The 139,957-nt window shown below is 47.3% G+C and overlaps 6 protein-coding genes and 1 long non-coding RNA gene across 37 annotated transcripts; 4 read left to right on the top strand and 3 right to left on the bottom strand.

Annotated features, from left to right (window-relative positions):
* Positions 1-13,092: 13,092 nt before the first annotated feature.
* Positions 13,093-42,212, bottom strand: MFSD11 (major facilitator superfamily domain containing 11). Of its 13 annotated transcripts, none has more exons than XR_015147204.1 (14): positions 40,995-42,212; positions 40,542-40,715; positions 39,985-40,040; positions 37,794-37,901; positions 37,148-37,227; positions 36,943-37,039; positions 33,363-33,421; positions 32,685-32,829; positions 28,914-28,954; positions 22,036-22,101; positions 20,396-21,424; positions 17,347-17,521; positions 16,497-16,632; positions 13,093-15,962 (listed from the first exon to the last, which is right to left on the bottom strand). XR_015147204.1 is itself a non-coding variant. In XM_086356304.1 (14 exons), exons 2-14 carry the CDS (start codon positions 40,635-40,637, stop codon positions 15,798-15,800), a joined length of 1,350 nt encoding a protein of 449 aa, XP_086212430.1. In that variant the 5' UTR covers positions 40,638-40,715; positions 40,995-42,212; the 3' UTR covers positions 13,093-15,797. The 13 variants fall into 13 exon arrangements, 10 of the variants coding, with proteins under 10 accessions (XP_086212430.1, XP_086212439.1, XP_086212432.1 ...); XM_086356304.1 differs by having other exon boundaries at positions 20,396-20,521; XM_086356313.1 differs by having other exon boundaries at positions 20,396-20,521; positions 37,148-37,202.
* On the top strand, positions 41,638-44,857 carry SRSF2 (serine and arginine rich splicing factor 2). Of its 7 annotated transcripts, XR_015147215.1 has the most exons (5): positions 41,638-42,214; positions 42,453-42,763; positions 43,039-43,142; positions 43,774-43,881; positions 44,400-44,857. XR_015147215.1 is itself a non-coding variant. In XM_086356318.1 (3 exons), the coding sequence occupies exons 1-2, from the start codon at positions 41,853-41,855 to the stop codon at positions 42,754-42,756; spliced, it is 666 nt and encodes a 221-aa protein (XP_086212444.1). In that variant the 5' UTR covers positions 41,638-41,852; the 3' UTR covers positions 42,757-42,763; positions 43,774-44,857. The 7 variants fall into 7 exon arrangements, 2 of the variants coding, with proteins under 2 accessions (XP_086212444.1, XP_086212445.1); XR_015147213.1 differs by lacking the exon at positions 43,039-43,142; XR_015147212.1 differs by having other exon boundaries at positions 43,774-44,857.
* A 254-nt stretch (positions 44,858-45,111) lies between these two features.
* Positions 45,112-51,146, bottom strand: METTL23 (methyltransferase 23, arginine). 7 transcript variants are annotated; one of them, XM_086356324.1, is made up of 5 exons: positions 50,704-51,146; positions 47,621-47,725; positions 45,785-46,022; positions 45,616-45,700; positions 45,112-45,465 (listed from the first exon to the last, which is right to left on the bottom strand). In XM_086356324.1, the coding sequence occupies exons 2-5, from the start codon at positions 47,702-47,704 to the stop codon at positions 45,291-45,293; spliced, it is 582 nt and encodes a 193-aa protein (XP_086212450.1). In that variant the 5' UTR covers positions 47,705-47,725; positions 50,704-51,146; the 3' UTR covers positions 45,112-45,290. The 7 variants fall into 7 exon arrangements, with proteins under 7 accessions (XP_086212450.1, XP_086212448.1, XP_086212451.1 ...); XM_086356322.1 differs by lacking the exon at positions 50,704-51,146 and adding an exon at positions 50,483-50,691; XM_086356325.1 differs by lacking the exon at positions 50,704-51,146 and adding an exon at positions 50,570-50,665.
* Positions 50,893-56,672, top strand: JMJD6 (jumonji domain containing 6, arginine demethylase and lysine hydroxylase). 6 transcript variants are annotated; one of them, XR_015147209.1, is made up of 7 exons: positions 50,893-51,147; positions 51,671-52,059; positions 52,877-53,163; positions 54,002-54,099; positions 54,617-54,710; positions 55,428-55,566; positions 56,263-56,672. XR_015147209.1 is itself a non-coding variant. In XM_086356316.1 (7 exons), exons 1-7 carry the CDS (start codon positions 51,019-51,021, stop codon positions 56,392-56,394), a joined length of 1,263 nt encoding a protein of 420 aa, XP_086212442.1. In that variant the 5' UTR covers positions 50,893-51,018; the 3' UTR covers positions 56,395-56,672. The 6 variants fall into 6 exon arrangements, 2 of the variants coding, with proteins under 2 accessions (XP_086212442.1, XP_086212443.1); XR_015147208.1 differs by having other exon boundaries at positions 54,002-54,137; positions 54,622-54,710; XR_015147207.1 differs by having other exon boundaries at positions 54,002-54,137.
* Positions 56,673-63,777: 7,105 nt separating this feature from the next.
* MXRA7 (matrix remodeling associated 7) lies at positions 63,778-95,296 on the top strand. Its single transcript, XM_086356303.1, has 4 exons — positions 63,778-64,084; positions 80,892-80,955; positions 85,869-85,965; positions 93,947-95,296. Exons 1-4 carry the CDS (start codon positions 63,794-63,796, stop codon positions 94,059-94,061), a joined length of 567 nt encoding a protein of 188 aa, XP_086212429.1. The 5' UTR covers positions 63,778-63,793; the 3' UTR covers positions 94,062-95,296.
* Positions 95,297-96,587: 1,291 nt separating this feature from the next.
* On the bottom strand, positions 96,588-97,757 carry LOC147351135 (uncharacterized). Its single transcript, XR_015147203.1, has 2 exons — positions 97,695-97,757; positions 96,588-96,722 (listed from the first exon to the last, which is right to left on the bottom strand). It is a non-coding gene; the product is annotated as an uncharacterized LOC147351135 (long non-coding RNA).
* Positions 97,758-117,617: 19,860 nt separating this feature from the next.
* Positions 117,618-137,126, top strand: ST6GALNAC1 (ST6 N-acetylgalactosaminide alpha-2,6-sialyltransferase 1). 2 transcript variants are annotated; one of them, XM_086356302.1, is made up of 10 exons: positions 117,618-117,742; positions 119,108-119,530; positions 132,326-133,025; positions 133,935-134,103; positions 134,431-134,602; positions 134,815-134,953; positions 135,215-135,318; positions 135,499-135,588; positions 135,675-135,774; positions 136,037-137,126. In XM_086356302.1, the coding sequence occupies exons 2-10, from the start codon at positions 119,400-119,402 to the stop codon at positions 136,226-136,228; spliced, it is 1,797 nt and encodes a 598-aa protein (XP_086212428.1). In that variant the 5' UTR covers positions 117,618-117,742; positions 119,108-119,399; the 3' UTR covers positions 136,229-137,126. The 2 variants fall into 2 exon arrangements, with proteins under 2 accessions (XP_086212428.1, XP_086212427.1); XM_086356301.1 differs by having other exon boundaries at positions 134,815-135,318.
* The last annotated feature ends 2,831 nt before the right edge of the window (positions 137,127-139,957 follow it).

Below are 139,957 nucleotides of genomic sequence, written 5' to 3'. Positions count from 1 at the left end.
GAGGATTTTACAGTGACCTACTGCAAGTCTCTCACTTGTTCCGCCTCAGAACAAACAATGTACATTTACTAGACAGCTGACCAGGGACGTCTCTGATGATCCAGTGGCTAAGACTCCGTGCTCACAATGCAGGGGGCCCGGGGTTTGATCCCTGGTCAGGGAACTAGATTCTACGTGCCACAACTACGAGTTTGCATGCTGCAACCTAAAGTTCCCGAACGCCACAACTAAGACCCGGCACAGTCAAATCAATATTTTTTAAAAAATAGATAACTGACCAAAGTTATAGATGCTGGGTGGAGCTGCATGGAAATCGCACCAAGCTGATCCTGACATGAAAAGTGTTCCCCATGGTCTGCAATCTGCATTAAAAAGTAAACTTCAGCAAAACTGCTCTATATGATATGATAGTACTGGATGCATGCCCTGGTACCTTTGTCCAAACTCACAGAACCACCAAGAGCGGCCCCTGGCGTAAACTGTGGATTCTGGGGGATAAGGTCGGAGTTTGTTCGTAAATGTCTCACTCTGGTAGAGATCCTGATAGTGGGGAAGGCTGTGCATCTGTAGAGGCAGAAGGCATATGGGAAATCTCTGTACTTTCCACGCAATTTTGCAATCAACTAAGACTGCTCTTAAAAATTAAGTCTATTAGGGACTTCCCCTGTGGTCCACTGGTTAAGACTTCGCCTTCCAGGGCAGAGGGTGTGGGTTGATCCCTAGTTGGGGAGCTAAGATCCCCCAAGCCTCACGGCCAAGAAAACCAAACCATAAAATAGAAGCAATATTGCAACAAATTCAATAAAGACTTTTAAGATGGTCCACATCGAAAAAATAATAATAAAAAAAAAAAGACATGCTTTCAGATCACCCAGGAGACTGAAAACCATGGTGACAGGGACACACGAGGTCAAGGCTCCCAGAGACTCCGAGGCCCCGCACAACTGGAAGACAGTGAACCTCTGTGGCACTGAAGTCCCCAACTTGGCACAGACCCTGCTCCCTCCTCTGATTTTCCCAACACCTGTGAGTCTGGCTTATTTGCCCAGTGCAGGCACTTGAAGGTACTTTATTGCCTCGAAATATTTTAAATCTCATTTTTCTTTGCATGGAATGAAATTCACTCTGCAGTCCCCTCAAGGCCGTTTTTCATCTCTTTCCCCCTGGCGACACCGGTAAAGCGTGCAGTGAGACCTTTCGGCAACAGGCTCTGTCACTTTCCCCATTTTCGAGCATAAGTGTTAATGCTTGCAGGCTCGACTGGGTTTAAATCGGCTTAACTGTGGATGCTTTGCCATTTGCAATAACACAGAGAGACAAGTGGTGAGAAATCTGCACGGAGGAGCAGGATATTGGAGAGAAAGACAAACGAGTTGGAGTCAGCAAGTGCTGGGACCCGCAGGCCACTCTACCCGCTTGAGCATCTCAGCCCTGTGCTTTAATTTCAGATGCACTTGGGATATTTAAACAATTTACTCCCTCCTAGAGGTTTCTGAAATCTTCCTAACCTACTCTTCTCACCTGGTAATAAATATCCCAAACATTGGAACTTCAATAAACCCTGGCCGCATAATGGGACACTCCCCACGTCTTGATAAAGCAGCAATTCAACAAGCCACTCTGATGCGTTCAGTAACTAAATTCTCTTAGACCGGATCAAAGAAAAAAAGATACCTTTTGTGGAACTTCCTGGGTGGTCCAGTGGCTAAGACTCCAAGTTTCCAAAGCAGGGGGCCCAGGTTCAATCCCTGGTCAGGGAACTAGATTCCACATGCCGCAATTAAGAGTTCACATGCTGCAACTAAGACCCACCACAACAAAATAACTGAATAAGATGCTCTGTGCCTTTGCAGCTTGTGAGATCTTAGTTTCCTAATGAGGGATTGAACCTGGGCCCTCAGCAGTGAAAGCACAGAGTCCTTAACCACTGGACCACCAGGGATGTCCCAGATACGTTCTTAATTCAACTTGTAGAATTCTAGTTAATCCAACTAGAATTTAGTGAGCACCTGGGCAAAGGCTCTGTTGAGAGGCCATGGGGCCGAGTGCAGTTGTAAGAAGCCTTTTATGAGCTGGCTGTGCCACTTCCCTGCTCTCCTGGGCAAGCCTCCATCTCTCTGAATTCAGTTCCGAGTCACAATATTAGATGCTGATCCCCTCTCTCCTAACTTCTGTGCTGAGTTCTTGGGAGTCTCCATGAAGAAGTGCTTGATGGATTTAGAAATTATCGTTCTAAGAGAAGTAAGTCAGACAGAGAGTGACAAATACCATACCGATATCACTTACATGTGGAATTTAAGAAAATGATACAAAAGAACTTATCTACAAAATAGAAACAGATTCAGAGATATAGAGAACAGATTTGTGGTTGCCAAGAGAGAAGAGGGTGGAGGAGGGAAGGACTGGGAGTTTGGGATTAGCAGATGCAAAATATTATATACAGGATGAATGAGCAACAAGATCCTACTGTATATCACAGGGAACTGTATTCAATATACTGATAAAAAAATGGAGAAGATTATGAAAAAGAATGCATGCATGTGTATAACGAAATCACTTAGCCATACAGCAGAAACTAACACGACATTGTGAATCAAGTATACATTAATTTAAACTTTTTCAAGCAAATAAATACATTTAAAAAAGAGAAGTCCTTGAAAGAGCTCTGCAAAATTAGGTCACATAAATGTGAATTCTTATTCTAGAGGTAAGGCTGCAGGAGGATAATAATTTTCACCCAGAGGCATAGAAATGGAAATTCCTTGGCAGTCCTGTGGTTAAGACTCCATGCTTCCAATGCAAGGGACATGGTTCAATCCCTGGTCAGGAAATAAGATCCCACCGAAGAACTGATGCTTTTGAACTGTGGTGCTGGAGAAGACTCTTGAGAGTCCCTTGGACTGCAAGGAGATCCAACCAGTCCATCCTAAAGGAAATCAACCCTGAATATTCATTGGAAGGAGTGATGCTGAAGTTCCAACACTTTGGACACCTGATGAAAAAGAGCTAGCTCATTGGAAAAGACCCTGATGCTGGGAAAGATTGAAGGGAGGAGGAGAAGGGGACGACAGAGGATGAGATGGTTGGATGGCATCACCGACTCGTTGGATATGAGTTTGAGCAAACCCCAGGAGATGGCGAAGGACAGGGCAGCCTGGCGTGCTGCAGTCCATGGGGTCGCAGAGTCGGACACGACTGAGCGACTGAGCAACTAGGCACGGCCAAAACAAAAAAGCACAGACAACAGAAGTGGCTCCAGCCCCGGACCCACACAGAATTCAAGGGAGAGCATGCAGCCCACACCTGAACTTGGCTGAGCTGGCCTGAACCCTAACTGCAGTTTTTCTGAGTGGACCACCAGGGGAAGTCCCAGCTTTTTCTTTTCCAAAAATCTGTTTTGCCAATTCCAGGTCCTTTGCATTTCTCTATAAATTTTAAAGTCAACTTGTCGATTCACACACACACACAAATCCAGCTGGGATTTTGATAGAGATTGCATTGAATTTATCATCAATGAGGTGAGAACTGCCATCTTAAAAATATCGAGTCTTCCAATCCATGACTGTGGAACTTTGCTCCAGTTACTTACAGCCTTAATTTTTCTCCTCAACGCTTTGTGGTTTCCAGAAAACAAAAATTGCATTTGGGGGTTAAATTTATTACTAAGTATTTTATTCCTATTGTGATGAGAAATGCATTAATTTTCTTTGCAGATTGCTCAGTATTAGTATGGAGAAGGCAATGGCACCCCACTCCAGTACTCTTGCCTGGAAAATCCCACGGATGGAGGAGCCTGGTAGGCTGCAGTCCATGGGGTCGCTAGAGTCGGATACAACTGAGTGACTTCATTTTCACTTTTCACTTTCATGCATTGGAGAAGGAAATGGCAACCCACTCCAGTTTTCTTGCCTGGAGAATCCCAGGGACGGTGGAGCCTTGTGGGCTGCCGTCTATGGGGTCACACAGAGTCAGACACGACTGAAGCGACTTAGCAGCAGCAGTATTAGTATATAGAAACAATTGATTTCTGAGTGTTGAGCTTGTGTCTTGGGCTCTGCGTAACGCATTAGTTCTAGTAGGTTTGTGTGTGTGTATTTACAGTCAAGAGTAACTCATCACTGATTGACAGTTTCGTTTTTTATCAATCTAGACGACTTTTTTTTTGGTCTTACTGCAGAAGTGTATTCTTCGCCTTTTTGTTTATTCGTTTATTTATGACTTTGCTAGGTCTTTATTGCTTGTCTCGGACTTTCTCCGGTTGTGGCGAGTGGGGGCTTCTCTTAGTTGCAGCGTGTGGGCTTCTCATCGTGGTGGCCTCTCTTGTCGCCGCACGCAGCTCCGTCATTGTGCTGCAAGGGCTTAGTTGCTCCAAGGCATGTGGGATCTTCTTGGGTCAGGGATCGGACCCGTGTCCCCTTCATTGGCAGGTGGATTCTTATCCACTGTGTCACCAGGGAAGCCCTACATTTTTGCCTCTCTTTTTCTCCTGATCTGAGGAAAAGAACATTCATTTTTTCACACCAAATGTATTAGCTACGGGCTTGTGCATAAATGCTCCATTCATACCGAAGTTCTCTATTCTTACCTTAATGAGAGGTGTTTACTTTTTGTTTGTTTCTAAGTATGAATGGTGTTGGGTTTTGTCAAGGGCTTTTTCTGCAATGTGAATGGTCGCGTAGCTTTGTTCTTTATCCTATTAATACGATGCATTACTGTGGTATAATAAAAAATATATCTATCTGGCCTTTGCCCTGGATTCCTGGCAGAGTTCTAAAATCTTTGGATATCGCTGCCTTTTAATACACTGTCTAGGTTTGTCCACCAAATAAAACATGATTCTCAATTTTTAGGTTGTAAGAAAAATAAAATTTAGGTTGTGCTTTTTTTTTTTTTTTTTTTCAGTCACTAAGTGAAAGGGAAGTGGAGCAGAACCCGATGAGGCCTTCTGGGTACAAAGGCCTTTCTTGTTTGTAGAAAAAGGCTTTAGTCTCCTGGGCCTCCTCGAATTCCAAAGAGCAAATTCAAGAAATTACTAATTAGGGAAGTGAGGAAATGCACGGATAAAGGAAAAGCAGTCAGGAAACAATAGCTCAGCGTAAAACAGAGTCCCAATTCCTCCTCAAGGGATATACATTACCATCTGACATGCGTCTTTGAATCCTGCAAGACCTAAGGCCCCCGGTCAGGCGGAGGAAGGTAACTATATGATCAGATCCCAGACTGATAGGAATCTAAGCAACGATGATGTTGACCTTTTTCTGACCCTCGTGACTTCAATCAGCTAAAGCTTGGACTCTGTTGACTTTTGCCCCATTCTAGGCTGAATTCTCCAGCCCCTTCATGAATAGCCCGCACCCTTAGCTGAAAGTTTCGCAGATTTTGCTGTTCAGAGAAAAACAGCTTCAGGAAATATCCCTGGTGTTCTCCTTACTTGTTGCAAACAATAAATCCTTCCTTCTCCTACTGTTTGGCTTGCTTGTGTCTTTTGGCTCAACAACCAAGAGATAAAACTGGTTTTTCGGCAACAGAACTTTGCTGCTGCCACAGGGATGACCTGCAGTCTTAAGTTTCGGACACAAAACAAGGCATTTCCCCACAGAAGCAGGCACCCAAGGCGTAGCTACAGGTGTTCCTGCAGGAGGAGACCCAGTATGAGGCAGGAGAGCGGTGGGCTCCAGGTTAGACACTTACAACTGGCCTCCTGTTCCTCTTTCTTGGGGCACAAAGACGTGGGCTTCAGGCTGGATACTTAACAACTGTTTGCTTTTCCTGGGACAAGAGATAGATAGGCCCCCATTAAGGCATTCACAATCAGCCTCCCTTTGCCCACCGAAATGGAGATAACAACAGAAGCAGGGTAGATAGCCAGTCTTTGTCGCTTGTAAACACCTTAAGGTAATAGTCGTGGCAACAGTCAAGATAATAGTGAAACAGAGCGGGACCGTGCGGTGCCTGACCCCCCACCCCACCCCCACAGGTCTCTTGTCTGCCTTTTGTCTGTGGACAACTTTAGCCAAAGAATAAGTTTAATCAGAGAACTGAGAAGTGCAGAAACAAAGGAAACCAAATAATAATAATGTGGTCATTATGCATCGTCAAGGGGATTTAGTGCCTTCTCAAGGGTTATAGATAGTATTCTGAACCATATCCTGCGAGCTGTCTCATAGTGAAACCCTCACCAGGCGGAAGAAATTAACTATATGATGACCAGGCTATAGCCGTGACATACAACTGCCACAATTCCAAGAATTGGCCTCAAAGTAACGGAAAACAAACTGACCCTGGAACTGAAGATTAACTGTACCTAAAACAATCAAGATGACTCTGGTCAGAGCACCGATGACCAATTTGAAGGTGACTGTCAGAGCTGACCCTGCTGTTTCTACACGTAACCCCTCTTTCTGTCCAGACACGCTCTTGCCCTACTCATTGCCAGTGAGGAGGAGTTGGCCTTTGGACACACGTCCACCTACAGCACCCCCGCTGCCCCCTACGCCCCCGCCCCTCGCAGTTGCCGGGGTCTGAAATAAAGCTAACTTTCCTTTCCACCAGCCTGGCCTGTTTATTGGCTTTTGAGCGGTGAGTAGCCAGACCCTGCACACCTTTTGTGACAATGGCCGTGGTAAGGACAAAGAGGGGGCAAAACCCTGTTTGAGTAAAAGATTAAGGGATCTCCACTTCCCCCCTTTTTGGAAGAAGGGAGACACTACACATGTGCAGAAAGGCTCCTTGTGGGTCAAAACTCAGGACATAACGCCAGGCCATAATGAGTCTTGATCCTCCCATCAGCCTTCACTTAGGGTACCATCTTGGCTGATAGGTGTGTGCGCACCCAGGGATGGGCCCCAGGGTAGGTCAGGTGTGGAAAAATAAACCAGATAATTGGCTAAAGGTAAACAAAGGCCTGGAAGAACTGCCCTATAAAAATGACTTGCCTGGTACTTTTCTGTGCTCCTCCTCCCTAAGCGGGACACCCACACCTTCTCTCTGGGTGTCCATCTCTACATTGCTTCTATCTTAACTAAACAAACTCTTTTTCTGTGTGCTGTCTCGCATGTTGTTGTGCTATATCTCTAGTAATGAACTTTGTACCTGCATTTACAGTTTTTGTCTTGCTGCCTTGCGGAGATCAAACCCAGACCCCCGGCACGGCTCCCTCTGAAAGCACCATCTAACCAATAATCTCCTTCCCCAGCACGTGAACTGAAAACATTTGCTACCTCCTCTTTTGTTCAAATAGTGGTAACCACACAAAATAAGTAGAGAAAAAACAAATCTGCTTCTTCCCTCCCGGGGTCTGTGGGATGACTCATCCAAAGACTGCTTTTCAGTTCATGTGACAATTATCCCCAAAGATCCTTTTTAAAATGTGAAATAGAATAAAATCATTTTTTTAAAAAGTCAAACAGACTTAGAATATAAACAAAGAAGACTGAAGAATTGGGATATATTTGACAACATTTAGGGAAGAAAATAAGAAAGGAGGACCAATGAATTGAAGTTAGAAAGAAATACCTAAATGAGCCTCTTGTGGATCTGATGTCTATAAAACAGCAGTCAGTTTTTCCTTAAAATTATCCATCTCAGCTCACACAGAGTTAGGGCAAAACTACTCACGATAAATACATCAAACCTTCTAGATTTAATAGCAGTTCAGGAAACCAACCAGTCACAACCAAATGCACCAGGGAAGAGGTGATGGCATCTTCAGACCATTTGTGCACAAAGTTGAAAACACTCTCAGTTTGAAAGCCACTGTGAAACATAGTTTGTTGAGTTACCAGATCAACAAAAATGTGCTTCCCAGTAATTAAAATTTAGTGTATTATGGACCAACAAAAAGAAATAACGCTCAAGAGAGTGAGAAGATAAGCCATGAGCGGGGAGAAAATATAAAGATATACCTGATAGGGACTTCCCTGGTAGTCCGGTGGATAAAACTCTGCACTTCCTACGCAGGGGGCCACAGGTTTGATCCCTGGTCAGGTAACTAAGATCCCATATACCATGCAGCTCAACATCTGATAAAGGACTACTATCCAAAATATAAAAAGAACAGGAATTTAACAGACATCTCACCAGTGAAGATATACAAGTGGCAAACAGGCACCTAAGACGATGTTCCACATTTTATGTCATCAAGGAAAAGCAACTGCAAAGTAAAATTCATATTTTATGGCAGAACCAGGAAAATTTAAACATGAAAAATTTCCTCTGCCCTTGAACCTCTTCTCTCCCCGCTCCTGTGCATTGTGCATCTGCATTGGGCATCAACCAAGCCTCCCCCAGCAGCAGGAGTACTTTCTCAATTCAAAAGAGCAGCACTCTCCTAGCATCAACAAGGCAATTCCTTAGAAGACAACATTCCTTCTTTATCTTATAAAATGCCACAGGAAGCCATCATGATCTGATGACACTCAGATCTGGATTGTGTAGGCTGTCATTAATACATCATTTGAACTACAGGCCTTTGTGTCTGGAAAAAATAAAAATAAAAACAACTCATATACCTGTGTCTTGACTTCTAATGGGCAGAACTATTCTCAGAGCTTTCTGAGATGCTCTCTTGGGTTTTATAAAATCCTCAAATTTGGCTTGAATAAACATTTCCATTTTCTTTCTTATGGACTGATTTTTGTTGAAAGTGAAGAAGTGAAAGTTTGTGTCTGACTCTTTGCAGTTGTATCTGACTCTTTGCCACCCCATGGACTGTAGCCCAGCAGGTTCCTCTGTTCATGGCATTCTCCAGGCAAGAATACTACAGTGGGTTGCTGTTTCCTTCTCCAGGGGATCTTCCTGACTGGGGTCTCCTGCATTGCAGATAGATTCTTTACTATCTGAGCACCAAGGGAAGCCATTTTTGTTGACCCAACTGAAAACAGTGAGATCCCACTGCACACCTATGAAAACAACCAGAATCTGGAACACTGACAGCAGCAAATGCTGGCGAGGATTCAGAGCAAGAGGAGCCTCTCATTCATTGCTGGGATGAAGGCAAACGGTACGACTGCTTTGGAAGATGGTTTGGTAGTTTCTTGCAAAACTAAGCATCCTCTTTACCATAATACAATGCTGCAATTGTGCTCTTTTGGTGCTTGTCCAAGACAGTTGAAACGTATGTCCACACAAAACCCTGTACACAGATGGTTAGAGTAGCTTTATTCTTGTCAAAACCTGAAGCAACCAAGATGTCCTTCAGTTGGTAAGTGAATAAACTGTGTACATCCTGTTAAAAGGTAAACCAAAGCATGTAAACCTTTTTAAGTGTTTGAGCAAACACTGGTTTGAAACAGGCAGCATGCAAATCTAGCAGATAGAAAGGAGGTCTGAGGAGCTTTACAAAATGAAGGACTTTGGCATTCCCTGGCGGTCCAGTGGTTAGAATGCCACATTTTCACTGCACAGGGCACGGGTTCAATCCTGGTCAGGGAACTAAGATCCCACAAGCTGCACAACGCAGCCAAAAAAAAAAGAGAGAGAGAAAGACAGAGGAAGTAGGAACAAGGAAGTTATACTAGGCCAAAAAGCAAATCGGTTATTGACAGCTTATTTTTCTTTAGCGGGTGGCAGGGGTCAATATCAGGCAGATTACCTAACTAGTATTGGTCAGGCAATTCCTGATTGACTCGTTTAAGATTCCATTTCTGGGAGAGCTGAAACTGAAATTAAGTCTCCGTTTGGGGACGTGGAACTTACCATAAGCCACTCTATTTGGGCTTGATGTCTTGTTTTTTAACAATCCAGACAATGGAATAGTATTCAGTGCTAAGAAGAAATGAGCTATCAAGCCATGAAAAGACATGTTGGAAACTTAATACGTATTACTGAATGTAAGATGCCAATCTGGAAAAGGTTACATACTGTATGATTCCAACTATATGACATTCTGGAAAAGGCAAAACTATAGACACAGTAAAAAAAAAAAAAAAAAGTCAGTGGTTTCTGGGGGAGGGAGGGAAGAACAGGAAGAACTCAGGAATTTTAGGGCGGTCAAACTACACCATATGATGGATACTATAACGGGGGATACTAGTCATTATACATTTGTCTAAACTCACAGAACGTACAACACTGAAGTGAATCCTAATGTAAACTAAGGACTTTAAAAAAGTATTTATTTTTTCACTGTGCCAGGTCTTAGTGGCGCATGTGGGATCTAGTTCCCTGACCAGAGATGGAACCTGGGCCCCCTGCATGGGGAGCCTGAAGTCTTAGCCACTGGACCACCAGGGAGGTCCCGAAGCTAAGGACTCTGGGTGATGACAAGGTGTCAATATAGGATCATTAATTGCAATAAATGTACCACTTTGGTGGGGCACGTTGATAAGAAAAATCTCTGAACCTTTCCCTTCACGTTGCTGTGAATTCAAAATTGCTCTAAAAAATGAAGTCTGCTTTAAAAGAACAAAAACTGAAAATGAAAATAACATAAAGTCAGGAATTCCCTGGTGGTTCAGTGATTAGGACTCAGGGCTTTCACTACTGGGGCCCAGGTTCAATCCCTGGTCAGGGAACTAAGATTCCAAAAGCAATGGGAGTGGGGCTGGGGGAGAAATCTACCTTTTTACAATTGAATAAAATAAAAAGTTTATAAAGAAACAAGCCAAAAGAATCACACAAAATTTCAAGAGTCAGACCATTTTCATGGACTATGTGTCCTTATCTTCTAGAAAATACAATTTTTTTCTTAAGTAGTATGAGTTGAGTTGTAAGGAGTTGTTTAACCATGTTTTACTTGCTGAAAACCAAACCAAAAGTACCAATGAAACAAGCCCAAGTATTTATGTTAATGAGACATCTTGGCTAATTATGTAATTAGACATTAACTTTTTTTTTTGGCTGCACCTTGCAGCCTGAAGGGTCTTAGTTCCCCAACCAGGGATGGAACCTGTGCTATCTGCAGTGGGAGCACGGATTCCTAACCACTGGACCGCCAAGGAAGTCCCTAATTAACTTTTTTAATCAAAAAAATGTTTTTGAAATATAGCTGATTTACAATGTTGCATGAGTTTCTGTTGTATAGCAAAGTGATTCAATTATACACGTGAAAAGTGTTAGTCGCTCAGTTGTGTCCGACTCTTCGCAACCCCATGGACTACCACCAGGTTCGTCTGTCAACAGAATTCTCCAGGCAAGAATACTGGAATGGGCTGCCATTTCTTCCTCCAGGAGATCTCCCCAACCCAGAGATTCCACCTAAGTCTCCCGCATCACAGATGGAGTCTTTATTATGGCACCACCCGGGAAGTCCCGAACAATGTGGTTTATGCTAAACAAACACCTGCTTTCTCTCCTCAAGTCTAAAATCCTGGCAAATGCCAGGCAGAGGCTGCCTGCAACCAGCCCCTGTAAAACCCTTGGGTGCGTCTCTAGCAGGCTTTCCTGGTCAGAAACATCGCACATGCTGCTACATCTTTGATGCAGGGGCAAAGGGGCAAGAGGAAGCTCTGGGTGACCTTCAGGGAAGGGAGAGAGAAAGCCTAAGAAAGCTTGTACCTGGATTCTTCTAGACTCCCCACAGGGTCTTTGTCCCTGATGACCTGGCTTACGAGGTCACTGTAATAAACCCTGAGAGTACCCCTGATTCCTGCTAGCAAATCTCCCAATTTACAAGTAGTCCTGGGGTCGCCTGAGACATATCATGCAGGGCCGCACAATTTTAGTGTTTTTTTTTTTTGCCACACCTTGAGGCTTACAGCAATTTAGTTCCCTAACCACGGATTGAACCTGGGCCACGACAGTGAATGTGCTGAGTCCTAACCACTGGCCCCGCAGGGAATTCCATGAAGCTCTTACCTTAATGACCGTGTCCACATATTCCAGTTGCTGGGGCCTCCTTGGACTGTGACCCGTGGAGACAGCTAGCTGCTGCCATTAGGAGACGGTGAGAGGGGAAGATTTCGCTGCTGCTTCAAGGCCTGGGCCTGGCCTGCAAGCAGCCATGAGGAGGGCCTTGGAGCTCTTGAGACCCAGCCCTCAGCCTTTCCCTGGGCCCCCAGAACACTTGCCCACCCTGAGACCAGAGGGCCTGGAAGGCCCAGAGACCCTGGCGAAGCTGACTGAACAGGACCCGACCCCGCCCTCTGGGGCACCGGCTCTGCTCCTATTACAGTTCTTGTTCAGTCACTAACTCATGTTCGAGTCTTTGCAACCCCATGGACCGCCACCGCCTGGCTCCCCCCACTATCTCCCAATGCGTGCGTGCTGTAGCTTCAGTCATGTACAGACAGCTCTTTGCAAGCCTATGGACTGTAGCCCGCCAGGCTTTTCTGTTCATGGGATTTCCCAGGCAAGAATCCTGGTGTGGGTTGCCAAGCCCTCCTCCAGCAGATCGTATCTCCCCAAGTTTGCTCAAGTTCATTGAGTTGGTGATGCTATCTAACCATCTCATCCTCTGCCGCCCCCTTCTCCTTTTGTCGCCGTTCTTTTACTGCTGAGTCACCAGGGAAGCCCCCTATTGCAGCAGCAGGCAGCATACTGTTGTATGTATAGGTCACACTCTGTTTATCCATTCATCTACTGATGGACATGGGTTGTTTTCACCTTTTGGCCACTGTGAACAATGCTGCTACAAGCATAACTGTACAAATACCTCCTTCAAGTCTGTTTTCAATTCTTTGGGGTACATACCCAAACATGAAATTGGTGGATCAGACGGTGATTCTAGTTTGACTTTTTTAGGAACTACGTTACTGTTTTCCATAAAGGCAGCACCATTTTACATTCCTACCAAGGATTCAGTTTCTCTTATGTCCTCACTTTATTTTTTTAATTGGCAACTTTTTTTTGTATTTTGAGAACTTAACTCCCAGAGGAAAGCAAGCCTCAGTGTAAACAGCCAAAGCCTAGGTTTTAAGGTATTCAAGCCTTCGGGTATAGGGCAGAAGAGGTAGGTGGGGGACGCCTTCACACAGAGTAAAACAGTTGTGACTCAATTAAGGTTGCTCCAGGGCTAAGCCAAATTTCAATATACAGAAATCTGCAGCAAAAGAACAGCACACTCATACTTACACACACACACCCATGTGAGACAAAGTGAAGACTTACTTACCCAGAAGCATAAATTATTTGAGAGAGTACATAAAACAAGCGTAAAAATTAAATTCTTTATTTCATACCACATTTCAAATTCAAATAATGATACAAATTCAAACGAGCTGTTATCAGTCAAATAAAGAGCCCACCAAGGCCAACACTATTTATAGACATAAAGACTGAGTAAAAAAACAAAACGAAACCCACCCAAACACAAAATGTGAGTACAGAACTTAAGGTGAAGAACATCACACATAACAACAGGAGGGAGGCGGCCCAGAAGTCGTGTTCCTGACACATTCCCCTCACTCTCTTTTCCCTTGTGAAAGCAGTTACCAGGAATCCTACCAGTTGTGATAAGAGGCTGCGGCTGCCCTGGGAGAATGCACTCAGTAGTATTAACAGAGGCTACTGAACCTCTGCAGCCTAATTCTACAGACCTATCATAAGCAAAGGGAGCCCGAGCCTGGCAGAGTGAGGAACATAGGAATGCAGGGCCCAGTTCCCAGCTGAACGTGAGACAGGCAGCCTTGCGAGACGGTCCTGGGGATCCTGGTTCTAGTCACTCCCTGGTGTAACCCCCACCCCCTTCCGTGAGTGTGGCCGGGAACTAGTAACTTGCATCTAGTAGGGAGAATACAGCAAAAGTGATGAGATGTCATTTTCGAGATTAAGTGATAAAAGACGGTGACTTATGACTTGCTGGCACTTCCCTCTGGCTTTTCTCACTTGCTTTCTTTGATGAGGACAGCCGTGAGAAACTAAGACTCTTAGTCCAACAGCCTGTGAGGAACCAACTCCTGACAAGGATGAGACTAAGCTGAGAAGCAGGTCCTCCTCCGGGTCACGCCTTGGCGGCAGCCTTGTAACAAAGCCTGGGCTGGCTGGAGGGCCTGGTCCAGCCATACCGAGACCCGCAGAAACTATGAGAGAATACGTAGGTCTTAAGTGGTTGAGTTTTGGGGTAATATGTCATTCGGAGATAGAAGACAAAAACATCTGGGTAAACTATAATGTGCTTAGTGAAAAAAACTGTTAGTTGCTCAGTCACGTCTGACTTTGTGACCCCATGGACTATAGCCTGCCAGGCTCCTCTGTCCAGGAATTCTCCCAAGTAAGAATACTGGAGTGGGTAGCCATTCCCTTCTCCAGGGGATCTTCCCGACACAGGGATCAAACGCAGGTCTCCTGCACTACAGACAGATTCTTTACTATCTAAACCACAAGGGAAATGGCTAAGTTTTGGAGTAATCTGTCATACAGTGATAGAAAACAAATACATCTGAGTAGACAATAATGTGCTTAAAGAGATAATAAATTCATTTGCATTAATTCTGAAACAGCATTTACAATTTATATAAAATCAACTATCAACTGAGTTTATCTCAACTTCAAGAAAGAAAACCACAATTTTACAACTTGGAGCAAAAGAGTTCAGTGTTCCATACAAATGCAATTTCTCTAAGGGTTCCAGCTAACCACAATTCCCTGCAATTGCCATCAAGTCTAAAACTCACACTCCATAAAATTACTAAGCAGGTGTTAAAAAATAAAGGAAAGCAAAATATTGTTTGTCTTCTTGATTAAATCTACTTTGCCATAAAACTCTTGATTTGTTCAGTTAATTTTCAATTTTAAAAGTGAGCTTTCCCATTGATAGGGAATATCCAGAAGAAGCAAATCCACAGAGACAGGAAACGGATTACTGACCACCGGTGCCAGGCAAGAGAATGGCGAATGACTACCAGTAGGCACGGGGGGTTCTTTCGGGGTGATGAAAACGTTCTGGAAAAGACAGTAGTGATAGCTATATAATCTTGTGCATGTACTGAAGCGCCACTAAACTGTATACTTTACAATGATGAATTTTATGATTTCTGAATTATCTCAATTAAAGTAACTGTTTAAAGCTCTTATGGATTAAAGTTAACATTTCCATTCTAAACATCTCCCCCAAACAGTTAGACTCCATTCCCAGACATGCGTATGGAATGGTGTTTCTTAGTGACAACAGCCTGCCGCCACAGCTTAGACTTCACCACGTGTTCTGGGTTTGTTTGTTTTTTATGCACTGCATCCTCTAGAAAAATTACTAGCAAAAGCCTCCATCAATAAATGTGTATTTTTTTCTTAAGTGTGTTTCTGTTCATTTACAAATGTAAGATTCCTATTTTTAAAACTTAAGACAATTTTTACCTCATTTCATAATACTTGATTAGTACCCCTCTTGCTAGGAACTACAAGAAAAATTATCAAAAATGTGCAAATCTTTTCAAAGATTCCATTTCAGTGTTACATGATTTACTTAAACGTCATTCCCAGACACACATGGGGTGGCACATGCTCCCTGTTACTACATAGTAACACACAGCCACACACCTAGGAGTCTTCACACGACATACGAGTCTTCATACACATATGGCCTAGTAGTTTCGATCAAAGCATGATCTCTCAACGAGAACGGGGGGCAGAAGAAAACATTTACATTTACAACATGACCATAAGGAACGTGAGACAGATGAACTGAAAAACAACATCTTCGAACATCATGACTGACAGGACAAGTTCCCTTATTTCACTAGTTTCTAAACAATATTTGTAAACCTGAATACCAACTCTGGCAGATTTAGCAGTCTTAGATCTCGGAGTTTCCATTCTAACAGCCTCCAAGGTATGGTGAAGATGAGAGCGGCCTCCTCTGCCCGGCCCTGCCGCTCAGCCGAGGGTCTGAAGAGGCGGCCTCCTCTCACTGGCACCCTTCTTCAAATACTTCGGTAGTCAGAGCCCCGGGCTACAATGGCAGCAGCTTCCCACTCCACAGTGAAGAAGGAGACAGTTCCAAAAAACCCAAATATCACCATGACCAGGAGTTGCCAATGAAGGAGAAGGTAGTTACTGTAGAAAAATGCCACGGCTGCGCAAATGGACTAAGAATAAAGAAGACAAAACAGATCATGAAACATGCACACGTGACCCAGCCGACTCCACAACGAACCCCACAGCTTGGACCCAAGGCTTCTTGTCACTGCTCCCTGCTCTTTCTGCATCTAGAGGGCACCTCCTTAGTCACTAGCTCACAAACATGCACCATCAAGTCCCACTGAGAGCTGGGAATAATCAAGTAAGCTACAGTCTGCTATTTAAAATAGTATTTTGTTAAAAAAAAAAAAAAAACTGGAGTGATAAAATTATGTGCATGCACAGTGAGAAGCACACTTGTTACCTGTGAACACCATGAACTCTAGTATCTACTGAAAGAAGTCTGAGCCGCAGAGGCCGGAATGTAAAATCTCTTATACAAGTGATGGGACAAAAAAGATCACAGTACTTATTATCTCCTCATTCTGATCAGAAATCCTTTTAAAGGATCTCCTAGACGTTTATTTAAGAAACATTAAGAAAATGAAGTTACAGCACTTCAAAAAGACCCGCCTTTAAACATAGTTTAAAGAAGAATTTACCTGCACAAATTTAAAGACGGCAAAAGCCGGGGCGCTGTCTTCAGAATAGAGAAAACCTAAAATACTAAGCAGCTGAGTATTGAAGCAGCTGTCTCCAAGACCCAACAGGAAGCTGCAGAAGATGGCAATTTCTTTGCTGATTAAAATAAAATTAATTGAGAGTGAGCATTAATAATAATATTTGTTAGAGTTGTTTAAAATGTAACAGCAACTCACCCACAAAAACATTTTACTCTCCAGTTTAAACAAGTGTATGAAACAAGAATGAATAAACATGGAATTTACAAAGAACTTATACTCAAATGCTGTCACCTTCACAGTCTAGCGAACTCTAGTCTATTAACCATCAGGGAAGCAAACAGTGTGTCTGGGATGGGGCTGCCCTTGGCTTGGGGGTCCAGACATAAATGCCTACGCTGAAAATGAATCTGAGGGTTGAGTGCAGTAAAATGACACCCGCAAAACTCCCATAACCACTGTGAAAGGGCTGGGCGGCCGATCCAGCAGACAGATCACCCCTCATTCCTCACTGCTCTTCCCTGAAGTCCAAAAACGTCTAGAGATTTCAATGCTCAAAAAGCAGAGATAAAAATTCAAATCAGACACTTACGCAATCCTTCACAGATCAAGAAAAAGATTTAGTGGGGAGAAAGGTTAAAACCAACAATCACAAAAATAACTTGATATTCTCTATGGATTTCTATTCAAACTCATTCTGGCTCCATTAACACATGACAAATGACCTTATAACAGACTTACAGAAAAGGACTAACTGCTCCATTCTAAATTCCAAGCCATCCTTTACCTCCTGCCCTTCCTTAACTTACTAGAAAAAGGGCCGCCACTGTACCTGGGTTTGATGTAAGCGCTGCTGTCAGTGCCTTCAACAGGAGCAATGGGGGCATCCCCAGGCATGTTGAGGAATATTAAATAAAAAGCTATAAAATGCACCAGGATGCCCAACAGCACAACTGGATTCCTACCAAAACGATTATTCTTGCTCAGCAGGCCAAAGAGGCTTCCACCTGTAAGATCAATGAACAAACAAAAAAATCCAAGGCCAAGTTAACATATCAAAAACTTAGTTTTGAAAAAATAAATGGACAAATAGTGAATTTAATAAAATAAAGCAAGCAAGCACGAATATACAAAGTAAGAAATAACTGTTGAAACAAAGGAAATTATAAAAATCAGGACAGACTTCTAGGTAAGATAGAATAACAGGAACTGAATTTACCCCCAGTCTAAAAAAAAAAAAAAAAAACCAAAAATATGGCACAACGGTTTTGAAGACACAGATTCTCAGGTGACAAAGGGCAGTGATCTCAGAGAGACAGGGAACAAATGAGGCGAGGCCCACACCTGCCCCAGCTGACTGAGAGGCCGGGGGCTTCAGAAAGGGGGAGGGCGGAAGCAGAGCGGGGAGGACAGGGGAAGGAGACCGGGAAGAGGGGCAGAAGGGGAGGGAAGGCAGGAGGAAGCCCACAGCCTCCCTGAGTCACGGAGACAGAGCTCAGGGGCTGGGGAGACCAAGGTGCCTGAGTTTCCAAAACAGGGCATCAAAAAGGAAAGCTGATCAGCACAGGATGTGAGTAGCAGAGATCAGAAAGAGCTTTCCAAAAGGATTAGTGGCATTAGTGCCCTACCCTGGGCTGGGCAGAGTACCTGGTCCCACCAGCCAGACCGGAAATCTTATTATTCACTGGGTATTCACGAAAGGGTCTTCCCTTGGGGGAGAGAGATAATTAGCCCTCCTCTGAGCACTACTCTGGTTCCATCCAACACACTTTAAAAGCAAGACTCAAAAAGTCACACTGTTTCCAAGTAAATGAACCGCATCCAAGAACAAAGCTCAAGAACAGGAACAGCAATGTAAAAGTCATCCCACACCCAACAAGGTAAAGTTCACAATGGCTAGTATCCACATTACCAGGCATGCAAAGGAACAGGAAAATAGGACCTGTTATTAGACAAATCAGTCAAACACAGAGTTATCACCTGACCCAGCAATTTCAGTCCTAGGTTTAGTGTTCACAGCAGCATTATTCATAATGGGCAAAAAGCAAAAACCACCCAAACGTCCATGACACGATGAATGGATGAATAAAAATGTGGTAGATCCACGTGACTAAATATTATTTGGTAATAAAGAGGAATGAAGTAAAAAAGAAAAAAGAAATGAAGTACTGATACATGCTACACCATGAAAAACCCTGCAAACACTGTGTCAAGTAAAAGAAGCCAGGGACAACAGAAAAATACAGATTATATGATTCCATTCACATGAGATGTCCCCGGAATAAATCTACAGAGGAAGTAGATTAGCAGTTGACTGGAAAAAAGCAATGAAAATGTTCTAAAATTAATTATAGGGAACAAAAAAATACACCAACCCCCCACCCTCCTTTGTCCATGCTGCTGCTAAGTCACTTCAGTCGTGTCCGACTCTGTGCGACCCCATAGACGGCAGCCCACCAGGCTCCTCCGTCCATGGGATTTTCCAGGCAAGAGTACTGGAGTGGGGTGCCATTGCTTCTCCGTCCTTTCTCTATAGTGCTTATCATTTTGACATTCTAAGTTTCAGATATTTTTTATTGCATGTGTTCTTCCCCAAAAATATAAGCTCCATGCTTTGTTCATACAGTGGAGGCACAGAAAGTTTTGGGAAGCTCCTCACATGTTACACAGCATCCACTACTGCATGGATCACCGCTGCAGGAGTGACTGGTGGCATAATCAAAACAGAGGTGTGGTCTTAGCCTGTCTCCTCTCCCCGCTTCCTGGCACAGAGCTCCTGAAACCCTAGGAATTTCCTCAGTGAAAGGAGTGTCTCTAGTTATCTTAACTAACCCCTTCCAACCACACCTGAGTTAATGCTGACCCCTGAAGGACTGTGGGGGTGGCTCTAGTCAAGATGGAGGCTGGTTGCCAGGACCCAGTCTTAATTAGAAAACTAGAATGTTCAGCTCCACCCCCCATCTCAGGGGAGGGGAGAGGGGCTAGAGATCGAGTCTGCCATGATTTAATCCACCATGATGAGATGTGCATAAAAATCCCCACGCAACAGGTTTGGGAGAGCTTCCTGCGATGACTCCATCATGTGTCGGGAGGGTACCACATCCTAGACTCCAAGGGGATGGAGGTTCCTACGCCAGGGGTCCTTCTGGGCTTTGCCCTAAGTAGCTCTTCATCTGGCTGTTCATCTGCATCCTTTATTAAATAAACTTTAACAGTAAGCATAGCATTTCCCTCTGGAGAAGGAAATGGCAACCCACTCCAGTACCCTTGCCTGGAAAATCCCATGGACAGAGGAGCCTTGTATGCTATAGTCCATGGGGTTGCAAAGAGTCGGACACGACTGAGCAACTTCACTTTCACTTTCCTTTCATAGCATTTCCCAGGGGTGTTGTAGGAATCCTTGAATGTATAGCCAAGCTGGACAGAAGTGAAGATGGCCTGGGGACTCAGGACTTGGACTGGCGTCTGAAGTGAGGCTGGCCTTGCAGGATTGTACCCTTGAACCTGTGTGGTCTGCTGCTAACTCTAGGAGTTAGTGTCAGAGTTGAACTGTACTGCTGGACATACAACTGGTGTCAGAGATCCAGAGAACAAGAAATTCAGGGATTCTAATACACCTTCCCTAAGTATTTTAAGAGGAAAATCCAGGAAACAAAAAGCAAAAATCTTTGTTTTCTTACTTATGGCTTTGTCTTGAATTACTTGGCAAAAGTTTTATAATTTAGTTTTAGAACAGTGATAATAAAAGAAAAACCAGACATACCCATGTGGATAAAAATAAGCAAAGAAACAGAAATCCAAGGACAGAGAAGTGAAATATACTTAAAGTTTCCATTATAACTGTAACAAACTGATTTAATGCAAAATTTTTTTAAACCAACCTAAAATTTCTCCAATGCCGATGAAAATGCCAGAAAGTCCAATGAGGCTTTTCTCTTCTGTTCCAAATTTATTTATAGCGCCAATACAGGTTCCATATACACCAGAGAAGAAAGTCAGTTCCAGACCTTTAGAAAAGAGTCAGATTTAAATTACAGTTGTCCTTCAGTATCTGCCATGGGTACCAAAATCCAGATACTCAAGTCCCATAATCAGCTCTTTGCATTCAAGTCTCTACATCCTTAGAGTAAACCAACTGCAGATAACAAAGCACTGGATTTTGTACTGAAAAAACACAGTCTACCTTTCCTGGTTTTTTCTTCACGTCTTCATGTCTTGTAGTATTTGAGCTATGCATGTATAAAACAAAATTCACTCAGACTGAAATGCTACTCCACGTGACATAACTGATGAAAAGGAATTAGCCACGAGATGGCAATTGTCACATATTTCAGATTAGAACATACAACCCAAATAAGCAAAGACAGCCTTATGTTAAAACAGTCACTCTGCACAAAAAGGGGGTGGACAGAGGACGTAATTAACATAAACTTGTAACAGAGACACTAAAGTACTCATTATCCTTATTAATAGCTTTCCAAGGGAACAGGAACATATGGTGGCAAGACTAATACCTACTATCTACTTTTGCTTAAAGGAAAAAGTTTTAATTAAACATGTTTTCCAGGAAAAGAAATTTTTAAAATTTGGGTAAAAAATTAGAGCAAATCAGTAGAAGACCTGGTTCCTTAATGTCACAAAATCTTACCTGAATTTTGAAGATGTTCTGACACCACCCTTTGACCTAAAAATAAGATGTTTCTACCTATACCTATGAGGCGCAGAGAGTTGAACCTTGAACAAATCCAGTTTGAACTGTGCAGGACCCTGTAATACTACAGGGTCCACAGTTGGTCGACTGTGCAGACCAGGAAGCACAGATACAAATGGCTGACTGAAGTCACGCAAAGATTTCTGATCACAGGGGAGGTCAGCACACCTAATCCATCCCTTCACTGTTCAAGGGTCAACTGTAAAGGCAAAAGTAATAACTGACATATCAGCGCAACTTTTGACAAGGAAACAGATTTCCTTAAGACCTAAGCCTACTTCACCTATTACCACATCACATTATCACTGGAAGCCACAGAATTCATTCTGTTTTATTGAAAATTCTCTTAATTCATACTCATGTGGCAAAGATTTACTCATGATTATTTTCTGTAGTGCTCCATTTTGTCCTAAAATCATTGGCTGAGATGAATCAAGCCTCCTGCTTTTCAATCCCTTGTACAGAACCCTCCCCTAGGTGGTATTTAGGTTGGCCCTGTGATTTGCTTTCACCAACATGGGAAGGGGTCACGCAAATGCTGAGACATGGAGAGAGGTGAGATCCAGCTTGCATTAGACCCCTTTAGACGTGCAAATGAAACTACCTTGGAAGTTTTAGCCCTATAACTTAAAGAACCTTAGCACTATAACTTAAAGAACCACAAGAGACCCCAACTGAGACCATCAGAAAAACCATTTCGCTGAGACACGTCAATGTACAGAATTGTGAGAAAGTAACACAGTTATTGTTTTCGACACTTACTGTCATTACACAGTTACAGAAAACCAACACTGTAATTAACTCCATTACCTGTATAAGCAGTTGTAATGCTAAGAAGGAGCATCTCCTTGGTGACACATAACTTCAGAGACTTTTCTGCAAAAAAAGAAAAAAAAATTAGGAGTACTTAAAGCTCAACATTCAGAAAACTAAGATCATGGCATCTGGTCCCATCACTTCATGGGAAATAGATGGGGAAACAGTGGAAACAGTGTCAGACTTTATTTTTTTGGGCTCCAAAATCACTGCAGATGGTGACTGCAACCATGAAATTAAAAGACGCTTACTCCTTGGAAGGAAAGTTATGACCAACATAGATAGCATAGTCAAAAGCAGAGACATTACTTTGCCAACAAAGGTCCGTCTAGTTAAGGCTATGGTTTTTCCAGTAGTCATGTATGGATGTGAGAGTTGGACTTCGAAGAAAGCTGAGCGCCAAAGAATTGATGCTTTTGAACTGTGGTGTTGGAGAAGACTCTTGAGAGTCCCTTGGACTGCAAGGAGATCCAACCAGTCCATTCTAAAGGAGATCAGACCTGGGATTTCTTTGGAAGGAATGATGCTAAAGCTGAAACTCCAGTACTTTGGCCACCTCATGCGAAGAGTTGACTTATTAGAAAAGACTCTGATGCTGCGAGGGATTGGGGGCAGGAGGAAAAGGGGATGACAGAAGATGAGATGGCTGGATGGCATTACCAACTTGATGGACATGAGTCTGAGTGAACTCCCGGAGTTGGTGATAGTCAGGGAGGCCTGGCGTGCTGCAATTCATGGGGTCGCAAAAAGTCGGACACAACTGAGCGACTGAACTGAACTAAACTAGATTTTAATCAACCGAACAAAAATTCTAAAATATTCATTCAACCAATTCATTATTACTTGTCAATAATGCCAGTAAACAGAGACACTGGGACACAGGTTAATGATTCAGATTAAAATGCTTAACATATGAACTAAACCTGCCCTATAAGTAAAATGTTGATTTCAACTGTTTAAATATATTCTAGAGTTGTGTTTTCTCTAACACCTTTTCCAGCTCTCAAGAAAACAAATAAAACGTGAAACAGAGAAAAGAAACAGAACAAAACAACAGACTATTCCAACAGACTTGATTAAAGATTAGGGAGTCAACAGTTGGCAAAATGCTAATTTCCCTAAGCAACTTTCCCAGGGCAGCGTTAAGGCTGGACTCAAGGTCAGAATCAGCCCAGAGGTTTTTGACCACCCCAAGCTGGGATACCACCACTTCCTGGATTCTCAGTCTCTGGATCTGAGGACTGAAACCTTAGTTCTGCTCATTTGTTTCTGATCCCTTTAATTTTTAATTTTTATTGTTTAACTTCGTTGAAATCTACAGTGGAAAATGCATTTCTAAAAGCTGCACATTTTAACTGTCTTTGAACCTGCTCACATTTCATAACTTAAGGCCACTTATCTAGGATCCTAAACTAATGGTGGATCCAGATTTCAGTTCCTACTCAGTGGATGACTAGGAAACACATCAGTCACAGACACTCTGTCCTGAATTTCTCTATATACAAAAGAGGATAGCTTTTTTCTTGAATTTCACTAAAATAAAGTGAGACTAGGACTGTGAAGAAGACTGAGCGCTGAAGAATTGACGCTTTTGAACTGTGGTGTTGGAGAAGACTCTTGAGAGTCCCTTGGACTGCAAGGAGATCCAACCAGTCCATCCTAGAGGAGATCAGCCCTGGGTGTTCTTTGGAAGGAATGATGCTAAAGCTGAAACTCCAGTACTTTGGCCACCTCATGTGAAGAGTTGACTCATTGGAAAAGACTCTGATGCTGGGAGGGATTGGGGGCAGGAGGAGAAGGGAACGACAGAGGATGAGATGGCTGGATGACATCACTGACTCGATGGACGTGAGTCTAAGTGAACTCCGGGAGCTGGTGATGGACAGGGAGGCCTGGCGTGCTGCGATTCTTGGGGTCGAAAAGAGTCGGACACAACTGAGCGACTGAACTGAACTGAACTGAAAATCAGTCAGATATTTTCACCAATCATTTTCATATACTTCCAGAAAAAAATACTTGATTAATAAAGTTTAAAACAATATTTTAATTAGAAAAATCATGTTAGCAAAGCATATTTGCTTTTGAGTAATCAGAAGATTTAGCTAACAAAAGGAAATTTTAAAACATAACCTAAAAAGAAAAATAACCTAGTATGATCCTATATGGTGAATTCATGTCCTCATACATTTGTCCAAACCTATAAAACGTACAACACCAAGAGGGAACCCTAATGTAAACAACAGACTCTAGATGATGCTGTGTCACTATATGTTCATCAGTTGTTAACAAAAGTACCACAATGATGAGGGACAACGATAACGGGGAAGGTTACGCATGGGTGAGGGCAGGACATGTATGGGAAATCTCTGTATATTGACAATTTTGCTGTGAACCTAAAACTTCTAAAAAAAAAAATCATTTATCAAAAAAAAAACCCAATATAATTCATTTGAGGAAATTGACAAACTGATCCTAAAATTCATATGTAAATTCAAAGGACTGATAACAGCCAAAATAATCTTGAAAAAGAACAAAAATGAAGACTCAAAATTTACAATAATCAACACAGCATGGTACTGGCATAAGAACAGGCGTATTGAGAAATAAACTCCTACATTCACAGTCATTTGGTTTTTAAGAAGGGTGCCAACACAATTCAACGGGAGAAAGAATAGTATTTCTAGCAAATGGTGCTAGAATGACTGATCTCGTGCAAAAGAATGATGCTGGAGTCCTGCATCACAACATCCATAAAACTTGACTCAAGTGGATCACAGAACAAAATGTAAAAGCTAAAACTATAAAATTCTTACCAAAAAAATACAGGAATAAATCTTTGTGACTTGGAGTCTTCCTAGGACACCAAAAGCACACACAACAGAAGATAAAGTAGATAAATCAGACTCCATAAAAAATTTTAAAATTCTAAGATTCAAAAGATACTACCAAGAAAATGAGAAAAATCAACCTAAAGAATGGAAGAAAATATTTGTAAATTATATATATAAGGGACTTTCACCTATAATATATAAAGAACTCTTACAATTCAATAACAAAAAGACGAGGAATTCCCTGGCAGTTCACTGGTTAAGACTCAGCACTTCCAATTCTGAGGGCTGGGGTTTAATCCCTGGTCGGGGAACAAGTCACACGGTGTGGCCAAAATAATAATAATACAAATAACCCAATTAAAAAATGAGCAAAAGATCTGAGCAGAAATTTCTCCAAAGAAGAGATGAAATGCCTATAAACATATGAAAATACGATCAACATCTTAGATATTGGGGAAATGCAAATCAAAGCCACGAAAAACCACTTTACACATACTAGGATAGTGTTAGTCGCTCAGACGTGTCCAACTTTTGCGACCCTCTGGACTGTAACCCGCCAGGCTCCTCTGTCCATGGAATTCTCCAGGCAAGAATACTGGAGTGGGTTGCCATTTCCTTCTCCAGGCGATCTTCTCGACCCAGGGATCAAACCCGGGGCTCCCACATTGCAGGCAGATTCTTTATTGTCTGAAGCATCAGGGGCTAGTAGGATAGCTATAATCAAAAAGATAACTCTAGAAAGTGGAGAAATTGGAACCTTCGTCCATTGCCAGTGGGAATGTAAAATGGTACCGCCACTTTGGAAAACAACCTGGTAGCTCCTAAAAGATTTAACACAGAGACACCAGAGCCCAGCAAGCCCACTACCCCTGGGTATACAGCCAAGAAATCTGAAAACAATGTCCACACAAAAACTGATGCTAAGAATCCAGTCACAGAAGCCAACTAGTCCTATGATTCCACTTACACAAAATGTCCAGTTATAGGCAAATCTGTAGACAGAAAGTAGATTACTGGATAACTAGGGCTGGGGTTGGGGTTGGGAGAGGAAATGGAAAGTGATTACTAATGGGAAGAAAATGGGAACTGACTGCTGATGGTCATAGAGATTCTTTTGGGGGTGATCATTAGGTTCTAATTTTTTTTTTTTTTTTTTTAAATTTTGGCCACATGTGTACTGAATCCTAACCACTAGACCAGGTAACTACGTGAATAGGTTCTAAAATTGACTATGGTGATATCTGTACAACTCTCTGAATATACTAAAAACCACTGAATTATATAAGTGGGTGAACTGTATACCATGTGAATTACATCTCAATAAAGTTATTCTATTAAGGAAAATAACCATAATCTAACACCTTAATGAGTCTCCTCCCAGGCTTTATGCTTTTTAAAAAGAAATTTCACTATTTACACTGTTTTACAATTTATTTTCATATTAACAAAGCAAACATTTTCTAACATTTGTAGTAATCATTTTAATGGCTACACTAATCTACTGGATAGCTGCTTTGTACTTGAATATTTAAATTATTTTTATTTCTCACTAATATAAATAGTAACTAAATCTTGGGGAAAATTCTTACTTCCTGAGGATAATCCTATTAGTGGAATTGTTGGAGTAAAGGGATAAACATTTTTAAGGCTTTTGATTCTTACTAATAAATCTATCTTCAGAAAGTAATACAAGGACTATATTCTTAACAATGTGGTCTTATGTATTTAAGTACCTACAGCCTATATACTGAGAATTATTTATCTTTGGAAATTTAATAGAAAACTTATTAATTTGCATTTCTTATAGACTTAATAACTTTTCTTTGTTTATAACTTTTTTCTTATGCCTTTCTTCAGTTCAGTTGCTCAGTTGTGTCTGATTCTTTGCAACCCCATGGACTGCAGCACGCCAGGCTTCCCTGTCTGGCACCAACTCCCAGAGCTTGCTTAAACTCAGGTCTATCAAGTCGGTGATACCTTCCAACCATCTCACCCTCTGTCATCCCCTTCTTCTCCTGCCTTCAAGCTTTCCCAGCATCAGGGTCTTTTCCATTGAATCAGTTCTTTACATCATGTGGCCAAAGTATTGGAGTTTCGGCGGATTCATTTTGATATATGGCAAAACTAATACAATTATGTAAAGTTTAAAAATAAAAAAATTAAAAAAACTAAAAAATAAATAAAATAAAATAAAAAAAACAATGTATTGGAGTTTCACCTTCAGCATCAGTCCTTCCAATGAATATTCAGGACTGATTTCCTTTGGACTGACTGGTTTGATCTCTGTGCAGTCCAAGGGACTCTCAAGAGTCTTCTCTCCAACACCACAGTTCTAACGCATGCCTTTCTTATTGGTTCATAACCCTTTATCATATACTTTAAATATTTTCCCCGCCATTTTAATTTCATTTGATTACTGTGAGAGATCAAAATTTTATATTTTAGGTAAAAAAGAGCATACTTTCCCCTTACTGTTTGACAGACCTGTGAAAGGCTTTCCTCTACCAAATTAATTTCTTGCAGTTACTACTATGGTTTCATTTTTACATTTAATCTACATGGAATTTTAGTATAAGACGGGAAGTACAAGTTCACACTTCTCCCATGCAGTCGGCTGTCTGGCCTTGCTTTAAGGCTCTGTTACAGTATTCCATGCTCCTTTATGAACGCAGACCTGCGTCCAGACTTCAGTTCCAGTGCTGCCCGTATTCCAGTGTTTTCAAATGAATTCATAATAGGTTTTGATATTTACTAGGGAAAGTTCTTTTTGAGAATTTTGTTGGCTATTGACAGATGTTTATTCTTCCAGAGGAACCTTTTATCAGGACCGAAAAATAAATTTAAAAGTTCTCACTGAAATTTTCTAGAATTGCATTAAACATATACATTGAGCTGAGGAACTTAAGTGCCTTTAAATAAGCAGGAATCCTTTCTACTCAATACCTACTATAGCATCAACTGAAGGAATATCATGATTAATAAATGAAACATTGGCTCGCAAGCAAATTAAAGCCTGGACACTCTTTTCCCTTTCTCTTTGCCTTTGGCTTCATTGCCACCTCCTAACTTCACATTGCTCCCCAACTGCCAGGAACCATTGCCCAAATTTAAATTTTCTTGCCCTGTGACACCTTATATGTCTTATCTTTATTAGCTGCTCCCTTCCTTCTCCCCATTCAAACCTAACAGCCCAATATCCTATTACTACCAAACCCTACACTATGTAACCAACCAGCTCCGTGATAAAAAGCATGAGGCCCTCACTGTGTTAGTGTCTCATTTTACAGAGAAGTTGAGGCAAAGCTGATACAACTATCTAGAAAGTATATCCTGAATCTGGTTAATATTAAGAGACATCCAGGGCGGCGGGGGGGGGGGGTTCAGAGCACAGAGGCTGCATCAAGTCTTACTGAAGCTGGATGAACCAGCCCATAAGCCTGAAGGTCATCACCCTCCCTTTGCCTGACTTCATGTTCACCAAAGAAGCCAACATGTCTTTCTAGGCCTCTCATAACAAGAAGGAAATTCCTTGTTTGACCTTGAGTAAATAATTTTGCCAAAGCCTCAGTTTTCTTTTCTATAAAATGGAGATAGTGATACATATGTATTATATGATACTCACAGATTTGTCATGAGAACAAAATAAAACACATCGAGAGGTTTAGCCAGGAAAAGCCCTCAACAGATGAGGATAATTGGTTTTACATGATACTGGGTTACCCGAGCCTCTGCTCTATTCTAAGGAGTGACAAGCAATGCTTGAAGAAATGGTCTGTGTCCTCACTTCCTCCTATAAACTCCTAAACCTCTGCCTCCTCCTCCTCAGACCTCCCTCACACATGCACTCAGGTAGGGCACTGAATTATTCTCCATCCCTCACAGGCCTCATGTAAGAGATACTTATTGAGAAGACAAGCGGATTTCAGAGCAGTATACGTAGAAATGTGAAAATACTGGGGTATTGTCAATGCAAAGCTACCAGAGAAACGGGGAAAGTTATTCCTGAACAGTTCCTGCACTTCAGATACAGAAAATACTTACTAAACGCATCTACTGCCTTTGTCATGTTGCTCTGGGGAGACCTGAAAAGATAAAAAGAAAAAAGTTTTCCCCAGAAAACTGAAAAAGAGAACAAACCAAAAAATGATCATATTTTCATTTAAGTCTGTAAAAGCTCTGTGCTCTATGTGGTCTGGTAAACACTTCAGTGGCCTCAATGCTCCCTGCTCCAAGGTGTCCTTGCTTCAGAGACTGTGGGTAAAGTGCTACTTGGGTGGCCCTTTATTAACCACAGAACATGATTCTCTCACATTAAATTTATGACACAGAGTCATGCATGTCTTTTTCAGAAATGGTACTTCTCTGCACACTCTACAGCCTATCAAGAAAATCCCATGCACTGCAATGAAAAGCCCTAGCCACAACCAGAGAAAGCCCACAAGCTGTACAAACACCCAACCCAGACAGAAAAAGGAAAAAAAGTTTAAAAGGAAAGAAAGAAATGATACTTCAGGCAGGACAAAAGTCTCCTCTACCTTGCTGTTTCTAAACTGTAAAAGCAAATCGTGAGGGCTCAATTCTCCACCACTCCAACTACGTAAAAAATTACTGTGGTCCTTCAGTGTTAAAAGCAACACCGTCACCGGCTACACGGGTTTGGGCGCAGTATCACCGACTGGTTAAAAACGCGGGCTTTGAGGCGGAGTCCTGCTTTGCCACTTATTAGTTGTATGGTTTTAGACAAGTGGCTTCATTTCTCTTTTACTTTTTCATTTATAAAACAGGGCCACTATCACTTACCTGTGAGAAGGAAACAAGATATAGTAACTTAAGGGTAAGTGTTTGCAGGTCATGGTAAGAGAGTCTGTAAGAAATTACACTTCTTATCCTATCAGCCAAGTCTACTCCTAGATCTTGAAAAGATATCGTTTACAAACAAACCGAAAGAAAAAATCTAAAGGAGAGCAGGTGACTTAAATTACTGACACAAAAAAGGTAGTATGTTTTAACCAATAGGAAAACATTTTCCCCCACCATAAAAACTCAAGCCTGAGGGAGGCTCAAGAGGGAGGGGACATATGTATACCTATGGCTGATTCATGCTGATGTATGACAGAAACCAAAACAACGCTGTAAAACAACTATCCTTCAATTAAAAATAAATTAAAAAAACAAAAAACAAAAAAACCCACACCTCATGCCATCCCTGGAAGCGAATACTCTGTAGACTCTATTTAATGATGCTACCCTCACCTGGTACTTGGATAAGATCGGGTGGTGGTGTTTTAGCCGCTCAGTCGTGTCCAGCTCTTTGTGACCCCACGACTGTAGCCTGCCAGGCTCCTTTGTGATTTCCCAGGCAAGAATACTGGAGCAGGTTGCCATTGCCTTCTCCAGGGGATCTTCCCAACCCAGGGATTGAACCTGCGCCTCCTGCTTGGCAGGTGGATTCATTACCACAGAGCCACCAGGGTGGATATACTATTTCACACTCCAGGCCCCAAATAAGTAGGAACTGATGTGTAGGCTATAGACTATTGAAATATAATCAACTCAGCTAGTACTCTGCTGTAAATCATTCAGAGTGGACTCCACTTTATGGTACCTTTAAAGTCAGACCCCACGCATGTCCTCAGTGCCTTCTGATCACACCAAGAACAAAATCCAAACTCCCGCCATATCCTGATGCAGTCATCTCTCTGTCCGATGCAGATGCTCCTACTTGCACTGTGCACATCCCGCGGGCCCTCCGGTAGCCATCACACTCCCTTCCACACCTGGCCTTTGTTGCAACAGACATCAGCTGATCTTCACACCTTCTCACCACCCAGCTCTCCACCACCTCCCCCTCTCTCACTGTCTGGCAGAACTTACTCTGCTGTTTTCTTAACATGCATGGTGACTACCAGCCCATCTACAACTAAATTTCATAAGAAGAGGGACTTCTCTGTCTTGCTCATTACTTCTTTCCTACCTTTTGGAAGATGGCTAGTGCATGCATGGTGCTCTTTATAGAATAAAGACATAGAAGTTTCAAGATTGGGAAGACAATTCAGGGAGAGAAAGATCAACAAGGTGGAGCAGAACCACTCAGCACTGCACCTTATGACAGGTACATGATCCCTTGTCTAGCAACGAAGTTCCATGAACACAGGGATGGACTGTATTTGTCTTCACAGCCCCTAACATTTGCTGAATGAATGTTGAATTTTTGTTAAGTTTGTGTCATTCATCTTTGGAGACCACTTCTCCAATATCCATTGGTTTATGCTTTTAAAAATATGTGATATATATACATATGTATATTCATATAAACACCTCTCTTTTGCCTGGAACAGTGCAAATTCTGAATGGTTAATGATCCTGTGACTGGAGAATTTTATGCCCTTTTGGGGGTTTAAAAAGGCAGCACAGAAAGTTCAATGCAAAATTTTTAACAACAGATAAAATTCTGTAAGGCAAGCTTCACAATTTATCAATTCACATAGCACAAGAGTGGTAAAGACTTCTTATTCCCCTTTCTTCAAATCTAGATGACGACCTGCAGAGAAATCACCTGCAAGGTTTTAGACAGTTTCACTTACAACTTAAACAGGCCCCTGCTTTCAGTGGCAGGACCTGGGAAAGGGGCAGAAGGCGCCACGTCTGGCCTTGAAGATGGCAACCATCAGCCGCTGAAGCAGCCCAAGAACCAGGCCGAGAGGATGGATGAGGAAGATAAGACATTCAACCAAAAACGGAAAGAAGAGGTCTCGGGGAATGGCTCCCTGGCCACAAGTGGAATTAAGAAATCTATTAAAAAGCAAAGCTATTCCTTGTGCCTGAGGAAATAAAGGCCCTTAATTCCATTCCTGTCTAAACATCTGGATTTCCAGCTATAACATCTGTTGCCACCTATAGCTAGAATGAAGTATTGTTTTAGAGCCTGCTATACATTTAAAAATAAACTTTTGTAAAAAAAAGAAAAAGTAATAATAAATGGGACTTCCCTGGTGGTCCAGTGGCCAAGACTCCATGCCCCCAGTGCAAAGGGCCTGGGTTCAATCCCTGGTCAGGAAACTAGATCCCACATGCCACAACTAAAGAACCTAAAAAATCTTGCATGCCACAACTAAAAATCCCTGCATGCTGCAACTAAAAATCCTGCATGCCGCAGCTAAGATTTCACATACTGCAACTAAGACCCAGCAGAGCCAAATACATAAGAAATATGCTCAAGGTTATTCACAACTTTTAGAAAAACAGGACTAGGAACTTATTTCCCTGCAGGGATTATGTCAGTGGAAACTACCATCACAGGTTAGTGCAAAATCCAGAGCGTGGGTGTAACCACGGCTAATCTATGACGACTGCTGGTGGCCTTGCCACTCACTTGTACCACATGATCAGAAAATTTTAAGCCTGGATCCAAGAAAGTGACTGAGGACTATTTTCTATTTAACTTTATGAGCCTATATCCTCAAACATTAAAACACAGAAGATGTCTGCTGAACCGAAGGAGGAAATTGAGGCCCAGAGAAAGTCAGGGGAACATTGCTACTGTCCAGGGTCATACAGGAAGTGACCTGGGATGAGACTAAAATCCCTCCACAAACCTTTTAGCTACCTCCCCCACCTCTGTCTATCTTCCTTTCCCTTCTTCCTCCCTGACAGCTCCTCTTTATCTTCTTTCTCTGCTTATTTGCTTTAAAACTTTCCCCTCATGTCTGCCCAATACTGGATATCAGTTAGGCCTATAACAGGTTTGTAATTTCTAGACTGTATCTATTCAAAATATAGCTTAAAATAAAAGGAATGTTTCCAATTTCTTACTCGTTGATGTCCAAGTCCTGGTCATCAGAAGATTCATCTTCTCCCAGGACATTTTCAGAATCTGGTTTCCGAATGAGAAAGAAAAGTACTGTTCCCACAAGGCTGATCACCGTTAGGGCGATAAACACTGTTCTTCGGTCACTCTCTAGGGAGAAAAACGAAGATGAAAGTAGATAGCACTAGCCACACAAACAATTCCAGAGTCAGTATCATGTTCAGTATTTTGTTTATAACTATTTACATACTTTATCACTAATTTTATTTTACTGCATCAGTAAAAACCTAGGACAAAGAGATAAATAGGATACATCCACCTGTCTTTCAGTTAGAGAAATACTAATAAGCCAAAAGAAAAACAGCATAAGAACTTAATCATATTCTTTTAATCAGAGTATAGACAAAACAAGTGAATTAAAAATTCTTTTGACAACTGATTAGTCTACCCACACATGCACAACCTTCTCCCACACTTTGAGATCCTACTTGAAGTGCAGTCATAAGCTGTAAATCCTAGTATAATAATATAATCCAAGGGAAGATATTAAAAGCAAAAATCTGAGAGGACTTAAGAGTACCAACGTTCACTAGAACAATCTGAACCAAGCATACTGGGAATTTTCATGGAACTGCTATTTCGCTTTGAACGTATCTGAATAAAGCACAGTGAATAAAACAAACCTGATATCTGAGTTTTCCCTTGCCAAGCAAAATATATGTAGAGATTTCCAAAGAACAAGCTGGGGGAAGAAAAGGAGGGAGAGGATGTTGGGAAGTTATTTTCATATTTATGGGCTTTAAAATAATTTTTCCATTCCTTGTTAAAAAAAAAAAAAAGAGAGAGAGGCCTACATAACGAAGTTATCTACCTGCCCTAAGTCATTTAAAAGTATCGACTTCACCCTCTTTCTGAAAAACTCAACTGACCGAGGGAACTCAGTCTCCTTCCATTGTGACAGCAACCTGATTCAGAACCGGCTTCCAAAGACCTGACTCACTTTGAAACATGTGATGTACTGGAGTCTGAAAATGACACCCAGAAAACAAGTTTACTCTACCTCTAAAATTCTGTATTTTAAAGAACTGGTGAAAAGATCAATGATTTAGTTATCTGCATCTAATCAAATACTTTATTTAGCACTTTCCTAGGGAAAAAAATCAGAGTGGTAAAGAATCTACCTGCCAATGGAGGAGACACAGATTCTATCCCTGGGTCGGGAAGATCCCCTGGAAAAGGAAATGGCAACCCACTCCTTTGTTGTATTCTTACCTGGGAAATCCCATGGACAGATGAGACTGGCAGGGCTACATTCCTTGGGGTCACAAGAGTCAGACAGGACTGAGTGACTAAACAGCAACAGGGAAGAAATCATTCACTTACACTCCAGTTTCTTAACATACAACCCTTAAAACGATATTCGTATTTGTTAAGCCTTCAGTTCAGTTTAGTCGCTCAGTTGTGTCCAGCTCTTTGCAACTCCATGGACTGCAGCATGCCAAGCTTCCCTGTCCATCACCAACTCCTGGAGTTTACTCAAACTTCTGTCCATAGAGTTAGTGATACCTTTCAACCATCTCATCCTCTGTTGTTCCCTTCTCCTCCTGCCTTCGATCTTTCCCATCACCAACTCCTGGAGTTTACTCAAACTTCTGTCCATAGAGTTAGTGATACCTTTCAACCATCTCATCCTCTGTTGTTCCCTTCTCCTCCTGCCTTCGATCTTTCCCAGTGAGTCAGTTCTTTGCATCAGGTGACCAAAGTATTGGAGTTTCAGCTTCAGCATTAGTCCTTCCAATGAATATTCAGGACTGATTTTCTTTAGGATGGACTGGTAGGCTCTCCTTGCAGTCCAAGGGGCTCTCAAGAGTCTTCTCCACAGTTCAAAAGTATCAATTCTTTGAACTTCTACACCATTCAAAAGCATCAATTCTTCAGCGCTCAGCTTTCTTTATGGTCTAAATCTCACATTGATGCATGACTACTAGAAAAACCATAGCTTTGACTAGACGGACCTTCATTGGCAAAGTAATGTCTCTGCTTTTTAATATGCTGTCTAGATTGGTCACAGCTTTTCCTCCAAGGAGCAAGCATCTTTTCATTTCATGGCTTCAGTCACCATCTGCAGTGATTTTGGAGACCAAAAAATAAAGTTTCTGATTCCACTGTTTCCCCATCTATTTGCCATGAAGTGATGGAACTGAATGCCATGATCTTAGTTTTCTGAATGTTGAGTTTTAAGCCAACTTTTTCACTTTGCTCTTTCACTTTCATCAAGAGGCTCTTCAGTTCTTCTTCGCTTTCTGCCATAAAGGTGGTGTCATCTACATATCTGAGGTTACTGATATTTCTCCCAGCAATCTTGATTCCAGCTTGTGCTTCATCCAGTCCAGGATTTCTCTGCATATAAGTTAAATAAGCAGGGTGACAGTATGCAGCCTTGACGTACTCCTTTCCTGATTTGGAACCAGTCTGTTGTTCCATGTCCAGTTCTAACTGTTGCTTCTTGACCTGCATACAGATTTCTCAAGAGGCAGGTCAGGTGGTCTAGTATTTCCATCTCATTAAGAATTTTCCAGTTTGTTGTGATCCACACAAAAGCTTTGGCATAGTCAATAAAGCAGTAGTAGATGTTTTTCTGGAACTCTCTTGCTTTTTTGATGATCCAACAGATGCTGGCAATTTGATCTCTGGTTTCTCTGCCTTTTCTAAATCCAGCTTGAACATCTGGGAGTTCATGGTTCATGTACTGTTGAAGCCTGGCTTGGAGAATTTTGAGCATTACTTTGCTAGTGTGTGAGATGGGTGCTGGTAATGTTTCCTAAAGCCCACCTGACTTTATATTCCACGATGTCTGGCTCTAGGTGAATGATCACACCATTGTCATTATCTGGGTCATGAAGATCTTTTTTGTATTGTTCTTCTGTATATTCTTGCCACCTCTTCTTAATATCTTCTGCTTCTGTTAGGTCCATACCATTTCTGTCCTTTATTGTGCCCATCTCTGCAAAGATATGTTCCCTTGGTACCTCTAATTTTCTAGTCGTTCCCATTCCATTGTTTTCCTCTATTTCTTTGCACTGATCACTGAGGAAGGCTTTCTTATCTCTCCTTGATATTCTTTGGAACTTGCATTCAAATGGTCGTGTCTTTCCTTTTCTCCTTTGCCTTTAGCTTCCCTTCCTTTCTCAGCTATTTGTAAGACCTCCTGAGACAACCATTTTGCCTCTTTGCATTTCTTTTTTTGGTTAAGCCTTACCAAAGCCAAAATTTTAGGCATTTAGGATATGAGGGTAAATCCTCAGGACAGATTCCATGATAGCATGTATGCCTGTTGTTGCTTTTTACTGTGGAAATATATAACATGCTGTATCCTTCAGTGTCCATAGAGTTAGTCTCTGTTTGAAAATTTAATTGTTAACAGTTGTCAAGTAGCATAACTGGGTGGGAAGGACATGGCCTTTGGAATCCACATGATTGGATAAGTTACTTAACTTTTAGTTAAGCTTTTGTTATCTAATCTGTAGAATGGAGATAATGCCTTCTTATCACAGGAGACTGTAACTATTATTGAGATTAAAGAGCCCAGTAGTATGTACGGTGAAGAAGATCGCTCAGTCGTGTCCAACTCTTTGCGACCCCATGGACTGTAGCCTACCAGGCTCCTTGTCCATGGGATTTTCCAGGCAATATTACTAGAGTGGATTGCCATTTCCTTCTCCAGGGAACTTCCCAACCCAGGGATTGAACCCAGGTCTCCCACATTGTAGACAGACGCTTAACCGTCTGAGCCACCAGGGAAGTCCAGAAGTATATAAGGTATGTACAAAGTATGCATGCCTGCAAGTCACTTCAGTCCTATCTGACTCTTTGTGACCCTGTGGACTGTGGCCTGTCAGGTTCCCCTGTCCACTGGTATTCTCCAGGCAAGAATACTGGAGTGGGCGTCATACACTTGTTCCACAGGATTGAACCCAATCTGCATTGGCAGGCGGTTTCTTTACCACTGAGCCACCTAAAGTATAGCAGATGCTATATACATTATGGTTAATATTATTTTCCATTTGCTAATCATAAATTTCAATGAGGTAGATCCATGGATCTTTAAGTAATCCCATAAAATTTTAAATCTCTATGACATGTACCTAGGAACTTAACTCATGTAAAAAGAAGATCTGAGTTCTCAACACAATCGGGATCTAAAAAAATGGTCTGACCAAAGAAAAAAAAATTATAGGAAAGATGGAGCCATAAAATTATTACCTAAATTGTAAGAGTGCCCAGAAAATTCCACTGTTTCTCCCAATAGTGTGCTCATCTGAATTTATCGTCAGGCAGTTTCCTTGTGCTGTCCAAAGTACTAAAATTCAAATCAAAAGTTTATCAAGGGAATGAAAGCATTTAGCTTTATATATTAAACATATAAACAATACTCTTAGACTCAGAAAATAGAAATCAAAATGCTTACCAGCAGCAGCAATTCCAATGAAAACAGAGGCTGTGTAGAAGGACCACGGGAAAGGCTGGATAAAAACGGCAATGTACATGCTAAAATATAACAGGTCAACGTATTACAGTCAAACAATACCTGAAACAGAATGTCAATTATGCCTTCTAGGAATCAATTCTGAGGGATCTCTTCTTTCAAAATTCAAGCTGTAAAGGGCTTCTCCAGTGTTGGAAAAAAGAGGACAAGTGTCATTTCTTAACTTACTATTTCAAATTTGTGAACTCAGGCATTGAATAAAGGTTTGCAACTGGCCTTCGCCAAAAAGCTCAGCACACAGTGGGACTACAGTTCTGTAGCCCAGAAGAAATTTAATTCCCATTAATCTACTTGACATAAAATAAGATTATTACCTGAGTTCTTTTCAAGCCTATAGAAAGAGATTTTTGTATATTATATATATTAGTCGAAAAAGAAAAGCAAATATACACAAATCCCATCACTTTAAAACAACAGTACCGCTAAGCATCAAGTAGAGAGCCAAACCTCTAAAACACTACCTATAATCTATTCCAACCAAGTCAGCAAGTTCAAAGCACAAGTTTACTATGTGCTTGAAAGAAGCTGAAGGCATTCTAATTAAATGAAAGAAAATGGGATTACTTACCTGTAAAATAAACCACTAGCAAACATAGAGAGTTGAGGTCCTACAATGGCAACCACTGATGGTGTAATCAAATTTGAAGCAGAGAACACTCCATAAATAATTGCCATGCTGCACACGTAACACACAAAAGGGAAAAAAACAAAACTCTTGAAACACTGTCTCAAAGCTCAATTTTTTTCAAACCTAATTAGAGTCTACAGTTTGTTTGTTTTTTGTTTTTGCAATAACCACTCAGTCTTTAGTCAGAATTTATAACTACATCCTTACATTAAATGTCACATTAAAGTTTTCACTTGTTTAAAATACTGAAGTCCTGTCAAATGAAAATAATTAGTCTGCCTTGGACAATATGGTTTTTAATATACCAGTGAATTATTATAGCAGCTAACACACCCCATGAAGAACATATTATTTTTTATGGAAAAGAGAAGTGAAATACAGAGGGGTCAAGTAACTTGTCAAAACTGCAGCTGGACAGCTAGTCAATGGTGGAACCAGAATCTCATCCCTGGGAATCTGATTCCAGAGGCCCTTATCAACCAGTCTGCCCTACAGATTTAGCTGACAACTCCTGGCAGTGGCATGAAATCTCACTGCTATAAATAATCATGTAGCTATAACTTGTTTAAACCAGAATTCATTTAACTCAACGTAATGGCTCACTCTTGAGAGTCCCTTGGACTGTAAGCGGATCCAACCAGTCCATCCTAAAGGAGATCAGTCCTGAGTGTTCATTGGTAGGACTGATGCTGAAGCTGAAACTCCAATATGTTGGCCACCTGATGTGAAGACCTGACTCATTTGAAAAGACCCTGATGCTGGGAAAGATTGAGGGCAGAAGAAGGGGATGACAGAGGATGAGATGGTTGGATGGCATCACCGACTCAATGCACATGGGTTTGGGTGGACTCTGAGAGGTGGTGATGGACAGGGAGGCCTGGCGTGCTACGCTTCAGTTCAGTCACTCAGTCGTGTCCGACTCTCTGCAACCCCATGAATCCCACCACACCAGGCCTCTCTGTTCATCACCAACTCCCGGAGTTCACTCAAACTCATGTCCATCAAGTTGGTAATGCCATCCAGCCATCTCATCCTCTGTCGTCCCCTTCTCCTCCTGCCCCCAATCCCTCCCAGCATCAGTGTCTTTTCCAATGAGTCAACTCTTCACGTGAGGTGGCCAAAGTACTGGAGTTTCAGCTTTAGCATCATTCCTTCCAATGAAATCCCAGGTCTGATCTCCTTTAGAATGCACTGGTTGGATCTCCTTGCAGTCCAAGGGACTCTCAAGAGTCTTCTCCGACACCACAGTTCAAAAGCATCAATTCTTTGGTGCTCAGCTTTCTTCACAGTCCAACTCTCACATCTATACATGACCACTGGAAAAATCATAGCCTTGACTAGACAGACCTTTGTTGGTAAAGTAATGTCTCTGCTTTTGAATATGCTATCTAGGTTGGTCATAACTTTTCTTCCAAGGAGTAAGCGTCTTTAGTCACTTAGAAAAATGGACCTTAACATTCTTATACTCTCAAGTATTATACATAAGATCAGGTTTAGGTTAGATAACAAAGAACCAAATAAGAAGAGTTGGGGAGGGTGGGAGGAGGAGCTGACCACAATCTAACATTTAACCATAGAGAAATTAAGAAATCTGTTTGTGTTTATACTGAGTTACAGTCCCAACTTCAATCACAATGTACTAGTGACCTATGAAGAGCCTTTCACTTCATTTTCTCCACCTGTAAAATTGCTACTAAACACCTTAACTGAAATCTAAAAGCTCCTGATGACAGTATATTAATAATTATGAAATTAGAAAAACAGGAAGACCAACAAATATTTCAAGAGTCTTATAAAACATCCTATTTAGGATTGGGAAGATGTAATTATGACAATACCTGAGTGCTTATTAAATGCCAGCCACTCTGCTAAGTGCTTTACACACATTAACCTAAGCAAGGAAGCTGATCACATAGAAGCAATTTCCTAAAATACCACAGCAATTAAGTTTTGAACCTCATTGTCTAATTCTACTCGAAAACTAAACTCATCATCTTTACCACATTATGTTCCCCTAAACAGTCTAGATACAGAGAAGAAAAAACAATCCAATCACAGTATCTTACGTTGTCCGTGACTTTTAAGCAACTTGTAGGATATACAAAGTAGAACCAATCATACAGTACAATACCTGGTATATCCACTGCCGTGAAAATCTGTACTATTTAGGCTCCTGATGACAGTTTGCTGTGTGGAAAATAAAACTAATCAATGAAAACGTTTTGTAATCTCCCTCCCCCTCAGAAAATCTGTCTCCAAGTAGTGAGAATAAAGTAAAAATTCAAGATGCTGGATACTTAATACAGAAATCCCAACAGGAGAGAAGGGAAAGGACTACAGAACGGAAGGCAAACCAATGGCAGGCAGGTCAGGTGGGGAGGGCTGAAGATCATCTATAACTAGGCTTTACGTTTATTCCCTAAACTGTCCAAGTACTAATATAGTCCTTAATACAGATAACAAATAAATAGGTCAACATATAAACTCCAAATCAGATCAGAGAAATAAATGACCCCACTAAGAGATGTCTGACACATGAAATCAAATCTTATCATGGAAAACGAGGAAGTGTTAGGTGACAAAATAAAAGGTGCAACTTAAGTGTACTATTAGACATAACATGATCATTTTTGGAATGCATTATGACAAGCACTGCAAAGGAGGGAGAGAGAACAAAGTCCAACTCACCGCTACATTTCCACAAGTTTGAAAGGCGGTGAAGATAAACATAAAGGCAATTCCTAAAATAATGATGTTGAAAAGCTTTTTAGATTCCGGGGACATTTTGGTTCAACTCTGCTGGAGGTCAGCAGTAGCTCAGGGCAGTCACTCAGCTCTCCTCCAGGCGAACCCACTGCAATCCTGGGAGAAGAAATGAGATGGTGAGAGGAGGCAGATCCAGGAGCAGGGCAGCCAAGCTGTCAACTTCCAGGTCTTGGAGTAGAATCCGGGGCTTAGGGTGAAGTTCTCCCCACAGGCTTAGCTAGGACCTTCCTAGCACACGATTTGAGTAGGGAAGGACCCAACACCCTGAGAAGAGCAAAGAACGTTGCTGCTCCAAGTTGAGGAGCCAAGAGAGAATCAGGAGTCAAGGGCGAGATGCAGCAGCCGGTACGGCCCCGCCGCCTTGCCCTGACTCACCTCAGGTCAGGCGACCCAGTCACCTGACCGCAGCCGAGACGCCGGCCGCTGGGCTCGCTGGGAATTGTAGTCCAGGGCGGCCGGGGAAGCGCAAGTTCGCGGCTAGGGCTCCCGCATCCGCTCGGAGGGAGCAGGGAGGACCTCGAAGGCTCCGGAAAGGCGGGGGCTAAAAAGTGGAACCCAGCGAAGGAGTCAGGAATTGAGGAAGGAAGCCTGTAGGCCGCGAAGCCGGTCTGAGGAGACAGAAACACAGAGGGGCAAGGTGAAGGAATACCCCTTGAACAGAGAAGGCGGAGGTTCCAGCAGAAAAGCTGCGAGATTAGAAAGTGGCACGAAAAGAAGGCGGAGCCCAGCAGGGGAGCCCCTCCCTTTCCTCCTGTCACAACGGGCCTCGCAGCCGGAAGGAGCGTTTCGCGGGCTTTCCAACTGTCGGCCAATCCCGCTCCCCCTCCCAGCAGCAGTGACTCCGCGCTTTTCGACCCGCCCGCCTACTCTGCGCAAGCGCGCCGGACAGGGGCGGGGCGCGCGGCAGGGACGTTGAGAGGCGGGGTGAGATGAGCCAATCAGAAGATTCATTTCCGGGTGGCGCGGGCGCCATTTTGTGAGGAGGGATATAAACGGGCGCTGCAGCCACCGCCGGCCCAGTTGCTTCTCTGGTGGAGTCGGTTGGGCCCTTCTCTTGTGGACTTTTCCAGTTCGGCCTTTCGAAACGTCTGCACGCGGAAACCAACCGCCAGGAAAGAGGCGCGGCGTCGAGCCGAGCTAACCTGAGGAAACCGCTGCCGCTGCAGCCGAGCGCGTGGGCCAGCCGGGGCATTAGTTCGTCTGCGCGCAGCCCCGGCCCGACTTTCCAGAGCCATGAGTTACGGTCGCCCGCCTCCCGATGTGGAGGGCATGACCTCTCTCAAGGTGGATAACCTAACCTACCGCACCTCACCCGACACCCTGAGGCGCGTGTTCGAGAAGTACGGGCGCGTCGGCGATGTGTACATCCCGCGGGACCGCTACACCAAGGAGTCCCGCGGCTTCGCCTTCGTCCGCTTCCACGACAAGCGCGACGCCGAGGACGCCATGGATGCCATGGACGGAGCCGTACTGGACGGCCGCGAGCTGCGGGTGCAGATGGCGCGCTACGGCCGCCCCCCGGATTCGCACCATAGCCGCCGGGGCCCCCCGCCCCGCAGGTACGGGGGCGGCGGCTACGGACGTCGGAGCCGCAGGTAAGCAGGCGGGAGTCGCGGCCGGGGCTCCGGGAGGGCCTGGCTGCATCACAAAGGCCTACGGGGACACGTGGTGGCGGTCGGGCCGAGTCGGCGGGGCGCGGGAGGGCGGGGACCCGGCCTCGCGACCAGGGAAATGGCGTCTGGGCGTCTGGCGGCGAGATAATGGCGGCCTGGGCGGGCGGGAGCACGCGGGCGGGGCCGCCGAACCCTGACGCGCCGCTGTCCCTGTCCGCAGCCCTAGGCGGCGTCGCCGCAGCAGATCCCGGAGTCGGAGCCGGTCCAGGTCCCGGAGTCGATCTCGCTACAGCCGCTCCAAGTCCCGGTCCCGCACTCGCTCAAGATCGCGATCCACCTCCAAGTCCAGATCGGCGCGAAGATCCAAGTCCAAGTCCTCGTCGGTCTCCAGATCTCGCTCGCGGTCCAGATCCAGGTCTAGGTCCAGAAGTCCTCCACCCGTGTCCAAGAGGGAATCCAAGTCCAGGTCGCGATCCAAGAGTCCTCCCAAGTCTCCGGAAGAGGAAGGAGCGGTGTCCTCTTAAGCAAATGGTAAGGTTCGCGCGACTCCGAGACTTCACGGCCCGAATTCAGAAATGGGGTTTGGAGTAGTTGTTTTGTTCCGTATTAACATAAAAATGGCTCCTGATGTTAGGAGTACTGCTCTGAGCTAACTCAGCTTTGGGAGTTATACTGAAGAGGGGTCTGCAGAAAGGATGTGTATAAAGCTTAGATAATGGCTGTTTCATGAACTGTTTTGAGACCTATTAATGAAAATGACTATTTCTTGCTGTTTTTATCCAACGTCTGCATTTTCCCCTTTAAAGCTGCGGTCTCCTGTTTGATAAAAGAATATTGGCCAGTATTGCAGATTTTAACTGATTTGGCTGATCCTCCAGGGACCAGTTTCTGTGGGCGTGTATTGGAGCAGGTTTGTCTTTAAATGTTAAAGATGCACTATCCTCTTAGAGAAAACAATCAGTTCAACTATTGTTGTACTGACTGGGACTTCATATTCTAATGGATGTGGCAAACGAATTGCGAAAAAGAAGCAATGAACTTTTGGAATCAAAAGTTTACAGGTATTGATTGCACTGGGTGGGGAAAGGATAGTGTGTCTTTAACTCTCAAATTGTTTGGTCCTATTTTTTAAAAGGAAAGGGCCCTAAGTAGCTCAGATGTTAAAGCATTCTAAAATGCCAATGGTTTCATTTGAAAACTAAAAACTTAAAATATACTGACTAATTGTTTTGTTTGGATACAGCCCAACCCTCCCCCCCTCCTTTTTTTTTTTTTTTTCTTCTTTTTTCCCCCCTTACCATTTTTCACCTTGGTCATTTGGCCAAGAATACATAAGCTAAACACACGTTTTTAGTGCTGATGGTAACCTTTGTGAAATTTTCCTAATTGGGCCTTTAAAAAATGGATAATGGCTGGTTGGAACCTTTCTGTAACCTACTGGTTTCACCAGATCCTTAGTAAGTACTGAAATTGAAACCATGTGCACTTTTGGTGATTTTGTTAATGGAAGGTAAACTGAGCTTGTTTCTTTTCAAACCTAGATGTGTCGACAAGCAACATAAAGGAGGACTTGGGGGAAAGGACCACTTACTCGGTAGTACTCAGTCCATCAGAAGAGTCCTTGGAACAAGCAACTGGCTATTGAAAAGGTTATTTTGTAACATTTTGTCTAACTTTTTACTTGTTTTAAGCTTTGCCTCAGGTGGCAAACTCATTTTATGTGCCATTTTTTTGCTGTTATTCAAATTTCTTGTAATTTAGTAAGGTGAACGACTTCAGATTTCATTATTGACTTGGATATTTGAGGTAAATTTTCCTTTTTGTTTATATAGTGCTGACTTTTTTTGTTTGGAATTAAACAGATTGGTAACCTAATTTGTGGCCTCCTGACTTTTAAGGAAACGTGTGCAGCCATTACACACAGCCTAAAGCTGTCAAGAGATTGACTCAACATTGCCTTCCTACCTTAAAATTAAAAACCTACAAAAGTTGGTGTAAATTTATTTGTATATGTTATTTACCTTCAGGTCTAAATGGTAAACAGAACCCAAATTTGTATAAAGACTTTTCAGGTGAAAAGACTTGATTTTTATTTTTTTTTTTTTTGGGAAGGATTGTTTACCAAACACAATTCTAATCTCTTCTCTTATGTATTTTTGTGCACTAGGCGCAGTTGTGTAGCAGTTGAGTAATGCTGGTTAGCTGTTAAGGTGGCGTGTTGCAGTGCAGAGTGCTTGGCTGTTTCCTGTTTTCTCCTGATTGCTCCTGTGTAAAGATGCCTTGTCGTGCAGAAACAAATGGCTGTCCAGTTTATTAAAATGCCTGACAACTGCACTTCCAGTCACCCGGGCCTTGCATATAAATAATGGAGCATACAGTGAGCACATCTAGCGATGATAAATACACCTTTTTTTTTTTCTTCCTCTTCCCCCCCAAAATGGTAAATCTGATCATCTTCATGTACGAACTTAAAATATGGAAAATGTTAAGGAAGCAAACAAATGGTTTGTAATTTTGTAAGTACTTATAACATGGTGTATCTTTTTGCTCATGAATATTCTGTACTATAGCCATTGTTTCTGTAGTTTAATTAAAACGTTTTCTTGGTGTTAGCTTTTCTCAGAATATGTGTTGGTCTTTTTTCCCTTCTCATTTATTTGAAAGACCTGTGCAATTATCTTGTGAATGTTACTGACTGTATAGAATGAAAGTGAATGTTTGGTAGTTGACTTTTTTTACCCCCTAAGTTAAAAAGTGGAAATGCCAGTTCAGCACCCACTGTCCTCAATGCTGTAAGGTAGCACTTTGTTAAAAGTTGAATAACCCCCTTCTTATAATCAAATTTATGCCCTATTTTAATAATTTAGGAACAGTCCAGGTCCTTTTTCTTATAGTTTTAATTTTTGTCTTAACGGTTATGTGACTGACCCATCACAGTCTAAAGCCAGCAGATCTGACCATCTTCAAACCCACTGTACTCAAGAAGCTGAAGTGGTCTGAGTCACACAGTTAGCTTGCCAGGTTGCTAAGCAGTATTGACATTGTCCCAAAACAGGTTTTAGGTGTAATTCAGATTGTCCTTTGCAAAGGAGATGACCAGCATTTCAACAGTATGTCTTCCTGGAAGGGCAGATTCTGCTATATCTTCTTTGTCTGCACCAAAAGATTCCAGAGGAATGTGGACACATTTCATGTCCCACTTGTAGAGCAAAGCTTCAAGTGACCAGTCAGCACTGAAAAAAATAAATTACTTTTAAAAAACCAAGCTTTTCTTGTTTTACTTTAGATATGTTCTCATTTTATCCTTAAGTTAGACACTGAATGAGTAGTAACGCTTGCATTAACTTTAATAAAACTGGGAGTAAACCAGGATTCAGGCTTACCTTCTTACCTGGTAAGTAGACCACAATTTGACTTTGGGGTTCTTCTGCATCAAAAAGTAAACTGTAGTTAGAATGTCCTCAAAGTCTGGGAAGAAAAGACTTCTTAATACACTTTTAATTCCATTGTATCTGTGGTTAAATTGACTACCGAGAAGAAAAAAAGGTTTACCTTCTGGTTCAAAGAATACATCAGATGCAAGAATAATGTCTTGTGGTGGTAGAGCCAGAAGATCCCGAGATACATGACCCCAGGTGAGTCCTACAACATGGACCTGAGGCAGATTATTCATTTGGCAGCTTTCCCGACAGATTGCTAGGCAGTGAGGCAACTCTGAACTGTCTGACAGTGTAACTTCAGCACCACATTTTGCAGCCACAATTCCTGGAAGGCTCACTCCAGCACCAATCTAGTAACAAGTTTAAAGGTTTTGCTTAGAACTGCAACAAGTTGTGGATCTTGGCAAATGATTTCTCATTTCATGCATTGGCCTTTAAGTACAGGGTCAATGTGTAAATTTGAATTTTCCATGTCTATAAAACTCCATTCAACACTGCTTTACTCCCTTTAAACTTGACGGTTCTAACTGGGTCAAAGGAGTTGGTCTATTTCAGCATTTTAAAGGGCCCTCAACTGCAACTACAGGTTTGAATTGGGAGGGTGTATAACCAACCAGTCCATTCTGAAGGAGATCAGCCCTGGCATTTCTTGGGAAGGAATGATCCTAAAACTGAAACTGCAGTACTTTGGCCACCTCATGCGAAGAGTTGACTCATTGGGAAAGACTGATGCTGGGAGGGATTGGGGGCAGGAGGAGAAGGGGACGACAGAGGATGAGATGGCTGGATGGCATCACCGACTTGATGGACATGAGTCTGAGTAAACTCCGGGAGCTGGTGATGGACAGGGAGGCCTGGCGTGCTGCGATTCATGGGGTCGCAAAGAGTCGGACACGACTGAGCGACTGATCCGATCTGATAACTAGGACTCTGCAATCCAGTTTCTTGAGTCCTGGGGTGTGGGAACAACCACCTGTTGTATGTGGATTTTGAGTTTTGTGGAGGGTGGGTGCTCCAATCACTGAGCTGTTTGAGGATCGACGATTTCCAAGTGGGAGCATATCTTGAGCAGTTCCATTGTTCAGGATGTCCAGGGCATTATAGCACTATAGTGACCTTCAGTCACTTGGTTCTCATGATCTATAAGGAGCTCCTAATAATGACGACACCAGGTCTCTAGAAGCTCAGTGGGTGACTTGAATGTACAACCAGCCATTAAATTACTACCAATTTTAAATAATTTACATGGCTAAAGTCTGACAGGTCTACAGCATGACTTGGGATTTTTCTAGTTGGGTCTTTAGAACAGCAAAGAAACATACTTTGCATAATACCAAGAAATCCTTACATAAAATTACTATTGCTATGGATTGAAACATGCTTCCTGTTCAAGGATCAACACTGAGATTCCCGACCTTTTTTGAGTAGCTAAAAACCATCACTACTTTGAGCCTGAATTATGCACCAAATGCCTTCATTTCATTTACATGCTTTTGCAAAAGTTAAGAGGTGTCCTTAAGCTTCTGGTTTGTCTTCAGCCTTTGGGTTTAAGCATAGTACCGTTTCTGCAAACGACTTGTTTACTTCTGTAAGCCTTCAGCAGTCTTAAGCCAGGTGGAGTAGTGAGAAAGCACTGGATACATTTTAAAACGAATCTCAAGATTTCCAAAGATGAAAGCCATTTTTCGAGAAAGGCTGCAGTGGTATAGTAGAGTCTGGATGACCCTGTTGGGACACCCTAGAAAGATGGCCTCAAAGACTGCTTCCACGCCAAGGTTCCTTAAGATTAGTCCATGGGTTTCACTTACACTTTAAAGTGTTTTTAACTCACCTGCCATGGAGACTGGCCACATCATCCCTGACTTAAAAATAGATATCTAACGAAACCCAATAACCAGCATACAGACTTATAATCTAGGATTTTTGCAAACCTCAAGGGCACTTTTACCTCTAAGACAGCCTTGCCTGGCAGAGATCCTCTGTGAAACCACAAGTACTGGGCCAGGACCACAGCACAGGGCCAAACATACATTCCATATTGAAGATGCAGGACCTGAAAAGAAATTTTTTGTATGCCATAAATAACATGCTGGAACTCAGAATATTTATACACCAATTACTGAGTGCCTGGCACTGGCATCCATTACAAAAATGACAATTCCTTGTTCTCTAGTTTACATTCTATGGGTGGGTAAGTGAAGTGAAAGTTGCTCAGTCATGTCCGACTCTGCAACCCCTGGACTATAGTCCATGAAACTGTCCAGGCCAGAATACTGGAGTAGGTAGCCTTTCCCTTCTCCAGGGGATCTTCCCAACACAGGCCTCCCACATTGCAGGCAGATTCTTTACCAGCTGAGCCACAAGGGAAGCCCGAGAATATTGGAGAGGGTAGCCTATCCTTTCTCCAGTGGATCTTCCCGACCCAAGAATTGAACCAGGGTCTCCTGCATTGCAGGTGGATTCTTTTACCAACTGAGCCATCCGAGAAGCCCCTTGGGTGGGGGAGAGGGAATATAAAACTATAATACAATGTGATAAGCACTTTTTTTTCCTTTTTGTGATAAGCATTCTTCATAATTCACTTACTCAACTAGAATTTATCCAGGGCCTGAGTGGCTTGTGGCTTAGTGGCTATTTTAGGCTGAGGATGTAACTCATGGAATATGTGTATATATAGGTGTGTGTGTATGTGTGTATCTTACTGTGGAGAGACAACAAGCAAGTATTTTCAGTAATAATGCTACCAGCACAGTGTAACAGGGTGATGTGAGAGTAATGGGGGTGGGCAGTGACCACAAGGTGGTTGCTCAAGATAGGGAGAGGATGATTCAGGCAAAGGCCAAGGCCTCCCCGGGGCCCTCTCCCTGGCAGTGTGGGCCTGAGGGCTGGAGGCAGGGTTGCATAGTACAAGCATAGGTCAGAGGGAAAGCAAAGACCAGACTTGTGGTGCCTGGTAGGCCACAGGAAGTTTAGCTTTTTATTTAAGTGCAGTGAGAAGATACTGGAGGGTTTTAAGCTAGGCATAACCTGGTAATGGGCTCCCCTGGTGGCTCAGATGGTAAAGAAGCCACCTGCAATGCAGAAGGCCAGGCTTTGATCCCTGGGTTGGGAAGATCCCCTGGAGAAGGAAATGGTTACCCACTCCAGTACTCTTGCTGGGAAATGGCCTGGACAGAGGAAGCTGGCGGGCTACAGCCCATGGGGTCACAGAGACAAAACTGAGCGACAGCACAGGCAGGAACGTGCTAACGCTGAGGAGGAACAGGGTGATTCTAGGATGACATCTCAGATGATGTCTGAGTAGAGCTGAGTCCTGGAGTTAGGAAGGCAGGCAACTTGTAAAGCCTTTGCGGAGGCACTGAATCATGAGCATGGTATTTAGGTAGGCAAGGCAACATAGCTCACAACTCTGATATAAGCCTGCCTGAGTTCAAACTTGAGAAATGTAATTTATCAATACTAGCTGTGTAACCTCACTCAAGTTACTTAACCTGTGCTTCCGTTTCCTCAACTCCAAAGCACTATCTTCATAGAATGTCAGGAAAATTCAATGAAAACTAGTTAGTACAAAGTATACAGAGTTAGTGACTGTTTAACCGCGAAACTGCAAGTCTGTTTCGTAATGGGTGCCCCTCCCAGGGTGATAGGCTGAAAAGGTAAAGATACCAAAGGTGAAGGAACTGAAGGTCCGAACATAATCATTCGATACACTCAACAAAAATCTGAGTGCTCAGGCTGCGCTCGCCCACTGAAATGGCCCACTCTCGTCTGTGAGTGTTTCTAAATACATACAATAAAACATAAAACAAAAATGCCTGCCCTGGTGGATTTTACCCAGGAGTACAATGAAGGAGTTCTGATCTGAAGTGTAAGTTATCCAGACTTAGGTAATTAAAAGAAAAAAGACATATCTTCAACAATACCCCAATTACAACATTTTTTTATAGTAAAGGTGTATCTTTTCACAAGGTGTATCTTCATCCACTTCCTCAATCTGGGAAGAAATCCAAAGGGGAATTTTAACACGAAGGCTTTGAGAGACTGCCAGAAATGGATTCCACTCCAGCCTTCAACCCTTAACCTGTTTCTCATATTCAAAACCGTTGCTGCCAATGTCTACCCCACCAGCTGTTGTTAAAATCAAATGAAACGCTGCAACGTGAAAACGCTTTGAAAAACCGGACGTATAATTGCTATTGAGAATTTGGGGGCAGCCATGAGCTGAAAGGAAGCAAGACCAGGCCCCAGAAACTTTATTTGATTAATGAGAGTTGGAATCCCCTGTCCCAGATAAATCTCAGTTAACACGCCCTTCAACAAGATTAAAAAAATTAGATGTGAAGAATGTCACTTTCCCAGCAAGAAGTATTAGGTACGGAGAGGTTCCCCTTCTCGACATTTAATCTGCCAAAAGGCTTCATAGCAAACCGTTTGGCTCTGCGGGTTCACCCGAAGGCTGAATGAAAAAGCCCCTGACCCCCTCTCCTATACTCCTCCCTACAGCCCCAGGCCGGCTGAGAAACACTACCGCGCTAAGGCGATTCCCGGTGGGTGCCTTGGCACGCACCTGCGGGACGCACACTTCCAGTACGGCCCCCTCATCTCCCAGACCCGGCCCCTCCGAGAACCGAAAGCGCTGGGCCCGGACCACTTGCCCTCGGAGGCCACCCTCGTCCGAAGAGGAGTCGGTGGCCTCCGTGCGGGCCGGGAGCAGGGGAGGGCGCCGGGCCGCCAGGCTGCCAAGCTGCACGCGCGAGGGCCCCCGGGTCTGCTCGGGCCGTCTCCCCGGCGCACTTCAGGTCGCTACTACCCGACAGCAAGCGGGGGAAGCACCCCTCGAGCGACGAAATGACCACGCGGCGAGAACAGACCCCAACACCAGGCAAACGAGACACACAGAACAGGTGCAGCGGGCGGGTAGCCGGCCGGAAGAGAGCCAAAAGAGACACCCTTCGCGGCCGGAAGTGACGAACAGGAAGCGGACGCGGGAGAGGCGGGGCCGCAACGAAGAGGTAGCTCGACTGGGCTGACCTTCCCAACATGGCGGATATCCGGTCTGTGTGAGGGCTGGGCCTGGAGACGCAGAGGCCAATGGCTTATCGCGAAAGGCCGGAGGTGGGGGAAGACGGCAGCCACTCGTCCAACCGGAGGCTCGGAAGGTGGTTAGGGAGTGAATCTTCTGGAAGGCGACTTTAAAGGCGCCGGGCCGGAGCGAAGGGCGTCTTGGTGCTGCCGTCGCCCTAGTCTGGGTGTGTGTGTGTGTGCGGAGAGGGGAGCGGCGCATTGGTGGCAGGAAGCGAGCTGCGCTGAGGTCGTCGCGGAACCAGCTGGTGGTGACCCTGCAGGATGAACCACAAGAGCAAGAAGCGGATCCGTGAGGCCAAGAGGAGTGCGCGGCCGGAGCTGAAGGACTCGTTGGACTGGACCCGGCACAACTACTACGAGAGCTTCCCACTGAACCCGGCGGCCGTGGCGGTGAGCGGGCCGCGATCGCGGGCCGGGCGGACCACGGGCATCCACCGGGGGCTGTGCGCACCTTTCCCGGGACCGGAGAGGTGCCGCCCAGCACTGCCCCCAGAGTTCCGATGGGTTCGCCCGCACCCCGCGGAGGTCGGGGTCGTCGGCGCCCGTTCCAGCGCGGGCCTCCTTTCTCCTCGCCGCAGCCGCGCCTGCCGAGGGCAGCTGGAGCCGCACCCCCTTGACGCCCTCCACGAGGCCTGTCACCCCTGCACCCCTTTTGGGCGGCGGGGCCATAGGGAACCTAGGTGTTCAAGGCCACAAGTGGGAGACGCGAAGCCCTGCTTCCTTGGTAGGATGGCGATGGGTTTGCTGTGCCCGAATGCACGCAAGTCCTTTCCCCTCCCTAAGAGGAGCCAGAACTAGAATCTGGCTCCTTGGGCTTATGATTGCTAATTGGCTTTGGGGAACACCCTTACCTGCCACCGGGCTTTTCTTTCTCTCTTTTTTTAATTCGATGGGTCTTTTCTGATTCCCTCAGGACAATGTGGAAAGGGCAGACGCTTTACAACTGTCGGTGGAAGAATTTGTGGAGCGATATGAAAGACCGTACAAGCCCGTGGTTCTGCTGAATGCCCAAGAGGGCTGGTCTGCGCAGGAGAAGTGGACTCTGGAGCGCCTCAAAAGGAAATACCGGAACCAGAAGTTCAAGTGTGGCGAGGACAACGACGGGTACTCGGTGAAGATGAAGATGAAATACTACATCGAGTACATGGAGAGCACCCGCGATGACAGCCCCCTTTACATCTTTGACAGCAGCTACGGGGAACACCCCAAAAGAAGGAAACTTTTGGAAGACTACAAGGTGCCAAAGTTTTTCACCGATGACCTTTTCCAGTATGCGGGGGAGAAGCGCAGGCCCCCTTACAGGTAAGTACTGGGCAGTGATGTGGTTATAATCTTGTCTCCAGCAACTAATCTTTTTTCTGAAACAGTGAGTGGTTCTGCCATGGTCGCTCATGGAACTTAGAGGGCTTCCCATACCTGCCCAGGGACTCCTGCCTGGTGCTGCCTGGGCATCAGATTTTTGAAAGCTTCCTCACGTGATCCAAGCATGCAATCAAAGTTGAACCAGTGATCTGTAAGGGACATTTTATTTCACTTAAATATTTATTTATTTTGGCTGTGCCAGGTCTTGGTGCAGCATGCAGGCTCTTTTAAGTTGTGGCATGCAGGATTTAGCTCCCTTTTGCTGTTGTTTAGTCGATCAGTCGTAGCCAACTTTTTTGCCACCCCAGGGACTGTAGCTCTCCTGGCTTCCCTGTACGTGGGATTTCCCAGGGGAAAATGCGGGAGCAGATTGCCATTTCCTACTCCAGGGGGTCGTCTCAATTAAACCTGTGTCTCCTGGATTAAGAGGCAGATTCTCTACTGCTGAGCCACCAAGGAAGTCCCTAGTTCCCTGACCAGGGATCAAACCTGGGCCCCCTCCATTGGGAGCTCGTAGTGTTAGCCACTGGACCACCGGGAAAGTCTCTGTAAGGGACATTTTAAGAGCTAAAGTCCAGCAATAAGCCACATCAGTGATTTTTCTGTTAGGGATCAGCCCATGTACAATTTACTCAGCATTTCTAAATATTAGAATTTGCATAGTTTTCAAAATAACATTTGTATAAAACTGAAAGCTGCGTTTGTGGCATGTATGCAGTCAAGTCACACTGCACATCTTGGATGCTCCATCCTCTAGGTGGTTTGTGATGGGGCCACCTCGGTCCGGAACAGGAATCCACATCGACCCTCTGGGAACCAGTGCCTGGAATGCCTTAGTTCAGGGCCACAAGCGCTGGTGCCTGTTCCCTACCAGCACGCCTAGGGAGCTCATCAAGGTGACCCGAGAAGAAGGAGGGAACCAGCAAGATGAAGCTATTACCTGGTTTAACATCATCTATCCCCGGACGCAGCTTCCAACCTGGCCACCCGAATTCAAACCCCTGGAAATCTTACAGAAACCAGGAGAGACTGTTTTTGTACCAGGTATACTTTCTTTGATTTCAGTAATCTGTCATTCCTGAGCACAGTTATATACAGTGAGTCAAAGAAATCCCTCCGCAGGCTGACTCCCAGTGAACTGACTGGGGCCTGCCTCTGACTGTGATGTGTTGCTGCGTAATCTCCGGCTCAGGGGGCTGCTGTCCACCTTTCTTGTAGCCTGTGTGTATTACGACTATTGAAAAACTTCGTATCTGCTGGAGAGCCTATTCTTTTTTATTCCTACTAGTTACCCAGTGTCTTTGTGTGTGTTCAGTGACTTGTGCTTATTTCCATAAATGGGGTTTTTGACACAGTGTAGCACTGGGTGGATTAAGTCAGGAAACAGTTACTTAAAAGCCAAGAGGCAGGAAATCCCACACCTGAAAATTACGCTTTGTTTTGATAGGCCAAGTGTTAGAATTGAGGGTATTTAAGATATGTACCCTCTTCCTAGAAACCGAAGAACTTGCTGCCTTTACAGTTTTGGTCACAGCTTTGGATGGACAGGGCTGGACACATTTGTTCTGTAAAAGAGCCAGAGAATAAATATTTTAGGCACTGCAGGCTGGATGGTGTCTGTCGGAAGGGCTCAGCTCTGCCCAGGGGACAGGAAAGCAGGCGTGGCCAGGCTCCAGTGAAACTTAGCACAAGCAGGTGGGTGGTGGCTCCTGCCTCAGGAGGAGTGCTAACCACACCGGGTCCTGGCTCTCTTAAGACTGTCCCTTGTGGACAGGAATCCCCAGTTTCAGAAGTTTGTGTTACATGTTATGTGAAATTTGTGTTATTGGGCGATTGTGTGTAGAGCCCATTCCTGTTTAACCGTTTATTTGTTGGATTTCAGGAGGCTGGTGGCACGTTGTCCTTAATCTTGACACCACCATTGCCATCACCCAGAACTTTGCCAGCAGTACCAACTTCCCTGTTGTCTGGCACAAGACGGTAAGAGGGAGACCAAAGTTGTCAAGGAAATGGTATAGGTGAGAGACATTTTTGATTTCTTATTTTTTGCTTTTGCTCCAACTTCTACCCCAGAGATACAATGGCAAGAGTCTACTGCTGCTATAACATGTGCTGAGTTTAACTCAGGCCTGGGAAAAACTGGGGCTGCAAAACCTCACTGGTAGAAGAGAGTGGGTCCAAGGTCAGGGCCAGTTCTCAGGATGCTTGCCAGCCTTGAGGTGACAGGCTCAGACTGCACGTTTGATCGAGGCCAGGCGTCCCAACGAACACGGTCATAACTGGGATTGTTCCTCATTTTCTGTTTTCGTTTTTTTGGTTTTGGTTTTATGTTTCCTCAAAGCTAGCTCTAGCAAAGGAAGCCATTTTTGTTTGGGTTTGATTTTGGTTGTTTTCTTTTCCTTATTCCAAAAGCTTTACCCCCATTTGAACTTATTACCTTCGGTTCTCGTGAGTGAGGTGACTGCCCTGGAGACTTAGCTCCTCTGTTTATCCACAGAACAGATACAGCAGGGGCAGCGGCAGTGCAAGCCACCCCCAGCCACCCCGTGCCACTGTGTCCCAACCCTGACCTGGAGGGACCAGCTCTCGGGGTAAGAGAGGGATCCCGGCTTGCTCAGTGCTCAGCCTCCCTGCTGAGAGGGCCAGCAAGGGTGGTGGCTTTGTTCTCCCCGGACTCTCGGGCGTCCGAGGCCCACTGACTCCATCCCTCAGGCCGCTGTGTGCTGCCGTCTGGTCCTTCCGAAAGGCCTTCCCGAACAGTGTGTCTTTTGTCCTCGGTTGCAGTGGCCACCAGACGAGGTCCCTAAGGGGCGGGCTGGCGGCCGCCCCCCGACAGTCCTGTCCAGCTTCACCTTCCAGTGAGGGGGGACCCACTCTATCACCCGACGCTTCTTACCTCTCACAAACCTTATTGTTTCTGCTCTTAACAAATAGAACGTTAACTGAGCCCAGCTCCCATCACTGAGCACTGTGCTGTGGAAAGGAGAGATTAAAAAACATCAGCTAGGAAGGTGCAGGGAAGAGTACGAGGGAGAGAGATGGTTTCTCCCGAGACTGACTCAGGGGCGCGCAGCCTCGTGTGGGCAGCGCGCGCGTGGCTTTTGAGCTCACTAGGCAGCAGCCAGTCGCGTGCGGCTGGTTTTCCTTTCAGGGAAGCCTGAGCAGCGGGGGGCTCTGTGCCCGGCCTGCGCATCCGTGTCTGTCCTCAGCACCGTGCCGGCACGTCTAGCAGAGGCAGGGCTCAGCCCTGAGTCTGGGGCTCTGTGGGTGGCTGTCGCCACACTGAGAGCACGTGTCTCATCCCTTAGGATCTTGAAGCAGGAGCACCCGGAGTTGGCGGTCCTGGCTGACTCCGTTGACCTGCAGGAATCCACGGGGATCGCCTCCGACAGCTCCAGTGACTCCTCCAGCTCCTCCAGCTCCAGCTCGTCCGACTCGGACTCAGAGGTGAGGCCACCCTCGCTCCCCAGTCCTCCAGGGCAGGGCACCCTCGAAAAACCAGAGGGGACTTTGTGCCTCCTCCCCAGAAGGGAAAGAGAGGGGGTCGTGTTTCACCTTCTTCTTCCAAGAACTGCCACTGTCCTCAGTCCTTCTGTGGGGTGAGGTTTGCCCCTTTTATAGCTCTGAAGCATTTGTTAATCGTTAAAACAGTCACTGGGCTTCCCAGGTGGTGCTAGTGGTAAGGAACCCGCCTGCCAGTGCAGAAGATGTAGGAGACGCGGGTTCCATACCTGGGTTGGAAAGATCCCCTCAACCCACTCTAGTATTCTTGCTGGAAAATGCTGTGGACAGAGGAACCTGGCGGACTATGGTTCATAAGGTCGCAAAGTGTCGGGGATGACTGAAGCGACTTCACTTGCACGCACGCACGCAGAGTAGTCTCTAGGGGTGAGACGTAGCTGAAGATTCGGTTAAGTAAATGATGCAGGATCACACAGCTGGGGACAGTGGTGTCGGGATTTAAACTTCAAGCATTCTCCAGACTGAAAGCCCACGTTAGGAATTTCCGTGGATGGTAAATAATAAGCTTAGAGGGAGTTCCCTGGTGTCCAGTGGTTAGGACTCTGCTTTCACTGCTGAGGGCCCAGTTTCAGTCCCTGGCTGCCTCCAACTGATGCCCTGTTTTTCTCCTTCTGCGTCCAGTGCGAGTCCGGCTCTGAAGGCGAAGGCACAATGCACCGCAGGAAGAAGAGGCGGACGTGCGGCATGGTGGGGAACGGGGACACCACCTCGCAGGACGACTGCGTGAGCAAAGAGCGCAGCTCCTCCAGGTGACCGCGCGTGGCTGTCGTCTGTGTGCGAGGACGCGCCTACAGCCTGCGGCAGGGCCCCGGGGCAGCCCGGTGGGTCCCGCAGACCCGGGAGGGCCCCGAAAGCCCGAGAATGAGGACCTCCGGGGCCGGGAGCTTCTCTCTCAGTGTTTGCGGCAGTAGCTCTCTTCTCCGCTACCGATGCAAGCGCACGGGGCTTGTTTTAAGCATAAGGGTGAGGATCCGTGTGAATGGTGCCAAGGGAAACCTTGACGTTATTTAATAAAAGTTAAATTCATCTTATATCTTGGAAATTTTTTTCCCTGGAGAACACCAGAATCTCCTCTCATTGCTCTTCTTGCTGTGACCTTGGGAGAAAAGACTGATTCTGCTGGCGGGTGGTGGCTGCCCTCAGTGGGGAAATGATGGTTCGTTATCACAGTAAAGGGCGAAACGCTGAGAAGTTGTCCCCAAGCTTCTGAAGGGTCTGAGGCGTGGCCTCCTGCTTTTTCTCCCAGTTTGCCACTGCATGGAGCACTTGCAGATTTTTAAATAAAATCTTAATCATGTCTCCAGCGGGGTTTTGTTTTTGTGTTAAACCTGAGGGAGGGAATTCCCTGGTGGGCCAGTGCTTAGGACTCTGAGCTTTCACTGCCAAGGGTCTGGGTTCAGTCCCTGAACTTGGGGAACTTAGATCCCACGAGCCTAAACAGACTAAATTATTAAACAACAACAAAAAAAACGGAATTGGATCTAAATAAGTTAAAACTTGAGGTAAAATCAACAAGCTAACCTTTTTGCAAGTGGCTACCCCAGCGCTGCACACATGCCCGGCTCCCGGGAGGCCTGTCTGCGTCCCGGGCCTTTAAACCCCAGAGCCCTGTTGTCCACGTGCTGCTAGCCGAAGCGTCACTGGGGCGGCATTAAGAGGGATGGTTTCTGGGCAGACAGTGAAATCCTGAGGCTCTTGCGACTCTGTCTGAAGTCCCTGCCCGCTGCAGCTGATGCCCCTGTTATGTTCTTTGTGTCTCCAAGCAGCCTGGCACTTGCTTAAATGTGACAGAAGTGGAGGACCCACATTCCTTTCTGTCATCTCTTCCTCATTCTCTGGGGTCTGGTTGGAATCCCGTGGGGGCTATTCGGGTGTCCTAATCAGATGAATCGATCAGATTGGATCATGCATTTCTGAGCCCTACTTGTCCTTTCCAGCCTTAGATTTCTCTTCTTGCCTTGTTTCTATTGTTGTAGACTTATATCTGCCCCTGGGGTATGGTTTTGTATTTGTACTCTATAAGGAAAGTCTTTAGAGAAGGCCCTGCCGTTATTTCAGCCTGGGGCCCTGGGGGTTCTGCTTGTAACCTTTCATTCCCCTTTGCAGCAGCCGTGCTGTCTACCTGCTGATCACAGGCGGTTGTACTTTCCTTGACAGGATTAGGGACACTTGTGGAGGCCGTGCTCACCCCTAAGCTGAAGCTCTCCCTGAGGTGGCTCCTGTGGCAGCTGTTGGCAGCCACTCACCTCAGTCTTCCTGTCTTCTGCTCCTACCTTCTCCTTTGTCTTCTTTGAATTTGGATAATCCTCTCTGGCCCAAGCTCATGTCTCCGGTCAAATGCTGTTTTTTCTCTGCTAACCGAGACTAGATTGTCAAGAAGTTAAAAAAAATTCAGCATGCTCAGCGAAGCACTGAAGGCCGCTGTGACATCAGGTGAGAAGGTTCTGTGCTTCTTTAAAACTGAACGCCTTGTCGCCTTGCTGGTGTTGGTGAGGGGCTCCCACCATCCGCATGTGGCCGGCTGCACGAAAGCAAGAGACGCCAAGAGTGGTGAGTGGACTCTGAGTCCTATGTGAACCAGTTATGTAAACGAAGGACCACGAGAGCGCCGCCTCCCTGTGTGCCGTCATCTGTCCAGAAATGCAGTTGGCAGCAGAAGCCCGGCCGGGGGCCAGCGCCACTCACCCACTGCCCAGTGCGTGGGTGAGCATTCATCACCTTTACTCTGGTCAGAGAGGCTGTGAGATTCCAAGGATATTTTCCTGTGATGTGTTTTGTGGGGGAAGGACGACCCATCGGGCTTGTTGGGTTTATGATCAGAGCAGGAAAGGTGTTCAACGTGTTGTCATCACAGAACTAAAGTTATAAACAGGACCAGGTTCTTACAAATTTGTCCCCATCTTTCCCACCACGTACGTGACCCCTGAGTCAGAAGTTTCTCGCTCTCTCAAAGGCTTCATAATTAACAGCCTCATATTTTGGACCTGGAGACATTAGGTGGGTGATCCTGTTAGCAGCCAGGAATAAATGCAGAGGTGGTGCATCTGGTCTTTGGGATCTGTTTAGGTTTCTAAATAACTCTGGTTTAAATACTTAGAGGTTGACCAGCAGGTTCCATCTCTTGCCCTCTCGATTCACCTGCTTGCCTTCATCTGTCTCCAAATTCAACTAAAGTGTTATAAAAATAAGAGGGGGCTGTCGAGGACGCATCCAGTGAATTTCCAGGTTGGACTGCGGGAGGGAAGGGCACCAGCAGGTGAAGGCGGAGGAGCCTCACCAGCGCCAGCAGGCGCAGAGGAGTGGGCCATCAACTGGAGTCGTACCGTTGGCTCTCAGAATCCTCCCTTAAGTGGGTGTGATCAGGGAATCCTGTTTACTTGTCTACAGACCAGTCATCCCTTCCTAACTCCCTGGGATGGTCATGTGGCTTTACTCTAGAAGGCTGGTCCCCTATTTTGTCTTTGCCCAATTTTTTGCATTCTAAAAGGCCAACCAAAACTCGTGTGGATTGGATGGAACTTCTGCCCATTTCCTAGTATCAGTCTACCTACTATCAGTCTACCCGTCCCCCCCGCCCCACCCCCCCACCCCCCCCCCACGCCTCCAACACACACACACACCCGCTCTGGCTCCAGGGCATGTCTGTGCCTGTGAGTGTTCAGTCACTGAGTGGTGTCTAACGCTGTGACCCTATGGACTGGAGCCCTCCAGGCTCCTCTGTCTGTGGGATTTCCCAGGCGAGAATACTGGAGTGGGGTACCATTCCCTGCTCCAGGGGATCTTCCCAACCTAGGGATTGAACCCAAGTTTTCTGCATTGCAGGCAGATTCTTTACCACTGAACCACCAGGGAAGCCCAGGAAGTGTCTCTAGGTGTGAGGAATCCAGACCCCGAAGGGATCATCCAGAGATTGCATTCATACTTGAATGGCGTTCCTCCTCCTCTTTAAAAAACTTTTCTTGACATCTTCAAAGTGCTTTTCTTTTCCCCAGTGTTGCTGCTGGGCTATCACACTCCCTTTCCTCTCCAATCCATACCAACTGCTTCTCCCTCAGCTTCAGCGTAAAGGATCAAACCACCGGACAGGCCGCCTGCCGCCAGGGGGCGTGGTGGGCATGGTGAAGTAGAAGTTCCGCTGGAGAGACTAGCCACCCAGTTTTACTTACCCAGATGCCAAAGGTAATTCCTGTTTGATAAACAACATCCAGAAATAAGAGATCCAGCCTGTGTGACAGGCCCGCAGTCCCCTGTCCTGAAAGTGCCTGGGTGGCACAGGTTACACCACTTGGCTCCCACCACCCCATGAAGGACTATGGGACCCTCTTTCATTGTCTTAGCCGGGTGAGATTCAGCAGCTGCCTTTTATTGTCACTGAGCCAGGCAAACATACCGCTGTGGACGAAAAGTAGGGCTGAGGTGAGGAAAGAAAGCAGTGGAGTGTGGCCAGGTGGTCACTGTGAGGCAGGAAGTGGGGTCCAAGGGCCCATCTGTTCTAAAGTCTACCCTTCTACCCACCTTGCATGAGCTGCTCCTGTGAGTGGTGCCAAGGACAGTAAGGAGAAAGATACAACATTAAACTATTTTTAGAGATTATTCTCTGAGATGACAGCTGATGTTAAAACCAATAGCAGGGGGATGGGGGTGGGGACTTCCCTGGTGGCCCAGTGGCTATGACACTGCACTCCCAATGCAGGGAGCCCGGGTTCAATCCCTGGTCAGGGTACTAGATCCCCACATACCGCCACTAAAGATCGTGTTTACCCCAAGAAGATCGAAGATCCCGCATGCTGTAACTGAAACTCAGTGCAGCCAAATAAATAAATGTTAAAAAACCAACAAGCTGGGTCCTAGAAGAAAGGATCTAGACTAATAACTACTGAAGACGAGGATCGGGGTGGGTGAGACCAGAGTCAGGGACCCAGGACATCTGGGTCTGTGGAGATGAGGGAGGTCACTAAAGGCTTTACCATCAGCCCGAGGTGGCCAGTGTCGCACAATGGTAGGTGCCTCTGAGGTCCGTAGTGCCGTGATGTTGAAGGTGACACCTGTGAGGGGAGAGCCACCAAAAACAGGAACATCGTTCACATTTTGCTCAACTTGTAGATCCCCATTTGTTCATTATTAAAATGTTCAACAAACGTTGGCGCTCCAGGCTCTATTCTAGGTGTTGGAGACACCACAGGGACAACAAACCCAGATCCCTGACCCCCTAGATCTTCACAGACTGTGAGGGTGCTGTTCATAAGGGCTACGGACGGGTCAGGGCAGGGAGAACCATACACGTCCATCTCCATGATCAGAAAAGCAAGTCTAGCCCTTACTAAGTACAAGTTAATGAGATTTTCATAGAGGAACATAATTATAATTTTAGCTGTATTTTTAACTGAGGACACAGCTTCTTTGTAAATCAGCTAAAGGTATTTAAGGAGCAGCACAAAAACTGCTGGTACAAGTGCTTTACAAATTTATTAGAGGTTCTGCCTCTGTATACTTTAAGATGCTAGATAGGAGTTGGAGTGGAACAGGGATTCTGCGGTAAATGTAAAAAGTACTGTTTAGGAAGTAGGCATTTAAACACGCGACCGTAGATTTCTTGAATTGTATGTAGCGTTTCCACAAATAAGTGTTTTGTCACGTGTATTGGGTCCTGCTGATGGTTCCACGTGGAGTCTGGTTTCTCCTCACTCCTGCCCCCCTAGCTTCTGTCATGATGATACATCAAAACTGCAGGAGCCCTCCCAGGATGGCTTTTAACTTTGTCTCATCTGTAGTTCAAGTTCAGAAACTTGGAACACCTCACACCCATCCTTTGTTCTCCTGAGAGCAGGAGAACTGACCTCGCCTGCTCTCGCCACGGAGACTGGACACTACAGAGGAACTGGGACCATCTGCCGAGTACCTGGTGCCTCCTCAGTCATTTAAGTCAAGTGCGCTGAGCGCCTGCTGGTTCTGCTGTAGTTTTTCCTGTGGGGACTGTCACCAAATGCCTGGGAGTGCTGGGGGACAGCCGCCACTGGTTTGGCATTTTTAACTTGGACTGCGATGAAACTTGTTCATCGTTTTAAATAAAGCAACTTGATTTGGGTTTGGGTTTTTTGCATTGTCTTGTCCTTGTTTTCATTCTTATTCATATGAAAGTCAACAGAGTGTACTGAGTTTGTCTGCACAAAGGGACCTCTTAAAAATACACTTGACCCTTGAACAACTCAGAGTTTAGGGGTACAATCCTCCCTATGCACAGTGGAAAATTCAAGATAAGCTGAGAGCCAGCCCTCCATATCCAAGTTTCACAGTTCTGCAGCCAGCCTCGGATTGCATAGTACTGCAGTTCCTGTTTAATGGAAAAATGTCCGCATGTAAGTGGAACCATGCACTTCAAATGCATGTTGTTCAAGAGTCAACTGTACACTTTAAAACAGGGGAGACAGGTAACAAAAATAAGACCCAAACACTTTGGGTGAAAGTCCCCCACTGGTCAAAAGCTAGTAGCCAGGAGAAAAACCTCATTCCACATTTCAGAGTAGTGGGCATTTTTATCAACCTCCGCTAAAATTCCCTTTGTGTGTCCCCCTAACATTATGTGATATTGCAGGATTAAGCTCACCCTGCTGTTGGAATCTTGTTTGTCGTAACTAGAGCTCAAGAGGAAGCTTGAGAGTGTTCTTGCATCTTCCTTTTAAAAAGAGGCACTCTGACTGCAAAAAAAAAATAAAAAAATAAAAAGAGGCACTGGCTGGGACAGGTGATGGTGGGTTGGACCTGGTGGTCCAGTGGCTGAGGGCCTGGGTTCCATCCCTGGTGGGGGAAATAGGCCTCACATGCTGCAACTAGGAGTCTCCATGCCACAACTGAAGAACCTGCAGCCAAGATTCAGCGTGCTGCAACCAAGACCCAGCACAGCCGAATGAATAAAAGTAAAATATATTTTTTAATTAAAAAAGAAGCACTCCTTCCAGGATCTTACATCGGCTATCAACTCAGTTCAGTTCAGTCGCTTAGTCGTGTCCGACTCTTTGCGACCCCATGAGTCGCAGCACGCCAGGCCCCCCTGTCCAGGATCTTACACCAGCTATCAACTCAGACACTGCTTTTCCCAAAAAAGAATGCATCCTAAGCAAAAACCCAGGGCCTGGTTTTTCAATATCAGTCCTGTGTTTGGCACGGCACCTTACAAATTGTCCACTGCTGTTTTTTTTTTAAATAACTAGGGCAGGGTTTGGGAGTGGTAGGGGAAAAAGGTTTTCTGTTACATTTATCTCCAATCTACACTGTTCAGGGTCTGGAGAAGCAAAAACAGTAGACGTCTTTTCTTTCATTCCACCCTCTCCTACATTACAGAATTATTCAAAGAAGAAAGACTGTAGAGAAAATCGAATTTGACCTTGAAGTCCGTCATTGGGGGCAGCCTCCACTCCCTGAGGCCTGTGTGGAGGCCTGCTGGGTCCAGACCAGAATGGGGCATGCACGGGCCAGCATCTGGAAATGTCCTCTGTGAGAATGAATGTATCAAGGCAACCCCAAAGAGAAAAAGCGCTGGCGATGGGTCTAGAAAGTGGCTGAAAGTAAGCAGAGCTGGTGTTCCGTTTTCATTGTCCTACAGCCTTTACCTTGCCCTCAGCATTCCCTGGCTGTGCTTAGTCACTCAGTCGTGTCCGACTCTTTGCGACCCTATGGACTGTAACCTGCCAGACTCCTCTGTCCATGGGATTCTCCAGGCAAGAATACGGGAGTGGGTTGCCATACCCTTCTCCAGGGGATCCTCCCGACCCAGGGATCGAACCCAGGTCTTCCGCATTGCAGGCAGATTCTTTACCGTCTGAGCCACCAGGGAAGCCCTGGCAATTCCAAAATGCAATTACAAAATTCCAAAATGAAGGGCTAAAATGATGCCAAAAGGACCCCGGAGTGCTGGGTATTTCACCCTAGTTTTAAAAAGAAGCCTAAGCCTAAAGTGTCGGGCCTACCTGGGTCTCAAGAGCGCTTCCCAAAGGGCTCTTGTCCCCAGCATCTTGAGTCACCGGGGGCTCGGGGAGGTCGGAGGCGGGCCGGGGGCGTGGCGCGGCGGGGACTCCGCCCCGGGGCGGGGCGCGGGCGGGGCGAGGCGGGCTCCCTCGGGGTCCCCGCGGGCGGGCACTCGGGTGGCCGCGGCGCGATGGAGGCGCCGGCCGAGCTGCTGGCCGCACTGCCCGCGCTGGCCACTGCGCTGGCCCTGCTGCTCGCCTGGCTGCTGGTGAGGCGCGGGGCGGCCGCGAGCCCGGACCCCCCGGAGCCCGCGCCCCCAGAGCCCGCGCCTCCGGTTGAGGCCAGCGTGAAGCCCGCGCCGCCCGGACCCTGCGCCGCGGAGCCGGCGGCCGCGCCCGAGGGGCCGCTGGACCCCGCGCCGCCGGACGAGCCCGAGGCGGCGCCGGCGGAGGCGGAGGAGCAGGCCGCCGAGGAGAGGCAGGTACGGACCCGCCCTCCCGGGCGCCCCTTCCCACCCCGGGGCCCGGTTCCCCCCGCGATTCGGCGCCCCCTGGCGCCCCCGGCCGAGCCGAGAACCGGGCCCCCAGCCTCGGGCTTGGTTGCCCCAAGAAGGGCAGAGCCCTCGATCGGCAGGAAGGGAAGGTCCCGGCGTGCAGACTCTCAGCTCTCCCTCGAAGTGTGGCAGAGCCTCGGAGTTGTGGGTTGTCGCCAGGCTGGCTTTCCTCTGCTTGGCCTCTCCTCCCCTGGCACGGGTCACACCCACCCCCCTCCCCCCCACACACACACCCCTCACCCTCCAGCCCACGGGATTTCAAATGCACGTGTATGTGGCTTGTTTCCAGGGCTTCAAGGATGGCGGTTGTCCTGATAGTAATATGATAAAATAGAATACTTAAAGAAGGAAAACTGCGTTTTCTTTTTAGGCCAATTTGGAATTCGGATTCCTGAGTCATTTATGTGTGAAACCCATTGGGTGGGGCTGAAAGAAAAGTACTGGACCATTGCAGTCCTTTTTGTTGTCCTTTTCAAACTGCATGGTGCTCTGCACACCTCACCTGGAGCTGCAGATAAGCCTGGCCAGTGTGCGGTGTGCAGGATAAAGCCTTCCTGCAGTGCAGCTGAGCACTCCCCAGGCCCACCCTCCTGCTTCTGCTGTCCTGCAGCTCTGTCCTGACCCCTCAGTCTTGCTTCAGAATAGCCAGAGAGGTAGTCCTTAGTAGAACTAAGAGCTTCAGGATCTTAGTTCCCCAACCAGGGATCGAACCTGGGCCCCCAGCAGCGGAAGCGCACACAGAGTCCTAACCACTGAACCACCAGGGAATTCCCCGATGCACCTCTTGACATTAGAAATCTACTTGCTAGCCGCACATTCCCAGGATTTCAGCGCCCTTGGACCCTTGGGGCCAGCGCCAAGGGCCCAGAGCCTGATCAGAACGCCTTGTTCTGACTCCCGGGCTCCTTTCCTTGTGAGGGAGGCTGGCCGGGACGGTGGAAACCATGAGCGAGCGGTTTTTGGTGCGTTGTCAGCGTGCCTGCAGTGCCCACTCTGAATTTTGCTGGACACAATGGTTTATACTGGAGAGAACCCTTTGACGGGAGGAGGAGGCAGCAAGGCTGGGTGGAGGCATGCTGATAATTGTTCCAGACCCCCTTCGAGCAGGTGCTTCGCTTGACAAGAGGGTGACTAATTGTGTCATTAGAGTGTATTCTAACCGGCTTGAGCAGGGCTGCTGTATTCTTCCCAAGGAGCACCGAGGCCCTGCTGTTCTTGCTGCCCTCACCTGTGGTGTTGGCAGGTAGGGTTTGGACACGTGCTGATGTGTTAGCTTTGCTCCTGTGTTTAGGATTCTCTTGGGAACAGGAGATGCGTAGGGGCTATTCTCAGGCTGCCACTTGCTCTCAATCGGCCATGTTCCTACAGTGAACACATTGGCCCCTTTTCATCCAGAGGCAGGTTCTGGACTGAAGTTTAAAATGTCCTTTACGGACTTCCCTGGCAGTCCAGGGGTTAAGACTTCACATTTCCGCTGCAGGAGCCTGGATTCAATCTCTGGTTGGGGAGCCAAGATCCCGCATGCCAGGCAGTGCACTCGTGCAGTGCAGCCAAAAATTAATTAATGAAAAATTTAAAAAGTCCTTTAGTAGTGCTCAGTTATCTCCTGATCTTCCAGATTACAGTGCTTCTGAAAGAAGTTTCTGCAAGGCCTCTAGGCTGTCAGCAATATATCTAGGTAACGGGTTTCGTGGTGGCTTAAAAAGCAGCCGTTTCTGCCTCTCCCTGGGAGAAAGTGAGCCCTGTGAGGGTGAGTAGAGGTTTGAAGGACGAGGCACCTTATGGAAGCTCACGTGTTGGGCACAAACTCGGAGCTGAACCTGATGCACTGCCGGAGCGGATGACCATGAGAGCTGAGGCTTGTGTGTCCGTCCTTCGTCTCCACGTCCTGACCTGACATGATCCAGGCAACAGGAGAATTAAATCTGTTTTCCTCCCTTGGAGGTCTTGCCCTTCCCTTTTGGGTTCAGCTCTCCAGCCTCTTCTGAGCTATCAAGCCCCTGTGACTCCGACTGTGCATAAGGCCGGGGGCCAGGTGCTGGGGACACATATCAGCTGTTCCTGACTCCTCTGCCTTGCTGCCTGTGGGATTACCCTGGAAGAAGCTGTGCTAAGAAACTGTCCGGAAATGGACTTGGGCATTTTCAAGGGCGCGTCCCAGGGACTTCCCTGGTGGAGCAGTAGCTGGGACTCCGAGCTCCCAATGCGGGGGCCTGGGTTCGATCCCTGGTCAGGGAACTAGATCCCACATGCTGCAACTAGGAGTTCAAATGCTGCAACTAAGACCCAGTGCAGCCAAATAAATAAATATTAGGGGAGAAACGGAGAAGGCAATGGCAACCCACTTCAGTACTCTTGCCTGGAAAATCCCATGGGCGGAGGAGCCTGGTAGGCTGCAGTCTATGGGGTTGCTAAGAGTCGGACACAACTAAGTGACTTCACTTTCACGCATTGGAGAAGGAAATGGCAACCCACTCCAGCGTTCTTGCCTGGAGAATCCCAGGGACGGGGGAGCCGGGTGGGCTGCCGTCTATGGGGTCGCACAGAGTCAGACACGACTGAAGCGACTTAGCAGCAGCAGCAAGGGAGAAAAAGAGCAGGTCCCAGTACTTTCTTCTGATGACCGTGCTGCCCCGTCTTGGAGAGCAAGCCAGAAGGCCCGCTGGGAAAAGTAACTCACGTCTGGGTTTGGGGCTGCCGTCAGCCAGCCTCGGGTCTGTCTGTCACTAAGGGAACAGCAGCAGTGGGAGAGCAGGAGGGCCCAGCCCCAGCCTGGCAGAGCAGCACTTAACTCACCTCTCCCCTCCCCCTGCTTTTTCCATTAACCAAGCCCCTTCTAATCCAATCATCTTCCTTCCTGGCGAGGCCTGGGAGGCCCCGGGGCAGCTGCTGCCCGGGCTCACAAAGCTGATTATTGAGAAGCATCCAGAGCCCAGGGAAGCCGCCTTCCGCTGTGCCTGTGGGTCATGGGGAAGCGACCCCAAGATGCAGGAGAATCGAGTCGCATGAAGGCCCTGGATGGGCTGGGAGGCTGAGCAACTGCTGAGGGAAAGGGGGTTAGATCAGGCAGGCCAGGGAGGCTGAGCGGAGAGCAGTGTCGTATTATTAAACTGCCTGTCATTTCTCTGAGGGATTAGTATGGAAGTGGGCAGGGATGGAGGCGGGCATGCCCACCGTCACAAAGAATTATGGGGAATGATGTCAAGAACAAAAGCTGGTCCCTTGTAAGGCCAGGAAGCAGTGCTTTCCGGTGCTGAGGTCGTTTAGTCGATTCAGTCGTGTCCGACTCTTTGCGACTCCATGAACAGTAGCCCACCAGGCTTCTCTGTCCATTGGATCTTCCAGGCAAGAATACTGGAGTGGGTTGCCATTTCTTTCTCTAGGGGATCTTCCTGTCCCAGGGATCAAACCCGTGTCTCCTGCATTGGCAGGCAGATTCTTCAGCACTGAGCCACCTGGGAAGCTCACAAGGTACAGGTTAAGATTTAGGATTTGCAGACCTCTCACCTAACGGAGACATGGATTCCAGCAGGGCTGTATCATAGGATGCCAAACAGTGGTCATGGACAGAGGATCAAAGTCACTCAGTAGTAGAGGGGTCGAATCGCTCTCTCTGAGCCAGGACTCAGGCATCCTGGTGCTCAGGCCCTCAATCTGCTCAGAAATGGAGAAGGGACTTCCTTAAGGCTGCTGGGCAATGCAGCAGGCAGGGAGATGCTTAGAGATTAAAGGAGACTAAAGAGACAGGAAAGACAAATGAAATACCTGGTCCTTGATTGGATTCTGGATGGGATGGGAAGCTATAAAGAATATTTTAGAGATAACTGGATCAAGTTTCAAATGAATGATTTATTAGATCATTTTGTTGTATCAATGCTCACTTTCTTGAGCATGATGCGGACATTGTGATTATATAGAAAAATGTCCTTGTTCTTAGGAAGATGCATGCTGAAACATCTAGGGATAACATGTCATGATTCAGATAGTTACACACCCACACACACATACACACACACGTCATGGGTGTGTATGGAGAGAGAGTACAGAGATGGAAAAATGTTAACAATTGGTGAATCTAAGTGGAAGGGTATAGGAGAGTTCATTGTATTATTCTTCTCTGTAGGTTTGGGACTTTCCAACATCCAGTGCTGGGAAAGAAGGAACCTGATGGGGAATTTCTCAGGAAAGGGCTTGGTGTTTCAGGCACTCTGAGGGTGCCGATTTGATTGAGCTGCACAGCCTCCTCTGTCTGCCCTCACCATGCAGCTGGGCCCCTGTTAGCCTTTCTGACGGACATTATCTTGCTGTTGGGCCCATCTTAATACCAGCCTTGTCACCACAGGTCTGTCCCCCAGGGAGCTGCAGAGCCCCTAGCCTTCTCAGAATGACCGAGAAGGTAAATCCCATCCCCCATCATCTGTCCTGACCTTTGTTAATTTTTTTTCTTTGTTGTATTTTCTTTTCTTTTTCTCTTTTGTGTCCTGAGCTTTGTGATGTCAATGTAGCCCCACTTTCTGTTCTCCTAACAGAAGTCCATTTAGTGGGTGGCCAAACAGGTATCTGGCAGTTGTTCATACCACTTTGAGTCTTGTCCTTTGGGCCTCTCAGGCTCCTGTAACACAGAGTACTACTATAGATTGGACTTCACTGGCAGTCCATTGGCTAAGAATCCATGTTTCCGCCATAGGCGGTACAGGTTTGATCCCTAGTCAGGGAACTAAAATCCCGAATGCCCTGTGGAGTGGCCAAAAAAAAAAAAATCATTAAACAACAGACATTTATTTCTGCCAGTTCTGAAGTTTGAGGAGTCCAAGATCAAGGTACCAGCAAATTCGGTTCCAGATGAGAACCCACTTCCCAGCTAGCTGACTGCTGTGTCCTCACACAGCACAGAGAACACTCACTCAGGTGTCTTCCTCTTCTACTAAGGGCCTAATCTCATCATGGGGCCCCAAGGTCATGACCCCATTAAACCTAATTGCCTCTCGAAGGCCCCACCTCCAAGTGGGGGTTCAGAACTGGGGTTCATATGCTGAACCCCCAGTTCAGCATATGAATTCTGGGGGATACAAAAACAGTCTGCAATGGATCTAGTGGTTTTCTGGGGGTGGAGGGACAGAAATAATCCAAATGTTAGCAAATTGGTAGAAGTAAGTAAGGGAAAAAAGCTGAACACAAAACTGGAATAATGGGACTTCCTGGTGGTCCAGTGGCTAAGACTCCACATTACCAATGCAAGGGGCCCAGGTTCCATCCTTGGTCAGGGAACTAGATCCCCCATGCACAACGAATATCAAAGATCCAGCATGCCACACGCAACTAAGACCTGGCACAGCCAAATAAATAAACATAAATATTAAAAATTAAAAAAAAGATCATGGGAATAGTCTCTGCACAATAATTACAACAATGTACATCAACAGAGGATGAGATGGTTGGATGGCATCACCGACTCAATGGACATGAGTTTGAGTAAAGTCCGGGAGTTGGTGATGGACAGAGAAGCCTGGGGTGCTGCAGTCCATGGGGTCAAAAAGAGTCCGACATGACAGAGCGACTGAACTGAACATCAACAAAACAAGATGACGCAGAAGGCTGAAAGCAGAGTTCAACATTTAGTCTTGTAAAAGGGTATGTTTTGTAAAGTTCTTTGAAAGCGAAAGTTGCTCAGTCCCATGGAACTCTTTACGACCTCACAGACTGCAGCCTGCCAGACTCCTCTGTCCATGGGATTTTCTAGGCAAGAATACTGGAATGGGTAGCAATTCCCTTCTCCAGGGGATCCTCCCGACCCAGGGATCAAACCCAGCTCTCCCGCATTGCAGGCGGGTTCTTTACTGTCTGAGCCACCAGGGGAGCCCAAAGTTCTTTAAGCCCATAATTTAATTTTTTTCATATGAGAAAGAAATTGGGGCTTTCCTAACAGCTAAATTTTGTTCTTTCTTTCAGCGATAGAGTTTTGTTTGCATGTGAAAAATGTAGCTGTCAGTTAAAATTTTTCTGCTTAATGGGAAAAGTAAATTCCTAAAGAACATACCTTAAGGAAAAAAAAAAAAAAGTGCCTGGCTTCAAAGAGTTAGAAATAAAACATTGAGCGTGCTCACTTTTAGACAGTTTCTCTTCTGTAGCCCTTTCCTTCCCAGACTACAACGTGGAAGGGCTGAGACCAACTTAGACCTCCGGTGGACATTTTTTCTGAGAAATGCCAAGTCCCTAGTGGCCAGAGCATTTCTGGAACAACCTGAGTCTGACCACGCTCGGTTTTGCCCTTGTTGAGGATAGATAAATGGAACAGGAGTCCGGAAACCTCCTCCTATCAGGCCCTGATGCACAGAGCCACTGGCTGCCCTTCTGATACCTCGCTGCTTGGTCCGAACCAAAAAGGAAGGCTGGGATGCTGATACCAATCATTCCTTCTCTCTCGCCAGGGAGGTGGGCGCATGGGTCCCTTTCTGCTGGCTGCAGTGAATAGCTAAAGAATAGCCAATGAGATTGAATGGCCTGAAGGAAATCGAAATGCAAGAATTCAGGGAACTTGCTTATCTAGTATTTTTGCCTCTGAATAGCCCTGGAGACTTGGGGAAGCCATTTAACTTTGGGTATGAGTTTTCCCATCTACAAAACGGAGGGGTTGAGCTAAAAGGAGGTCTGCAGCCCGGGACTGTTTGCTTTCTAGCCATCAGCTCTTGTTTCATGACCTGGGTAGCAAGCGTGTGTGTGCGTGTGCACGTGTGCTTATTTGGCAGTGTCTTAGTTCTGGCGCTCAGAGTCTTAGTTGGTCACGTGGGATCTTTCGCTGGTCACGTGGGATCTTTCGCTGGTCACGTGGGATCTTTGGTTGCGGCACGTGGACTCTCTAGTTGTGGCACTTGGGCTTACTTACTCTGCTGCATGTGGGATCTTAGTTCCCCGACCAAGGATCGAACCCAAGTTCCCTGGCATTGCAAGGCGGATTCTTAACCGCTGGACCACCGGTGGTTGTCCCTGTTTAATCCTCGCAGACGTTGCTAACCATCTGGCCGACACAGCCCTGAGCCTGGCCTCAGCAAGGGCCTAATTCTGTGACCTCGGCATTAACGCTCTCCTGGCCAAGTTCTTACTTGCCGAACACTCAGAGTCTGAGATCAATCTCAGGACAAGAAAATACCTCTGGCCCAGTGGCCTCCTATGAAAATCAGTAAGCCTACTCTAGGGTCAGACAGTCCTTTATCTTTATTCCTCATGATCTAAAACTGGTTTCCCTTCCTTGGGTAGAGATCTTAAATGCTGGCCATCTGTGTTCTGTTATTATCCTTGGAGTTAGTCATGCTCAAAATTCTTCAGCCTGGCTTTCCCCAACACAATGATCTCATTTCTTCTGACCCTCTCGGATTTGGTCAGTATGATTTAGTCAGACTGATTTGATCAGTCCCTTGGTTTTCCTCCGTGTCCTTGACCTTCTCTGTTAATCCTGAAATGTAGAGACAAGAATTCAACCTAATTCTCACTGATTGAGGGTCTGGTAGATGCCTGATTGCTACCTCAGGGGTTTTTTTGTGTTTTGTTTTTTTTTTTTAATGAAGCTTTTGATGTCCTCTAAATCCTATTTGTAGGAACAGTGCCAAAACCCGTTAATCTGATAGGATTGAATCTGGCAGGCTGATGTCTGAGCCAGACAGAGTGGCTTAGGGTTAGGGTTTGGGGCTTGTGAATGTGCCCTCAATTGGGATCTGAGGTCAGAGTCCAGGATGGTCCTTTTAGTCTGGACGTTTGACCACACCATCCTGCGGCCTGACTCCTGGTGCCCTGGGGCGATGTGCAAGTTCTCAATCTCGCTCTGCTCTCCCCCGACCCCTGCCCCTTGAGTTCAAGGATTACCTGGTGCTTTCCTTTTGCTGGAAAATCTCATGCTCATTATATCAAGTGGAGGACTCACATCTGGGCCCGGGCCACCCCTGCCGCCTCCCAGAACACATTGACCAACACAGGCCTCCCGGTCAATAACTGCTGATGCAGGACTTCCCTGGTGGTCCAGTGGTTCAGAATTCACCTTCCACTGCACGGGGGGCTTGTGTTTTATCCCTGGTCAAGGAACTAAGACCCCACATGTGCCACAGGCAACTAGGGAACCCATGTGTATGTGTGTATGTGTGTGAATCACTCAGTCATGTCTGACTCTTTGAGACCCTATGGACTGTAGCCCTCCAGGCTCCTCTGTCCGTGGAAACTTCCAGACAAGAATACTGGAGTGGGTTCCCATTTCCTTCTCCGGGGGATCTTCCCAACCCAGGGATCGAACCCAAGTCTCTTGTGTCTCCTGCATTGGCAGGCGGGTTCTTTACCACTGTGCCCCCCACACACACACACCATGGCAAAGACCCAGTGCAGTCAAAAATTGAAGTTAATTAATTAATTTAAAAATAGCTGAGGATGTCAAAATATATACACCCAGCCCAGCACCATCCCAGCGGCCTCTTGGACATCCCCCTTGTCCTCTCTAATGAGCACCGCAGGTAGCAAATCCGTTCTCCTGCGTAAAGCCCCTTAGTGGCTGATAGAATAAACCTCACCCTCTTACCCGGGCCCCTGAGGCCCAGCAGGACCCCACCTCAGACTTTTCTTCAGCCACCCGCCTCTGCTCAGCCTACACTCCAGGGCTGGCGGACCCTCCCCGACCTAGATCCTCACGGTTGCTCCTCCTCCCCCCGTATCACGTCTCTATGTCCTTGACCACCTTGGCGGATATGCATTCCCCCAACACGGCGTACCATCTGGGCTGACTTCCTTCTCAGCGCTCAGCCCAGGCTGAGGTCATCTTTTGTTTCAGCCTATGCTGTCGGCCACGGCGGGATGTCAGTGCGTGAGAACAGGGTCCTTGCCTGCCATGTCCAGAGCCACATCCCCAGCTCCTAAACAGACTTGGCAGACACTGGCACCCCCAAAGTACCTGCTGATTGAATAAGCTGCAATAATAACAAAAAGACAAGAAAACTCTGTCAGTTCCTGCTGACAGGCAGGCTCTGCCTCCCCGCAGAACCGCCCTGGGCAGCAGGAGTCTACTTCTCTATGTGCCCAGGGTCTTGCGTGTCGCCTGCCTGCAGAGCATCCCTAAAGTCATGTATTATGCTCCAAAGAGGCAGACGGCTCTGTAAGCTAGTGATCCCCCCGATGTAAGACGAGTTCAAACACAAACTGGATAACTGGCAATTCATCAAAGTTTTGATCAATGGCCGTTTTCTATTGGGTAGAAGCCACATTAAATCAGGGGCCTCCTAACATTTTTGAAAAAGAGTTATTCGTTTATTTTTGGCTATGCCAGGTCTTCCTTGCTGCACGCGGGCTTTCTCTTAGTTGTGGCGAGTGGGGGCTTCTCTCCGTTGCGTGCGCAGGCCTCTCTTGCTACGGAGCACAGGCCCTCGAGCTGGAGGGCTTCGGTAGTTGCGGCTCTTGGGCTTTGGAGCTTGGGCTCATTAGTTGTGACGCCTGACAGGCTTAGTTGCGCCATGGCTTGTGGGATCTTCCTGGACCAGGGGTCAAACCCTTGTCCCCTGCATTGGTAGGGGGATTCTTAACCACTAGACCACCAGGGAAGCCTACCTTCTAAGACGTTTTAAAAGCCTCAATACCTTTTACCCTCCTCAGTCTTATACAGACGGAAGTCCAGTGCATGGAGGAAAAGTGGAACTGCTCTGGGTGGTGGTGGGGGTGGTCTCAGCCCCTTGGCTCCTCCCTCTCCCCTCGCAGTGGTCCCTGCAGCAGTTCCACATGGCTCCAGGGCTCAGCCGACCGAGGGTAGGATAACTGAGCTCAAGATCGTCCAAGTTGGATCCAGTGATCTCAGAAGACCCTGTTCAGGGGAAGGAGGAGGGCTCAGGGGTGAACAGCCAAGGACAGATCCGTACCTGAGGCTGTGGTCCCAAGGATGACCCTGTGTTCCAGCCCACGCTCTCCCCACCAGCCATGCATGGCAGGTGGGAGGGGACAGCACTTCCCAGGAAGCTCTTAGACACTGACCTCACTGAGTCTGGAAGCCAGAGAGCTTCAAAAGCCAGGGGATTCTTGGATTGAACGTGGCAACCACCATTATGGGGCTTTGAGAAGGAAACACATGATAAAGTTATCATTTTAAGATATCCTCAGAAGAGATGATGGCAGGAGAGTGGAGTGCCTGTGATGCCCATGAAGGTACTGAGTGATTGAGGCAGGAGTGGGGAGAAGGAAGAGGAGGATCCTAGATGGCTTTCCAAGGCAGGGAGAACGGGTTCAATCCCTAGTTAGGGAACTAAGATCCCACCTGCCACGTGTCATGGCCCCATAAAAAGGAAACGGCAGGTTGGCATTTACATTCCCAGGCCATGATGAAGAATCAAGATGCTGTGACTGCAGGGAAAATTAGGCAGGTTGAGAAGGACCAGTCTGAAGCATGGGATTTAAGTTCCTTGTCACAGGGGATGAGCCTTTTCTAGCTGCACGTGTGGAGCTGGCCTGAGTGGCCTCAGCTTGGAGCTCTCATCTGGAGGCAGGGGTGGCAGAGTTGTTTTGATGGTGCAGGCAAAGAGCAGCCTGGCCGTGACCTCTGCCGGCCCGTCCTCCCCACCCAGCACCCGCCCATCACCAACGCCCCGAGCACTGGCGCCAGCTCTGCTGCTGTCTCGGCTCACCCCACAGCCGATGCTCCCCTCTGAGTGCCGAAGATGAGCAGCCTGACTGCCTGATGAAATCCTCCTGGAAGGACTGCCAGCAATGTCGAATCCGCTTGAGCTGGGAGGCAGCCCCTGAGTCTTGCCTGTTCTCGGGGCCTCTCTCAGAAACCTTCTCTGGAGACCAGGCGGTTGATTGGCCTGTCCCAGACTGCGGCCCAGGGCAAGGGATGCTGTGGGCCCCTGAGAGCTTCCTGTTATCTCAGTCTTTGCCTCCACAGGGGAGCTGGGCCTCCTCCATGCCTGCCTGGTGGAGCCCTGGTCTTCCAGGTTTAAAATCAGTTTGGATTAACTGGGAGGGGGGTGGAGACGGGGGTGTTGGTGCAGCTCAGGTGGGTGGTCTCAGGGTCCAACAGACCCTGTTTGCAGGACCCCAGGGCAGACTCACCTCCTTAGGCAGAAAGAGAGTCAGACAGACAAAAAGACATCTGTCTCTGTAGGCACCTCTCCCTATCTCTGCTCCACCTCTCCCTATCTCTGCTCCATTTGAGCCTGTGTATCAGCCAGGGCAGCCATAAATGGCAATGAGCTGTCTGCAGCGTGTGCCTCTGGCTCCTAGGGGCTCCAAGAAGCCTTCTTCCAAGCCCCTCTGTGTCCTACAGCCTCCTACCCGTCCCCTCTGCCACCCCTCCCCTCTTGGCCTCTCGGGGACCTTTGTCTTGGGCTCCTGGCCTTGGTGAGGCTGTCAGGAGGCTGTCCCTCCACCTGCCTTCACTGATGGAAGAGCTGAATTAGAAAATTAACCCAGGGAGTTCTCTGGTGGCCCAGTGGTTAAGACTGTATGCTCCCAATGCATGGGGCATGGGTTCAATCCCTGGTTCGGGAACTAGATATATAAGCTTTGATATTTGGTCACCTGATGCGAACAGCTGACTCACTGGAAAAGTCCCTGATGCTGGGAAGGATTGAGGGCAGAAAGAGAAGAGGATGAGATGGCTGGATGCCATCATGCATCAGGCTGGATGCCCTGGACGTGAACTTGGGCAAATTCTAGGAGATGGTGAGGGACAGGGAGGCCTGGCATACTGCAGTCCATGGACATGGAGTCACAAAGAGTCTCTCTCTCTATATATATGTATATAAAGTAGCAGAGGAGGCAATGGCATCCCACTCCAGTACTCTTGCCTGGAGAATCCCAGGGACGGGGGAGCCTGGTGGGCTGCCGTCTCTGGGGTCGCACAGAGTCAGACACCACTGAAGTGACTTAGCAGCAGCAGCCTCAGCAGCATATAAACTAGTCTCTAAGACGCTGGTCAGTGAGCTGACTGGGGTGTGGTCTCGGCCTCGGGCCTGCTGTGGGGGACCAGCATGATGAACCCCTGCACTCAGTCCCTCCTGCCTCCTGTCTTGCCAGCGCATCCCCACGTACTGCTCCCAACTTCAGCTCTTATCTTCTTTCTCCCCATTTTTAAATTCCCGGTGGCTCCTCAGTACCTTGTCCCATGTGAGTTCTCTGATCCAGGCCCTGCTTTCCTGGCCTCCCACACCCTCCCTGCGGTCACACCAGACGCCAAGGAGTCACTGAAAAAGCTGTGATGTTCCAGGCCTGGCCAGCTCTTCTCAGACCCAGCTCAGGATTCTCGTCCCTCCTGAGGCCTCGCCTGCACCACTCGGCCTCAGCTGAGCTCTCCTCCTTAGCCCCACCCAGGGATCGAACCTGGGCCCAGAAGTGAGCGTGCTGAGTCCCAACCATTGGACCACCAGGGAATTCCCAGTAAAGTCCTTACTGAGACAAAGGCTTCGACGTTTTGCACACGGTCTCACTTTATTCTTTTCCTTCGCGGTTGTGCACACAGCTCGCCATCTTGAAGCGCAGAGCACTGGACTGAGGCTAAGAGCTCCCACCTCCAGAAGGGCTTCCATGGTTGTCTCAGTCACTCTGTTTCTGAAACCTGCCCCTCTTGTTGTCGGTATCAGCACGTTTGGTTTGTTGGGTTTGCTCTGTTTGTTTGGGGTTATTTTTTGGCCCCAGGGCATGGCTTGCAGGGTCTTAAGTTTTCCAGCCAGAGACTGAACCTGTGCCCTCCACAGTGAAAGCGCCGAGTTCTAACCACTGGACCGCCCGGGAGGTCCCCAGCACTTTTGTCTTACTGCCGGGTGCACACTTTTAATAAACTAAGGGCAAAATGCAACGAATGATATTTTTTTAAACTTTTTTTTTTTTAAATAATGGAAGCCTTTCCATTATTCTGTTATCTAAAAGCCCAGTAAGTAACCACCTCCCTGGAGCAGCCCCCACTCCCCATCCCCTGCTGCTAAGCAGCTGGTATGTCAAACAGGCAACAGCCTCCTGGCAGAACTTGAGATGTTCTGGGCTTGCAGAGAGGGATGTGAGTGGACAGTGACAGTGGTCAGGACTCTGGATGTTGGTGACAGAAACTCAGCTTAGGTGAGCTTTCATGGAACCAGGATTTGAGTCGCTCACGTACCGGGGAGGCTGGGGTAGAATGACCTCGGGGCAAATCACAGCCAGGGACTCTCCACCCGGTGACCCTGGGTCACCCCCAGCTCCCAAGCTCTCAGCTCTGGGACCAGAGGTTCTTTGTGCCCAAGCAGAAATCGGGCCCATGGTTCATATCCGCCTGTCAAATCCATCACAGGGCATGGCGGGGGTGGGGTGGTCTGACTGCCTGTCTGGCAGTTCCCACCAGGACCACAGGCTTCAAGGAACACCTTTTGAAAGAAGGGGGTTTCTGTGCAGGCAGAAAAGAGTAAATGGCCGATTCAGCAGTGTTTTCCAAACATCAAGTCTCACCATAAGAAATCTATTTAAATTGCACCCACGTTTATAAAGTCACAGAAGTTTTTTAAAACGGTATCTACCTCTACCACACATACACACACACCAGTATTTGTCTTTAATTCTGGGATACAGGGTGCCCCCAAAGTCTTGTGCAGTTTTAAGTCTTAATAACTTAAGAAGTGTAAATGCTACAAACCTACAAAACACATCGGTTGAGTATTTACTTATTTAAATTCCTTTTATACTTAGTTTCCTGACATTTGAATGCTGTGTTTTTCATTTTAAGTCTTTGTAAGTGCCAGAATCCAGACACACAGGGCAGCTAGAGGAGTCTCCTCTGGGCATCTCAGACACCGGGTTGACCTCCCTTGAGGTCACGTCCAAACTGTCACGTGTGCATCAAATCCCATAAGATCACGGGGCTGAAATCACAAAGGCAATCCTGTTAGTCACTGACCATCCGCCCATGAATATTTTTTCAAAGTCTAGAAACCAACTAGAGCCACTGGACGGTGGTATTATGTGAGTTTGGATAAGAAACGTCAACATATTTTAAATGTAAATAACCTTTCAAATGTCATTTTGGGAGATGTTTGGAGCATTTGTGCTCCTAACGTTATTAAGTCTTAAAACCACACTGAGACATTGGCTGCACATTTTTAAAATACTAGTAGCAACCTCTAAGTTGCTTTCATGACCCACCAATGGGTTACAGCCAGTTTTTTTTTTTTTAGATTTTTTTTTTTTTTTGACATGGGCTATTTTTAATGCCTTTATTGAATGTGTTACAGTATTGCTTCTGTTGTTTATGTTCTGGCTTTTTGGTGGTGGGGCATGTGGGATCTTAGGTCCCCAACCAGGGATCAAACCCGCACTCCCTGCGTTGGAGGATGAAGTCTTAACCACTGAACCGCCAGGGAAGTCCAGTTTTGAAAAGCACCACACTTCAAAAGTCAAGAGCAGAATTCAAATGTAAACCGGCCTTTCCCCAAGGGAGTGTTGGCAGATCAAATGACGCTGCCTCCCTTTGGACTAAAGTAGTCTGCATCAGTTCTTGAATTTCCCCTCTTGCATGGCAATTATCTGGGTTTATATCTTTCCTACTGGATGGTGAGTTCCTTCACAAAGGGAGTGTGCTCGCTTTTTTGTTGTTTTTCCTTTAACCTTCGTGTCCCTCACACACAATAGGAGAATTGGTCTCCTCTCTAGTCTTGATATTAGGCTTATTTCTGGGCTACAGCTCTGATTAGATTCATCTGTTTTTTTTCTTTTTCCCTTCTTTCTTTTCTTAAAGGAAAATATATGTAAAATAGCCTCAGGCTCACTGTTCAGCGATCCCTGTGTAGCATTTTAAAAGTGCAGTTCATGTGTATTATTAGAAAATCCAAATTATACTGAAATGGGTAAGATGGAAGGAAAGGCCGCCCCCACCAGCTCCTCTCTCCAAAGGCAGTCACGGTTAATGGCATCTTGGACGTGCTTCTAGAAAACATTTTCTCCACATTTATGAGTGTGTATGTGTGTGTGTCAGTTGCTCAGTCGTGCCTGACTCTTTGCAACCTCATGGACTGCACCCAGCCAGGCTCCTCTGTCCATGGAATTTTCCAGGCAAGAATACTGGAGTGAGTTGCCATTTCCTTCTCCAGAGGATCTTTCTGACCCAGGGATCGAACCCGTGTCTCCTGCTTGGCAGCTGGATTCTTTACCACTGAGCCACCTGGGAAGCCCCAGGTGGTGCTGAGCTGCATGTAAACTGCTAAGTGGAGAAGAACCAGCTCCCGCCTCCCACGCTGCTCCTCCTGGAGGCATCTTGTGGGGTCCATCAAAAGAGAGTTACAAGAGACCCAAGGGAAACCTTTTGGGTTTGCCACTTACAACTTGCTTTTTTTTTTTTTTAATATTAATTATTTTGGCTGTGTCAGGTCTTAGTTGCAGCATGTGGGATCTTTTAGTCAGGGGATGTGGGGTCTAGTTCCCTGACCAAGCATCGAACCCGCTTCCCCCAGAGCATGGGGTCTTAGCCACTGGACCACGAGGGGAGTGCCATGACTTGCTATTGGGCTTGTGCAAACTTTGTCTCCCAGCTTAGCTTGCTCTGATTTGGCCGGGAGCCTGCCTGCGCATTTTGCAGAGGCTGCAGACCGCTGGACCCGGGGGCTCAGAGCCTGAAGGCCTGGGTCTGGCTTGTCAGCTGTGCTGCCCCGTCCCCTGTGGGGCAGCCGTTCACGTCTGCGCTCCCCTCTCCTCCTCTGCCCTGTCTGCCGCTGGGCTTCCTCGGTCTCCTCCCCGCGCCCTTCTGTCCCTCAGCTCCCCCACCACCTCCCTCTCATCCTCCAACATTCCTGCAAGTTGAAGTCACCCCTTCCTCTCCACCAAGGCCATCCCGGGACATTCCTTCCAGCCTGCTGTTTATTTTGTCCGTGCATCCATGGGAGAGAACTGGGCTGAGGGAGGTGGAGTTCCAATTTTGGGAAAATGCGATCTGAAACGGTCCGGGACTGAGAAGAGGTTGGAGGAAGCAGAGATGGAGACTGTGAGCACAAACACGGCTGCTCTGTGATGGTCGGCCCGGCCCGGCCTCCAGAGACCCCACCAGCTTTCCTCTCTTGCCTTTTGGGTTTTGTTTGGGGTTTTTTGGCTGCACTGTGTCTTTGTTGCGACGCGTGGGCTCTCTCTAGTTGTGGCACACGGGGCTTCTCTCTAGTTGTGGCACACCGGCTCCAGGGCGTACACGCTTAGTTGCTCTGCAGCATGTGGGATCTTAGTTCCCGGACCAGGGATCGAACCAGCATCCCCTGCGCTGGAACATGGATGCTTAACCACTGGACCACCAGGGAAGTCCCGCGTGCCCTTTGTTCTGCTCACTGTAGTGGGAGGTGGGGGTCACCCAGTCCACTTGTCAAAGTGGCACCCACCACTTGACCTACCTGGAAAAGGCAAAGGAGCCACAGTGTCAAGGTGAAAACATGGCTCCTTGGCCTAGAGTCTCCCCGCCGTCACCTCGGACAACCGGCACTCACACTGACGTTCCTGTTTCTACCTGCTGTTGACTGTGGCCCCTTCTCAGGAAGGACCTCCCAACCACGCTCAAAGGACAGTGCGGGTGCTGTGCGTGATCAAGCTGTCCCTGGGCGGCCCCTGCCTCTCCCCAAGACGCCCCATGTCCCCGAGGTCCACTTCCAGTCCACAAGCACATCTCTCCCAACAGCAGATCCAGGGGTCAGGTCACTTTAACCGAGGGGTCAAACACCGAATGACGGTATCGAAGAGTAAACCGGGTGCCTGGGCACTGACCCTTCTCCTTGTCTTGCAGGAAGCGGAGCAGGAGCTGGACGGTGAGGAGGGTTCACCGCAGGCAGGGCCTGAGGAGGAAGACGGTGAGTGGGACCCGGCCTCCAGGTTGCATAGTGCTGCCCCCGGAGGCCGGCATTATCGCCTCTGGCTGACACTGAGGTCGGAGCCTGCTCCTCTCTGATCCCACCTTCGCACCCATCTCCCTGCTCACCTGCTTTGCTCCTTTGGCCATCGCTTTTCTATCTATACCGTATGCGTGCCTGTATGCTGAATTGCTTCGGTCGTGTCTGACTCTTTGTGACCCTATGGACTATAGCCCACCAGGCTTCTCTGTCTATGGGATTCTCCAGGCAAGAATACTGGAGTGGGTTGCCATGCCCTCCTCCAGGGGATCTTCCTGACCCAGGGATCAAACCCGAGTCTCTTATGTCTCCTGCATTGGCAGGTGGGTTCTTTGCCATTAGCACCACCTGGGAAGCCCATCTATACAATATGAGTTGTCTGTAAATACAGACGGCCCATCACTGACCTTCTATTTCCTGCGGTGCCTAACGCCCTTCTCACCCCGACTTTGTGCATTTCATGTTTCTCTCAAATACCTCGGACCTATTTCACAGAGACTAAAGCCACTTTCAGGGCCGCCTCTTGGGTTCTGCAGGTTAAGGTTCCCTGGAGAGGAAATGTCTGATTTCCAAGCAGCTCTAGCTGACCAGCCAGACCTGTGTGGCCCTCAGATCCTAGGTAGCCGGTGGGAGAAACAGGGAGTGACCGGGAGCCTTGAGGAAATGGACCAGTTCAGACTTAACTGGGTGGAAAGCAATGTGTTTGCTCTGGGCACCCACGGGGACCAGCGCCCCAGACAGATGGGACCCAACACAGGGTGGGGCCTCTGCTGGATCTGTCATGTTTTATTTCTTTATTTAAAAAAAAAAGGAAGAAGAAGAAGCTGAAGCAAAAATAGCAAAATGTCAGCACTGGTCAAATCTATATGGCATGTACACCGAGGACTTATTACTCGCTGTACTTTTGTGTACGTTTGAAATATTCAGGCTTTTTTAAAAGGGGGGATTGTTGCTGTGATTTTTAAGTCAACAGCTGGCAGGGGCCCCGGAAAGAGAGGGCTGCAGGAATGCAGTAACCGGGGCTGGTGGTGTGGGCCAGGCGGCCAGGGTTGGGCTGGGACTGGGGGAGGGTGTATCTGAGGAGGCTTCCCCCACCAGGAGGCCCTGCAGGAAAGGGCCTTGGGTTTCTGTCCAGACAGCTTTAGAGGAAGGGGGTGGGGCAGAAGGCTGAGGTGGGGGGGGTATCAGCCCCTTGCTAGGGGCTCCCTTTCCGCTGCTGCTGGTTCTCTCAGATCGTCTGCAGGAACCACGGCCCTGAGGCCTGTCTCTGCCACGTTATTGGATCCTATTAGTGATTTGGGAATGCAGAAGGCAAAAGCCAAGGCTGCTGGTAGCCCTAGGGGGCCAGGACAAGGGGAGGCTCAGCAGACCCCTCTTCTGGAACACTCTCAGACGTGCAGCCCCACACCTAGCCATGTGCAGGGTCAACAGGGCCCTCCCTCCTTATCTGACTGCTGCTCCTGGACCTTGTCCATCCCCCAGGCCGCCTCCTGGCAGCCCTCTGGAGGCCGAGGCCCGAGAGGTGTAGGGCTCCAGCTGTCAGAAGCGCACAGGAGAGGCCCCCAGGCCCTCTGCAGTGAGCAGTTCCGCTTGCTAATTAATTAGTGTTCGCCAAGGTGCCTTCCCTAAGTGACTGGGTGGATTCACAGAAGACGGCATGAGGAAGGCCCCCTCCCTGGGAGGCTCTCACGTTGAACCCCTCCCTGGTCTAGCCGCCTTGGATGTGGCTGTGTGTCCCTCTGTCACCATTACGGGAGTAAGCAAAAGCCTTTATAAGTGGTTTGTTCTCTCCGGCTCGGGAGAGAAGCATTATCAGACCCGCCCCACAGGTTGGAAACCTTGAGCAGTACTCAGCTGGCAGCATTTTTCTGCTTTATGTTTCTAAAACATAGCAACACCATGACCTTGACATCGAGGTTAATCCATTTTCTTTGTCCGTTGCCTCTTCCTGAGGGCCAGAAGCCAGCATGGCCACGAGCTCGTTCTGAGACTAGCTCCATGTGATTCTGTCCCTTGGCAGGTTTTTTCCTGACCACCAAAGACCCCGGCTCCTCAAACGACGGCCCCAAATTGCTCAGCTTGGGTCCCAGATCCCCGGATGTCACAGTCCAAGCCCTGAGCTGTTGGAAGCTCCTAATGATGCTGCGGCCCCTTGGCTCATCAGCCTGAGCTGTGCTCAGCCTGGAGGGGAGAGCAGCTGATGGGAGTGGGGTCTCCAGGGAGGGGGGTGGGCTCATCCGGTCTCAGCACCAAGCCCCAGCCCCAGCTCACCAGGAGGAAGAATGTCCTCTTCATTCATTCAGCAAGCCCTGCAGAATGAATGAAGAGCCAAGTGCAGAGTGAAGACCAAAAAATATTCAGCTGGTCTCTGCATTTCCCATCCCCAATTCTTTACACCTTACCAGAAATGTAATAAGGCCTCCCCTGGCACCCCAGCTCTTCACTCCATGTCCTCCTGTCCCCTTGCTCCCTGCCACCCGGCCTCACTGGCTTCCTTGCTTTGCTAGATCCGTCTCCCCAGACCTGCAGCATCACCTGAAAAGCCCTTCCTGACAGCCCTCCCCACTGCCATTAAACTTCCAAGCAGCCCTCTCCCCACCTTCCTCTCCCCTCCCACTGTCCTTTGCTGAAGAGCTCTCAGGACCTACTGCAAACTCTGCTATTTTGATTACTCATCTTTGCCCGCTGTATGCTTTCTTCCCTGCTAAGCCCCCAGCACCCAGCAGAGAGCTCACTGAATATCAATATTTGCTGAATGAATGAAGAGCAAATTAAACCCTGTCCAGACGTGGGGTAAAGGGAGTGCTCAGCCCTGGGGGCCAGATTCTCCTGCAAAGTCAGTCAGGTTGTGGTGAGAGCAAACACCGCCCCCGTGACAACCCCTGGGTTCTGAGTTTGCATCCAGAACCTTCTTCCTTTGGCCTAGAGAGAACGAGAGGCTCAGAGGCTGCAGCCCTTTCCTGCCTGGAGCCCACGCCAGCCTGTCTGATCACTGGGGACAGCCGCCAGCTGGAGACCGTCTGGGTGGCCCCAGGGCAGGATGTGGAGGTGTTTGAGATACCTGACATTTGAGTGACATAGAACAGAACTGAAAAAGAAGACATCTGTGTGGGAGGGTGATTTGCTGGTCTCTGCGTTTCCCATACTCAATTCTTTATACATTAACAGAAATTAGATAAGACAAGCTGTTCAACCTCGGTCCTCCAGGCTGGCCGGAGGCTGTCTGCCCTCCACCTGCTGAGCTGAAGGTCCATGTAAGGGCACTGCTTCCCGAGGGAATGCTCTCCACTGGACACTCGGCCAGGAGAATGCTCACAGCTCTTTCCTTTTCTGCCCTGCAGCCTTCTCCCCACATCACACATGCCTGTTTTTCTCTGTCCAGACCCCCTGGTATGCCCTTCTCAGGTCTCTAGAACTGCCCTTCTGTACATTCCAAAGCAGCTACAAGGTCTTACGAAGGCTGCCCTGGGTTTGGCGAACCCAGAAACACCCATTCAGTAATAAGTACTTTAAAATATATATGAAAGTGAAAGTCGTTCAGTCGTGTCCAACTCTTTGCGACCCCATGGACTATACAGTCCATGAATACAGTTCATGGAATTCTCCAGGCAAGAATACTGGAGTGGGTAGCTGTTCTTTTCTCCAGGGGATCTTCCCAACCCAGGGATCAAACCCAGGTCTCCCTCATTGCAGGTGGATTCTTTGCCAGCCACCTGGGAAGCCATATATATATATATATATAATATAGTTATTTATTTGGTGGTGCTAAGCCTTAGTCGTAGCATGTGGGATCTAGTTCCATGACCAGGGATTGAACCCAGGCCCCTCTGCATTGGGAGCTCAGAGTCTTAGCCACTGGACCACCAGGGAGGTCCCCCTAAGTACTGGTTTTAATGACCTATTTAAACACACCATGGACAAGCCCACATCATCCCTTGTCCCATTGTGGGCTGGATGTGTTTTTTGTTTTGTTTTGTTTTTAGATTTTTAGTCACTGGTGGGAGGAGGGGCATAGAAGGGGCCTGCTGACATGAGGCTCCTAGATGGCAGGGCAGGCACTCTCAAGCCCAGGAGACCCAGGACCTCGGCAGGAGGGTTGCAGGTCCCTGTTGCCTTCTATACCCGGGACCCAAGAAGAGGCAGGGAACGCAGCGCCCGGGCACAGCCTGCTTCCCAGAGATAAGTGCCCTCTGTCTGACCATGTAATGAGCACAGCAGCATTGGGGAGGGAGGATCAGGATGAGGGGGAGAACAGCCCGGGGAACAGCTGTTTGGCCAGAGTCCTTGAGGGAGAGGGGCCGACAGGCAGCTCTGAGGATGGCCCAGCCTGGTCTTGGGAGAATGCATGTGTGCTTGCTAAGTCGCTTCAGTCGTGTGCAACTCTGTGAGCCCATGGGCTGTAGCCCGCCAGGCTCCTCTGTCCATGGGATTCTCCAGGCAAGAATACTGGAGTGGGTTGCCATGCCCTCCTGCAGGAGGTCTTCCCTACTCAGGGATCCAACCAGAGTCTCCTGCATTGGAAGGCAGATTCTTTAACACTAGCCTGGGAAGCCCCTTGGGAGAATGGATGGAACCAAATGGCCTGGGGGGACTGGTGTGTGTGTGTGTGCGCGCAGGTTTCTTTCTGGCTGCCTCATCCCCGGTTCAAGTTCCTAAAAAGAGTTCCTGAGTGGAAGGGGTGTGGGGAGATCCTTCCAGGTGCAGGCCTTGGGTGGGCGTGGGCCCCTGTCTGCCCGTCTTCGAAGCGGGGCGCCCTCTCTGGCCCACGTGGTTCTTTGGAAGGGAAAGAACCTTTCCTTTCTAAGGAAGGGAAAGGGGACTAAATTTGCCGGAGAGCCCAGCACGCTAACCGGCTCTACTGGGTGTCTCTGCAGGGGGCGAGGCCTTCTCCTTCAAATACAGCCCTGGGAAGCTGCGGGGAAACCAGTACAAGAAGATGATGACCAAGGAGGAGCTGGAGGAGGAACAGAGGTAGGCCGCCCGGCCCTCCTCCGGGCTGCTCAGCTTTCTGGGGTTCGGGTGCCACTCCGGGAGGCCCCTTCGTTGTAGTGTGGAGAGGAGGCGGGCCTCCCACAAGCCACGCCCCCACTGCCCCATTTCCGTTTTAGAGGTTTTTTCCCCCCTGTCCTGGCTCCATTTCCCCGTAACAGTACCCTTGGGAAACTCTGGAGGAGCGGGTGACAGGGAGGAGGGAGGGCGGCCGAGCCCTTTCTTGCCCCCCACCTCCCCCACCGAGAGGGAGAAAGAGAGATGCTTGGGAAGAGCCTGGAGCAGATCTGGCTGTTCACGGTACACGGAGAGTTCATGACAAAACCAATCCATCACTTCAGGACAGAGCACGATTCTTCCTGCTCATCCGCCTGGCAGCCAAGCGCCCCTGCCCTACCCCGCCAGCACCCTCCAGCTCCCCCACCCCCACCCCCGCCCCAGCACCGGGCCAGCAGTCCTTTTTTATCTGTTCTGCTCCATGGAGCTCTGAGGCAGCTGTAGCCACGGCAGCAACTCATTTTTAGGACTAGGTTCTTCCCCCGCCCGTCGCCAGCCGGACACCTACACTGACCCATGGGCTTCCCTTAGACCCATGGGCTTCCCTCCTAAGGAGCAGCAGTATAGCGGGGACGGATCAGGGGGAAGAACCGGTGGTCTGACACAGGCCAGCCTGTGGCCTGGGGTCCTTTTTGTTCAGGCACATATCTATTAACAAATGGGGGCGTGTTTCCTGAGCCCGGTAACCCGGAGGGGCTGGGCGATCACTCCCCACTGGCTCCCGCAAGCTGGGTTCTAGGGTCAGGAATGGAGGCTCTGTTATTCCAGGATCTAGATTCTATTATTTCCAACCCACCTAGCATCACTCAGGAGTCAGAAGGTGCTCTGCCCACGAGAACCCCTTTTCCCCTCCTGGAGCTGCCGCCAATCCTTCCAAACCTGGCCCGGAAGGCTCTTCACCCAGGGGCGGAGGGGTGGCAGGGTGAGCCCAGCCTGGGGGAGGTGTCCTCCCACTTCTCGGTGCCCACGCGCCGCGGCCTCTGGGTGTGACCCGGTTTGCTGCCTTTATATTTCAGGATTGAGCTGACTTCTGACCTCACTTCCCTGTAGCAAGTTCCTTAGGTCCTGAGCCACAAATATTCTTGCAAATCCTTTTGGTAAGGAGATTGACTTGGTGCCTCCTTCACCCTGTCTGTGACTGTCCCCATCACGACTGTGATCTAAATCTCTCCTCCTCCGCCGCCTTCATAACCGATTAATTCATTTCTGTGTACCCGGGCCGGCTCATTCTCATCCAGCTCAAGGCTCCTGGGCCAGCAGGCCCCTTTCCCACAGCCCAGGGGTTCTTGGAGGCCCAAGTCCCTCCTGGACCTAATGAACCAGCTGCTTGGAGGACTAGCGCCCTCTTGTGAGGCTGGGGGGAAACTGTCATCCCCAGGAGGTGGTGTTCACCCCTGCAGCCTTAGTCCTACCCTAAGAAAGCTCCAATACTTTGGCCACCTGATTTCCAATGAGAGCCGATTCATTGGAAAAGACCCTGATGCTGGAAAAGATTGAGGGCAAGGCGAGAAGGGGGCAACAGAGGATGAGATGGTTAGATGGCATCACTGACTCAATGGACATGAGTTTGAGCAAACTCCGGGAGATAGTGAAGGACAGGGAAGCCTGATGTGCTGCAGTCCACAGGGTTACAAAGAGTCGGACACCACTTAGCGACTGAACAACAACAAAAGAAAGTAGAACAGTGCCCAGCAGAAACCCTGTGCCAAGTTGTGGGTCAGGCTGGTAGTTATGATCAGAGCAAGGGCTGGCAGAGGGCTACGGCCCTGTTTTTGTAAATCCAGTGTGATTGGAACCCGGCTGCATTCATTTGCTTTTCTGTGGTCTGTGGCAGCTTTTGCACTGCAGGGGCTGAACTGAGTAGTAGCAGAGGGACTGTGGGGCCCAAAAAGCCTAAAAGAGTCAGAACCTGGCCCTTTCCAGAAAAGGTGTGCAGCCCAGCATTAAGGATGGAGGGGGCTTGACGTGGCTGTGGGTCCCTCGAAGGCCCCTGTGGGCAGAGGCTGTGGCCAGGACCCTCGCCTTATTCTGTGTCTGCTGCAGATGTGAGGGACCACTAGAAAGGGAAAGGCCAGTTAGCTGACTGGATGGCAGGATCAGGCTGGGGTCAGACTGCCACCATCCCTGGGCTCAGAGCTGGGACGTCGGGCAGGAAGAAGGAAAGTCCTTCCTCCATGGTGTCCAGAGAGCAGACTCTGTTGCCCGGGGGGGATGGGTCTTTTCCCCCCTGGATCTCTGGGGCTCTCCAGATGAGTGCTGTTCTGTGGGGGTGGAGACTGCCCGAGTGCTGCTGTTGGGGTGAAGTTTTCTCACCTCCTCACGTGCAGGCTTGGTTATCACCGCCCTGCCCAAGCTGAGAAGGAGGGACTGGCGGACTTCGTGGCCGTGAACACGGTCCTCCCAGGACGGGGCTGGAGTTCATGTTCCTTTTCATTACTGTCCCTCCCAGCATGCTCCCGGGGCTGCCCCACACGTCTGCCTGTGGGGTCTGCTTGCTCTCTCCCTGCACGTGGTCAGCTGCACGTGGTCCCTGCACGTGGTCAGCCCACTCAGCACTGCATGGGGCCCTATGACGCCCACTCTTCTCGCATGGTCCTCGCATGGTGATGCTTGGGGTTGCAGAGGCTGGCAAGTGTGGCTTTGTCTTTCCATCTACAGTTAGATAGATCCCCTGGGGACGAGGAGAGCTGACAGGTGTGAGACAGCTCTGGTCCCGGTTGGGTTCAGAAAACTGCCTTGGGATTGTCAGGGTGAAAAATACCGTCAAACCACTAGAACCAGAGGCCAGTGAAAAGTGTGTGCTCTTCTCTGACTGTTAAATTCTGATCAACCAAACTCTGCTTGTTTCTAATTCCTTTCCTGGCATTCAGGGTCCCCATCACGTAGCAAGCAGGTTAAAAGCCCATGCTGCAAATTCTTGACTTTAAATTCACTAAGCCGGCCAACACAGTAGTATGGATTCCCCCTGCAGCTCTTCTGGGAGGTGCCACATGCAGCCTCAGAATGGCTGGAATGAGGGACTTGCAGGTTGACTGTTCCCCGCAGCAAGACACCACCGCTCACACCCAAGACTAGTGAAACTGGAGAGCTTGGCTGGCTTCTAGCTTAGCAGCAAACAAAAGAAAAAAGGGACCATTGGGCACTCCTTTCGTTGTACACCATCCCTTCTTCCCATCTTCCGGACCAGGGAAAAGTGGAACCCAGGAGGTAGACCAGCTGGCTCTGATAATAAAGACCCGGGACCCAAGTATCCATTCCATTCTGAGTGTCCCCAGGACTGGCCCGACCCTTTTGGAGGTGGACACCGCTCTAGTGGATGATGTTTTGAAATGCGTAACTGGCAAGGGGAATGGATCTTCTGTTTTCCACCTCCTGGCATGTCCGTGAATCATCCACCAGCGTGAATTTCTAGAAACACGTGCTGGCTTATGTCCACATGAGGGCGCCAGAGGGATAAAGTTGGGTCCCCCAGGGCTCCCTCAGCGCTCACTTGGGTAGAGTGCTCAACTTGTCTCTTAGAAAAGGCACACATGCCATTTGCCTCATCTGGGGAGCACATATCCTTAGAAGCCACTGTCCCCAGAAGGGACAAAACCCACCTAGCAAGGACAGGAAATAATCTCTGGTGAGAGGACCAGCTTAGAACGGCCACAAAGCCGAATCTGACCCTTGCAGTCTGACCTACCTAACTAAATACAGGTGAGGCCTCAGCCCACCCATCTATGGCCGCCCTGCTCATTGACACTTGGGGGAACCTCCCCGCCAACTATCTGCTGAGAGACCCTCCCTGTTAAGCTGGGTACAAGTGAGCCCCAATCTGCCCAGCTACCTAATTGAGGACCCAACCTGCTCAACCCCCTACATGTGCAGTCCAGACTGCTCAAATACCCAATGTGGGACCCTCTCTGTCAGCTACCTACAATTGGGCTTCAACCTGCTCAGCTATCTACATGGACACCTGAACCCCCAAATATCTAAGTGGGGGACCCTACCTGCCCAACTAAAGTCTGACACTCACTGCCAATACTCTGCAAGTGGGACCTGCCCTGCCTGACCACCTACTTGTCCTAGCTGTGGGACCCAACCTGTACAGTTATCTGAATGAGGGCCCTGATCTGCTCAGCTGCCAATGTGAGCAACCCCTATCTGCTCAATTACCCACTGGTAGCACCCAACCTGCCCAGCTACCTACACGTGGACCCCTACTTGATCAACTACCCACACAGGGACCTGACCTGCCCAGATACCCAACTGAGGGATCTAACTTGCTTAATTACCCACGTGTGGGTCCCAGTCTGCCAACTACCTATAATGGGGCCCTTGACCTGCTCAACTATCAATGTGTGGGCCCTGACCTGCCCACTTACCTAACTGAAGGTCCACCCTGACCAACTGCCTACAAGTGGGACCTTACTGTGAAACTGCCAATATGTGGGCCCCTACCTGCCCTACTGCCCAACTGAGGGCCCTCCCTGCCTAACTACCCATGTGTGGGACCCCAACCTGCTCAGTCCCCCCACACTTGGGACCCTCTTTGGGACTGTTTAACTGTCCATGTGTGGGACCGGAACTAAATACATACATGAAGGACTTGACCTGCCTACTGACCTACAAGTGGGAGCTTTTGGCCTAACTACCCACACGTGGGGCCTGACCTGCTTCCCGGGAGGCCTGGCAGAGAGTCTCCGGCTAGCTCTGGTTAGTGGGCCATCCTGCTGCAGGTGACTCCCCTGGGGTCTGGATCCTAGCGTCTGGGCTGGCTTCTGCAATTCCAAACATTCCCTTCCTCACCCTATTTCCCCTCTTCTTTTCCCGCAGTAAGATGATATGAGTGAAATCAATGATCTTTTCCCCTTATTTCTCTTTACAGAACCGAGGAATAATGAAGTTATCCTTAGGCTCCTCCTAAAGGCTTTTCCTTTTGGCATCTTAAAACTTGAGCGATACAGTGGAAGCCCCAGAGAGGAGCAAGTGGGCTCCTGGGGTGCATTTTCCTACATAAATCTTCCAGGAGTCGACCCCCACTCCAGGACTTTCCTTGGCTGGGAGGGTCCACAATGCCTGGGGTGATCCCTTGCAGAGGCGTTCCTCCCTGTCTGTGTGGATTGCTTTGTTTAGCTGAAGGATTTTCCTGGACTTTTATTTTCCTTGTCACTCAGTGTTCCTGTCGTCCACACACCCTTTACACCTGAGATATCACCAATGTCACCAATGCCATCATTTTAAAATCAGTATAGTTTCATCCCAGCCCTTCCGCTTTTCATCACCGAAGCCAAACCAAGAGAGACATTGAGGTGTGATGGACACATGATGGGGTGCTGCCTGGGCCCACTGGGTGCTCAGGGGGGTCGACTACCCTCCTCGCCCTTAGGGCCCGCTTCCCCTCTGTCTTTAGCTGGCTGGATTGGGGGGTGAGGGAGACAATGGTTGATGCGTGGGCAGCAAAGCGCCAGAGCCAGCTGTTGATTTCCTCCGGCCCTTACCCTCCACTCAGAGCAGGCTTGGATCCAGCCCTCTTGTTGCGAAAAGGCCTTTTCACCATGTTCTTACCAGCTCAGCTGCATCTCCACCTTCGCTTTAGCAGAAGCAATAACGATAGTGTTCGCTGAAAAGGGATGTAACAATTCTGCCTTTTCCTCGGTTTCATAGATGAGTCAGAATTTCACCAGATCATCAGGTGGGGTCCCAGATCCGTCTCTTGGAATTTTATATTTGACGATATTTATACTATACCAAACTAATCTGCAGTTTTTAGATTTATTGGTTAAACATTTTTTAAAGCACTAAGTTTATAAGAAAATTTCTTTTTGTATCTAATGCAAGGCTGGGAAACGTTCAATGTCAGTTCCCAGGGCAGGTTACATTCCCAGGGACCTTCTCTTCCGGGTCTAGTACTTTAGGTTCATGGGTTTAGGAAGGAACAGGGAACAAAGGCAGAGTCACACAGCACCACGTAACAAATAGCAGATGTGCTCCTGTGAGTAGCCCCTGCCCCACACAGCGGTAGTAAGAGATGTCCTTGTCCAGGCCAGGGTCTGATTGAAAAAATAGGTGACTCTTTCCAGGTTATGAAGTTTGTCTGGACACTTTCTGAATGTGGCTTGCAGGCACCAAACCTCATGTACTCCTTATGGCTTGGATTTCTGTATTCAGCCTTTGGTCCAATAAACTTTGAGTAGATGGTCTTGATTACTGCGTGATTATTTCCATTTTGCTTTATCTTTCAAAAATAATCTTTTTGAACCCATTAAAATTCAAGCTCGCTCTCTCTCTCAATTGGTGCCTTTTACTCTCCAGCAAAGTACGACGTCCCAGGACGTGCAAGCCCATGGCCATTAAGAGACACATGGGAAGATGTGTGTTCCTTTGGGGGGTGCACACTTGTACATCTGGATTCCATCCAAGGAGTTCAACTCACAGCTTCTTGACCTAGTATTCCTTTCTTCAGACGGTAGGATACTGCGGACTTCTCACAGGTTCCTTCTCCTCTGGATAGGAAAGCGGATTGTAGAAATAACTTCTCCAGGGTGACTGAGAGAGGCTTGGATGTGGGACTTCAGTATTTCAGCTTCTAGCTGCTGCTCTAGTCAGAAAACCAACAGCCTGCTGTTTGGAGATAAAGGATTATTGGAGAAGGAATATGTTAGGACAAGTGTAAGACCAGACATAGATCGAGAGCCCCTCTAGGCAGGATGGAGGTGCCATCTGGGCAGTGCTGTGCCCTGCAAAGCCAGAGTGCCCAGAGGCTGTACTGAGGCCCTGCCTCCTGGTGGGTCTGCAGGGACCAGAACAGACTTGCCGTTTGCTTGACATCCTCTGAAGGTGGCCCGTGCCGATTTGCTAGTACAGGGTGGAGGGAGGAATCACAGAAGCCTGAAACTGGCATGGTGAGCCCGTGCCAGCATGCAGGGCCCAGCCAGGCTGACAGCACAGCACAGCAGAGCAGAGCCAACAAGAAAGCAACCCGTGGCAGCTAAGCGTCTCCCCACCCTTTCATGTTTGCATTGCTGGGAGGTGTCCTGTGCTGGTCAGATGATATGGCCCAGCTTCACAGAGACAACAGAACATCACTCCCAGCCCCCAACCCCCCAGCCCAGGTGCAGTGAACATAAAACTGATCTCTAGCCAGGGCTGTTCCCCGGTAGGAGGGGCAGAGCCCCCACTGGCTCTAAGGTGTCCTTGTGCAAACTGGAAAAAGGCACCCCTTCCTCTGGGCAGTGAGACCCCACACGCACCCTTGCCCTCAGGCCAAGCACCCTGCGCACACGTCTGTACGTGCCCCTGTTTCCCAGCCAATTGTGTTTTATCTTCCTCCACTTTTGGCTCAGCCATCTAGACTAGCGGTCCCCAACCTTTTTGGCACTAGGAACTGGTTTCGTGGAAGACAGCTTTCCCACGGACCGGGACCAGGGGTGGGAGGAGGTGGTTTCGGGACGATTCGAGCACATCACATTTATTGAGCCCTTGACTTCTATTATTATCACATCAGCCCCACCTCAGATCATCATATCCTGGAGGCTGGGGCCCCTGCTAAACGAAGGCTGTTTCTAACATGTCTCTTCACAGGCTCTCCAGTCACCTAGTGGAACACGTCTCCTTCCTTGTGGCCCACCCCCTGGGGAGATGTGTAATCAACATTAAAGGGAGGCCTTTGGGGAAGTGCAGTGACGAGAACCTGAGTGATAACCTGGGGTCCCCAAATCTCCAGGGTAGACCCCAAGACTTAGAACCCCAGTTAGTAGAAGTCTCGTTTTTTTTTTTTTTTTTAAGACCAAACGAGCTCCTGTGTTAAGAGCAGGTTTTGTCTTTGTTTCATTTCCTTATTCTGACTCTATGGGATGCACAAGCCTCTGTCTCTCCCTGGCTTGGGGGCACCTTTTTCCTCTTTATCCTTTCTTCTTGACAGAGTTAAGAAGGAACAGCTGGCTGCCATCTTCAAGCTCATGAAGGACAACAAGGAGACCTTTGGCGAGATGTCCGATGGTGACGTGCAGGAGCAGCTCCGGCTCTACGACATGTAGGCCGCCTCCGCCTGGCAGGACGCCATGACAGCTGGGTTGCGAGAGCTGGGCCATGACTCTGCCCCAACCTGGGACCCACGCCCTTGTTATCTTCAGACTCTTGTAGGCTTCCTTTTGTCTTATATACATAGATGTAGAGATGTAGCATATACAGAGTTTCTCAGATCTTACAGTTTAGATATCATGTTACAGGAGTCAGGACAGTTGTCCTCAAAGGAGGAAAAAAAGTCCCTGAGTCCTTTGGCTTCTGTTTGCTGGGGAGGCCCCAGCTGTGACATGGGTTCCCCTCTGAGCCTGTCATCTGATCCAAATTAGATCCTAGGCAAGCAGCGGCCCAGAAGGGCTGGCTCGAAGCCTCAGCTCCCCCCAACCCCGCGCCCCACTCCAACCCAGCACACAGTGTGGAAAAGATTCAGGGATGCTGTAAGGAGGAAGAGTATCAGGTCCCGCTGCCCGAGTATCCAGCCTATTAACACTACACCTTCCTCTGCCTTGGAAGAATTTCTGGAAGCTTCTGTCACTGTATGGAAGCAAGGCGTAGGGGAGCATCACTAAAAAAGCAAACAAGTCTGATTCAAAGACTCACCTTCCCTCCTGGAACAAAGCAATGGTATCAGAGTTAGGACCCTCTAAGACTGTCTCTTATTTAACCATGACACTTACTTTGTATATAATTAAGATTTCTGTGAGTGCTTATCACGCACCTAGACCCGTGCTAGACACTGTCAATAGAAATAAAATATGCAGCACAGTCCCTACCTTTAGAGAAATTAAAGTCCTGTGGAGGAAAATTGCCTGCTGGTCCAGTGGTTAAGAACCAGTGCTTTTACTGCCGAGGATGTGGGTTTAATCCCTGGTGAGGGAACTAAGATCCTGCAAGCTGCGAGGTACAGCCATAAACAAACAAATAAAAATCAAGACCTTTGGAGAAGCCAGGTGCACATGCAGTAAAAGAAAACCTCACCAGTTAGCATTCAATAAAATGCCAGAATGACCTCATGAAGAGTGTCTGGGCCACCTTAGCATGTCAATAAAGTTCTGTGAGTCAGTGAATGCACAATGATGACAATAACAGCGGTTCTTCCATGCTGTCCAGATCCTGCTTCTGATCACCCCCCTGGCAGAAAAATCTATAGCCAACTGAGTTAAGGAGGGTACGCTAAAGGGATAACCTAAGAAAGTTCTTGAAAATATTTTTTATTTGCTGAAATAAAACTAAACACATGAAAGTAAAAGCAGCAGTGGCGTTTTACGAACCTCAGTTTAATAATGACCACGGGGAACACAGTGAACTTTCTTTGCTCCTCTCTTGCTTGTTAGCATTTTTCCCAGGCCCCTTCCCCCGTCTGTCACAGTAATTGCTTTAGCTTCTTTGCTGACAGTTCACAACAGGAGGGTCTGCTCTCTGTGTTTGTTGTTATATCCAAATGTCAGTACTTTTGTTCTTTTTTTAAATATTATTTTTATCTTTTGTGTCACCGCTGTTTTAAAATGTTATGATTTAAGTATTGTTTCCTCTCTCGTGTCCCAGGGACCACCACCGCCCCCCCCCCCTTCCACAACCAGGCGGTTTTCTGTCTTCCTGCCCGCCCTGAATGCATGTCAGCAGAACTTGCACTGCCATGCAGCCACTTCATGTCTCTTTCCTTGCCTCCTTCTTCCAGTCCTTCTCTCATTTTATCAAACAAACAAATGACTTGCGGGGACTTGAGTCAAAATTCTTATGACTGCAGAAAAAGTAAATTGCAGGAAATTTTCTACACTTGGTTCAGCTAAGATGTTCCAACTGCAAAGAACTGAAAAGTCCAACTCAGTTGTCTTAAACAAGAGGAGAACCAGGGCATGAGAGGAGTCCAAAAGCAGAATGGCTGCAGGTCCAGAAGAGTCAGGGCCCAAGCCATAATTCTCTTGGACTTTCTTGCACTGTAGACTTTTGTCACAAACCAGCTCTCCTCATGGTTGCAAGATGGCTGCAGGAGTTCAGATGTCACATCCAGAAGCAAGAAAAGGTACATTTCTTGCTTGTGTCTCTAGGAGTAAGGCAATTGATTCAGGTGCCCCTGAATCAGGTACACCAGCTGGCCAGAATGTCCTGTGTCCATTCCTTCACCAATCACTAGCAAGGAGATGGGACTACCATGGTTGGCTGAGATGTCTGGGGCTGGGACCAGCATCCCCTAAGCACATAGTCATGCAGAGGAGCAGGTCACTGGACCTCATTGGGGCTCTGTGAGAAAGGGGTAGGCTACAGATAGACAGGATCACTCTGTCACCTGATGGTGACTTGGAAGCTAGTTTCTGAGTGCCCAGCATACATGACACTCCTGGGTAGTGGTTCTGTTGCCCAGGCTCTGTGCCTCTGATGCTCTGCAGAAGCACTGCTGGCTTGATACCATCATTGGGTGACTTTGATGCCATTTCCAGATAAGCCCTGGCTTCTGTTTATGTGATTTCTGTCACTTCATCTGCTTCACTGGGACACCAGTGACCGGAAGAGTCCACTTAAACCCATTTTCAATTGACACCCATATGTCCTACCAGATATCAATATTGCTATAGATCAGGAAAATTGAAGCCCCTTCGGGAAATGTACTTGCAGAATCAGAACTTGTTCTTAGAAGTTTCTGGGAGTCAGTGCAACAAATACATAGCCTCTGCAAGCTGAAAGCGAAAGGAAACAACCATAAGCGTCTGGAGGAAGAAAATTAGATTCCAACAGGGCCATTATATTGTCCTTAACAGACAACCTTGTTGAATTTTGGACTTCAGCCAATCTCATAGGTCAGAATGTTAGCTCAATAAAATTTTAATTTGCATTTTTCTTATGAAAAAGTTTGCATGTCCACTCAAATATTCAGGGGTTTCTGCGGCACAATTTCATCCGGTCATTAACCGCCTATGTTATATATTCTGAGGAACCACACACCCGCAGATTGGACCAATCACTTTCCAGGGCCAATATCCCTTGCGGCGCCTCAGTGGCTCAAGCATCTGCTAATCTATCGCGAAAGGCGGAGCCCTTGATTGTCATTGGGTACCGCACCCTCCCATCGCTCCCCGCCTCCCTCCGAGGCGGGAAGTCCGGTGAGTCCGGTCGCATCCTCAGTGTCCGGTCGGGTTTCCTCAGTGATTGACAAGAGCCCTTGTCCAATAAGGAGCGCAGACTGGCTCATCTGGCCCGCGCGAGGCCTTGCCATGCTCCTGGGCGGCGGCGGAAGCAGCCCAGAGCGGGTTCGGAGACCAGGTCTCCGCAGTGCGCGCCCACAGGGCTACCTCGTAGTCCAGCGCCTCTCGGCGGCCACGCCCACTGGGCTCAAGTCAGAAGATCCGTCCCCTCACCGAGATCCCTGACGCTTAGCCGTGCGACATGGAGACATGCCCCGCCTGCGGCCGCTTTCGTTCCCTCCTGAGGCCAGGCTCCCGCAAGTGAGCAAGCCGACCACCGTGTTAGACCCATGATACGAAGATGAATTCGAGCCGGTCCCTGTACCCCAGTGACTCTCCAAGCCCACCCTGGACTCCCAGGCCACGGTCCCGCCTCTGAATCCAACACACCCTCGACCTCCCTCGGTGGTTAGGCAAAATCTAACAAATCCCCCGATCAGGCAACTATGCACACCCATATATTCTCACCAAGGTGTCTGGTATTAGGCTGACCTTCAAGAAGGGGCGAAGTGAAATGAGTCACACCTTTTTTCATCTGTGCCCGCCCTTTCACATTATGCCCGAGGCGCTTAAGCTGAGGTTTACTTAGAGTGCGCTAAGTGTGAGATCAAGTTGGACTCAGCCTCCTGGAATGAATGGTCAAATTGTTTCCATTCTGACACCCAAGTCCGGCCCACTGGAGGCTCCACAGCCCTAGAAGGGGTTCCACCGACATTGAATCTTTGGGCCTGATGGCGGCCTGGGTCCTCTACAAAATGAAAAAGCGACCCATACCTCAGAACATGCCGAGTCATCAGAGGTTACTGAACTTAAGTAATCCACAGTCTGCAATCAGGATTTCTTTATACATTTCTTTTTTTTTTTTTCCCCCTCACCTCTTTTGGTGCCTCAATTACCTTTTGTGAGCGCTCCAATAGGGGACAGGTTAAACTGACTGGTTGTCAGTTAGTTAGCTTCTTCAAAGGTTGATCACACTTACTTCAGAACTGTGTGAGGTGGTGTCTTTGGTTCTCTTGTAATTAGCGTCAATGATGCTGCAAGTTCAGTTTTAGGAGAGGAAGCAGCTGGCAAGGGGAATAAAATTAAGAAAATTGTTCCAGGAAGAAAAGGTTTAATGGAGGAAATGAGAGCAAGGGAGTCAAAGCACACAGGATTCAGATCTGAATAATGAGTGATGTGAATTGGGACATTTACCCTCTCAGACATTTATTGAGTCTGGCTTCAAGCACAAACGCTACGCTAGGTGATGTAATGCAAAATGCCTAGTCGAAAGGCAAGGTGCGAGATAGGTTCCCTAACTTTTCAGAACACTGCTGAATGCCGAGAACTGTGTGCCTTGCCAGTGTTCTCTCATGAATCTTCACAACTCTGTGAAGGACATAACATTCTCCTACAGGAGAAAACAGGATTCAAAAAAGACTGATGATCCAATTTTTAAACATGAGCAAAGGATCTTAATAGACTTTTCTGCAAAGAAAATATGGCCAATGAGCACATGAAAAGATGCTCAACATGCAAATGAAATGTAAATCAAAACCACAAGGAGCCGTCAATTCAGGACCACTAGAATGACCCTAATTTAAAAGGACAATCACAAGTGTTGGTGAGGATGTGGGAAAATTGGAACTGTCACACACTTTTTTTAGTTTTAATTTTTATTTCTTTTTAAACTTTTTATCCTCACTGCATGGCACATAGGGTCTTAGTTCCCTGACCAGGGATTAAACCCACATCCCCTGCAGTGGAAGTGCAGAGTCTGCCAGGGAAGTCCCCTGCCCCACACTCTTGATGGGAATGTAAAATGATACAGCTGCTTTGGAAAACAGTGGCGGTTCCACCAAGTATTAAACAAAGAATTGCCATGTGACTTCACAATTCTACGTATATACCTGAGTGAAACGGAAACATACCCTTACACTCACCACAGAAAAAGAAACAGCAATTATGTGATGTGATGAGGTGGAAAATGATGTGACATGATGGAGGTCATGCAAATAATTTTGCAATATATACATATATTAAATCAACCCATCATACGCCTTAAACTTACACACTTTTATATGTCAATCATGTCTCAATACAGTTGGAGAAAAACAAAAGATATGTCCATACAAAAACTTATAAATGAATGTTCATGGAAACATTATTTGTCAGAGCTAAAAGGTGGAAACAACCCAAACATTCATCAACTGATTTATGGACAAGTAAAATGTGGAGAAGGAAATGGCAACCCACTCCAGTATTCTTGCCTAGAGAATCCCAGGGATGGGGGAGACTGGTGGGCTGCCATCTATGGGGTCACACAGAGTTGGACACGACTGAAGTGACTTAGCAGCAGCAGCAGCAAAATGTGATAAATCAAAGTAATGGAATATTCAGGTCAGTTCAGTCGCTCAGTCACATCCAACTCTGTGTGACCCCATGAATCACAGCACGCCAGGCCTCCCTGTCCATCACCAACTCCTGGAGTTCACTCAAACTCATGTCCATCGAGTCGGTGATGCCATCCAGCCATCTCATCCTCTGTCATCCCCTTCTCCTCCTGCCCTCAATCCCTCCCAGCATCAGGGTCTTTTCCAATGAGTCAGCTCTTCACATGAGGTGGCCAAAGCATTGGAGTTTCAGCTTCAGCATCAGTCCTTCCAATGAACCTCCAGGAGTGATCTCCTTTAGAATGGACTGGTTGGATCTCCTTGCAGTCCAAGGGACTCTCAAGAGTCTTCTGCAACACCACAGTTCTAAAGCATCAATTCTTCAGCGCTCAGCTTTCTTCACAGTCCAACTCTCACATCCATACATGACCACAGGAAAACCATAGCCTTGACTAGACGGACCTTTGTTGGCAAAGTAATGTCTCTGCTTTTCAATATGCTATCTAGGTTGGTCATAACTTTCCTTCCAAGGAGTAAGTGTCTTTTAATTTCATGGCTGCAATCACCATCTGCAGTGATTTTGGAGCCCCAAAGAATAAAGTCTGACACTGTTTCCACTGTTTCCCCATCTATTTCCCATGAAGTGAATGGAATATTATTCAGTGATAAAAAGGAATGAGGTAGTTACTTGCTATAGCATGGATGAACCCTGAAACTTTTAAGCTAAATGAGAAAAGTTAGATACAAAAAAAAAACCACACTTTGGGACTTCCCTTGTAGTCCAGTGGTTAAGAATCGGTCTTCCCACGCAGGGGATGCCTGTTCCACCCCTGATTGGGGAACTAAAATCTCACATGCCACAGGGCACCTGAGCACCACAACTAGAGAGAAGCCCCCACGCACCACAGCTGGAAAAAGCCCATGCCCCAAAACAAAGACCCAGTGCAGCAAAAAGAGAAACCCCACGTATTGCATCATCCGGTTTATATGAAATGTCCCAAGTAAGTAAATTTATGGGGCTTTCTTTTTGACTCAAAGGTAAAGAATCTGAATCTGCCTGCAATGCAGAAGACTCGAGTTCGATCCCTGGGTGGAGAGGATCCCCTGGAGAAGGAAATGGCAACCCATTCCAGTATTCTTGCCTGGAGAATCCAGGGGGCAGAGGAGACTGGTGGGCTACAGTCCGTGGAGTCGCAAAGGAGTCAGACATGTCTTAGCGACTAAACAACACACAAATGTATAGACACAGGAAGGAGATTAGTGGTTGCCTACGGCCGAGACTTGGCTCAGAAGGAAGACGGTATTGGGGGGAAGAGATGAAAGCACTCAAAATCGATTGTGATGATGTTTACACAACTCCATGTATATACTAAATAGATGAATGGCATGGTATATGAATCATGGTATATGAAATATATATATTTTTGATTCTGATATATATAGTTTTTGCTTTTGTTTGTGTTTGGTGGCATTCCAGCCCAAATGGCAACATGAGCACATATTGTGGGTGCCTCTTTAATCTTTGGGTTTTTTTTTTTAATCTATAACCATCAGAGGGGGAAATAAAGACATGCCTTGGGTGTGTAACAATTTACAACTAAGGTTTCTTATGAGCTTGTGCCTGGCTGTGATGAGAACTTGATGTTCTACGTGATACAGTCCTCATGGAAAAAGTGGTGTGTGGCAGCTCGGGCCCCTGGGAAACCAACTCTAAAGTGGAGATTATCATAGAAGAGGTTCATTAGGAAGTCCTCCTGGAATCAACACCCGTGGTGAGAAGGGAAAGGGGCAGGACTGGATTGAGGGAGAATTCAAGTCCAACACAATCTCCGTAGAGGCCAAAACAGACCCTGTGGGGAGTTTTCAAGATGAGATGGCCCTTCAGAGCCTATGGGGTGTGAGGACCGGCTTTTAATACCACTTCGTCCATCAGTCATAGGGTGCTGGCTACCCTGGGAAGAAGCTTGTTCTCCCCAGTGAGGCAGCTCACCATAGGGAGGGGGCTTTACTTTATTTATGATTTTATGTGAACAAGTTCTAGCATTTGGTAATAGATTTCTGGGCTTCCCTGATGGCTAAAGTTCTTTTTTTTTAAGTAATTTTATATGGAAAATTTCAAACATATGCAAATGTAGAGGGAACCATGTCATAAAACCCTCCATATAAACTACTATAAAGGTCCTACTGTATAGAATATTCAATATCTTGTAATAAACCATAATGGGAAAGAAGATGAAAAAAAATATATATATATATAACTGAATCACTTTGCTGTACACCAGAAACTAACACAACATTGTAAATCAACTATATTAAAAAAAAAATACAAAAACAAAACCCTCTGCACTAATCACTCAGCTTCAACAATTACCAATGTTTTGCCAATCTTATTTCATTTCCTCCCCTCACCCCGGCAACTCTTTTTCAGCCAAACCCAGACATTATGTCATTTTACCCATAAATACATCAACATGCATTTTTAATGAGTATTTGAAAAAAAAAACATAATCATGTGCAACTGTTCCACTTAATAAAATTAATAATTCCTCAGTATCATCTAATCTGATTGCTTAGCTGTTTTGTTTTTTTTTTTCCAGATCAGAATCCAAACAAGGGCTACACATCACATTTAATGATTGTGCCTCTAATCATTTACATAATAACCTTTCCTCCATTAAAAAAAAATCACATTGATTTGCTAAAGAAACCAGGTCATTCATATGTCTTATAAAATCTTCCACCGGACTCGGCAGGTGGGGACCTCGTGGTATAGTTTTCCCTAGTTTGTTACACCCTGCATTTCCTGTGACCTGGTGGTTACCCCCAGTGGCTTGTCATATTCAAGTGCACTGGTTTTGGCCAGAACTCTTCACAGGTGGTACCATATTTAGCGGTGCCAGGACTGGCCAATGAACTTGGGTGGAGGCAGTCTTATCCCTCCAGGATCCCACCTCATGGCTTTAGCATTGATGCTTATTGCCTTAGGGGTTGCTAAAGATGGTGGTTTTCTAATTCTGTTATCTCTCCTGCACTTATTACTGAAATTCTATAAATCACTTTCTTTTATCAGTTCTTTCCTTTCACTAAAATACAGTTTGAACAGGAGAGAAAATTTTTTATATCGGCTCCTGTGAGCCTTTTTCCCTTTTGGTAAGTTTTTTAAATTTTGAAATAATGTTTGATTTATGAAATAGTTACAAGAGTAGGGCAAAGAACTCCCACAGACCCTTCATGTAGATTCCCCAATTGTTTGCATTTCACCACTTTTGCTCAATCATTTTCTCTTTCATATATACAACTCAAAAAAATTTTATTGCAAGATATTTGCTTTACAATATTGTGTTGGTTTCTGCCATATATCAACATGAATCAGCCACAGGTATTCATATGTCCCCTCCATCTTGAACCTCCCTCCCATCTGCACGCATACTGTTCCTTTACCTGCAAATACAACAGTGTATAGGGGGCTTCCCTGGTGGCTCAGGTGGTAAAGAACTTGCCTCCCAATGCAGGAGACGCAAGAGACATGAGTTCGATCCTTGGGTCAGGATGATCCCCTTGAGGAGGAATTGGCAACTCACTCCAGTATTCTTGCCTGGAAAATCCCATGAACAGAGGAGCCTGGTGGGCCACAGTCCAGGGGGTCACAAAGAGTCAAGACGGAGTGACGGAGCAGCCACACACGATAGTGTATATTTCCTAAGAACAAGGACATGCTCTGAAATAACTACGAACAACGGTCAATACCAGAAAATTAACATCGATACAATGCTATTCTTCAGTCTATGATCTTATTCAAGATTTGCCAGTCATCCCAAGTCTTTTATTTAAAAAAAAAATTGTACTTGAGGATCCAATTCAGGGTTAAGCATTGCGTTTAATTATCTGTCTCTTTAGTCTCCTGCAATCTGGAATGGCTTCCAAGTCTCTTGATCTTTCGCAACCTTGACATTTTTGAAGAGCAAAGGCCAATTATTTAGTAGATTCTATGATCTGCTAACACAATTAGTCTTTGATAGCTTCCTTGCTTTCTGGCAAAACAAGATGTCCCAAGTTCATCTGTACCTTAACTATTCCTTATCCTAATGACCTTTTCTCTAAAGATCCCTGGTTTCTTTCCATAGGAACCAGGGCTTTGAGATGGGAAATGAATTCTGATGATGCTGCTGTTGATGGGGAATGAGACGTGAGTAGGGGCAGCAGGAGGGTGAGCAGCACCCACTGGGGCCGGGCTTTCCCCCCCGCCCACTGACCGTGCCCCATCCCTCTTGCCTGGGGGAACAGCAGTTTCAGACTGGCCTTTGTGGATCAGTTTTTCTGAGGAAAATCAGGGAGGAACATATGGCTGTTGTTCACTGGCGTGGCTTAAGGTATGGTTCAGCTAGTATAAACCCTGAGTACACTCATTTTTCATTTTTCGTTTGATGGCCTGGAAGGTTTCTTTGTCTTTTCTTATCTAACACTGTTAATTTATTGTAGTCAACTGGAGGTACAAAAACAGACCTGGGGCATCCAAAGTCTGTCAAGGAAGGGTCAGAACACCTGCATAAACATCAGGTAATTGAGCAAAACAGAACTCCAGCCATAAACACATCCAGCGCCTCAGAGGAGTCGCTTTGTCCCAGTTCAGCCAGCCCGCCTGTGCGTCTCTGGAGACCCTTGTTCTTGGTTAGAGTCCTTCCCGCTGTGGCTTAGAAGGGCTCCTCAAGGGGGAATGGCTATTCCATCAGCCATCCTCTCTCTTGCTCTCATGAATTATCTGAAAGAACAGACGTCTTAAGTGATGTGCAGTTCTGGGTGCTGGGTTTCTACTACTTCCCTGTCCTAAGAACCACAGCTCCCAGGGAAAAACGGGAAGTCTGAAGTCAAAGGACAAGAAGAGGTTGCCTCCCTTGGGATGCTAAGGAGCCTGCACATTTGACTGCTAAGTTTCCAAATGGAAGCGGAGCAGAAAATGCTCCAGGGCCATCTCAGGACACAACTGCAGGTATCAGAGAGGAGGGAGACTGGGGAGGAGGGGAACTGTGGTCCAGACAAGAACCTAAGCGCAGCCTTTTCACTGAGCCTCGGCTCACTTCTCTATTTTCTAAGCACAACCTCCCCACCATTCTATGCCAGCTGCCCTTCCTGTCCCTTGCAATGTCTTGGGCAGGTTCAGTCACTTTAGGCTGTGGAAACTCAAGCCAGTTGTTTCAAATTCCACTTGCATATCTGAGGCAGAGCTTCCTCAGCTCCTCTCCCGGCACAAGTGGGGGTCCTGACCCTGGCAGCTGGGAGGACAGGGGAGATGGGGCGTGGGTGTGGTATGGCGCCTCTCACTCCCTCTCTTCTCAAGGCCTAACTCCCTAGCTTCCCTGGTGTGGAGAGCACGAAATGGAAATCCCTGGGTTGGGAATCAAGGGGGAACCAGGTGGCACAGTGGTAAAGAATCTGCCTGCCAATGCAGGAGACGCGGGTGCAACCCCTGGATTGGGAAGATCCCCTGGAGATGGAAATGGCAACCCGCTCCAGTATTCTTGCCTGGGAAAGTTCCATGGACAGAGGAGGCTAGTAGGCTACAGTCCATGGGGTCTCAAGGAGTCGGCCACAGCTTAGTGACCAAACAACAGCAACATGGAGCATGTGATTCCCTTTTGGAATAAATACTGGTGTGGTCATTGTTGTTGCCCAATTGTGATCAGGCATTTAAAATGCTATGTATGACAAAGCCGGTAGCTGCTGGCGATAATGAAAGGCGAGTGTTCCTCCTCTTTATGCACTCTTCACGTGAAGAGCGATGCTTCTGCATGGAGAGGGTACAACCACAGAGATCACGGTCTCACGTCACTACCTCGCAACACAGGTAGTTCGTTTGGGGTAAATGGATTGTCCAACTGTGCCTTATAAACTGGAGGGTGCTTCTGGTAATTTCTTCTGAGAACCTTTGGAAAATTAAAATTTACCGAATCTTTCTGTTTGCCTTTAGGTTAAAATGTTTTAAGGCCTCCGGATCGTACACGGCAGTCTGCTTGACAGCATCTGACTTGCAAACATAAAAATAGTTGAATTCTTCCTTATGTCTCATTTTTGGTAAAGGATAGAGTTATATTAGTGCAGATTTAATCATCTGCTGCTGCTGCTTACTGCCTTCAGTCCTGTTGCTGTGGAATCCGGAGTCGCAAAGCATGCCTCAGAGGACACTCCAGACGGTGGAGTACAGTTTATTATGCCAGTGGGTCCAAGGGGAATCAGTTCCCAGCAAGGACCCTGATGTTTCTGAGAGGGCCAGTTTTATATCCCCCACTACATGACTGGTTACATGTTAGCAACCTCTTTGTTGTATATGACTGAGTTTTACAACAAGTGGGTGTTAGGAGAACAAACAATTAAGGTTAGAGGGGGGAAACAATGATTATGCATGAAGGGGGGATGTCTCCACGCTTAATCTAGCAGGGGCAGCCTGACCTCATCTACAATCTCCGTTTGCCATCTGTAGGGAGGGAAGTCTCCAGGAGACCTGGTTTTCACCAGCAATGGTTTCCTCACTCTTGGGCAGGGTTCAGGCCCCATTGACATCCTGTCTTTAAGATGGATGATAGGCTTCAAGATGGAGTCTCTCTTGCTTTCCTCACACTGGCCCCAACAGTGTCTGACTCTGTGCAACCCTACAAACTGCAGCCCGCCAGGCTCCTCTGTTCATGGGATTCTCTGGGCAAGAGTACTGGAGTGGGTTGCCATGCCCTTCTCCAGGGGATCTTCTCGCACCAGGAATTGAATCCGGTCTCCTGAATTGCAGGCAGATTCTTTACCACTGAACCATCAGGGAAGCCCATTTAATTATCTAGCTTTTATCACTTAAACTGTTTTTAAGTTTCAAACATCTTGTGTTCATATGCATTTTAATTTGCTATCAGAGCCAAAACTTGAATTTTTTTCATCTAGCCTTTATGGGTAAAATTGATATCCCACACCAAAGAGTTTTAGCTATGATGTTGCAGAATTCAACACTTGTAATGGTGAAAATTCAAAATAAAGTAAAAAAATCATTTGTTGAGTTGTGCCATCATTTACCAGTGTCTCTATCTTTTTAAAATTTATTTGTTTAGCTTCACTAGTTCTTAGTTGTTGCATACAGGATCTAGCTGCCTGACAAGGGATCAAACTTGGGCCCCCTGCATTGGCAGCATGGAGTCTTAGCCACCAGACCACCAGGAAAATCTCTATCAGTCTCTTTTAGAACGACCTTTAAAACAGAAATTCTCAAGAAACCGTTTTTTTTTTTTTTTTTTTTTAAGATTTATGTGTGTGTGTGTGTGTTCCAGTTTTACAGTCTTTATTGAATTTGTTAACAACATTGTTTCTGTTCTATGTTTTGGTATTTGGCCATGAGGCATGTGGGGTCTTAGCTCCCCAACCAGGGATCGAACACACACCTCCTGCATTGGAAGTTGAAGTCTTAACCACTAGACTGCTAGGGAGGTCCCCTGTTGTCTTTTTAAAGGGTAATATTTCTAGATTCAGCATTCAGGGAGAAAGAAAGTATTGTTAGAAGATCTGAATTCATGACAGAACTCCAGGAAATGCTACTTGGAAATGCTAACTAATATACTTACTGTCAGACCCAACACTTACAAGAGTGTTAAGATCAGTCACTGGAGTCAGTGGGAAGCCAGGAAGGAACGGTGGAGAGGCCCAGACAACCAGGCTTGAGTAAGGAAGAAACACACCAACGTCAAGAGTGAAGGGGAACAGAGAGCTGAGACTGACCGTTACAGAAAAGGCTGAAGAATATAGAAAAACTGCAGAGGGTATCCTGGGGAGAACTGAAAGGGGAGACAAAATATTTGACATTGTCCAAAGGAGCAGAAGGCAATCGGAGAAAGCAAAGTATAGGCCCTGTGAACATACAGACCTCAAAGTTCCCTTTATGAGAATCTAAAGAATGAGATACTGAAGGGAAGAGTCTATTTACCCTCAAGGAGGGCATCACTATCAATGCCAATCACAGAGGCTCACTGTGATTGAGAACCAGGGCTGGACATGCCATATCCCAGACAGTGAGCTCTCTGGAGGCAGGCCTGCTGCCGCCTTGTTTTCTGTTTGTTTGTTCATAATTTTGTTTAGTTATTTTGGCCATGCTGGGTCTTTGTTGCTGCGAGTGAGCTTTCTCTAGTTGCAGAAAGCAGGGGCTGCTCTCTAGGTGTGGTGCTCAGGGTTCTCATTGCAGTGGCTTCTCTTGTTGCAGAGCTCCAAGGCACGTGGGATCTTTCCAGATCAGGGATCGAACCTATGTCTCCTGCATTGGCAGGTGGATTCTTTACCACTGAGCCACCAGGGAAGCCCCTGCTTTTGTTGCTTGTGCCATGCCATGCAGCCTGTGGGATCTCAGTTCCCCAGCCAGGGACTGAACTCCTACCTGGAGTCTTAACCACTGGAACACCAGGGAAGTCCCGTTGTAAGTCATTCTTATCATATGATTCTGTCAGCAGTTGCCTTTATTGGTGCAATTAGGTGACAAAAGTTTCCATTGAAAAGCCACTATAAACCCATGTTCTATGTGCAATTAAATGTGCGTTTCTGAGAGTCAAGGCCAGGCTAAAGCTTAAGAGCAAAACACAATAAATCTTCCTTTAGAGGCAGAGGAAAGATTCCATGAACTTCTTGTTTCTGAAAAGCCTGCTGGTCAGAGAAAGGGTCAGTGCTCTAAAATAAACACCAACAGTCCCACCAAATGGCCAAAACCAAGCCAGAGAACATGACACACCCAAGCGGGGTCTGAACTCCAGGGACCAGGTGGTTCTCAACCAGTGAGAAAGAACTCCTAGCCTGGAAGCCAGAGCTGTCGATTTTAATTCTGTGTTGTGGAGTTGAGGCTGCAAGCATGAAAGAAACTGTATGTAATTAGTTTCTTCTTTTCAGAGAGCTGTTTAAATGGCGTATTCTACCGGCAAGTGGTTACATAAATGAGGGCGCAGCACAAAGGACCCAGGTGGGAAACTGGATAAAACCCCTCTGATCTAGGTACTGTCCCTCTTCACCTGCTTTTTCAGGCTCTGGGCACAGTCAAAGCCTTGCCTGGTGGTCCTGACAACACGAGTTACTGTCTGCCTTGGCTTGACTTTGCTGCACCAAGGTTCCCATTAGCATTTTCTTGTTCTGCATGCTTTGAACTTTTGATTTTTTTTAATATCAAAAATATAGTTCCTTAGGGGATTTCCATGGTGGGCCAGCGTCTAAGACTCCACGCTCCCAATGCAGCAGGCTGGGGTTTGATCCCTGGCCAGGGAACTAGATCCCACCTGCTGCAACTAAAGATCCCACACGCCCCAACTAGGACCCAGCACAGCCAAATAAGAGAATTTTTTTTTTTTAATTAACTGCTCAGAATTTATTTCCCAAAGCTTTTTACTTCACTTCCACCTTTTACAAGAAGCTTGAGTTGTGTGAGAGAAGTTGTTCTGGAGAAATGCCAGAAACGTGGAAGAAAGAGGGATGTGTTCTCTAAGGACCACATGACACTCATCATACAGCAGTCCAAACAAGAAACAGAAGCACACGTTTATCACAAGTGCTGTGTTTAGCAGACCTTTCAGATTATCTGGCACAAACCATGAAGGAAATCAGCACCATCCACAACCTTCTGGAGCTCCCGTCATCCCCTCCTGGCCAAACCCGAGGGCCAAGTCTCCGCCGAGCACCCCCACCCCACATTTAGAACCCACTCCAGCTCAACACCCCCCGTGGCTTCTCTTAACACGTAGAATAATGCATGTTCTGCCTTTCTAGGATAAGGGCAAATACAAGGAAAGAATAAGAGGCTTGATTCCCCTGTAGAAAGTAACGGAAGAGATACCCTTTCTCCCCCACTTTTCATTTTTTTAAGATTTTTTTTGGATGTAGATCATTTTTAATGCCTTTTCCTGGTGGCTCAGCTGTTAAAGAATCCCACGTGCAATGCAGGAGACCCTGGTTCAATTCCTGGTTCAGGAAGATCCCCTGGAGAAGGGATAGACCAGCCACCCCAGTATGCTTGGGCTTCCCTGGTGGCTCAGACAATAAAGAATCCCACCAGCAATGCAAGAGACCTGGGTTTGATCCCTGGGTTGGGAAGACCCCCTGGAGGAGGGCATGGCAACTCACTCCAGTATTCTTTTCTGCAGAATCATCATGGACAGAAGAGCCTGGCAGGTTACAGTCCATAGGGTCACAAAGAGTCAGACATGACCGAGCGACTAAGCACAGCATCGCACTGAACTTGTTACAATGCTGCTTCTGTTGTTTATGTTCTGGTTTTTTGGCCATGAGGCATGTGAAATATGAGCTCCCTGACTAGGGATCGAACCCCTACTGCCTGCATCAGAAAGTGAAGTCTTAACCCTGGACCACCAGGGAAGTCCCTCCTCCCTTTTCTTAGAGCATTTGCTTTGGAAAACACTTAGATTCTTTGTCTCTTTGAAATGTATGTGACTTCTTAAAGCTAAATAATCTTCTCACCAGACCTGGGAAATCTCCTTTTTTAAACTAATTAATTCATTAATTTTATTTTTGGCTGCACTGGGTCTTCATTGCTGTATGAGGGCTTTTCTCCAGTTGTGGTGGGCAGGCTTCTCGTTGAGGTGGTTTTTCTTATTGTGGAGCACAGGCTCTAGGACTGTGAGCTCAGGAGCTGCGGCCCCCTGCTTTGTTGCTCCGTGGCGTGTGGGATCTCCCCAGATCAGGGATTGAACCTGTGTCCCCTGCACTGGCGGGTGGATTCATAACCACTGGGCCACCAGGGAAGTCTCTTGGAAATGTCACCCTCAAGGATGAGTGAAAGCCACCCATGTCCCAGTGTCTCTGGGAGCTCAGAAGCCTGCGTGTATTTCTCTCTGGATAAAGTCAATTAGTGAACACACTGATGGTCCAGGGGTTAAAACTCCATGCTCCCACTGCGGAGGGTACAGGGTCAGTCCCTGGTTGGGGAAGTTTCTCGTGCTGCACAGTGTGGCCAAAAAAATGACAGAGCCAACTAGTGAGCACAGCCACCAAGGGCAGTTAGGATGAGCCCTGTGATAAACGGTGCCACCAAGGCCTCTTGATTGAGAAGCAGTCACTGTTTATCCTGCGAACATGTTTTCCATGAGATGTATCTGCTCACCTGTAGGAAAGACCGGGATGTCTTCCTGTCTCTGCCACTTCTTAGTGGATGGCCTCTGATACACAGCACATTCTGGTTTAATGCTTAGTCAACAACGGAATTGTTTTCTTTCTTGCCTGCCTTTGTGGGGAGGTTTTCTGGGTCAGGAGGAGGTGATTTTGCTTTTCGCTCCCCCTCCCCCTCCATCCCTTCCCACTCAGCTCCTGCCACGGCCATACTGGCTGACCTTTGTTTGCATCTTACAAAGTGCTGAGCGTGCTCCTGACTCAGGGCCCTACATTTCTAGTTCGATTGGTTCAGCCCAGTTTCTGCCCATAGATTTCTGGTGACTCGGCTTCCTTCCTTTAACTTGGTCACTCCCCAGAGAGCACTCCCCAGTGCTATCATTTTTTCTGATAGCACTGACCACTATCTGTTCATTGACTCATTTCTGCTGTAGAAAGTTAATCTCTATGAGGTCAGGACTTGATCTGTGTTGCTCATGACTGTACCTGCCACATTGAAGGTGCTTGATATTTATTTTTGTTCGGTGGCTAAGTAGAGTCTGACTGTTTGCGACTCTATGGTCTGCAGCACACCAGGCTCCTCTGTCCTCCACTATCTCCTGGAGTTTGCTCAGATTCATGTCCATTGAGTCAATGATGCTACCTAACTATCTCATCCTCTGCCGCCCCCTTCTCCTTTTGCCTTCAGTCTTTTCCTGCTTCAAGGTCTTTTTCAATGAGTCAGCTCTTGGCATCAGTTGGCCAAAGTATTAGAGCTTCAGCTTCAGCATCAGTCCTTCCACTGATGAAAGGGGCAGTAATAATTAAAAATAAGTCTCCTGCAAATTCCCTGGTGATCGAGTGGTTAAGACTCTGTGCTTTCATTGCCAAGGGCCCAGGTCCAATTCCTGTTCAGGAAGATAAGATCCCACAAGCCTCGAGATGTGGCCAAAATAAAAAAAAGGCTTCTGCCAATCCTGAAAAAGTTAGTGTTAGTGTTAGCCGCTCAGTCGTGTCTGACTCTTTGCGACCCCGTGGACTGTAGCCCACCAAGCTGCTCTGTTCATGGGATTCTCCAGGCAAGAATACTGGAGTGGTTTGCCATTCCCTTCTCCAGGGGATCTTCCTGACTCAGGGATCGAAGCTGGGTCTCCCGTATTGCAGGCAGATTCTTTACCATCTGAGCCACCATCCTGAAAACCTCTCCACAAAGGCACTTTCCACACAATTATTAATATTGCAGGTGGCCTGTGCGCAATTTGGCCATTAATTCTCAACCCTTCTTCTCTAGGTCCTGGTGGAAATCTGGGCTAGATGTGGCTAGGGTAAAATTTTCCTGCTAGAGTCTTATCCTCAGCCTTCCTGGTGCTGCCTTTTGAGAGTCTGTGTCCCATCTCATTCTGTGGGTCTCACTGGCCATGATGGGAATGAGGCCTGGGGAACCTTGCTGTACTTGTGCTGGTTAGGCCTCCTCCTCTGTGGCTCCAGTGGACCCGCGTGTCTTCTGCCACACGGTCACACGCCAGCTTACAGTTCCTTAGCAGTCCAGTGTTTAGTGATCACTCAACAAATGCAAGTTAAATGAGTTCACCAGCAAAAACTTTGATTTCAAGTCATGTTGTTTTTAAGAATTAAAATAATAAATGTATTTATTTGGCTGTGCCGGATGTTAGTTGCAGCGCAGGATCTTCATTGCAGCATGCCTGTGGGGTCTTTTATTTTTGGCATATGAGGTCTTTAGTTGCAGGGTGTGCAGTCTAGTCCCCTGACCGGGGGATCGAACCCGGGCCCCACGCTCTGGGAGCTTGGAGTCTTAGCCACTGGACTACCAGGGAAGTCCCCATGTCATGTAGCTCTTAGATCCCCGGTGACACTGGGCCCAAGTGTCTGTCCTTCAGTTATTCCTCCAAAAGGAGACGCAATGGGATGGTAGATGACCTCCAAAGCCCTGGGGACTGTGATCTTAGAAAATGAACACGAGTTTTTTGTTGATATCGGAGCCTTAAGAGAATAAGACATACCGTAGTTGTATCCAGAGACTGAAGACCCGTCATCACATAAGTCTATTAGTGTCTGCCTGGCCTTTCCAGCAGCTCAGAGGGCCCACAACAGGCCATTTGATCCAGTTCAGTGTCCAAGAGAAGCACACTTGCTGAGTGTGACCATCCAGGAGGTAGAACATTCTGTATGGAAGGAAGGCTAGCAAGCCAACTTAATATTGAATCCTTGCCTAGGGCACCCTTAATCATCTACTCCTTCATTAAACAGCAAAGATTCATGAATGAAAGTTCCATTTTTTTTTTCCCATTTGCACCAAATCACATTATTTTTGCCTTGGTCTTCCTATGAGAAAACTCTAAGAAATGGATATACCCATTACTAAGAAAAATACTGTGGTTTTGGGAACCAGAAGCATTCTAGATAGAAAAAAAAGGAAAGTTTGGCCAAAGGGGAGTATAGAATGGTCTCACCTTCAGACATGGACAAGAAGGGCCCCTTCCCTGGACCCCACACGGTAGAAGGCCTCACCTCACAAACATGCATGTACAGACTTAAAGAGCAGTGAGCACTTGGACCACTTGTCTGGTGCTCAAAGCTGCCTTAGCACGACCCATTACCATCAAAATACAGTTCTGTGTTTTTATTTGACTGTGCTGGGTCTTCGTCACTACACACAGTCTTTCTTTAGTTGCAATGAGCAGGGGCTACTCTCTAATTGCAGGGCATCGGCTTCTCTTGTAGCAGAGCACGGCTCTAGGTCGTGTGGACCCAGTAGCTCTGGCTTGAGGGCTCAGTTGCCCCACGGCTCGTGGATCTTCCCTGAGCAGGACATGGGAAGTCAGGTTAAAATATTTTGTTTTAATGTTTTAAGAAAAAACAATTTTTTAGCAATGACGACCCAGCACAGCCAAGAATAAATAAGTAAATAAAGCAGTGTGTATCCCCCCAAAAGAAATCTAAGGGAAAAAAGAATCTGAGCAGAGCCATCAGGAGATGCACACTCTACACAAATCAGGAAACAGAATTAGTTAAGAATTAAATAAATAGGGACTTTTCTGGTGGTCTAGTGGCTAAGACTCCGCACTCCCAAAAGCAAGGTTCATGATCAAGAAACTAGATCTCGCATGTCGCAATGAAAATCGAAGATCATACGTGCTGCAGCTAAGACCTGGCACAGCCAAATAAATAAATAAATATTAAAAATAAAGCAAAATAAAATAAATACATAGTTGACATACAACTCAGTTGACATACTCCAATGTATCTACCCAAGAGAAGTAAAACCATATAACCACACAAAAACTTGTACATTGAATGTTCAGAGCTGCATTATTCATAATAGCCAAAAAGTGGGGAGGAAAAAACCCCCAAATGTCCATGAACTGATGAATGGAAAAACAAAATACAGTGTCTCCATACAATGGAGTATTATTATTCAGGAATGAAAAGGAATGACTCATTGACTCCTCCTACCATGTGGGTAAACCTTGAAAACATTATGCTAAGTGATAGAAGACAGCCACAAGAGACCATATGATCTGATATGATCTCAGGCTTTCCTGGTGGCTCAGTGGTAAAGAATCTGCCTGCAAGACGTGGGTTTGATCCCTGGGTTGGGAAGATCCCCTGGAGGAGGGCATGGCAACCTACTCCAGTGTTCTTGCCTGGAGAAGCCCATGGACAGAGGAACCTGGCAGGCTACAGTCCACGGGGTCACAAAGAGTCGGACACGGCTGAAGCAACTTAGCACGCATGCACGTGATATGATCTCATTTACATGTAATGTCCAGAATAGGCAAATCTGCAAAGACTTAGCACAGATTAGTTGCTGCCTCCAGCTGGGAGGGGAAGGAAGAGAGTTGGGAGAGGCGTCACTATTCGTGAGAATAAAGTTTCTTGCGGGCATGATGAAAATGCTTCCAAATTAGATTATGGTATGGTTGCACAACTCTATACTAAAATTGATTGAATTGTGCACTTAAATGGGTGAGCTATATAGTATATAAGTTATATCTCAGGCTGTTAAAAAAAAAAGAAGTTAGGGATGAGCCTGGCACAGAAAACAGAATTAGAGAAGACAGGACATATAACGGGAATGCTGAAGGCAGTTTTCCACCATCTCCGACAAGGTGACTTCTAGAGAGTTGAACCTCTTTCCATGCAATCCAGCTTCCTCTAGATCATGAAGTGTATCTTACACAGCAAGCAGAGGGCATCCAATGACTGACGTTTTTCAAGAATTCCAATCCTGGGACTTCCCTGGTGGTTGAGTGGTTAAGACTGTGCTTCCACTACACGGTTCGAATCCTAGTTGGGGAACTAAGATCCCACATGCTGCACGGTGTGACCAAAAAAAGAAAAGAAAAAAAGAATTCCAGGACACCCCTGGTGGTTTAGTCGTTGAGAATCTGCCTGCCAAGACAGGAGACGCAGATTCGATCCCTGATCCGGGAAGATTCCACACGTCACGGAGCGACGAAGCAGCTGCACCACACGCACTGAGCCTGCACTCTAGAGCCCAGGAGCCGCAACTATCGAGTCCGTGGGCCGCAACTACTGAAGCCTGCGAGCCCCAGAGCCTTCGCTCTGCAACAAGAGAAGTCACCCCAGTGAGAAGCCTGAGTACCTTGACTAGAGAGTAGCCCCTGCTCGCTGCAACTAAAGAAAGCCTGCACAGCAACAGAGACCAGTGCAGCCATGAATAAATTAATAAATATCAATTTTTTTTTAAAGAATTCCAATCCTGGAGTGGTTCTCATGCACACTTACTCTTTTTTTTTCCCCTTGTTCTTCATTTTTATGTATTTAAAAAATTAGTTTATTTATTTTAATTGGAGGCTAATTACTTTACAATATTGTGGTGGTTTTTGCCATACATTGACATGAATCAGCCATGGGTGTACATGTGTCCCCCATCCTGAACCCCTCTCCTACCTCCCTCCCCATCCCATCCCTCAGGGTTGTCCCAGTGCACTGGCTTTGAGATGCACACTCACTCTTGAAAACGGTTGTGCTTCCATGGAAAAACATATGCTCTCTAGAGGACACCCCTCCAAGTTAGCTGACTTGAGTTTTCCATCATCTCTGAACAACTTTACAGTCTGCCAGTTGTGGGCTTTTGATAATCATGCAAATCATGCCCTGGCTGTGACTTCCCTCCTGCCTACGTTTTGCGCCCTTTAATTCATTTGCACAGTCCTTGCTCTGTGTGAGTGTACGCTTCTGCACTTCTGTTTTGAATTAGTTATTACATCTGCCTGGTTTTCTCCTGAGTGGAATAAGATCTGTAACACTTTCTCATGTTTTGTATCCATATGAGAGTTATGATTTTGCCTTTTGCTGAAAACAATCTTTTTAAATGTCTTTTTATTATGGAAAAAGGCACATAATATGGGCTTCCCTGATAGCTCAGTCGGTAAAGAATCCGCCTGCAATGCAGGAGACCTCAGTTCGATTTCTGGGTCAGGAAGATCCGCTGGAGAAGGGAAGGGCTACCCACTCCAGTATTCTGGCCTGGAGAATTCCATGGACTGTATAGTCCATGGGGTCACAAAGAGCTGGACAAAACTGAGCGACTTTCACTTTCACATGATATGAAGCATACTATTTTCAGTGTATTTAACTGTACACTTTAGGGGCACTAAACACATTCACATTGTTGGGAAACTCCCACCATCTTCCATCTCCCAGATTTTTCACCTTCCTAAATGGAAACTCTGTCCCCACTAAATATAACTCCTCACTTCCCCCTCTCCCTACCCCCTACCCCCTGGCCCTGACATCTACAATGTACTTTCCGGTACTAAAGTGAAAGTGTTACTCTGTCCATGAAATTCTCCAGGCCGGAATACTGGAGTGGGTCGCCATTCTCTTTTCCAGGCCATCTTCCAGACCCAGGGATCGAACCCAGGTCTCCAGCATGGCAGGCAGATTCTCCACCTTCTGGTGTATCAGGGAGACCCTTCTGGCGCTATGAATTTGACTATTCCAAGTCCCTCGTGTAAGTGGAATCGAATAGTATTTGTCTGCACCTAATGTATACTGGAATGTATTTTCAAAGTTAATCATGTCCTACAAACAGATCGTACCTTCTTTCTTCCCCTGTGCTGTACCCGCAGGCTCTAATTAATTATCTGTTTTATTTATAGTAGTATAGCTATGTCAATCCCAATCTCCCAATTTATCCCACTCCCACTTTCCCCTCGTGGTGTCTATATGTTTGTTCTCTATGTCTGTGCGTCTATTTCTGCTTTGAAAATAATCTTTAAAAAATTTTTATTTATTTTTGGCTGTACTGGGTCTTCATTGCTGCGAGGGCTTTTCTCTAGCTGTAGCGAGCAGGGGCTCCTCTCTAGTTGCAGTGGGTAGGCTTCTCACTGTGGTGGCTTCTGTTGTTGCGGGGCATGGGCTCAGGGCACTCGGGCTTCAGCAGCTGTGACACATGGCTCAGTAGTTGTGGCTCCTGGGCTCTAGAGCACAGGCTTAATCATTGTGGCACAGGGGCTTAGCTGCTCTGCAGCATGGGGGTTCTTCCAATATCAGGGATCAAACTTGTGTCTCCTGCATTGGCAGGTGGATTCTTCACCACTGAGCCACCAGGGAAGCCCTGAAAATAATCTTTTAACAAGTCATATCTGCATGTGAGGTCCCACACATCCTATGGGCTGGTGTATAAAGAAGATTAATGTCAAAAACCTTTCTTAAATAGGAGAGAAAAAGGAGACTTTGCTGAGCACAAACATCATGATATTTGAAAAACTTTTGGCAAGCCAGTTTCCATGAAAATTCATACTTCTCTGCATCTCCCATTGGGCACAGAGAAGCACATTGGACTGGAATCTGAGAACCAGGAAGTGAGAACACCGAATGAACCCGCCCCTACCAACTGGCTTTGAGAACTCTAGATTCAACCCACCCCTAAGGTGGTGAGAGAGACAGGCTGTGTACAGTAGCTCAGCTGGTGCCCAGGAGCTCAACTAGATCTCCACGCTCTGGGGATGCCAGAAAGAACACTAATAGCCAGTGCCTTCTGCAAAACACGAGGTGAGATGAAAGAGACACTGCATGTAGGCAAATCCACGGGGTGGGTAAGAAAGCCCCTTCCCACTGTGCAGGGTGTTTGCCTGGCCTCGCAAACAGGCACCAGGATGTCGGGGGACTGCGTGTGCCAAGTACACAGGCGAACCCAGGGCCAAGTGTCAGGTAAGGCGAAGAGCCGTGGGCCGATATGGGTCTATAAAGAACATGTTTATTATGGAGTCGGTGTTTGAGCACTTACAGGTTAGGTGCGCAGAAACAGAGAGACAAGAGACAGGACCAGTTCTAAGCGAATTTGCTCTCCTTGCTTCCAGGCCATCTGCTGGAATAGTGCGAGTTACAGTATCTTGTCTGTAGCTCTTCATCCTCCCCGGGGAAGGTGATCCAAGCATCCGCTGGCACATCACCTGGGTGAAAACCAAGAACTTTAGGTGAAGAATTGGACGCTGTGCATTCGGGGAGTGCACACCGTGATGACTAAGCAGGGAGCCTAGGTCCCAAGTTCTTCAAAGCCCTGTTGTCCCAAGCTCTACCTCTCCCACTCGACTGCGTGGTTCGACCTTACTGCCAGCAGTCATTTTAAAAACAGTACTTTAGGAAGGGCGGCATCTCTGAATTTTCTGTTTTCTACCCCTGATCTTGGTATTATTCCTCTGAATTGTACCTTTTCCCCAAGTGTCCTGTGTTTTTGTGCTTTTCATATCAAGGCACAGAGACGCTGCTGAGCAGTGAGTAAGTATACTGGTCAGTTGGATCCAGTCCCCCAAGCCACTGGCTCACTCCATGATCTTGGGCAAGATGCCCCTGCACAAAGGCAGTTTCCTCGATCATAAAACGAGGTGGCTAATACAGTGTTCTGCTCCTGGGGTGGCTGCGAGGGTTGCATTCATGCATGCAAAGCTCACCACGTTGCATTAGAAGCAGTGAAAACCGAACAGAATGGCTGCACATCTGTGGTTCTCAACGTGGGCACACATCAGAATCACCTGGGGTAAAGAATGCCCATGCGTGGAAATTAGCTCTCCACGGAGATTCAGGCTTGACTCGTCAAGGTGCAGCCTGAGCATCAGGATGTTTTAAAGCTTCCCAGGTGATTCTAATGGGCACCCAAGACTGAGAGTCACCCTTCAAAATAACTCGGGAAACAAGATGTTCTGAGAGCTCCCATCCAAGGCTGCACAGTCTCTCAGAGGAAGATGGCTAGGGGGTGTCAAACCTAAATGCATACCCTGTGTTTTTCTTGTAAAACTCACGTTGAAGATGGAGGCTGTGCAAGGCCCTTCCAGCCCAGGTACTTGTCCAGGGTCCCCCAGGGTTTGCGACCTGATAACAGTGAGGTTCCATGTAACGTGTGTGTGTTTCTCATTAAAGTTCCACATTCAGAAATTGGCTTCAGAGACAGCAGGAAAAGAAGGTGAACTTGTTTGCACAGAAGGAGTTTCTCTTCCTTCAAGCCACGCCAGCCTCTAGAGCCTTCATAAGGCAAAGAAGGCGGCTCCCTTCCCTGGCACACTCCGAAAGATTCTGCGTTCACCAGAGTGGCTCGTTTTTAAGACAAAAGGGTGCACACCCTGACCAGGAGATCTGAGCAGTTAAACTGTTTGCTGTCTACATCAGAGCCCCAGGACATGCAGAAATTCCCTGCAAGGCCGGACCCAGCAACATGAGACCTTGCCCAAGGAGACTCTGTCATCTGGACCAAACTGTCCGGGGGCTTTTGCTTTTGGCTGTGCTCATCTTCTTCCTCTTCACCCTGCCCTCCTTTATTAAGGAACCTAACACAAAGCCTAGCAGGTAAGAGTCTGCCCTTTCCATGTTCCCTGTGGCTTATTAGAAGAAACTGGAAAATGATAACCCGGGGAGAATGGGGAATATCTGAGACACCTCTGCGGTGACAGGTGTTGTCAGGGATCACAAAGGTTGTCAGGAATCATGGGCTATGAAACCTGAAGGGGAGACCTGGGGGGACATGGAGGTGGTATAACAGGAAAATGGGGGCCATGGGGCTTATACACAGAGGAGGTAGAGGCAGGAGTGGGACAAATATTGGTCTGGTCTCCAGAAGGCATAGGTGGAAAACTAGATTATTTTCCCCTCTAGGTCTGTGAGTAATAACCTCACAGACCTAGAGGTCTGTGGTTCATTATACGCCATTCTCTGTATACTGTGGTCTGTATACTGTATACGCCATTCTCTGTATACTGTGGTCTGGGGTTCATTATACGCCATTCTCTGTATACTAAAGCAAATGATCTATCCCATGAATTCCATTAATTTCTTTATATATATATATATATATATATTTCTTTCTTAAAAAAATAAAATGTTCATTTGTTTGGCCGCACCGAGTCTTAGTTGCAGCACATGAGGTATTTAGTTGAGGCTTGTGGGATCTAGTTGCCTGAAAGTGGAAGTGTTAGTCGCTCAGTCATCTCCAACTCTTTGTGACCTCATGGACTATAGCCCACCTGGCTCCTCTGTCCATGGAATTCTCCAGGCAAGGATATGGAGTAGGTTGCGATTTCCTTCTGCAGCGTATCTTCCCAACCCAGGGATCAAACCTGGGTCTCCTGCACTTCAGTTAGATTCTTTACTGTTCCCTGACCAGGGATCAAACCTGGGCCCCCTACATTGGGAACTTGGAGTTTTAGCCATTGGACCACCAGGGAAGTCTCCCATTAATTTCTAAATCGTGCAGTCTCTGAGATGTTTGTCAGTAAAATGAGACGTTGCTCACTTAGGGGGGCAGCTGAAATCCTGGGTCCCAAGTGAATCCTTCAAAAGGACACTCTAGGCCATTTTTCTGATAAACACATCCCCTGCAGGGAGAGACCCCTACCTTTCCAGGTTCAGTGTATTTTGAGTGATTTTGTCTCACTACTCTTAGAATTTGAAAATAAAACATACCCTCATGAAGTTTTAAAAGATACACCAAGGCAAAGCAAGAACAAAGGTCTCCCTCTGATACCCCATCCCTCCCCAGTCTCCATGGGTAAACACCCTTGACACTTTGGTGTAGAAACAATTATATGTTATTGTAGCTAACGCTTCTACAGTGCTCAGTATATGCCAGGCACGATTCTAGATGCTTCATGCGTGTTAACTTACGAATGCTTACGTGAGTATTCTAAGGCACAGAAGTTTAGACGAATGATCCAAGTTCATTCTGCTGGTGGCTGCAGGGCCAGCAACCAAACCCAGACGTTTTGGTTCCATAATCTGTGCTTTTTAACTTGTGTTAGACAAACCCTTACAACAGATGGATAAGTTGGTAGATAGGTAGGTGATACTCAGCAGTAAAGAATTCACCTGCCAATGCAGGAGACATGGGTTCAACTCCTGGGTTGAAGGAGAGAAGGAAACGGCAACCCACTCCAGTATTCTTGCCTGGGAAATCCCATGGACAGAGGAACTTGACAGGCTACAGTCCATCGGGTCTCCAAGAGTTAGGTACGACTTAGCGACTAAACAACAATACACAACAAAGGTAGGTGATAGGTAGGTGGATAAATAGACAGGTGGATGGATGGGTGGACGGACAGACAGACAGATAGGTATCACACTATCACACTATACACATTGGTTGACTTTTTCACTCAACTATATCACGGACCTCCTTCCATGTTGGCACATACAGGTCTATGCCCTTCCTTTCCATGGCTGCATAGCTTCTATGGAATGGATATAGCTCAGCCAACCCCATCTATGGGCACTTGGGTTGCCACTCATTTTTCACAAACCTTTGGGCACTTATGTATTTCCGTAGGTAGATTTCTAGAGGTGGAATTGCCAACATAATGAATATGTTCACATTAAATGTCAGTGGAAGGGCTTCCCTGGTGGTCCAGTGGTTGAGATTTTGCCTTCCCATGTTGGGGGGTGCAGGTTCAATCCCTGCTCAGGGAGCTAGGATCCCACATGCCTTGCAGCCAAAAAACCCAAAAATATAAAAAACAGAAACAATATCATAATAAATTCAATAAACACTTGAGAATGATGTACATTAAAAAAAATCTTTAAAAAAAGTCAATGGACACCATCAAGTCATCCTCGGAAAAGCCTACACAAACAGGTGTGAAAGTTACTCTCTCTCCAACCTCTGAGGCAACGCTGGATCTTGTGAATGGTTTTCAAGTTTAATCATCTGATAAGTAAAAGCATGTTTCTCTTTTTAATTTGCATTTCTAGGGCTACTGGTGAATCTGAGGATCCTCTAAAGTTTATAAAGCATTTCATTGTATGAATACGCCACACATTATTTACTCATTCTCTTTTTGATGGACGTTTGGGTAGTTTCCAGTTCTGCCTATTATGAATCATGAGTAAACCTGCTGTGAACATTGTTGTGCAAACCTTTTTTTGTGTACATAGTTTTATTTCTCTTGGGTCAATATCTAGAGGTGAGATTGCTGCATTATAAGGAAAGTATATGTTTAACTTTATTTATTTATACTTTTATTTATTTGGCTGCACGAGGTCTTACTTGCAGCTCGAGGGGTCTTTTTAATTGTGGCATATGAGATCTAGTTCCCTGACCAGGGATCAAACCCAGGCCCCCTGCACTGAGAGCATGGACCACCTGGACCACCAGGGAAGTCCCTGTGTTTAGTTTTAGAAGAAAAGTTATTGAGTTATTTCCAAAACAGTTTTGAATTTTTCTATGTCTCCTTTCGGGTTTCCCTGGTGGCTCATTGTTAAAAATCTGCCTGCCAAGCGGGAGGTGCGGGTTCAATCCCTAGGTCGGGAAGATCCCCTGGAGATGGAAATGGCAACAATCCAGTATTCTGGCCTCCGAAATCCCATGGACAGAGGACCATTTAAGAGATAGCAAGGGGCTGGACACGACTTAGCGACCAAACAACAGCGTTTCTCCCTTCAGTTTTGTCAGTTCTTGTTTCGTGCCTTTTGACGCTCTCTTATTTGATGCACACGCATTTTCGATGGTCCTGACTTTGAAAGTGACTGTAAAGGTATTGAATCTGCCCACGATTTTAAGGGACAGGAAACAGGCCACATACTGAGATGTCTCGCCAAACTGTTTATATTCTTACATCCCAAGAGAGCAGAGACAGTGGGTGCCATAACAATAGTGGCCCCCGGAGGAGAAGATTTTGTGTCTGTCGAAAGGTTCAGAAGAAGATGGCATCTAGGAGACAGGGCTTGCGTGAGTGCCTGGGGAAAGACGTGTGGCGAGCAAAGGATGAACAAGGGCACCAGCCTAAGTCCTAAATTAGTGTCCTCTCTGCTGACCCGAGAGCGAATCCACCTCAGGGACGTGAAGGCTTCCTCTGGGGAGCAGAGAAAGGGCATTTAGGAAGGTGGGACCCAGCGCTGCTGCAAAAGGCTTTCAGCCAGGGAGGCGGCCTCGCCTCGTGACAGCACTATTTTAAGACAGTGAGTTGGCCAGAGTGAACAGGACGGTTTAGAAGGAGGGAGTTGCCACCTTGGGTTGACCAGCAGTGGCGCCCAAGGGAGTTGGATGATTCCTCAGGCAGATTATTCTGGTGTGAAGGGAGGGGCTGGGGCCACCTTTAGCCATTAAAACTCAAGGTGAGAAGGATCTGGACTAAGAGACAGTGGAACAGCAAGAAGGGGGAAATCAGGAGATATTCTGAAGGAGAGGAGGGAGAGAGAGGGAGAGGCAAAAGTGATGGGCAGTTTTGCAGTTTGACTGATCATGCCCTCCCTTCCTTGCAGAGCTGCCCGGGCAGAGGGTGGGAGCAAAACCAGACAGGGAAGGGAGATGCACAGTTCAGAACACACCTGTAGATCCCCATGGTTTATGAAGGTCATTATCGCATGGCTGAATGCTGATGCTGAAGCTGAAACTCCTTTGGCCACCTGATGCAAAGAACTGACTCATTGGAATAGACCCTGATGCTGGGAAAGATTGAAGGCAGGAGAGGAAGGGGACGACAGAGGATGAGATGGTTGGATGGCGTCACTGACTCGATGGACATGAGTTTGAGTGAGCTCGGGGAGTTGGTGATGGACAGGGAAGCCTGGAGTGCTGCAGGCCATGGGGTCGCAAAGAGTCAGACATGACTGAGCGACTGAACTGAACTGAACTGATCACGTTGATGTTTATACTTTGTGGCTTGCCATGGCCATTTGAGAGTCGGAGAAGATTTTCAGGTCTTAATCTGTGCTCCGGGGGCCTTTCCATGTGTTTTTCCTTCTTCTTCTTCTTCTTTTTAAAAAACATTTATTTGTTTTTTATTTTATTTATTTGGCTTCACTGGGTCTTTGTCATACCATTCAGGATCTAGTTCCCTGAGTAGGGATCAAACCTAAGCCTCTTGCATTGGGAGCTCGAAGTCTTAGCCACCCTGGAACACCGGAAAAGTCCCTCCACGTGTTATTTCTGATCTTTACAATTGCAGTTCAAGATTAGTATTTTTATTCTTTCACAAAAAAATGGAGATTACGAGGCTCAAAAACGTTAAGGGGAATTCCAAGGAACCGGAAGTAGCAAAACGGATATTTGAATTTTGAGGATTTGAGCTCCAAATCCTGGGCTTCTCCACTACCTCCTATGTGTTGACTCTTAAGAGGTTTAAAGTCCAAGAGAGGACTTCCCTGATGGTCCAGTGCTTAAGAATCTGCCTGGCAGTGCAGGGGACACGAGTTTGATCCCTGGTCCAGGAAGATCCCACATGCTGTGGGGCAGCTAAGTCCATGCACCACAAGTACCAAGCCCGTGTGCCTAGAGCCCATGCTCTGCAACAAGAGAAGCCACGGCAATGAGAAGCCTACACATCGTAACTAGAGGATAACCTCTCTCACCACGACTACAGAAAGCCTGGGTGTAGCAATGAAGACCCAGTGCAGCCAAAAATAAAGAAATAAATGGATTTTTTTTTAAGTCCAAAGGAGGAGAGAGACATACACAAAGCAAAAGAACTCAGGTGATATTATTAGTAGTGATAATGTCCCCAGTACAGTCAAGTGAGACAGATGCTACCAGAGCACACAGAGAAGTGTCATCTAAACCAGGCAGATGGGGGGGAGGCCAAGGAGAGCACGGTGGAGACGGGAGCGCCTGCAAGGTGCCTGACAGCGGGTGACATTTCAGCAAGCAGGAACACCGTAAGCAAGGAGGAAGTAGTGTAGGCAATGGCGCAGAAAGGAGCAAAGGATGATTTCAGGAATGGGAGACTGACAGATGGGTCATTTAATAAGCACTGATAAGGTGTTCACTGTGTACCAGGCAGTGGTCTCGGAGTTATGATTACTAATCACGTGTCAAGCCAGAGAGTAGATACTGTTAGCATCATCAACTCCTTTATAGATGAGAGAGATTAGATCACTTGTCCAAGGACACCCTTGCCACTGATGTTCAAACCCAGACAGGCTGGCCCCAGTGTCCCAGCATCGCACCACCCTCCACGTCTCTCCATCACATCCATCCTGATGTCATAAGCCCTAAATGTGTCTTTTTCTGCCAGACTATGAATTTCTTGTGGGTAAGAACTGTCTTATTCATCTCCATTTCTCCAATAATTTGAGCAGGTCCCAGACACTGTACATATGTATCACAGTGTCAGCGCTTACTAATGAAAGAATGAATGTGACCTTAAATAACTTTGTTCTGTAGCTATTAAGAATTTTAGGACTTCCCTGGTGGTCCAGTGGTTCCGATTCCAGGCTCCCAATGCAGGGGTCCTGGGTTCCCTCCCTGGTCCAGGAACTAGATCCCACATACCACAACTAAGATTGAAGATCCCACACGTTGAAACTAAGACCCGGTGCAGCAGAAAATTATTAATACATTTTCTGTTTTCTTTTTAAAGAAATTTTAGAGTGAGGGAGTAGCTTGATTAAATGTATGCTTTACACAGGTTACTCTGTCAATACAGTGTAGGCTGGGTAGACGGCCAGGCACAGTGAGGTTTTTATTTGTTTGTTCGTTTTTAGGCGGTGCCGCGTGGCTTCCAGGATCTTAGTTCCCTGATCCAGACTGAATCCTGGTCCGGGCAGTGAAAGTGATGAGTCCTAACCACTGAGCTGCCAGGGAACTCCCTGGGGCACAGAAAGTTTTAAGGAGACAGGTTAGAGGGCCAATGCAGTGGTTTAAGATAGAGTCCTTGGGGCCTGGGGCGAGGAGGTTATGATGACAGCAGGACCCAAGATAAAAGACTGAGAAGAAGTTCAATCAGCTGGATTTGGTGACAGATATGATGGTGGGGGCAGTGGTGATAAGGGTTTTAAGACAATTCTATGATTTCGAACCTAGGTTATTGGTCCACCTCTCATATCATTCTAAGACAAACACAAGCGCACCAACCTGACGAAAGTTTCGGTGCCAATCTCCAACTTGCTCTCTGATATGTAAAGACCAGGTCTCTGTCTGCTTGGCTTCCCTACTCTGGAATAAATGTATCCTAGAAGATGCTATGCCTTGTTTTGGCTTCAGAGATGATCATGAAGAGTGAGCTGGGAATCAGACCTATGGATTCTGTTTCGTTGATTTGGTTATTGTTTTGAATTTTATATATTTAGTTGGCTGTGCTGGGTCTTAGTCGTGGCATGGGAGATCTAGTTCTCTGACCAGGTATCGACCTTGGGCCCCCTGCATTGTGAATGCAGAGTCTTAGCTACTAGGCCACCAGAGAAGTCCCCTGGTTTCTGTTTGGTGTTGTATTTTGCTTTGGTGTAAGAACCAAACTGTGTTTTCTATAACCTTCTGGTTTCTGATTCTGGACCCCTAGCTAGAATCAGAAAAACTTAACCTCAGCCATTCTTACTCCTCTATCCCATCCCCAGGAGGGCATCAAGGGCTCTGGGATGTCTGATATGCTGCCAAGGCCCAGGAGAGGGCAGCTGAGTCTTAGCCATCAGCTTGCCGCAAGATATCCATCATCACTACCTCTTGGCTCTTCTGTGTCACCTGTGAATGTTCTGTGATGTGGTTTCTATCTTCCCAGTTTCTACATGCAGTCAGTTCCTTTCAGGGGTCTTAAGAGACCCTTGTAACGCTACCAGGAAGTAGGAGCCCTCTAATCTTGGGTCCTTAGAGCCCTCCCTTCTCTCCCGCCTCCTTTCAATCCTCCTCCCAGAGTAAATATTTCTAGGGAGGGGATGATGGCATAGGAACTAGAAAGGTCCCTCTCCAAGATATTTACCTATTTCCCCAAATCTTCTCCCCATTTGAGGGCTTAGGTATTTGGAGGGGAAAAGCCAGAAGGTCTTGCAGGGTATTCTTTATTTTCCAGCTCTTGTCTGCACATGTGTCTGTGGGGACAATGAACGTGGAGCTGACCATTAGCTGCTGGTGGTGGGTGGGAGGCAGGCACCAATGGGAAAGGGAGAAAACACAGGGAGGAAAACAACCAAATAACATTCCAGGATATTATACAGCTACATTTGTGAGTATAATAGGCAAAGAAAAGGGATCTGGATGTTCATGCCCTCGGGGGTCAACAGTAGGTTCTTTGAGAAAGTATAATCACAAGTTCACATCCTTTTGTGCTGAAATTCATTTTCTGCTTTTTCAGTAAAGAGCACGCATTGCTTTAGTAAATTGAAAAATAATTCAGAAAACTTGCGAAGAAAGAGGAGCAAAAGTTTAGGTATCACTGTGGATTGAAGTGTCCCCCTCAAACAGAACATGCCCTAAGCTGTGTGCCCACTGTCTTCCACATAATAACACGTTATTGCATCAACTTACACTCATGTCTGTTCCCCCTGTTGGTTCGTGAGCCTCTTAAGAGCAACGACTATAGCTTTTTTTATCTCTCATTCCTAACAGATAACTCCAAAAGCCTGGCCTATAATTACTGCTTAATAAATATTGCATTGTGTTTTCAAATTCTCAATAGGATGTCTCATTTGATTCTAAGTTTTCTCTTTATAGTTTTACTGAGTAACATGCAAATGTTTCAGTGAAATAAGGAAGCTTATATCAAAACACAGTCATCCCCAGGACTTCCCTGGGCCCCCACTTCCTCTGCAGGAAGTATGGGTTCAACCCCTGATCAGGGAACTAAGATTCCTCATGCTATGGGGAATGGCCAAAAAATAAATGAAATAACCAATAAATACAATAATATAACTGTCCCCATGTCTTCTCCCTGCTCCAGGATTCTGATTTCCAAGGTGATTACTTCAACCCCCTTTGATTTTTTTTTTTTTTTTTTGGTAATCTACTGCTCTATTTATAACATGCCCACCTACTATTTCTTGATTTCTCAGTTAAGTGGTTAAGGGCCATCAAGGAAATATTATTTACCCATGGCCTTGAAGCCTGTCGCCCCTTTAGATTTTCATCTCCGGACGCATGAACCCAAACAGGGGCTGTGGGCATCTCTAACTGTCGCCACAGGGTCAGCACCTGACCCAATTTGACATGCCTGTATTTGTATAACAGCATTGTTGGAAATGGTCTTCTCCAGTGGCTCAGCAGGTGAAGAATCTGCCTGCCAATGCAGGAGACATGGGTTTGATCCCGGGTCAGCAAAATCCCCTGGAGGAGGAAATGACAACCCAATCCAGCATTCTTGCCTGGAGAATCCCATGGACAGAGAAGCCTAGCAGACTACAGTCCATGAGGTCACAAGAGTTGAACACCACTTGGCAACTAAGTACACACACATTGTTCGAAACACCATTTCTATACTGGCTTTTACATCCTTACAACCATTTTATAAGGCAGGTTTTAAGATTCTCACAATGGATAAGACAACAGAGGCTCACAGGGTCCTGTGACTTGCCTGAGATTACACAGCTGGCTAGTTAGAGGCGGGGCTGGGCTAGAATTCAGGCTACTTTCCACCCACCTGGGCTCCATTGCCCATTTTCCAAGTGCCAGGAAGTCAGTGTTCTCTCAAGTTCAACCCAAAAACATGTCCAGTGGAGCCTAAGAGGTTAAGTCACGGGGAGGTGACAACCACCACACACCAGATGGCTACCCTTCATGTCACCTTGCAGGAGACTGGCTCAACTTGCTTTCAGAGCTCCCTGTGTCACCAGGAAGGAGAAATCATAAAACCCTGATCAAGTTACTGAATACTGCCAAGGTTGTTGGGTTCTGCAGATTCCAGGGAGCTCTCCCAGCCACAAGGGGGAGCAGAAGGCAGGGTTGGGGCAGGCTGCCCACGCTCTCTATTCCTATAAGCCTCGCCTCTCTTCCCTCTCCCTGTAGAAGGCTCTGGGGAGAGGGCAGGGGAGGAGAAGAATGTTATTTTTAACCCTAAGGTCAGTATTTTAAAATGCTAGAATAAAAATATCAACTGAACTTGGGATAATCTGTGAAACAAACTTTATTCTCAAGTGTGATTTTTTTCCCAGAGAGGAAGATCTAGGTACAAGATACAGGTGCTTTAAAAAATGGACTTGGCTTTAGGGACTTCCCTGGTGGTCCATTGGTTAAGAATCTGCCTTCTAGTTTAGGGAATGCAGGTTCGATCCCTGGGCAGGGAACCAAGATCCCACATGCCACAGAGTAACTAAGCCTACCTACCACAATTACTGAACCTGTGCTCTCTAGAGCCTGCGCACCATAACAAGAGAAGCCCTGGTGTCAGAACTAGAGAAAGCCCACAGGCTGCAATGCAGAAGCCGGGCAGGCAAAATTAAAAAAAAAAAAAAAGGACTTTTTTTAAAACACCCCTGGTTCTCAACTGGGAGCTTCTGGGCGCTGGGCTACACAGGTCATTCTGTATCTGTGGCTCTTGATCTGTAACCTTTGCCACTTCTTTGCTCCCAGGTCCTCCCCAGGTGATGTGCTGTGGTTTCGCTTCATTTGTGGAATAGAGCTATGTGATCCCTGCTGGAGATATACTTAGTTCATGTTTATTGTTGTTGTTTGTTGTTCAGTCACTAAGTCATGTTCGACTCTCTGTGACCTCGTGGACTACAGCATGCCAGGCTCCTCTGTCTGCCACTATCTCCCAGGAGTTTTCTTAAATTCATGTCCACGAGTCGGTGATGCTATCTAACCATCTCATTCTCTGCCACCCACTTCTCCTTTTGCCTTCAATCTTTCCCAGCATCAGGGTCGTTTCCAATGAGCTGGCTCTTCACATCAGGTGGCCAAAGGATTGGAGCTTCAACTTCAGCATCAGTCCTTCCGATGAATATTCAGGGTTGATTTCCTTTGGGATGGACTGGTTTGATCTCCTTGCAGTCTAAGGGACTCTCAAGAGTCTTCTCCAGCTCCACAGTTTGAAAGCATCAACTCTTTGGCACTCAGCCTTCTTTATGGTCCAGCTCTCACATCTGTACATGACTACCAGAAAAATCATAGCTTTCATATATATATGTATAAATTTTTAGTTGACCAAAAAGTTCATTTGGGTTTTTCCACATAGTGTTACAGGAAATATATATATATATATATAAATAATTTAATATACTTATATTTTTATTATATATATATATGTTTTGCTTTTTTTGGCTGTGGGATCTTAGTTCCCTGACCAAGAATTGAGCCCACATCTCCTTCATTGAAACTGTGAAATCTTAACTACTGGGAAATAGTTAACAACCTGGGAAGTCTCTGTTTATTTTTTTAAGAGCAAATTTGTGTATATTTACCTCCAAAGTAGATCAGAATTATAGTATCAAATGGCTTTTTGCTTGAGTGAATCGGTTCGCCTATTCCTCTGAACGCGAGTCATTTAATAGAACCAATGCTCCCCTCTACACCCGCCCCACCGCAGCCTAGCGAACAGAGTACAAGTTCAGGAGCACCCAGGGTCTGGACAAGACGGATGCAGGGCTCTCGGCATGTGGATGGAAGCAACTTGAGCACTCAGTAAATTCCGTCCATGACCTTTAGAAAATCGCAATATAAACCCGCATATCCCAGGCAATCATATATGTGCATAATCGTTGGGAGTTGAAGTTTAATCACATAATTTAGTCACTACCTGGGTCATTGCTGCCACTTTCTCAAAAGTGTAAACACATCATGTCTCATGTCTACTGCATTGGCAGGCAGCTTCTTTACCACTAGCACCAGCTGGGACAGACAAATGATTCAAGTCTAAATTCCTCATACACTGCAAATAATGATCTGGTCCTGCCTGCCTGTTTGGGAGCATCTCCTGCCGGACAAGCCCCGATCCCCACTCTTTTATATGTGTGTATATATACTTTTACTTATTTATTTTTGGCTGTGTGGGATCTTCGTTGCTGCGCAAGCTTCTCTGTAGTTGTGGAGGCCGGGACCTGTTTGCTGCAGTGTGCGGGCTTCTCGTTGCGATGGCTTCTCTCGCGCAGCGTGGGCTCTAGGGCTCCCAGACTTCAACAGTTTCGGTTTCCCAGGCTCTATAGTTTCGGTGCACGGGCTTAGTTGCTCCGAGGCCTGTGTGATCTTCCTGGACCAGGGATTGAACCCCGTGTCTCCTGCACTGGCAGGTGGGTTCCTTACCACTGAGCCCCCAGGGAAGACCCCCACCCCAAGTTTCCTTTTTTTTAAATTATGTATTTATTTATTTTTGCTGCGCCAGCTCTCAGTTGCAGCATGTGGGATCTAGTTCCCTGACCAGGGATGGAACCCGGGCCCCCTGCACTGGGAGAGTGGAGTCTTTGCCACTGGACTACCAGGCAAGTCTCCCAACACCACAACTTTTCAAGCTTCTGGGACTGAAATTTCCTCCCCCCCACTCCTAATCCTCTTCAGAGGGGAGCTCCTCCAGGAAGTCCTCCTAGCTTCCACGTGGGAAGCATGCCTTTCGTCCGTCATCTCTAACACACGTCTCACAGTCTGTGGGTTCTTAGGTCCCCAACCAGGGACTGGACTCGGGCTGCGGCAGTGAAAGTGCCGAGTCCTAACCACTGGGCCTTCAGGGAATTCTCAACAGTTTGCTTTTAAGCAGTGTTGGACTGATGATAGGATAAGAAGCACATCTTTAAGGCGGATCTGTCAAAATCAAGCTTAACAGGCATGCATCTTTCCCATGTCCTTGTGGACAAAGATACCTTTGTTACCTATGCTGTTTTTTAAGGTCCACTGAGTCACAAGATATTAGGTGGCAGGACTAGGTTCACACAAACTCATTCTTAGACTCACAGTTGGGAACACAGAGGATGCTGGAGCCGCAAGGAGTGAGCCCAGGAAGCTGGGGGTGCAGCATGGAGACATGAGTGGGTCAGCTCTGCCCTTGGCCTCCAGTTCCAGCTCCCCAGCCTCGGTACTGCCACTTAGGTTTCTTTACCAGTCCAAAGTGGTTTCCCAGGCGGCATTAGTGGTAAAGAACCCCCTTGCCAATGCAGGAGATGTAAGAGACGTGGGTTCGATCCCTGAGTGGGGAAGATCTCCTGGAGGAGGGCATGGCAACCCACTCCAGTATTCTTGCCTGGAGAATCCTATGGACAAAGGAGCCTAGTGGGCTGCAGTCCATAGGATCGTGAAGAGTTGGATATGACTGAAGGGACTTAGCACGCACGCACCGGTCAGAAGTAAGTGTCCAGATCCAGTGCCGGCAGGGGCCGCTTGGAGTTGGGAAGCAGCCAGCACAGCCCCTCCCCTCACCTCTCCTGAAGACTGGTTTGAAGTCCACTTGAGACACAAAAATGAATGCTAGTTACACTCCTCAAGTCTCTACAACCTTAGCCTTCATCCAAAGTCATCTCTTTCTCTAGGAATGAGCATCAACAGAACATTAAGGAAAGGTCCCCGGAGTTACTGCAAAATGCTACGTCTCAGGCACCCACCCCAAGAAGGAGGGCGACCACCCATGTGGAGTCAGTACAGGGGACCCGCACTCGGGACACACACCCCAAGGCCACAACCCTCACGGCGGACCAGCGCAGAAGAGTGCAGACCAGCAAGGCCCGTGCCGAGGAGCCGGGCAGAGTGCCTACCCCCATCGGAAAGGCAGCACCGCAGACGCAGGCGAGCAAGGACACCCGGGCGGACACGCTGCCCCCGATGGCTGGAGGTGGGGGGGTGGCCTCCAGCAGGACCGAGGCGCCATCACTGAACAGTCAGAACCCAAGGATGACCAAAGGATCTGGGGACCGGAAGGCAAGGCCCACAGGCCCCGGAGCGGTGCCCACAAAGCTGCGGGACAGCCCGGCAACTGCAGCTAAGACCCTCCTTCCAAAACACCGGGCCGGGGCGCAGACCCCCGGGGGAGGGGGACAGGAGGGGAAGAGAGCCAGAGGAGCCAGCCCAGCAGCCGCCCCCTCCCAGGACAGAGCCCAGCCCACCCGGTCCTCGGCCCCTCTCCAGAGCCCTGCCACCCAGAGAAGCCAGAAGCTGAAGGCCACCAACTTCAAGTCTGAGCCCCAGTGGGATTTTGAGGACGAATACAGTCTGGAGGTCGGCGGCCTGCAGACGGTGAGTTTTTCCTCTTCTCCGGAGCCCTGAGGCTGGCCCCCTCCCTTCCCTCCCAGGCTCTGCTCCTAAGCTCTGCTTTCCCCCGCTGCTGCTGCTGCTGCTAAGTCACTTCAGTCGTGTCCGACTCTGTGCGACCCCATAGACGGCAGCCCACCAGGCTCCCCTGTCCCTGGGATTCTCCAGGCAAGAACACTGGAGTGGGGTGCCATTTCCTCCTCCAATGCATGAAAGTGAAAAGTGAAAGTGAAGTCGCTCAGTCATATCCGACTCTTAGCGACCCCATGGACTGCAGCCTACCAGGCTCCTCCATCCATAGGATTTTCCAGGCAAGAGTACTGGAGTGGGGTGCCATTGCCTTCTCCGCTGCTCTCCCCTACCCAGCCCCTTTCCCACACAGCTCATCCAGGTGAGGGTGTGATCCAAGGGCCCGCCCTGGTCCCCAGGAGACCCAGAGGCTCCTCAGAAAGTGTGAAAGAGTGTGACCTCAGCAGGGGGAGAGGCAGGACTGGGCAGGAACCAAGGGACAAGAACGCCCCAACCTGGTGCCCAGCCCTGTCCTCCCCACAGAGATAATTCCAAGACCCTCCCTCTTTTCCAGCCCTAATGAAAGCAGCCTGGGCCCCCAGCCACGGGAGGGGAGACCGGACGTTTGCACGCATAACTACAACCACGCACAGTACATGAGACCCATAGCATACATCCTGCCCATGGTGGGCCTGGGTGATCAATGACCAGGGGGCCCAGAAGGCTCTGGGGGTAGGATGGAAGATGTAGCGGAGGTGGGGCCTTTCCAGCTTGGAGGTCTGGTTTCTGCTCCCACACCCACCTCCCCCAAGTCCCAGCACCCCATCCCCTGCCCCACGGCTTCCCTGGCCCCTCTCCCGGCCTGACCCATCCTCTGGCTTGCAGACCTGCCCTGACTCGGTGAAGATCAAAGCCTCCAAGTCACCCTGGCTCCGGACTCTCTTTCTGCCCAACCTCACCCTCTTTCTGGACTCCGGACACTTCAACCAGAGCGAGTGGGACCGCCTGGAGCACTTCGCTCCGCCCTTCGGCTTCATGGAGCTCAATTTCTCCTGTGAGTCCTCGTCCAAGGGGCCTGGGTGTGCGCTAGGCCACAGCAGAGGGCCATGCTTCTTTAAAAAATATTTTTAAAATATTTTTTGGCCATGCTGTGCGGCATATAGTCTTAGTTCCCTGACCAGGGACTGAATCCTCAGCCCCTGCATTGGGAGCGCAGAGTCTTAACCACTGGACCATAAGGAAAGTCCCAGAGGGCCATGCTTTTTTGCTTCCGGCCCACCTCTCCCCTGCGGGCAGCCAGCCCCGGGAGAAAGGCCGGCCGGGCGGCCCCCTGGCCCTGGCTGGGCTCTGAGTGGAATCCCCCCGGCCCCCCACATTTCAGTGGTGCAGAAGGTCGTGGCACGCTTCCCCCCGGTGCCCCAGCAGCAGCTGCTCCTGGCCAGCCTCCCCGCCGGGAGCTCCCAGTGCATCAGCTGTGCCGTGGTGGGCAACGGGGGCATCCTGAACAACTCCCACGTGGGCCCAGAGATAGACAGCCACGACTACGTGTTCCGGTGAGCCTGCACCTGCCCCAACCCCCACCCTTCTCCTGCAGAGCAGGGCTCTTCCGGGAGATCTCAGAGGGTGCTCCCTGCCTGGATCTAGAAGCTGTGGAGGAGGGTCCTGGGCTGGCTAGTGCCACCCCCCCATCCCTTCTTCCTTCCCCGACCATCTCCATGCATCATCCGGAAGCCCTCATGTGCTCCGATTTTGTCTTTCGGGCTAGGCTGAGTGGAGCCATCATTAAAGGCTATGAACACGATGTGGGTACTCGGACCTCCTTCTACGGCTTTACCGCCTTCTCTCTGACCCAGTCACTCCTTATACTGGGCAGTCGGGGTTTCCCGCACGCGCCTCTGGGGCAGGTGAGCAAAGAGGAGCGGGTCTGGCCACCCACAGACTTTGGATACGGGAGGATGCAGGTGAGACAGGGAGACGGACAGGGAGACCGGGAGCATTCTGAGTCTAGAGCCTGTTGTCGGTACAGTCTCCGGGCATGTGAGGGGCAAGGGCGGGGAGGGCAGCCATGCCAGACTGGAGGAGAGCAAGCAGGCGGTCTGGAGTCAAAGTCAGGCCACCCCACTGAAGGCAGGACTCCTGGACCACACACTGTCCTTGGTCCTCAGGACGTCCGCTACCTGCACTTCCTGGAAGGCACCCGGGACTATGAGTGGCTGGAAGCACTGCTTCTGAATCGGACCTTGACATCAAGGAACCTTTCCTGGTTCAGGTACCCATCGCCCCCTCCCCTCACCCACAGACAAGCTGTGGAGGGGGCAGCCGTGAAGGGCTGGACAGGTGGGGACAGTCTGAGCTCTCACCTGGAGATGGGGGACCAATCATGCCCATGATCCCGCTTTGGCCCTCCCCTGGAGAGGTAAGAGTATGAAGGACCCATTCCTGCCCACAGGCGCAGACCCCAGGAGGCCTTCCAGGAAGCCTTGCAACTGGACAGATACCTGTTGCTGCACCCAGACCTGCTCCGATACATGAAGAACAGGTGAGAGCAGGAAGCCCGTGGAAGGGGCCGAGTCCCTCTCATCCTGGCGAGCCTCTTGACAGCTGGGGGGCTGGGCTGTCTCACAGATTCCTGAGGTCTAAGACTCTGAACACTGCCCACTGGAGAATATACCGGCCCACCACGGGGGCCCTTCTGCTGCTCACTGCCCTCCAGCTCTGTGACCAGGTGAGGCCCTGCTTCTGGAGCCTGCGGATGTGGAGAAACAGCTCTGGGGTAGCCCTGGGCCTGTTCAGCAAAGGATGATGGCTGGGGGGCGGGGGGTGTTGGAGGGGTGGACACATGCCTGTGTGCAAGCATGCTTCCAGGGGTCCTGCACCCAGACCCCCAGGGATAGAACCAGGACACAGGGCCCCTGCCCCCAACACACACAGAGAAGAAGCCCAAGAGACACACTCGCAGGCCTTATTTCTCCTCTGCCTGCCTGTAGGTGAGTGCCTACGGGTTCATCACTGAGGGCCACGAACGCTTCTCTGACCACTACTACGATAAGTCCTGGAAACGAACGATCTTTTACACCAACCATGACTTCAAGTTGGAGAGGACGCTCTGGAAGCGGCTACATGATGAAGGTATTATCCGGCTGTACCAACGTCCTATAACTTCCAAACCGACCATCTGAAGGGAGCCTGGGCTACCGAAGTCCCTTCAGCTATTCTAAGGCTCAGAGCACAGTGGGAGACCAGAGACTCGTCTGCCATCTTCCCAGCGCCTGCACCAGGCCCTGAGCCCCTCCAGACTTCGGGGGTAGAGGTCTACCGAACTAGTGCAGAGGAGGGGACACCCTCAAGATGGCAAATGATGGACTGAGGTTTCGGAGACCTTGGAAAAATTTCTGCAGAGTCTGTTCCGTGGAAGTGGGGACTCAATTTTTGAGACCAAGGGGACTTCCCTGGTGGCTCAGACGTTAAAGAATCTGCCTGCAATGCAGGAGACCTGGATTCAATCCCTCGGTCAGGATGAACGCCTGGAAAAGGGCATGGCAACCCACTCCAGTATTCTTGCCTGGAGAATCCCATGGACAGAGGAGCCTGGCGGGCTACAGTCCATGGGGTTGCAAATAGCTGGATATGACTTAGTGACTAACACTTTCACATTTTCACTGTTCAAAAGCGAGTTGGCATAGAAGGAGGAGTCTGAACTTATGGAGACATGTAGATTTGGGATTGAATTACAGATCTTCCACTTAGCAGCTGTGAAATCTTGAAGGCATGATTGTATTTCACTCTAGACTATCTGGTGGACCCTTCCAGGGGTTATCTGATTCTAACAGAAGGTCTGCAAACTTTCCTTATCTTTGAGCTACTTGACAACTCTCTGGGTTGTAGAAAACTGATAGTAATAAAAATGATTTCTGTCTGAATGAAAAATGGGTATAGTGATCAGTCTTGTTCCTAATATCAAATTAATGTTAGTATTCCAGACTGCCGATGTATGTGTCCAGACTTTGGGCTCTTTTTTGAACCAGTTTTTACCAGTTCCTTCACTAATTAATGAGTTAAATAAAAATCTCTGATATGTGTTCATTTTGTATTTGTATAAGAATCACAATTTTATCCCTAAAAAAAAGAAAAATCATCCTTGGGACTTCCCTGGTGGTCCAGAGGTTAAGAATCTGCCCTGCAATGCAGGGGACGCAGGTTCCATCCCTGATCGGGGAACCAAGGTCCCACATGCCGTGGGACAACTAAGCCCACGTGCCACAAATTCTGAGCCCATGCACCTCAATCAGAGAGCCAGTGAGCCACGAGGTGCGGAGCCCACAGGCTGTGGAGCCCACGAGCCACAGCTAGAGAGAAGCCTACAGGCCGAAACAGAGAGTTGGAGAGCTGCAACGAAGACCCAGTGCAGCCAAAAATAAATGATCAATATTTTTTAAAAAGTCATCCTTTAACGTTTCCTTAGGCCGTTGTTTTCTAATCTGTAAAATGACTTTTGTTGTTGTTGTCCAGTTGCTAAGTTATGTCTGACTCTTTTTGACCCCGTGAACTGCAGCACACCAGGATTCCCTGTCCTTCCCTATCTCCCAGAGTTGGCTCAAACTCACATCCACTGAGTCCGTGATGCTATCTAACCATCTCATCCTCTGTCACCCCCTTCTCCTCTTGCCCTTGATCTTTCCTAGCATCAGGGTCTTTTCCAATGAGTCGGTTCTTCACATCAGGTGGCCAAATTATTGGAGCATCAGCTTCAGCATCAGTCCTTCTAATGAATATCCAGGGTTGACTTCCTTTAGGATTGACTGGTTTGGGAGTGTCCATTTCACAAGAATTTTTAAAATCACTGATGCAACAAGGCAACAAGGCACTTGTTTTCCTTCTCCTTTCGTTTTTATTAATCCTCCCATCCATCTGCATTTTCTAAAACTCCAGGAAGAGAATTTAGACTAAGCTGAAGACACTTCATGCAAAGAGTTGACTCATTGGAAAAGATTCTGATGCTGGGAGGGATTGGGGGCAGGAGGAGAAGGGGACGACAGAGGATGAGATGGCTGGATGGCATCACTGACTCGATGGACATGAGTCTGGGTGAACTCCGGGAGTTGGTGATGGACAGGGAGGCCCGGCGTCCTGCGATTCACGGGGTCGCAAAGAGTCGGACACGACTGAGCGACTGAACTGAACTGAACTGAACTGAAGTGTCTTCTTACCTCTTTGAGCTCTGTCTCCAGGATTTGAACTCTGAAGCCCAGAAGAACTTGGGCAGGCAGCAGAGTAGGGGAGTGAGGGGGTAGGGAGTCGGGGGTGGGGGACTGGGGGCAGGGGTCGGGGGGGGGGCGGGTATTGTGAAGCAAGCTCCCTTTCAGACTTAATTCTCAGGTTCCAAAGCTAATTAATACCAGTGCTGCTGATTTGCTCAGTCGTGGCCGACTCTTTGCGACCCCATGGACTGTAGCCCGCCAGGTTCCTCTGTCCATGGAATTTTCCAGGCAAGAATACTGGAGTGGGTTGCCATTTCCTTCTCCAGGGGGTTAATACCAGTAGGTCCCGAGTTGCTTTGCTCAAGGGTGCAGTACCAGCTCTGGGCGGCAGGTGGCGGCATCTCTACGCCCCCTTCTCGGTGGTGCTGCTGCTGCTGCTAAGTCACCTCAGTCGTGTCTGACTCTGTGTGACCCCATAGAGGCAGCCCACCAGGCTGCCCGGTCCCTGAGATTCTCCAGGCAAGAACACTGGAGCACCCAGATTTTATTAGGTTTTCCTAACTATTCCTGCGGGGCTTCCCTGATAGCTCAGTTGGTAAAGAATCCACCTGCAATGCAGGAGACCCCTATCTACCTGTTAGTTTGTTCTTTCATATGAATTTCAGTATCTGTTTAGAATCATATGCCATCAGTAGAGGACGTTCAAATCTGCCTCCTCAAATTTAAATTTGGGCTACCCAAATATAAAGACTGAGTCTCATGTGAAAAAGTGCAATGGCTCCGTTGTGCCCAACTCTTCACGATCCCATGGACTGTAGCCCACCAGGCTCCTCTGTCCATGGGATTTTCCAGGCAAAGATACTGGAGTGGGTACCCATTTCCTTCTCCAGGGGATCTTCCTGACCCAAGGATTGAACCCAGGTCTCCTGCACTGCAGGCAGATTCTTTACTGACTGAACTACCAGGGAATCCTTATCTGGGTCCAAATTGGATGGTGAAGGACTGGGAAGTCTGGTGTGTCCATGGGGTTGCAGAGTCCAACACCACTTAGCGACTGAACAACAACACAAATTTGCATAAACTGTAGGATTAACTCACCCTGAGTGAATTAGAAAAGAGAAATCAAAGGCATAAGTGCAGATGATATGATAGAATAAATATACTATATAATATTGATATAGTAAAATATAGAGATAAAAAATTAATGGACAGAAACCAGTAGTCGTCATAAACATAAACAATAACCACGGAGATATAATGTAGAGAAAACCCCTCCATAGCAGCCAAGAAGATAACATACTTGGTAATAAGTTCAACAGGAAATGTCCAAAATTTGTACAAAGGAAAAGACACTAAAGTAGGTTTAAACAAAAGGAGAGTCATTTCATCTTTTGTTCTTGGAAAGGATGACTCAAAGTAATAACTGTGTCAGTTCTCTCAAAGTAACTTTATAAATTTAAGGCAATTCCATTAAAAATAACAAACCATTTTTTCTAGGTTCTAAATGTATACTAAAATACATATGGAAGAATAAACATGTAAGAATAGCCCGGAAAACCTAAAAAAGAAAGGCAATGAGGGAGGTCTAGCTCTGCCAAATATTAAGACATACTACATTATATCTACTACTGCGGGCAGGAGTCCTTCAGAAGAAATGGAGTAGCCATAATGGTCAACAAAAGAGTCCGAAATGCAGTACTTGGAGGCAAT

Source organism: Bos grunniens, chromosome 19 (genome assembly GCF_055505025.1).
Source record: "Bos grunniens cultivar Pamir isolate PY7600 chromosome 19, Bosgru_T2T1.0, whole genome shotgun sequence".
NCBI lineage: Eukaryota > Metazoa > Chordata > Mammalia > Artiodactyla > Bovidae > Bos > Bos grunniens.
The sequence above is the reverse complement of the archived record's forward strand: the minus strand, read 5'-3'. Positions and strand labels throughout refer to the sequence as shown.

Coding starts and splice junctions, on each gene's coding strand:
- MFSD11 (XM_086356304.1), bottom strand. CDS start 40,637: ATGTCCCCGGAATCTAAAAAGCTTTTCAACATCATTATTTTAGGAATT. Junction 37,228..37,793: donor GCTAGTGGTTTATTTTACAG/GTAAGTAATCCC, acceptor GTTATATTTTAG/CATGTACATTGCCGTTTTTA. Junction 16,633..17,346: donor AGCGCTTACATCAAACCCAG/GTACAGTGGCGG, acceptor TATTTTAATCAG/CAAAGAAATTGCCATCTTCT.
- SRSF2 (XM_086356318.1), top strand. CDS start 41,853: ATGAGTTACGGTCGCCCGCCTCCCGATGTGGAGGGCATGACCTCTCTC. Junction 42,215..42,452: donor TACGGACGTCGGAGCCGCAG/GTAAGCAGGCGG, acceptor CCCTGTCCGCAG/CCCTAGGCGGCGTCGCCGCA.
- METTL23 (XM_086356324.1), bottom strand. CDS start 47,704: ATGTATGTTTGGCCCTGTGCTGTGGTCCTGGCCCAGTACTTGTGGTTT. Junction 46,023..47,620: donor CAGGCAAGGCTGTCTTAGAG/GTAAAAGTGCCC, acceptor ACTTGTTACTAG/ATTGGTGCTGGAGTGAGCCT. Junction 45,701..45,784: donor TGTATTCTTTGAACCAGAAG/GTAAACCTTTTT, acceptor TTTTCTTCCCAG/ACTTTGAGGACATTCTAACT.
- JMJD6 (XM_086356316.1), top strand. CDS start 51,019: ATGAACCACAAGAGCAAGAAGCGGATCCGTGAGGCCAAGAGGAGTGCG. Junction 52,060..52,876: donor AAGCGCAGGCCCCCTTACAG/GTAAGTACTGGG, acceptor TCCATCCTCTAG/GTGGTTTGTGATGGGGCCAC. Junction 55,567..56,262: donor CGTCCGACTCGGACTCAGAG/GTGAGGCCACCC, acceptor TTCTGCGTCCAG/TGCGAGTCCGGCTCTGAAGG.
- MXRA7 (XM_086356303.1), top strand. CDS start 63,794: ATGGAGGCGCCGGCCGAGCTGCTGGCCGCACTGCCCGCGCTGGCCACT. Junction 64,085..80,891: donor AGGCCGCCGAGGAGAGGCAG/GTACGGACCCGC, acceptor CTTGTCTTGCAG/GAAGCGGAGCAGGAGCTGGA. Junction 80,956..85,868: donor AGGGCCTGAGGAGGAAGACG/GTGAGTGGGACC, acceptor GTGTCTCTGCAG/GGGGCGAGGCCTTCTCCTTC.
- ST6GALNAC1 (XM_086356301.1), top strand. CDS start 119,400: ATGAGACCTTGCCCAAGGAGACTCTGTCATCTGGACCAAACTGTCCGG. Junction 119,531..132,325: donor CCTAACACAAAGCCTAGCAG/GTAAGAGTCTGC, acceptor CTCTTTCTCTAG/GAATGAGCATCAACAGAACA. Junction 134,104..134,430: donor CATGGAGCTCAATTTCTCCT/GTGAGTCCTCGT, acceptor CCCACATTTCAG/TGGTGCAGAAGGTCGTGGCA.